The sequence below is a fragment of the Hydra viridissima genome, unplaced genomic scaffold (assembly GCF_058129835.1).
Source record: "Hydra viridissima isolate aposymbiotic clone 2 unplaced genomic scaffold, HvirCarnegie_v1 scaffold_5, whole genome shotgun sequence".
NCBI lineage: Eukaryota > Metazoa > Cnidaria > Hydrozoa > Anthoathecata > Hydridae > Hydra > Hydra viridissima.
In genome coordinates, this window is record NW_028324304.1 from 7,572,689 (window position 1) to 7,716,867 (window position 144,179).

General features: G+C 29.4%; 7 protein-coding genes across 13 annotated transcripts; 2 read left to right on the forward strand and 5 right to left on the reverse strand.

The window, feature by feature from the left end:
* Window positions 1-9,469: 9,469 nt before the first annotated feature.
* On the reverse strand, window positions 9,470-71,648 carry LOC145189564 (uncharacterized). The gene is made up of 25 exons (XM_090089065.1): window positions 71,522-71,648; window positions 63,679-63,845; window positions 57,769-57,943; window positions 57,318-57,512; window positions 55,799-56,013; window positions 55,263-55,540; window positions 54,072-54,334; window positions 53,454-53,492; window positions 52,561-52,682; window positions 50,723-50,753; window positions 50,433-50,570; window positions 48,670-48,836; window positions 47,346-47,555; window positions 30,105-30,269; window positions 29,672-29,840; window positions 24,314-24,508; window positions 23,793-24,007; window positions 21,359-21,630; window positions 20,091-20,344; window positions 19,432-19,470; window positions 13,867-13,985; window positions 11,732-11,762; window positions 11,516-11,620; window positions 10,128-10,285; window positions 9,470-9,750 (listed from the first exon to the last, which is right to left on the reverse strand). Coding segments are annotated over exons 1-25 (3,927 nt in total). The 5' UTR covers window positions 71,523-71,648; the 3' UTR covers window positions 9,470-9,546.
* Window positions 41,049-41,981, reverse strand: LOC145189526 (calcium-binding protein SPEC 2A-like). Of its 2 annotated transcripts, XM_090086914.1 has the most exons (2): window positions 41,721-41,979; window positions 41,362-41,629 (listed from the first exon to the last, which is right to left on the reverse strand). In XM_090086914.1, the coding sequence occupies exons 1-2, from the start codon at window positions 41,908-41,910 to the stop codon at window positions 41,625-41,627; spliced, it is 195 nt and encodes a 64-aa protein (XP_089943040.1). In that variant the 5' UTR covers window positions 41,911-41,979; the 3' UTR covers window positions 41,362-41,624. The 2 variants fall into 2 exon arrangements, with proteins under 2 accessions (XP_079922308.2, XP_089943040.1); XM_080066182.2 differs by having other exon boundaries at window positions 41,049-41,981.
* A 1,025-nt stretch (window positions 71,649-72,673) lies between the features above and the next one.
* Window positions 72,674-74,606, reverse strand: LOC145189258 (neo-calmodulin-like). The gene is made up of 4 exons (XM_090088266.1): window positions 74,497-74,606; window positions 73,825-74,011; window positions 73,213-73,455; window positions 72,674-73,109 (listed from the first exon to the last, which is right to left on the reverse strand). Exons 1-4 carry the CDS (start codon window positions 74,578-74,580, stop codon window positions 72,982-72,984), a joined length of 642 nt encoding a protein of 213 aa, XP_089944392.1. The 5' UTR covers window positions 74,581-74,606; the 3' UTR covers window positions 72,674-72,981.
* Window positions 74,607-76,334: 1,728 nt separating this feature from the next.
* LOC149888364 (uncharacterized) lies at window positions 76,335-78,861 on the reverse strand. The gene is made up of 2 exons (XM_090088160.1): window positions 78,615-78,861; window positions 76,335-78,473 (listed from the first exon to the last, which is right to left on the reverse strand). Exons 1-2 carry the CDS (start codon window positions 78,817-78,819, stop codon window positions 76,882-76,884), a joined length of 1,797 nt encoding a protein of 598 aa, XP_089944286.1. The 5' UTR covers window positions 78,820-78,861; the 3' UTR covers window positions 76,335-76,881.
* Window positions 78,862-78,970: 109 nt separating this feature from the next.
* LOC149888365 (uncharacterized) lies at window positions 78,971-80,828 on the forward strand. The gene is made up of 2 exons (XM_090089066.1): window positions 78,971-78,981; window positions 79,261-80,828. The coding sequence occupies exons 1-2, from the start codon at window positions 78,971-78,973 to the stop codon at window positions 80,669-80,671; spliced, it is 1,422 nt and encodes a 473-aa protein (XP_089945192.1). The 3' UTR covers window positions 80,672-80,828.
* A 2,591-nt stretch (window positions 80,829-83,419) lies between these two features.
* On the reverse strand, window positions 83,420-110,155 carry LOC145189563 (uncharacterized). 4 transcript variants are annotated; one of them, XM_090086654.1, is made up of 21 exons: window positions 110,013-110,155; window positions 103,715-103,819; window positions 103,268-103,474; window positions 103,065-103,150; window positions 98,486-98,757; window positions 98,293-98,352; window positions 97,562-97,664; window positions 97,335-97,414; window positions 96,707-97,247; window positions 95,415-96,549; window positions 94,863-94,944; window positions 89,872-89,984; window positions 88,789-88,921; window positions 88,108-88,490; window positions 86,295-86,981; window positions 85,880-85,989; window positions 85,358-85,525; window positions 84,472-84,781; window positions 84,301-84,396; window positions 84,137-84,201; window positions 83,420-84,004 (listed from the first exon to the last, which is right to left on the reverse strand). In XM_090086654.1, the coding sequence occupies exons 1-21, from the start codon at window positions 110,052-110,054 to the stop codon at window positions 83,836-83,838; spliced, it is 4,947 nt and encodes a 1,648-aa protein (XP_089942780.1). In that variant the 5' UTR covers window positions 110,055-110,155; the 3' UTR covers window positions 83,420-83,835. The 4 variants fall into 4 exon arrangements, with proteins under 4 accessions (XP_089942780.1, XP_089942779.1, XP_089942778.1 ...); XM_090086653.1 differs by having other exon boundaries at window positions 97,900-98,352; XM_090086652.1 differs by having other exon boundaries at window positions 97,562-97,667; window positions 97,900-98,352.
* Window positions 110,156-116,182: 6,027 nt separating this feature from the next.
* On the forward strand, window positions 116,183-120,867 carry LOC149888366 (uncharacterized). Of its 3 annotated transcripts, none has more exons than XM_090086656.1 (3): window positions 116,183-116,316; window positions 118,506-118,634; window positions 119,666-120,867. In XM_090086656.1, the coding sequence occupies exons 2-3, from the start codon at window positions 118,514-118,516 to the stop codon at window positions 120,709-120,711; spliced, it is 1,167 nt and encodes a 388-aa protein (XP_089942782.1). In that variant the 5' UTR covers window positions 116,183-116,316; window positions 118,506-118,513; the 3' UTR covers window positions 120,712-120,867. The 3 variants fall into 3 exon arrangements, with proteins under 3 accessions (XP_089942782.1, XP_089942784.1, XP_089942781.1); XM_090086658.1 differs by having other exon boundaries at window positions 116,225-117,295; XM_090086655.1 differs by lacking the exon at window positions 116,183-116,316 and adding an exon at window positions 117,597-117,748.
* Window positions 120,868-144,179: the final 23,312 nt, after the last annotated feature.

Here is a 144,179-nt window from a genome sequence, read left to right on the forward strand (position 1 = left end):
AACTAAGTAAATTTTGTACAAAAGATATATATCCAAAAACCGGTTTTGAAAATAACATTTTCGGTTTTCGATTTCCAAAAATTTTGCGGTTTCCGGAAACCGGTTTTCCTTTCCCTAGTTACCAAGCCCTAAAATAAATTTTTTTTGAAATTGGTTTTTGCCGAAAGCTACCGTTTTTACAAGAAACTGCCATTGAAAACTAAATAAATTTATTACTTTTAGTTAACCATTCTACGTGTGACGGATGCTTAAGAAAGCTCTCTTGTACCTTTTGGCTTCAAATTTCCACAGTTGCAGAAGTTTTCCACGGCAACCAGGATTAAACATGATTTTCGCGGCGAAAGAAAACTGTACCTATCCAACTTTTGATAAAGATAGTGCTTAATCTCGCACAAAAGCTATTGCGTCCGATTCTTTACTTCAAGGTGGTCAGTAATTGTAGCAAGAAACTTCTGAACTTTTATCAACCTCACACAGGCAGGGTTAAGCGTTGGAGTAAGGTCTACCTCGATTTAAACCGTGATGAGAAACAGCTCCTTCAAAATAGGAACGATAGCATTAAACACGACATACTTAGTTTTGCTCTGGATAACATTCTTCATATTTCCAATGCTGTCCTCTGAAAAAGTTAACAAACATACCGTTTTAATTGATTTTCATCAAAATCAATCGCTTTCTAGAATTTTGATTGTAAAGTTGATAAATAATCTTACCGTCATCTAGTTGATCACCATCATATGGTTGATCACGAAGCTAGCCGAAGCTTCATGATGGACTCCAACATCATGAAGTTACCATTCCACCAAGTTGCCACTAGAGTAAATGTCTTCTCGACCTTCAATTTGTCGCCAGCTTCCCTGTCCTCATTGATGACGCCAATTTCAATTATGATTCGTGAGTTTGATGCTGGGCCTTGTGTTATTTGTTAGCCAACATGTGGCGTGTTTGATTGTTTCGCTATAAGTTTTTCATCTTCTGCCTTAAGCGCTGCCTCAATGAGCCTGTTTAGTCGGTGGGCTATGCAGATAACACCATATTGGATTTTGGTGCTTTTTTTGACTGCTAAGTCAAGAAATGCACGAAAACTAAAGGGAAGATTTTCCTCCGCCATCTGAATTGTGAGATTTATGTCAAACCTGAGTTGACACGCATCAGATTGTCTTTTGATTAAATCAACTCCCTTTTCTTAACAGATCGATTCAAAATGGCAAACAACTTCATATCAAACGAACTGACAAAGTTTATATGGTTTGCTTGAACCAAAAGCAAATTTGCTTGATGATAAGGTAGTTTTCAGAAAGGTTTTCTGATACAACAACCAGAATCTGTTTTATTACACTGCTGTGTATGGCTATTTTTTACGTAAACAATTTTTTGATCGTTGGAGATTGACATTATTCCCAGTGCACAGTGGGCCAGAATTCACTTTTACTGGACAAAATTTGTAACTAATTTAATATTAGAGCTATATTCACTAAAATTAGTATGAGTACTAATATGATGTCTGCGCTTTTTATGAAGGTAATATTTTTTTATTTCGTTGCTATGGATACCTTTATTTTGCTTAGCAACAACCTATTTTTGTTATCTGCAGATATTTTATAAGTGCTATATTCACTAAATTTGTCATGAGTACCAATATGAGATCACACTTCTTACAAAAGTGATAACTTTTTAAATTTAGTTGCTATGGATACTTACATTGCTTAGTTTCCGGATACTCTCCTTAGTTACAAAGTGGTAAATTGATATTTGAATATTTTGTCGGATTTTTGACCCACCTATATTGAATAACAATTGAGTATTTAGGTAAATAATGTTTTAGGAATAATAAAAGCAAAAATAGTGCAAGAAAACATTGTCAATTTTAAATTGCACCAAAAAAATTATAAAACAATAATATCGTTTGAACCTTCCCATCAATCATTGTAAGTTCAATAATACAATTCACTTCAATAGAAGATCTGCCAACCTCAAATAAAATCATTCCCAAGCTTTCTATTTCACTTTTAATGTACTGATCTTCTTCAATCACAGATTCCTTGGATTCCATTTTGTATGCAAATCTTATGGGTCTACAATTGGCTGTGGAGGACGACTTTTGATTTTTCCAAATAGGCACCTTTTCGTTGCTGTTGTTAAATCCAGTCAAATCCAATGGTACTAGACAAGTAATAAATAGTGATTCTTCACGCTTTAAATCTCTGTCAACGTCGGGTTCTGATAAAACTTGTTTATAAATACTTTAGCCAGTAGCACCATCAAAACCATCCTTACACGTTAGTGTCATTGTTTTTATTGCTTTGTCGTTCAATATCAAGTGCCTTAGCACAGGTTCCCGAACTCCACAGATTCTTATCAAAGTATGAATTATTAAATCTTTTAAAGGAACTGAAGCTGAATAGTCCTCCACTGTTATGCTTGCAGGATAACATTTCAATTTTGCATCTCTGACATCATTGTAAGCAGGGTAAATGTTATATTCTTTCTCCAAGGCTCCGCTTCTAACCAATTGATAGGAAGCTTTTGTCAGACTTGCATCAATTATTAAAGCCAGTGCTTCGTCTGCTGAATATTTAGTTGCTTTATCTGTATTTGATATATTTAAAACGTTCTTGGCAGCAACAATAATAGATTCATCTCTAAATTTTTTATTATCAGCAAAAAATAATTCATTGGATGAATGAGATTCAATTAAACAAGATACACGCCGTTTTTTAGTTTTATTAGAACTATTATCAAATGCAGCTGGTTTTCGACCACGTCTACTTGCAGTTGGTTCATTGTCTTTTTTTCTGACAATTAAATATTCATTAAGCCAGCTCACAAACTTCTTTTCAAAATTTTTGACAGTATAGTTTGCAGATTTCCACTTTTTTTTATACAAGTAAACAAATCGTTGAACAGCGTGTCTAAAATCAACGTCTTTAAAATCAGCAAATTTTGGCTGAATAAATTTTAATATATCTTCAGAAATATATTGTTTTGAAATACTAAGATTGTTTTTTTGGAGAAAATTATGAATGTCTAAGTTTAATAAAACCATATCTAAATTATTATTGTAGCAAGTATTTTGTATTTAAAAGTTTAATGTTACAATATATATGCCGTCCGGACTACTAATACTTGTTATTAATTAAGTTACTACAAGTGTTAGTAATTAAAATTAAAAGTAATTAAATTACTGTTAGTGTTAGTAATTAAATTACTAACAACTACCGAAAATATGTTGTTGCTATGCTATGCAAAGTAAGGTATCCATACTAACCAAAAAAATAATCTCATAAAAATTGTGAATCTCATTTTAATACATACCCCCAATATTGTGTACTTAGCGCATGTAAAATACTGTTAAAACAACGTTAATGTAAAAATGAGTTGTTGCCATGCAAAATTTAGTACCATAGCAACCAAGTTAGAACATATATAAAATCTGAACGGGGATTTAAGGGGACGAGCAATCAATTAAAACTCAATTGAAGCATCATATAGCTCAAATAAATATAAGACAGCACATGGCAAATTGTGGTAATTATTAGTTATAGTGCGGCAAAAAACAAATTTCTTAAGGAATTTTTTTTTTTAATCTGTGATTTTCAAAGTATAACTGAGATAACATGCAATGACAAATTTATTTCACACATTTGGTTTTTCTTATCTCTAAACACTCTAGAATAACATGTGCTAATTTTTTGTTTCAAAAACGTAGAGGTAATTGAAATATAACACAACGTTGATATCACCGTTAATTACTTATTTAAAATTTTTTTTTTTTTTTATTTTTAATTATAATATTCAAATGCTTAGAGTCCTGGTAACTAAGGGATTTAATATAAATAAGTTATCAATAAATTTCTCCTAATATATATAGATACTAAAATTAAATAAGTTTTCAAGATTAGACAACTAAAATTTTTCCCATTTTGTCCACCTACTGACCCACTGTGCAGTGGTCTAGTCAATATTACCAAGATAATTTTTAAAAAAAACCACCACCTCCATTAACTCCAAGTTCAACCAAGTAATCAAAAAACATCCGTTTGACGATAAGCTCTTCCGTTAGATTGATGTAATGAAAATAAAAACATCCGTGTGACGATTACTTGGTTAAACTTGGAGTTAATGGAGGTTGATCAACAAAAAGTTGATTGCTTTTGCTTGCACTTTCGACGATGACACCATTGAATAAGATTTGCGTGAAAAATATGACATTTCTATTTCCCAATATTGTAAAATTTCAAGGTCAATTTTAAATTAACAATTCGTGATTTTGATCCTTGGTTTATCCGTGAGGCCAATTAGATGATAGTAGAGTTGGACAAGCCTGCGTTGAACTGGACTTGAATAGGGTCATCAGTTGAAATTCTTGGTTCGCAAAAACGTTTTGAAACACTCGACCTATGGGCAACTAAATATTGTAAACAAAATTGTTAAAAAGTATACATAGAGGTAAATATGAAAATCAATGTGGCGTAATTTCCTTTTATTATCATGAGACCTAGCTTGATTAAGACATTTATCGTTTATCAACGTTTGCTGATATTCAGAATGTTCTGATTTCCAAACTTCACAAATTATTTTGTAGTATATGAATATAATATGAAGTTACCATTACACATTTTAAAACTTTTTGTTAATTTTCCGTTGTAAGTTGAGTTTACAATTGTTATGCTATTTCCCGGAAAAGAAACTATATAGCTAAACAACTTACTAATATAAAAAAGTAAGCCTATGTAATTTCCCTGAAAATAAAATTTTTATTTCTTAAAAATATTTAACCTTTTTAAAAGGAAAATTATTGAAATATTTCAAATGCTCTCTTTTGTGAAACTTTTTTTCTCGACTTAATAGTAAGATTGAAGCTTTATAATTTTGGGAAACTAGAATGCATGTACTCTAAAGTTTGTTTAGGTAGTTTTCTTGGCTCATAACTTACGTCAAACAGTGAAAAATAAGTGGCTGTGTATAATTCATGCACCTAATACGAAGTTGAGTTATTTCAAATATTTTAAATTCTAGGTAGTTATTTCGAATTTGGCTAAATTAGGCTTTTACATAATTATTCAAATGAGTTATGCTTTCACATAGATATGCTGAACAAAACATATTTTCTATGCGTAGTGAATTACGCTCAGCTATAAATTCCAAAAGTAAGAAATCTTTAATGACTAACCAACGAGTTTACTCTTAATGAAGTTGGGTGAAGAAAAAAAAGAAAAAAAGAAAAAGAAAAAAACGCAATTGACTTCTTAACTTTATTCAGTAAAAATATTTCTTAAGGGTTGTAAAAACAGCCAGTTTTTTTAAAAAATACAAGAGCGACAACTTTACCATGCAGCAATATCTCACACTGATGGAGCCAATAGTTTTAACTAGAGAAGGTAGAACACCCCCGAACTCTTTTTTCTATTCAAAATAATATTTAAAATATTTTAGGCTTTTGTGTTTGGAAAATTATGAGCCAAGTTACGAATTTGCAGAATAGGAGAATTAAAAAGGTATACATTGCTTCTGCATTTGCGGAAACAAAGGTATACATTCGTTACACCTAATTTGACTCATCACTATCACCATCGGCCGGCCCACAGTGGGACGAAATCCCGATTTCGTGGCCAAAAGTCAAATTTTTCAGTTTTAAATTTTCGTCTTTTTACGTTCAGATCTTGTTTACAGATAGTCCTAAACAAAATTCCGAACAGGGTAGGTATATACCTGCTCTAGGCTGGCCTGGACATCAGTTGACATATAGCCACCGTTCGGTACGCACTAAACAAGTGGACACGTAGAAAAATTCTTTCCTGTTTTAAAGTGCTGTTTAACTGAAGAAACTATTTCAATTGGAATTCGGCAAAATGGAATCACTTTCTGGAGGCATGTAGAATAGATGGTTATGCACTGTTATTGCTAATTTTAATTTTTTTAATATTTAAATCGCGCGACAAGTAAACATAAAAAATTGTAAATTTTTATCTGAAATCGATTTTCTAATGTCGTTTTAAAAATTTAACTGCGGCTATCCACCTTCTTTCGACAAGGAACTGATAGTGTATAGTGTTAAATATAACATATAAAAAAACTGGCTGCCATTGAGTGCCATTTTAATAGTGAGACTAGTTTTTATGGAGGAACGCGTGGTGCGACATTATTAACATAAATTTTTGTCTGAAAATGGTCATGGAAATTAGTGAATTAACATTATTTAATGGCTCTAATTACATTTTAATACAATAATTTATTATTTTAAATATATGCTTTACAAGTTACTTCTCGTTCCGTTTTATGATAATCTCAAAATTTTATAAAATAGTCCTCAAAGAACTCTCAGCCGTTATAACTGTATTTTTTACAGAGTCTTCCAAATCTTCAAATATGGAATTGTCAAGAAAAGATATATTCTTTAAGGTGAAAGACAGTTTAAAAAATGAATATAAATTCATCATTGATGTTTTGACAGATGCAATTTTCAAAAAAATGGAACATGTGATACAAGTAGGCGAGGATGAAATGTCATTACCACGATTATCTTCAAATTTTCGATCGAGATGAAGAGCAGCAGGAAGATGGGAAGATTTTTTTCTGAAAAAAAATGATGAATGATTGAAGGGCACAGTACAATTTTCAAAATTATCCAATACTGAATGCACAACACCTGAGAAGATTGTGAAGAAGGACAATAAAAAAGGAACATCTGGGCGACCTTCGCAATCCTTTGCTTCATCTAGTGATAGATCAAAGAGGCGAAAGACTCAAGAACTACGTTCTACTTTTTCTACAGAAGAATTGGCATACGGTGCTCAAATGAGTTTTAGGACTTCTGGTTAAGTACATGTTGCTCAAGTTGTTAAAGATGTCACGTTAACAACCCCTCTCGAGCATCAGGAAATTGCCCCAGAGACCGGCAAAATCTCTACATCAAGAAGCTTTACAATTGTTAAAACAACCTGAAGTCACCAGACAAGAGACAAGGAACGATTCCGATTTAGATACAAGTAGTTCAACATCAGATTCCGAATCGAATGATTCGAACATTGATGAATATGACATACGTGTTTTTGTTACTAGGATTGAAAAAACAAATTTTTTTAATTATATGTAACTTAATCTTTTACCAATTTAAAAAAAATAATAAAACTAAAATAACAAATTTCTATTTTTTTATTAATTGTGTAAATTTGGAAACAATTTTACAATGTTTTTGCTCTAACTTAACTCCTGAATCATAAGCAATGACCTCGAAAACCAAACTACATTAGATTTCATATTTTCAACGTATGAACAGTTTTGGCCGCCATATTGGAGCTTCATTTTGATTTTTTTAAATCTGACCTCAGATTAGTAATCAGCGACCTCGAAAACCCTCGTGTAAGTAATTTGGGAATTTTAACCACGAAATTGGGATTTCGTCCCGCTGTGCGGCCGTTCGTGCAGTTGAAAATGAGTTTCTGCCATCCACTTTGGTCTGCAGTCAATTGTTCCAGTTGGCTAGCTTCCATATCAGCGGCACTTCCAATGATGCTTGCAATGTGTTTTATGAAGTAAGCGCTGACCTGTTTCGCGAATAAGTTCGTCTTCGATTCAACACAGCACGTGTCCAACCCAGGTCAGTTAGTGTTGTAAGACCTTAATCGATAGTTGCTGTTGTTGTACGCGCTCATATATCTCGACATTTGTGACATGATCGATTCGGCGGATGTTAAGTAAGACGCTGTAGGAATTTGTCGCAAAACTGTCGAGAATTTTCTTGTCTTGATCCAATATGATCCGTTTTTTGCTTCCATACAAGAGAATATTAAGGTAGGATGCTTAAAACAAACGGATTTTGAGGCGAACTGAAAAGTTTTTGGATTGCCATATATTCTTCAGCTTCCAGAAGGCTGCCCAAGCTTGCTATTTTCGGACGTTGATGTTGTTCGCAACCATCGAGCCTAGATATTTTGTGCTCATCCTTGATTGTTAATGGAAGCTATGGTCCGAACTTTGGGTTTAATATCATCTCCTTCGTCTTTGTAACATTCATGTCTATACCCACTTGTTCTGGATTCTTAATTACAACCGTGAACTGTTCCTATACTCTGAGTTGGTTTTGTTCGAGTGAAGCGATGTCGTCTGCGAAGTCGAGGTCGTTCAATTTTTGCCATTTGTTCGGAGATGAGTGACAAACCTAAAATCGTTTTCTAAGTTGCACATTACGAAGTCATTGACTATGATGAAGATGAAGGATGCCAAAACGTCGCCTTGCAAAACACCAGTTCTGGTTTTGATCTCGGTGGAGAGTTGGCTCTGTACCAGAATTTTGCTGGTTGAATTGTCATTTAAAGTTTTAATCACCTTAGACTACCTTTGATGGTATGTTATAATGGCGCAATTTGGCAAATATGAATTCTTTTTTGATGAATCAAAGGGCTTGTTGAACTCCATGAAAGTTGTTGTAAGGTTTAAAGCCTTATCAGCTGCAGCCTCAAATAGGCGCCGAGAGTATGTATTTGTTGGGTGGAGCCGTGACCTTTTCGAAACCCAGCTTAATTTTTTCTCAGCAAGTTATCGAAAACAGGATATATGCGGTTTAACAGCATGGTATTGTATACTATAGCTGCAATTGACATAGGTGATACGCCTTGATAATCGGTCATAAATTGTAAATTGCCTTTCTTCGGTATTGGAACAATGACACTGGTTATCTATTGTTTGGTGGGATGAAGTTTTCGTACTTCATAAGTTGATACTGAAGAAATTAGCCACCATTCTTGATGACTTCAGCCGTAATAGCCTTGTTGATTCCGGGTGCCTTACGCTCCTTTAGTTGTTGAATAGCAGTGTCAAGTTCGGCTCGGGGGAAGTTGCCATCTATTATTTTGAGATCAGTTACTATATATCGTAACTATAATAGTAAAATAACTTATGTATATAAGATAATTTTTAAAATTTCTTACATATTTTAAGGGTCGAAACAGAGTTTCCATTTTTGACCAAAACACAATAACTAATAGTATACACTTTGGTGGTTACGCGTCGCTTTTAAATTCCTTTTCTTTTAAAATTTTTGTTATGTATTGACATCTTTATTAGATATAAGTTGAAACACAACTAAAGCTGGTAAGTAAACTTTCAAAATTAGTTTCTATAAAGGTGAAAAAACTTACGTATTTATTAAACATGTAGGTTTTTTTGGAAGCAGTACCGAAATCAAACGGCATGATTTTTAGTCGCGCGTCAAAAATTTCGTTTTGGTAAAAAAAATATCGCTTGATCGCTGTAAAAGAAACACAAAAATGTTTATAAACTGAAGCAAATATTGATTTTCTAAGCTTTTATCCAATGTTGCAATCTTTGCATTTCAAACCGTTCAAAATCATTAAAAACCTGATAAAAATCACTGATTGACGAAAATGGAAATCTTAACATAAAATTTTTACGAGTTAGAAACAAGAAGCAGCTCAGGAAATACAACACACAAATGAAAAATGACAAATAAATTTAATGTAATTTACAAAAAAACTGTCTACATTTAAATTATTAACATTTTAACCAGTAAAATATTTTGCTTTTTCAAGGTGACTTTCTAACTGAAATATCTACGATATTATTCAATTTCGTATCTATAACTGATATTTCCGGGCCATAGCGATCTTCCACTGCTTGCTTGAAGCCCCATAACACATCAACATTTGTTTCCAATACCATAGACTCTGGGATATTATAGGATCCAATATTCTTCCACTCACATCCATGAATTCTATTTGCTTTGTTCACCTAAGTATTTAAGTAAAAAAAGCTGTTACAAAATTACTGAAAAATACCCGTCAGTTGAATTCACTCATTTTGTAATAACTCTTTTATAATCTTTATTAAAACATTTCTAGGAAAAAAACGTAATTATAGAACATCACATCCACACCCATTGTCGATTTATTTTTCCTTTAATCATCCCTAAAATATTGTTCTTGTTTCAATCGATTTTCACTCAAAATGATACGTTTAGAGAAACAGGTAAGACGTCCTGTTTCATAAACATCGATCGAACCAATTTTTTATCATTTTCATATTGTATGTACTCCCAAAAAAAAGGAATACAATTATGATTGATCGGTCAATCGAAAACAATAATGTTCATATTCAAAATTACTTACTTGAACATCAATATAGTCACACCAGCCTTCAAAATTGTTTTTGCTACATATTTTGATGACATCTTTAGGAAATTCTGATTTAGTTAAAGTTAGCCCAGAAATTTCAGTATCTGGGGTACAAATATCTCCCAATGTAAGAGGTCCTCTTATGTTAAAATCTAAAAGAAATGTAAAAATCTATTAAGACATGTGTTATTTAATTATGGGGCAGAATATCATTAACATAATTGACTGAATATAAAATCAAATCTCAATGCAAATTAATTCGGTTTTCAAATTTTTACACCAATCATGAAAAGAAAAGTAGAAACTTATTAATAATTAGGAGGTTAAAACTTGTTTTTTAAAAAACCAATTAGAAAGATTTTAAAGAAAAGTTAACTTTTTCAATAAAATGTGTGAAGCCTAAATTCAGCTTTTCTTAATCTTTTTCTTCATGATGAATTATGAGAAAACTCATTCACCAGTGATTTTAAGTGCATGTTGTTAAGTGCATGATTTTAAGTGCAAGGCATTAAAATCTTTAACCAAAACAGTTTGGTTAAAGATTTTAATGCCTTGTATAACTGATGTGTGCTTCTTGAGTGATTTTCTATAAGAACTTTTGCAAGTTCATTCATATGATTATCTTTGAGTCTCATTTTTAAATTATTTTTAACTTTAGACCAAAAAGAATTTCTAGCTGTTTATTCAATCATGGAACTGAAGGACTGATAAAAACTTGAAAGTTACATATTCTAAAGTTAATAGAGAAAATATTTAATTGGTAATAAACAAAAAAATTAAAAGATTACATTTTAACTAGGGCACAATTTAATTAGAAAAATAAACAGACTAAAATAATACAAAATGATATCCTAAAGCAACTTCTTTTCTAAATAATTTCAGATTTTTTAAAACAAAATAGAAAAACATTTTCATTTGCATATGATGATAAAAAATCATCCTGCTTTCACCTTGGCAAGTTAAAACAATTATTCTAAAACATTTTTTTATTATTTTACATTAGTTGATTGAGAATTTTTTACTGATAATAATTTATGCAATAAAATTGTAAGTACAATTATATAAAGCTGTGTTGATTTAGTTTTCCAGATATAACTAAGCCATCTCAATAGTGTGGAGCATGAAATATAACCCTTAATACTGGCTGAAAACATCCCAGCTCTTTCAGACCATGTAAAAGAATACTATGCTAAAAGTATTTCCTAATTGCATAACGAATGGTATGCTAAAACTAATTAATAAATGCTAGAATAAATTAGTAAATGTCAACTAAAACAGCATTTTCCTTTTAGATTTGGATTTACTGATGCATCATATGGACATGAAACTACAGTTGGCCTAATCGCATAAAATTAATAAATTACTTACAAAAAGCAACTTACATTGTTTTCCTCCCATATCATTTATTGATACTGTTATACCAGGAGGAATGTACAAAGACTTTGGTTTAAAATGATTTGCTATACTTTGAGAATTTTGATCACTGGCTATAAAAATTTTAATAAACAGCCATAATTATTCATGAAAAAAAATCTGCAAAATACAACTTTTTATGTGCATAATATGTAAAAAAATAAAAAATAAAAAATAAAATAAACCTCTTGGATCAATTTGAACACAAAGACCACCCTATAGTAAATAAGATTGATCAGCTATTTCAAGCAACACTATCAAAAAATAAATAAAAATAAAAAACACATACTTAAAGGTTTTTAAAGAAAACTTTGAGTTATTTAAACAAAAAACATTTGAACTTCCAAAATATTTAAAATGCTTTTCTAAGAAAATTGAAAATGGTTGGTTAGAAATTCAAATTACTTAAAGCACTACAAATAATTCAATAGCAGAAATTGCATCACATACAGCAACTATAAGACTTATATTAATGTTTTTGATATAACTCTCTTGATTACAATGTCTCTAGAAATGCATTTTTGGTTTTCTAATTTAAAAATTTTCTCCGCTAATCTTAGAGATAAAAGTGATAAACACAGGGAATGATTTCACCTGGATATATCTATAATAAACAACTATTTAAGATTTGAGACTTTTCTTGCAACTTGAAAGATTTATTAAAAGCTTTTTTAATGCACAGAAACAGAAAATGAATACTATGATGATTATTGAATAAGTTGAATATTGTTACTTATCCCCTAAGGAAATGGTAAAGATCAGAGTTTACAATAGGTCAATAATTAACATGAATTTTAAACCTTTTTAATTTTGATCAACTTTCTTCAGCTCTTTGAGTTGTAATCTATGCTAAGCAAATATTTTAGTTTATGCAGGTCACAAGAGAAATCCTGAGCCTGCTCTTTGAACAAGATATATAAAGATTATTCTGCTAAAGCCATTATTCTGCTGATATCAATTAGTCTGTTATAATGAAATTAAAAATTTTAAAATTGCAAGTTTGTCAAACATTCTTTTAAAGATGCTTACAGAAGTAAAGAGTTTATTTAAACTATTTATAAAACCCAATTTATAACACATGTTCAATATTCAAAGAAAATAACACATGTGCATTATTCGAAGAAAATAACACATGTGCAATATTTGAAGAAAATAACACATGTGCAATATTCAAAGAAAATAACACATGTGCAATATTCAAAGAAAATAAGACATGTGCAATAAAATTTCGAAGAAAATAAAAATTATTTTAACAAAAGTAAACTTTATTCAATGAAATTTTGGATAATAAAAAACTATTAAATTTAGAAAAAAACTTGAATATTTCACACCATATCTTCTCATGAGATCAATTCTTTTGATGGTGAGTCTTGAAAGCTCAATATGTCAACTTTTTTTGGGCATGTTAATTTTTTTTTACCTGATTGATGTTATTGGAAATTCAGCCATCTTCGATAACATGGACCAGAATTATTTGATTGGACATGCCTTTGGTAAGTTTTTTTGGGACATCTTTTAAAAGTGATATTGTCTGTTTACCATAAGCTTACAACTACTTCCTTTCTTTCAACAAAATATTTTTTCTTGCTCAGAATTTTTTATATATTTATAAACAATTGATCTATTTTATCTTTCTACCTGAAAAAGCTTTCAAATAAAGCTTTTCTTTTGATCTCTATGTAAATTATAAAATTTGTACACACATTTTTTAAATTCAAGTTGGTTTTTTAAAAATCAATAAAAATTAAAAAAATATAAGAACATTTATACTCAATTAAATGAGGAAAATAAAATTTAATAATTGATAAAAAATGTCCTTGAGAATTCAAAAGAAAAAAAAAAATTTTGACAAATTTAATTTCATTTGAAACTTTATTGCTCGTATGTTATCAGAAAGGTTTGAAAACAAAAAAGCTTCTTAATAAGTTTCCTAATGTCTTTACCATTCTTAACCAATCAGTTTTGATTTATTTCTTTAGCTTTATCTGTCTATATTACATTATTAGACAATTTAGTTATAAACCTTCAGACCAACTAGTTAAAAACACTTTATTGAAGGCTGAGACAACATTTTCAAAAATTGCAGATAATTTTTGAGCTTTTTGATTAGTTTTTTATTATAAGTGAATTAAAATTTTATCTAAGTGAATTTATGTTTGAAGCAATTTCTAGTCCTTTCAGTTTTAATTCCATTATGGAATTTCAAATAAAAAAACAAACAGAAAAATATAAAAAACAAATTAAAATTAAAAGCTGAATAACATATGACAAATTTCTTGCAAAAATTTTATAAAGAAGAAAGCAAATTAAAATTTGTTACCATTTGTTTCTTCAAACAGCCTCGAATGTATTCTCCATTAAGTTCTAGTCTTTGCATCAAAATGAAATAGATAAAGTCATCTTTGAGGTTGACAACTGTTGGACCTTTAAACAGGTATACTAAAAGAAACATAAACAAGTCTTTATTCAAATTACAATTGCAAAAAAAAAACTCAAACAATTTCAAACTGACGTTGATTTATTTGATTGAAATTAAGGTGTTTTTTTTTATCATGAATGAATGAATGAATGAATGAATGAATATATATATATATATATATATATATAATTTTTTTGCCTGAAATTAAAGTTTCTACTGTTGATGTATGGTTTCATAAATATCAAACAAAATATATCTTCTTTACTTTGGTTTCTTGTTGTCTATTTTTTTTCAATTATTTTTTTTTTAAACTTCTTTGACTCTTAAATTTTTGCTAAACATTATTAGAAAATGTTTCTAAAATACTTTTAAAATTAAAACTAACTTCTAAAAAAAGTCATGTTTCTCCACAACAAGCTTAAATACAGTGCATATTACCAGTAATTATCAACATTAATAATGAATTTTCACTCCAAACAAAATAACACTTTTCTTTAGATACTTCTTAAGATCATTTTCTCTTAACTTAGTATTCCAGCAGTTAGTTTAGTAAATTTATCTGTATATTTTCCAAAAATATCAAGACAATAAGTAAAAGTTATACTGCTTCAGCTATTATGACAGAAATTAACATTTTCGAAGATTTTTTGTAAATTAGTCTACATAATGTTTTGGTTTTTTTAATGTCATATTTAAAAAAAAAAAATAATAAAATATACATAAAAAGTTTTGAACTAGCATTAGTTTAGATTTTAAAATAAATTTTTTAGGGGTAATTCTGCATCAAATCACCCAAAATTTAGAAAATTTTGAACCATGGGTCCTCAAATTTTTTAAAAATTTCTTTGGCTGTTGCATCTTAAAAAGAAAAGTTAACACATAAAATTTCAGCTAAAAATGTTGAGCGGTTGACAAGATACTGCAATTTTAATATTGACCTGGTTTCCCAAAATGACCCGGTTTTCATAACATTCTGAAAAAACATTTTTCTTAAAAAAATAAGAAATAAAAATGGCAAAAATATAAAAATAAACATATATAATGTTTTTTTGATGCTGAATTCAATAAAAGTACTTTAAATGCTCAAATATAAAAGGAACATGCTTAAAAGTTAATAAAACAACTAGTTTCTATAAACCAACTTTGGGGCCCAATATCTCAAAGCACCCCTGTCAAATTTTTTTTTTTTTTGCTGTTAATATTTTCAACTGCTTATAATCTTACTAGGCACAAAAAATCTAACTGGAAAAAGAACTGAAACATATGGAACTTTAATTTCAAAGATCTATTACTTTTTCAAGAAATTATTTTAAAAAACTTGCAAATTGAATTCTGTAAAGTATTATATTTAGTTTATAGACTCCTTAAAAAAAAAAAAGAAAAAAAAAAAAAAAAAAAAAAAAAAAAAAAAAAAAAAAAAAAAAAAGAATTTTGTTATATTTAAGGAAGTCTTAATTTTATGATAACTTAGTTATTTGATCTTAACAACTGAAAAAAACATCCTGTTTTGTTTTTATATAAAAACTGAATAAGTGTGATATTGATGAGCATTTGTTTTTAAAATTTTGACAACTATATTTTGTAAAAGTTTATAATAACTAGTTTATAAAAAGTTCACTTAAAAAACCACATTTATTGGTAAATTTTATTTAAATTTTAACAAATTAACAACTTCATATATATATATTTCATATATATATATGTAGATTGTATATATATATAAATATATCTATAAAGAAAATTAACAGTATCTATCAGTGTAAAAAAATATACAACAGAGGGATTCTGAAAAGGTTTGAATTATTTCTATATCTAAAAATTTTCCAAACTGTCTAAATTACATATATTCACTGATGGTTGCGCAGGACAGTACAAAAATTGTAAAAGCTTTTACAATCTATGCCAACTAGAAAGTGAATTTGACCTTAAAGTTGAATGGAACTTTTTTGCCACGTCCCATGGAAAGTCACCATGCAATCGGATTGGTGGTACTGTAAAAAGGTTAACAGCACAAAAAAGTTTAAAATGACCATACAGAAACCAAATTCTCACATCAGAAGCTATGTATGAAATTTGTATTGAGAAAATCAAGGTTGTTAACTTCATTTACATAAAGGGATTGGACTTACAATTGCAACATGAAGAGCAAAAAGAAAGGTACACTGGTGTAACAACTTTACCTAGTCTGGTAGCTTTCATCAATTTATACATCTTGGAGATAACAGGGTTGGGGCAAAGAGGTGTAGTACGGACATTAATTATTCAATAATCCACAATCTTAAAAAGAAACAAGATATATTTTAACTTGATACTGTTGCTTTAGGTTGTTATGTAGCTGTAGTCTGTGTAGTAATGGATCGGCATTGTAACTAAATCCAACCTAGAAGAAGTTGATGCTAAAGTTAAACTTCTTCACCCAAATGGTCCATCAATCTGTTTTAACTGGCCTGAAAGAGACAACTACTGTTTTATTCCCAACACCAAAATATTGAAAAAACTATCTGTTCCACAAGCTTGCTCTAGTTCCGGTAGAAACTATGTGTTTGAAAATGCTGAAATAGAGGAAGTACAAGTAAAATGGGAACAATATTGTAAACTATTACAAACACAGTCAAAATAACTTACATCTTCGATACCTTTAAAAATCTTGTATATTTAAGTGACTGTTTAAATTACGATTAACTTTATTTTATTTACAAATATTTTTTGGGAATTTCTTGAAAAAGTAATAGATTTTTGAAATTAAAGTTGCATATGTTTCAGCTGTTTTTCCAGTTAGATTTTTTGTGCCTAGTAAGATTATAAGCAGTTGAAAATATTAACAGCAAAAAAAAAAAAATTTGACGGGGGGTGCTTTGAGATATTGGGCCCCAAAGTTGGTTTATAGAAACTAGTTGTTTTATTAACTTTTAAGCATGTTCCTTTTATATTTGAGCATTTAAAGTACTTTTATTGAATTCAGCATCAAAAAAACATTATATATGTTTATTTTCATATTTTTGCCATTTTTATTTCTTATTTTTTTAAGAAAAATGTTTTTTCAGAATGTTATGAAAACCGGGTCATTTTGGGAAACCAGGTCAATATTAAAATTGCAGTATCTTGTCAACCGCTCAACATTTTTAGCTGAAATTTTGCATGTAATATTTTTTTATAATAAGGAATAATGTGTCAAAATATAACACAAAAGGAAGACACATGGTTCAATGGACTGGGTGATTTGATGTGGAATTACCCTTAGTAAACTTCTGGGTGAACCAAAAATTTACCAAGTTACCAATTAATAAGTAAGTACAGTGTCTTAACAGCATTTAAATATTTTCATTATAGTAGAGAATACTACCAAATTTGATAACATTTTAATTTATCTTACTGTTTTTTCATATTTAATAAAAGTTGAAATAAAGCAAAACAAAAAGAATTATAGAAATGGAAGAAATAAAAGTATAAAAAGTCAATCACTGAAGTTGATTTTTTCCATCAACTTATTGATACTAACTGCATTAAAGTCAAACTTAGTAAATTATAACCATAAAAGACAAACTTTGTACATAGTTAGGGGTAACATTTATTCCACAAGAGCTTAAACATGCAAAAAAGCTTGAGTATGTTAAAAACATCTTAAAGATACATATTTGAAGCAGAATAGATTCTTTCACAAGCATCAACAATTATTATTTATGAAGTAGTGGATCTGCATGTCAATAAACAATTTTGTTCAGAGCATCAAAGCTAGAAACTAAAATTTTAAAATGTCTAAGAACAAGAATTCAAAAAATTACCTAATATAGGAAATGGTTATTTTTTTGAGTCTATTTTTTTTTTTTTTTTTTTTTTTTTTAATTTTTAGAAAACTATCGATTATAAATACAAACGAATTAGGAAGCAAAAAATGGTGAAGCTTGCTCTAATAAAAAATTCAAGCAAAAATATAAAATCTATTTTGAACAATTGGATCTAATTAATTTATCTTGCATAATTATGCAATAAAAATTTTATATAATCAAGAATATTTTAGTAAAATTAATTACTACATTTTAATTAAAATTTAATTAAGGAAACTCTGCCCTAGTTTTTTAGCTCAAGATCTTTTGGTTCCAATAAGTTTTTTTAATTTTCAATTGTATTAAGATTTTAATGTATTATATCATGTTTTTTATTCTTTTAAAATAAATTTCAATTAATAAACCAATTTTTATAAATAAATTAATAAACTAATAAAATACATGTTCAGAACTTTAACTTGTTAATTTGCTTAGATTTTGTTCATCTTTTAGATGCAGTAAGGCAGGCCACAATTTCATCATCAATTATCAATATCTGTAGTTTAATGTTAAGTTACCTCTTAAGATGCATTAAAATGCAAAAAATTAAGTGTGTTGCTCATGTTAATATTTACTTTTTTACAAAGAGTATGGGAAATAGAAATACCATGGACAAATACAACTCTATAGTTTTAATGCATCCTTTTGCACTTAACAGGGAATAAAAAAGAAAACTCCCTTCTTACAGACAACAAATTATTTAAAGCAACTAAAGAACTGTATCCTACAGTCACTTATGCTTTGGAAGGAATAGGTGCTACTGTCTAATAAATAAAAAAAATAAAGTACTGGAACAGATGGAAATTGTGTGAGTAAAGAAATTCTAATAAAAGAATAGCTAGTTCACAAAGAAAGAGCTTTTCTGACAAAAGCTGGAGACTTTGCCACAAAAAAAACAACAACATAAAACAAGCCCACAAACTAAATTTAATCAAAAGAGCAAATGTATCACGCAGTTATAGACAATGGAAAAAGTTATTTTTTAAAACTTTTTTATCATGTACACATTATAGATTGTAGACTATGTGTTACACAATAACCAAGCTCTAACAAAAAAAAACAAACAAACAACTGGATCAGGAGGTTAAAGATTTTCTTCTGAAGAACTTGTTTTAATAATAAAGAATCTATGTAATCCTGTGTAAAAAGAAAGAATACTCTTTTTAAATTCTATATAACTCTGTATATGTGTTTTTGTGTATTAGATTCCCAAGTAAAAAAACTAGGAACCAAACTTCAAAAAGAACTAAATTTTTTTTAAAATTTTTTTTTCTTTTTTACATCTTATAAACTTTTTTTCCAACTAACATCTAAAGGTATTCATAGTTAAAAATGTTTTCGAAATATAACTTATTGGTCTAAAATGTCCAAATATAGTAATTTAAACCCAGTCCACAAAACTAATCGATATCTAAATTTTTTGTTTAACTAGAAATATTGAATGAACTTCATTATCATCACTAACTTCTTTCCAACAAATAGCATTTATTAACTATAACGAAGTTCATTTAGTAAGATATTCCCTCAATTACTGTCCTGATATTTCTCAAGCATAATTTATGATTCTATTTTCAAAGCTGTTTGGATCCATTGTGATATGGCATGATTTAAAAATAAGAATTATTCAAAATAATAAATTTACCTTTTAGCTGTTTTGTATGCAAAGTGACTTGATACTTAGCTAAAATATAATAAAAAGGCAAACAATTACAAATGTAAGAATGGTAAAAAAAAAATATATTTTTTACTTATACAAAACAAAACAATAAATTATTGCAATTATAAGGGTCCAACTGTATTTTACAATCTTAAGTATCGAATCTTAGAAAAAAGGATATTTAAAATTTGATAGTGGATTTAAAAATCAAGTGTTAAAAATGATGCCAAACTAGGCTGGATTAACAAAACCTAACTTTTATTCCCTGAGTGGCTTTCTTAAGAGATTTTATTTACAGGAATAGTAGAGAGATTTTACAGCTAAATACTATTCAATTTTACAGCTTCACATCAATTACAATGTTTGTTTGACTGGAAACTAACAACTAGTTAATCTAACAAACTTCTTTTAAAACTTGTTTAAACAATATTTTTCAATTCAATTGGAAGTTTTAGCTCATATAAGAAGCTCTAATATAAGATGTTTACTAAGAAGAAGAGAAGAATTAATAATTAAAATAGTGATAATGAAAACTGTAGCATCAAGAACAAAAACATTTTTGAGTTGATAAAAACATATTTATTATTTTGAAATGAATTTAAAGATTGGTCATTTTTTACAAAAAAGACATTTAAAAAACTTACGGGGAATAAATAGTGATTTAAGATCTTTCAGCCAGGGAAACATTTTCTCAGAATCTGTAGGAGAAACATAGTTATAACTTTTTGTGTAAATGATAACCAGTTGGCCTTTAAGATTCTCTTGTTTGCTAGCAATAAGATGTAATCCAGTATCAATAACATTTTGGTTTTCCAGAACCATTTTCATGTAGGCATCAATGAATGGGTAGTCTCCAGGAAACTGATAATAATTTGCAACACAGGTCTTAGCAATGTTACTAATAAAGAAAATGGTATTGCAAATTCAAAAAAGCTGAAAAGATTTTTGTTTTGAAAAGATGTATCTTTTCAATAAAGATTAGCTTTTTAACTAATAACTTTATTTATTTGTTTTAAAGCTTTAAATCTAATCTGTTATTTCAAATAAAATTAAGCTTTAAAACCAAATATAAATGTTCATTTTTTGTTAGTGAATAAGTTGTTGCTTTTGAGAAACTTATTGTTTCTTAAACACAAAATTCTAATATCAGAATCATGATCATTTTTTAACATTTCAACTTCAAGGAAAGCTCAATATCACCATTTTTCAGTAGCTGATTTCATTGAAAATTTATTCTGCATCATAACTGAAATTTTAAGATCTTATTGAGATTTTGTAACTTTACAACTCTTAAATGATTTTGAAAAGTTCAAAAAACACAAGCGCTTTTAAAATTAAAAAAAAAAAACAAAGAACTTTATGTGATGTAAATCAAAAGCGCAACTCTTTATGTCTATTAAATGCAGAATATGAAATAATATTTTGTTGTAATGACTTGTATAAATATTATGGCTTTACATAAATTTGTATTTAATTGGTTTACAGTAACTTTAAATTCTTCCAAAAGGATTCAAAGTTGCATTAGAGCTGTTGGATGTTTAGGATGTTTCAAATCTATTTGTTTGTTCATATTTTATCTTGTACCAAACTACAATGTCATTTACATCTTAACATTTTTTTTCATGTTTTAAATTTAACAAGTTGTATTTATTTTGCTGTTTTAATTTTAGTATAAAAGATTGGAATTTAACACTTTAAAATTGATGTTTACTCAATGTATAAGTTAAATTGGAGTATAAATATCACTTTTTAACAATTCAAAAACTTTATAATATTTATGATAGCAAGTCTAAACAAGCAATATTTTAAAAATTCTTGTTAAAGTAATGGTAAAATGATTAGATGAATTGAACATCAAACATTTCAATTTTACTAAGGAAAAAAATATGAATAATAATACATTTAAATTCACCTTGTCATTGGCTTTAGAAAATAATCCAGCCATTTTCTATCCATCTTTCTCATTTGAGCCAACCTTTCCAATGAAATTTCATAATTAATTTGATTAATCCCACTTCCTTCATTTTCCAAATTTGGATGTAATCCTATAACTCGAACAGCAAATATTTGTCTTTGAACCGATAGCATTAGATATTCTTGAATTTTTAAAAGACATCGATTACAATTATCCATTGCACAACTTTCTTTGATAATCAACTCTAGATCAACCAAAGCACTTCCACCCTAAAAATGACATAATATTTTGTTTAAAAAAAAAAGATTTCATTTCTAATCAAGACATTCTCTTACAGTGTACTAGGTAAGTTCTAAAAGATTCTGGAAATTTCTAGAACTTACCATGCTATTAATTGAAAATATAAAAATAGTTTGTTGATACATATTCAACTTAATATGACTACTAAAACTGTAGTGCATTTGATTGGTTAACCATTTGTTCACTAATTCACAAATCAAAGCTTACTATGGTACAAATCAAAGCTTACTATGGTACATTTTCTTATTTGACTAGTAAATTAAAAACAAAATAGTAATTGGTACTCAAAACAAAAATTGGCAAAGAAGGAACAGAAGGTTTAAAAATTGAAAATTAGGTTATTTAAGAAGTTTGCACAAGAAATTTTTTAAGAAAGACACTGCTGTCCTCCATATTAACCACTCAATCCCAAACAGGAATACTAGTTCAAAAAGCCAATAATTCGGTGCATTGCAGGAAAAAGCAAATGTTGCTGTTGCCTGAAAGCTTTTTATGTAATTTTAAATAAGCAGCTGTTGCTGCCTGCTTCTGTTTGATTATAGTGGAAAAAGTAATTGACATCTAGTACATATTTCTGTTGCAATAAGTTGATAATTTAGAACAAAAAAATAAAGGACCATTAGCATTGTCATTGAGTAGTGAATAAAAAGTCAGAAAAAAAAATTAATTCAAAAAATCAGCTAGTATCAAAGAAACCTTACAATGGGAAGGTAACTTACTGCAATAGGTGGCAGTCCTGAGAAGGAAAACTGTGTCATACTTCTCTAGGTCAGCAGTTAAAAAGCTTTTGAGATTACTAAATCTTCAACAAGTAATGTGAATATATCTGTCAGAGATGGCTGCAACTATTTGACCATATCAGTTATAGTCAGTACAGATGCCATATCACATCAATAGAGCTTGTATCATTTGTGAGCAGATATCATAATCTTAAGGTGGCATCAATAGAGCTTGTATCATTTGTGAGCAGATATCATAATCTTAAGGTGGCATCAAATGCAGAAGAGTAAAAAAAACATTTAGGGTAATATACATGAGTTGTTTATGTGCTTCAAGGCAATTTAGGGAAAAACTAAAAAAACTAAATTATTTTCTGTTAACAATGTTTGACTGAGAAAATCTCCAGATGTATTTTAGAGATATAAAAGGCTGCTCCAAATACTTGACATCCAAAAATTTGCACCTTTGAATAGTTTGAATTTCATTAAATTTCTTTTTTACAAAGTTGACCCTCTGGTTACAGTTAACCTTTACCTTTGATTGCCTCAAGCAACTTGAACTTGAGAAATTGTGCATCAACACAAACTGATAGAGAAAACAGAACCTTGTTGAGAGAACTTGTTGAGAAATCTACTAACATTCAAAAAGAGAAGAGGAGCATCCTCTTCAAAAAAAAAAAAAAAGGAAAATATTAAAGGAGAGAAGGAACATATCTCAAAAACATTTAAAGGTAGCTAATTTTTTAAAAAGTAAAAAAGGTACTTAATTTTGTTTAATTTAATTTGATTAACTTTCTCAATAAAACGAAAAAGTCTTTACATTTAAACATTCTAGGAAATCTTTTGACATAAAGTCTCACCTAATCCCAGCATTCTTGCACTCTCTGGATTATTTTTAATTTTCCTACTTGATGTTCAGCTTCATTGTGAAATGTGAGACTTTCTCAGTCATTTAACAAAACACTTTAGAAGTATACAATGAAATGTAATTGTGTTTTATAATCATTCTGAGAGAGCAGCAGGCATGATGCAGCAGTTTTTTCATCAACATAATAATGAAGTTGGAAAAGAGAACAGATTGTTGGCTGTCAGAAAAACATGTAATACATTCCATATGAATACCGAGAGTGCATTAAATCTTTCAGAGGAAAGGTTAGGTAAAAGGATTGCATATTTCTTCTTCTAAGAAATGCAAAATGAAGTGAACAATCACAACCTGATGTAACAGCAATGTACAGCACTTGACTGTTTGCACCAAGTGATTTAAAAAAATCTTAACAGTTTTCTTTTGTTTAGAAGTGGCTTAAACTATCAGCAACAATCACCAAACATAATTAAAATATTGAGCAATAAAAAATTAATAAAAATAAAAAATCTCAGATCATATCACATAGTAAAGTGCTAGCATTTACCCTATCTTGAATCAAAAACAACTTCTCCATATCATTAAATAAACTTATTAATTCATTGTTTGAAACTTCAGCAGACTTTAATACTGCATCAATTTTGGTTTCTGCTAACTGAATGTCACGCAGGTAATATAGTGTGGCTGCTGTTATTTTATCATCTTTGAACTTTTCTAAAGCTTGATTTACTCCATCCAATACTAATTCTGTTTGTGATTTTACTTTAAAGAATAAAAAAATTAAAAATTATTCACCTTAAAATAAACAAGTATAACTGATTAGATGTTGAATAATGATTTTAAAAAAAATCATGTAAAGAAAACCAATGTTCATTAAGAATCATAGATATCTGAGTGATATTGATTGCAAGGATACTTAATAAGCATTTCATTTAACTTTAACATCATGAACATAACCATAGTGTTTTGACATCAAATAAACTCTTTTGATTACATAAATTTTATATGCATTTTTAAATAACATTTGTATATGAGAATGGTTCTAATCATAAAAAAATTAAAGCAAACCTTTTTTTGACCCAAATGCACATAAACCAGTTGATATTAGAGAAAGAATGGATCCTATAAAAGCTCCTACTGGACCAGTATAAACCAGTATTGAGGCAACCACATTTAAGCCACCACTGACAACTTTTAGCCAGTCTTTTTCTTTAATTCCAGTTATCACTGTAACTAGACCACTCCCAACTCCTTTGACCAAAGCTATAAAAAGATTTTCTTTATATATAAACTAATATTATATATATATATATATATATATATATATATATATATATATATATATATATATATATATATATATATATATATAGAGAGAGAGAGAGAGAGAGAGAGAGAGAGAGAGAGAGAGAGAGAGTTTTTGAGTCTTTGTAGTTTAGAACTTAATAAAACTTTTTACTCTAAGTGATCAATGACTGAAACAAGAGCTAAATAATCCATTTATCTTGTTGGTAATCGCAAAAAGTTGAAGAGTTGGTGAAAGTAGTATTTTCTATTTGTAATTTGTAAGCTTGTTAACATTTACGTTTCCCTGTCCTGTGAGTCGTTACTACTTTAACACTTTCGCTGCCAACTACGAGTATACTCGTAGTAAGTTGGCGTCATTTATTTGCCAACTACGAGAATACTCGTAGTAAGCTGGCGTCATGAGCTTGCCAACTACGAGTAAACTCGTAGTTATACAAACTTATTTCAAACAACATTTGTGCATGACTGGTTTTGTCTGTTCTTTTTTTTTTTTTTTTTTTTAGCTTCACATTTGATTTCAGAAAATATTACATTCAAGTTTTTATTTTAAAAATCCAGGGAACCTAACAAAAAATGCGGATAAAGACAGAAATAGCTTAAAACAGATAAAAATAAAACATTGATATTGATTTAATTTTATTTCATGAAAATTCAAGTGTAAACCTATTCTGTTGAATGATACATTCTGAAACATTCGTCAATACATAACGGAGGTCTATTTTCACAAACAGCACATTCATATCGTGTTTCTTTACGTTTTATTTTAGAGCAGACTCGACATGGTTTGGTTGGGAATTTTTTCTTTTCATTCGGTGGTATTGAAGACAAGTAGTGGAAGCTATTATTGGTGATTCGAGGCACAATTTCATTCAAACGTTCACCCAATAAGTCCGTAACAACTAATTCTCTAAACTTAAGCAAGGAAATTGTGTGATCTACCCCATATTTGCTGTTAAGACAGTAAGCATTAAACAAAAAAGTATCAAAGAGATGAACTGCTACTTTTTTATACCATCTGATTGTCTTTCTTAGGCAATCATAATATGATACCATTTGTTCCGCTCTATCTACTCCTGACATATATTGATTGTAATCTTTGATAATGTTGGGTTTCATTTTCTTCTCTCCTCTCCTGTTTGTCACTTCAATCATTTGCAACGAATGCAAGTTGCTAATCAATAGCACGTCTCTTTTGTCTTTCCATTTAGCAACCACTACACCCTCTCTGCTTCTGCTTATAACGTCTCCCTGTTTTAGTTTTGCTTTTGTACACTCTTTTGGATTTGACTTTCGATCAGTTCTTAAAGTACCACAAATATGTGTTTTTTGATTTATCATGTGCTTTGTTAATTCAAAGGAATTGTAAAAGCTATCGGTGTACAGGTGATAACCTTTTCCCAGAAATTTTTCCATTAAATCTAAAACAATAGCTCCCGTTTGACCCAACAAATGTTTATCGAGAGTTGTCTCGCCAGAGTAGATTTTTACTTTTAGTACAATACCATCTGATTCGCAAAGCTCATAGAGCTTGATGCCATACTTATGTCTTTTATTTTTCACATACTGCCTGAATACAAGACGTCCCTTCCAAAGCATCATTGACTCATCGATTGATATATTTTTATTAGGACAGTAGATGTTATCCATTGTATTATTTAAGTGATCGAGAAGCCCAATAATTTTACACAAGCGTCCACTACCCGAATCTTCATTGTTAATAAAATGCCAAAACCGTAATATTAGTTGGAATTTATTTCGTGACATTATTCTAGAAAATAAGGGAAATCTATAGAGACTGTTCTTAGACCAATAGTGTTCTAAAGATGGCCTTTTGACACACCCCATATGAAGAAGAACTCCAAGGAACTGCAGCATATCACTGAATTTATTGGTTTCCAATCTTTAAAACGTGAGCTTCTTCTGAGGGGACGCTGCTTATTTATTTCTTGCATTGCGTAGCGATTAGTTTCAACTACCATAGTATTTATAAGCTCTTCTGTAACAAATAGTCTAAAGAAATCTAATGGTTTCTTGCTCTCCGTGTTTATCTTCAAACCAGGATCCGCAGAAAATTGAATTTGTTTTACAATATTCGGCTCATCTTTCTATTGGTTTGAATTTCTAGATGGACCACCCGTTGTTCTAGCTCTTTTCGGCGGCATTAAAAAATCCTCTGCAGTGGCTGCTAGATGAACGTCTGTGTACTGATTGTCATCACTTTCTTCAGCGTTATTATCTTCAGAACCTGATTCTGATGCAGTCAAGCTCGAAGACGTAGTAGTATAAGCGAAAAATGAATCCGAATCTTCAATATCATCACCTTCACTATCCTCAAAGTCTTCCATAATCATATGTGCTAATCCAATAGTGGAATATCTGTGTTGAGCTAATAGGAGATAGATAAATTTATAAATTATCAATTTATAAAAAAGAAATTACTCATCTATAAAACACATTAACTAGTATACTGTGTAAAAAATTCGAAGTGCACACTAAAATGTTTTTTAATGTATTAAAAAACATCTTATTGTGTACTTCAAATTTTTTTTCACATTTTTAATAACATACAGTATAATGCAGTTATCAAAAATATTTTAGCTTCTAGTCTAAAAAACACAACGATTTAGAATTAAGAAAACAAAATATAAATTACCTTTTTTACTCATGATAACTGTCAATGTGCATGTGCAAAAAAATTGAAACACAATTTATAATAATAATGCATAAAATAAGCTACATTACTACACCTTTTCAAGATGTAAGTGAGAACTTGAAAGTTGTAATTAAGAAACGTAAGATGTAATTGAGAAATACAAAATGTAATTTAAAAGTCGCAATATGTAATTTAGAACATGGAAGATGTAATTAAGAAACGAAAGATGTAATTGAGAAGATGAAAGTTGTAATTGAGAAAAGCTTATAATATATGTTTGAAATTACATATTGCGATTACTTATTTACATGTTGGGTTTCTCAGTTACATTTTAAAATTTCTTAATTACATGTTGTGCTTCTTAATTACATTTTGCGACTTCTAAATTACCTGTTGTATTTCTCAATTACATCTTACGTTTCTTAATTACAACTTTCAAGCTCTCAATTACATTTTGAAAAGATGTAGTCACCGCAATGAGTTATACTCATTGCAGTGCTACGAGTACTTCGGCACTGGAGAAAAAAATTCCTTCGCCATTGCCAAACTACGAGTATACTCGTAGTGCTTTTTTTTTTTGTCAGTTATTTCAGAATAAAAATTAGTATAGAACTATTTCAGATTAAAAATATTTTATTTATTGAAATGTTGATATCTAGCCTTGGCAATGAGAATGAAACCACGCAAAACAGCCTCGGCAAAAATTAATCATTGGAGACATTATGGCTCGGCAAAGAAATAACGCGTAGTTAAAAATAGTTCGGCAGCGAACGTGTTAATGTCAGATATTTTTGCGGGAAAAGGTTTTTCGGTAAATAGGATTTCGCGGATAGATCTAAAAATTAAAAAGATATGTTAAATTTCCGCAGAAAGCTCGATCCGCGAAAATTTCAGGCAACAAGGTAGTCATCTCTCTATAGGCAGGCTGTAAAGTTGTCATTTTTAAAATTTTTTTCGTTTTTTTAATGGTCTTTTTTTTTTACATCATTTTTTTTTTTGACATAAGAAAAAAAAACAATAAAAAATTGAAAAAAATGACAACTTCATAGCCTGCATTGCTTTATATGAATATTTGGTGAACCCAACAGACTTAAAAAGGGTGTGATTTAGATTTTCATGAAACATAACCTTCGTTAACCTAAATGAAGAAAGCCGTTGGATGGATCCAGTTTTGCTATTTAGACAAAGGGCTATCTTTTATACTTGGTATGTTTTTTAGCCAGAAAACAAAGATGCAAACTGCAGCCCTGGCATGTTGTATTCTTGTTGATCATTATACCTTTGACGTACAGGCTGGAGTGCTCGATACAATTCATGCAAAGTTTGGATTTTTCTGAGGCAGCTTTAAACGATATTTGCTCGGAATTATTAAAAACGTTTTTATTTTCTTAAAAATGGTTTATAGTTGCTTCATCGTAGATATTTAGATAGAGTTGTTTACATCTGATTCATCACATGATATTTGTTTTCTGCTTTACCAACCAACGATTAAGTCATTTTATTTTTTGCTATAGTACAGCCGGTACCAGATAGATAACATAATCGACCGTCTATTGATAACTTTGAAATAAAGCATTTTCTTCGCGCTAATAAGAATATAAAATTCAGTTTTGAAGGACATTAAAAGTACAAGTTTTCTCATAACTTTTTTGCTTTATGGGGCTGTAACGTTTACTCGTTTGCTATACTTATTTCATGTTGTCTCATTTTCTATTCTTATATTTCTTCTCGCAAAATTTTCTTCCTTTCAAGAAGTTATGCGCTAACGTATATGCGCTAATGTATATATTATAAATAATGTTTTATTTATAAACAATATATATATATATATATAATTGATTACTAAAAATCTGATTACTAAAATCTGATTACTGAAATTAAAAGTGACGTTATTTGCTAACTCTAAGTTTAGTCGTTAAAACTACGATAGCTTCGTGTTTGCTGTAATTGTGTTTGTACAAAAGAACGTTTTTGCATTTTGCTATACCCTTTTGCATCAAGAACGCTATCTACAAATGGCGTTCTTAATGCAAAATGGTTTCATAAAATTCTCGTTTACCAAGCATTTCATACAGAAAAACATATTGGCCTGGGATGAATTGCAATGCAACAAGATAAAAATGCAAAATCTGATTAGTAAACAAAAAGAAGGTGCATTGAAGATTAATTTTTTTGTAAAAACATCTTATCTATAATAATTTGAAGCATTATATTGCATATTTATAAAACAAATAATCTGTAGATTATATATCTTTATATCTTATTAAGACTTCAAATATTTTTGATGAATTTTCTAAATTTTGAAGATTACTTATTAAGTGTCGGGAAACTTTTGACCGACAGTGTGTGTGTGTATGTGTGTGTGTGTGTGTGTGTGTGTGTGTGTGTGTGTGTGTGTGTGTGTGTGTGTGTGTTTGTGTGTGTGTTTGTGTGTGTATCATATGTTATATATATAGTTAAATTACCAATCTTTTCTTTTGTTTCGTCTTTTTCTTTTTTTTTCTCTTCTTCTTGTGCTTTACTTTTTTCTCCAAAGATTTGATTACCTTTAGTATACACATCTTGGAGCTTTGATTTCAACTCTTGTGTTTTAGACGTGAGAGATGAATCTTTATTACCAGTTTTGGATGTTGCCTAATTTAAACAATAGTTTAACATTTCTTGTTATCGATAAAAGTTTTCTTATTATAACTAAAAATTCTTTTTTTATTATTGCTACACACACACACACACACACACACACACACACACACACACACACACACACACACACACACACACACACACACACACACACACACACACACACACACACACACACACACACACATATATATATTCTGTTCCGCTTCATAGCGTTATAACTTCAAACTTGCAAAAAAAGCAATTGTAACATACCACTTTTGATGGCTGCGGCTGTAATATATTTTTAGATAATTCTTCTAATTTATTTAAGTCTTTTAATGCCTCTTTATAAGATTCTGAAAGATCGTCATTTGTTGAAACTATAATATGACTTCCATACCCAATCAATAGAGCAAATACAAAAAGTAAATTCATTTTTACTGAAAATAGAAACAATAAAATTTAATTTAGTTTAAAACAAATAAGGTAACACGTGAGCTCTCATTACCAGAAGCTTTTTATAAAGCTCAAATACTTTTATGCCAAATCTTCATAAGTTTTAGTTCAATAATTCATTAATTAAACCATACTACAACATTCCTTAAAAAAAAAAGTATAAAATTTATTCCTTTGTAAACCTCGAAAGGATTTTACAGGTTCAATAAAGTTAAACGTTTTTTGAAAACAAGGGTATATCTTATTTTAAATATTTTCTAGTTGTATTATGAACTGGATTTATTGAGATGCTATTGCATTTTCTTACCCCTCTTTTTTAACAGAAGGTTAACTGTCTAAAAGTGCTTCACTTCTAAATTTAAGTCTTCATGTTTTTCACAAAAATTAAATATTTCTTTAATAAATATTTCTTTATTTTTATGGATTTTATTACACTAATTACTAAAAATTCAATATTTATATTTCCTGGACATCGACCATGGATGTATATCATAGCCTCCAAGTGGTTATACATAAGATTTTAATTAGAGCCTGAGTTTTTACATAATTAATTTCTAGCTCCCATAACTATTTGATTAGATATAAAAAAAAATTATTTTGACATTTATGTTTTTGTTATCAATTTATTATTTTGTTTTTAATGTATAATATTTATTATTTTGTTTTTAATGTATAATTCTGTTAGTTTCTTTTTCTTTTTTGCAGTTAAAGGTCCATTTTGGAAAAAAAAATTTTATTTTTAAATATCTTTAGAAAAAGCTTTTAAAACGCAAAAGTTTAAATATGCTACAAAGCTTTTCCGCAAAACATTTTTATGTTTGTTTTGTAATAGAGTACTTTTTTATTAACCTAATATGTTACTGTTAAAAGATTAGAACAAAATCTATTTTATTTAACTTTCAAGCTCTTGTTCACGCTAAGAATATTAAACTTTAGAGTTTAAACAAGAATAAAAAGTTTAGAAAAATAAGAAATGTTTTTAGAAAACAATTTCTTTTCTTAGATACAAAGCAAAAATTAAGTTTATGTTGAGAGCAACATTTTCCCAAATGTGTTTTTAAAATTCCGGCGCATAGCATTTTATATAGCTAGCTATTGATGGATAAGCTGACACCAGTTGTAGCAGAAATTAGAATGAGCAGAATCTGAATTCCGCTCTAAGAATTTCTCAAATCCATTAATTTGAGATTTAAAAATTTAAGGACATGTTTTAATATGACATAGACTTTCAGAATGGTTGTAAATTCAGCTACCTGTTTAGTTCACTTGAAATATTGGTATGTATTCAGGAAAACTCCTCACCAAAATATGACTTTCAAACTTAGTGAACGGTATGTAATCTACGAACATACTTTTATATCAGCTATGGTAAAAGTTGACCTTCCCTTTCACTGGAAGGTCAACTTCAGAAACATTTTGAATTGCTTTTCTTTGAATTTGTCTTCACTATAGCCTTTGGAGATTATTTTACTTCGAAATAACCAACATGAAGATTATTTTGATTTGAAACAAATTTAAAGATTTTATCTTTGCCCCGGAACCCTCATACCTTATTGAGTTTTAAAGTACCCTTCTTCTCTGCCTAAAATGCAGCACGAGAGGGAAAATCGGTTCAATCTTTACCTTCCAACCCAGCTGCTTATAATGGGATCATTGTTAATGAACCCATTATGAGTAGTTATGATGATAGATAAAATGTATTTTAAAGTAGCACATTTTTAGTGAGGAGTTGCGTTGCAAATGGAGAAGGAAGTTTGTATCAGTGGCGTTCATGTTAGTTGGGCTAAAAGAGTTAATTATGTCATCTCAGCAGTTGTATTTTTGGTTAATTTGGTGTCTCTGATAATGGTTGAAAACATTAAGAAACTGGATTTTCTGTATGTAGCATAGTGACTAAAAACCTTTTTGATAGTGTTAATGCTTCTTATCATTGAAATTAAAAGTCTCCCTCTACAGCCGATGAAGATTCACCCCAAAAAAAGTCACTGAACATGATGAGAAAGAGGCACAGTTTCTTAAAGAAAAGGTGTTTTCTTAAATTTTTTTTTTTTTTTTTTCATTTGATATTTCTTTTCTAGTCTTTTTGAAAACTGTTGAAAGGCTTTTCTCAACCCCATACTTCTATTGTGAATTGCTCTGCTGCATATTATTGTTTAATAATGCTTCTCTGTTGGTTCTGCGTTTATATTTCCCTATTATCTGTAAAAAAATGTTTACGTCCACTAACAAAGATATAATAGGTCGTTCATATTAAATCTTATTTGGATGCTAAAACCTCATACAACAAGCTCAAGGTTTTTGGGAACAATGTTGCGGGGGAACTAAATCTGCTATACATACCCAAAACCACCTAGGATTAGGTAAGTTGATTAAATACCAGTTCTATATCATTACATCATTTTATTTATAATCGTATTTTTGATAAGTTGTTTTAAAAACTGTTAGTGCAAAAAAACTTCTAATTGAAAAGAAACCAAAGTCTGTATGCCAAACTTAAACCAATTATGGTTAAAAAGTTGGTACATAAGTAAAAAAAAATATTCTTTAAAGAAACAAGAGCAAAATCATTTTTGCTGCATGGTAATAATAGTTTACTTAGTGGAAAATGGACAATTGAGCTTTTAAAGCATGCACGCTTTACTTTTTTTTTTATGTCCTACTGATTGTTTAGGGTTATATTTGTTAAAGTTTTAATTTTTTGCTTTAGCGTCTTTTTTTTTTTTTTTTTTTGAAATAAAAGTATGAAACAATTTACCCCGATAAAAAATGACAAATAACCCTGGTGTCCGAAAGATATCACATCTTTAATAACTTTTGGTTTTAGTGAACAGTTTTCCTAATGAATAATTTTCTTAGGAAATTATGTTCGTATCAAGTTCAACGTTTTGAGCAAAAAAAAGAGATTTGAACATTGCACAAAGTTACTCCTCTCTTTATAATGAAAAAAATTTGACATACTAATACTGGTTTTTCCTACAACAGCACAGTATATAAATCACTACAAATAAACTTTGAAAATTAGGAAACCCTCGTCATAAAAAAAAATTTTCCATGCTTATACTAAATTACTTACTGAAAAAAATGTCGAGATTTGATTAAAAAAAGTTGCTTAATGCCATATTCAAAAAGGTTATTTTAACGAAAATTTACTTGAATCGAGTTTGTAACAGTAAAAAGCATCTTATTCAAACTTTACAGTGAGTGAAATAAGTACACCATCATATAAGCATCATATAGCATAATTACAACTACACCGAGTATGATTAAAACTAAATCCATGTAATGCTTTTGTATGCTTCAGTAATCATGATCAAGTACCAATTGTTTTGCCTGCTTGTTTTTCAGAAATATTACTAACTTAAAAAGTTTTTATCAATAACATGGACGGGTTAAAAAAGATATGTTTTGGGAAAACATTTTTATTAAATAATCTTTTTTTTTTGTTTATTATTATCATTATCATTATTATTATTACTATCATTATTATTATTACTATTATTATGATTGTCATAATTACTATTGTTATTATTATTATTATTATTATTATTATTATTATTACTATTATTATAATTATTATTATTATTATTATTATTATTATTATTATTATTATTATTATTATTATTATTATTATTATTATTATTATTATTATTATTATTATTATTATTATTATTATTATTATTATTATTATTATTATTATTATTGTTTTTATTATTATTATTGTTATTATTATTATTATTATTATTATTATTATTATTATTATTATTATTATTATTATTATTATTAATATTATTATTATTACTATTATTATTATTATTATTATTACTATTACTATTATTATGATTGTCATAATTACTATTGTTATTATTATTATTATTATTATTATTATTATTATTATTATTATTATTATTATTATTATTATTATTATTAATATTATTATTATTACTATTATTATTATTATTATTATTATTATTATTATTATTATTATTATTATTATTATTATTATTATTATTATTATTATTATTATTGTTGTTATTATTATTATTATTATTATTATTATTATTATTATTATTATTATTATTATTATTATTATTATTATTATTATTATTATTATTATTATTATTATTATTATTATTATTATTATTATCATTATTATTATTATCATTACTGTTATTATTATTATTATTATTATTATTATTATTATTATTATTACTACTATTATTATTGTTATTATTATCATTATTATTATTAAAATTATTATTATTATTATTATTATTATTATTATTATTATTATTATTATTATTATTATTATTATTATTATTATTATTATTATTATTATTATTATTATTGTTATTATTATTATTATTAATTTTATTATTATTATTATTCTTATTATTATCATTATTATTATTATTATTATTTTTATTATTATTATTATTGTTATTATTTTTATTATTATTATTATTATTGTTATTATTATTATTATTATTATTATTATTATTATTTTTATTATTGTTATTATTATTATTATTATTATTATTATTATTATTTTTATCATTATTATTATTATCATTATTATTATTATCATTATTGTTTTTATTATTATTACTATTATTATTGTTATTATTATCATTATTATTATTAAAATTATTATTATTATTATTATTATTATTATTGTTATTATTATTATTATTATTATTATTATTATTATTATTATTATTATTGTTATTATTATTATTAATATTATTATCATTATTATTATTATCATTAATGTTATTATTATTATTATTATTATTATTATTATTATTATTATTATTATTATTATTATTATTATTATTATTATTATTATTGTTATTATTATTATTATTATTATTATTATTGTTATTATTATTATTATTATTATTATTATTATTATTATTATTATTATTATTATTATTATTATTATTATTATTATTATTATTATTATTATTATTATTATTATTATTATTATTATTATTATTATTATTATTATATTATTATTATTATTATTATTATTATTATTATTATTATTATTATTATTATTATTGTTATTATTGTTATTATTATTGTTATTATTGTCATGCAATGAATAAGAAAATTCAATAAACGATTGCCATGGTTTAAATGAAAATGCTAATGAAATCAAACCTAATGTCACAGCCATTCACTGCTTTATGAACTTCACAAACGTGGATTTCCGTCCTATTAAAAGTAATACAATTGATAGAACAGGCTCGATATACTTACCGGTTTGTAAAGGATTACAACTAAAAAATCGGACGGTGTTTGAAAGCTCTTTTCTCTTTCAATTTTTAATATAAAACTAAAATTCAAAAAGAGTTTTTTTAAGGCTTCATTTTAGTTTATTTTAAAATATTTATCTAGTCTCGATGACTCTTCTTCACTTTGCAGTGTCAAGTCTTGACTCTGATGAAAAATGCTGTTGTACTAGGTTCATATCCAAGTTAAGACAGTACTGTATCCTTTGGTAGACTTGTTTGGCATTTTTTAGCTCGCTAATCATTCTTGTATACTTCCTATTTTAATGTAGCCCAAACGTTTTCTATAGGGGATATTCTGGTACATTTATAGGATTTTCATTTTTACGGACGAAATTTACGTTATTTTCGTTTAAGTAGTTTATCACACTTTTACCATAATGAGCTCTCGCTAGATGTGGCTAGAGTATGTAATTATTATCTGCATGATATTGTATACATTCCTTAAAGTAGTTGTACTGGCTCATTGAAATTCTCTTATTTGAAAAAAAGGTTTTGAAAAACCCTTTTCTGAGGTTTGTTATGAATGACCAAAGTATAATATGATCTTCAAACTTCTTTTTTTGTGTGTTTTACATCTTCTGGTGCTTGTCTAATATTGTTTGTAAACAATTTGCTGTTTCCATTACTAAAAATAAAAAAACAATTTTTAATTTTCGCCTTTCCTTTAGGGAGCTTCAAAGTTTTGTCTCACTTTTTAGTTATAACCCTTTAATTGGTGTAAAATGTGCATGATGTATTGAACTTAACTTATTAGAAAGTTTAAAATTAATCCAAACAAAATGATCTAAAGAAGCTATCAACAATTCTTTTATAAACTCGTTGGATAATTTTCTTGGTAAATGTCAAAAGTGGCCTTGCAATGACACCAATCATCAGCATCCCGATCATTGCAGGGTCTACATCTTTGTTACCTTCTCCAGACACTTAAACGATGTATATCAAATACGTCAGAATTAATTAAAGTTTCTAGCTTCGCTATTCAGTTTGATATTTTGAACCATTATTTTTTAAAGCAAGTTTTTCAAAAATTTTTGCAGATATAAAAATAGTGTCTAATCAAATCCTCCATTGAAAAGTATTTTCTTCAAACTACGCCATTTGATTCTAGTATAGCCGATCAAAATTTTGCATACGCCATGGCTGTATAGGACAACTCTAATATTGCTATCTTATCAACACAAGAAACTCTCTGAGCAACTTTTAGTTATTTTTGATTACTCTGAAAAACGTAATAAAAAATCGAAGCAATGCTAGTGAAAGCAGCATCTAACATCGCAAGCTTGTTGAACCCATTAAATTGATTTTCCGACTCAAGATTTATTAAATGAAGTTCTCTACATTTTTTAATCAACAGCATGATTTATTACTATTAAAGAAAAAATTAAATTTGAAAAGAATCAATACTCTAAGTTCAGAAGAATTCGAGCGTTAAGTAAATGGAAACGAAAACAGTCACAAAAAGTTATGTAAAATTATCAATAAAGCAGAAATATTTCACTATTTAAGTGAAGCGAGAAATTTTTTCGCATGAAGCGAGAAATTTTTTCCAAGATTACGATATTTTCTCAGCAACAACAAATAAAAAATAGCGGAATACGCTAAAGAACTTGAGCAAACTCTAGACGAGTTAAGTAATATAAATGAAAGCCACAGCAGATTCTTTTTAATTCACTGACAACGTAAGATTGATTTAATAGAGAAAGTATACAACCAATTAAAATACATGAACCATGGCGAAGAAGAAGCTGTTTGCACAGATCTTTTAAGAAAGTTTGATAACGACATTGGGCCTTGAGTATATTCACCTCTTGGTGGAACAAGTATGGATAATTGTCCCAACTGTCAAACGTTGGAGTGAGTTTTTCTCTTTCCTGCTTATAATAAAACAATAATTTAAATTACAAGCAATATGATAAAATAATGATTTAAATTACAAGATACTATAGATCTCTTTATCCTTTATAGTGATGTTAGTTTGCATACAAATGGTGTAATTTTCTTTCGGATTACAGATCTTCGATGGCTAAGAAAATATGTGGGGATCTAATTTCGACGATGGACAATTCTTTTTTGACAAATTTTTCCGTTTATCTACCACCTCAATCTAAAAATATTTACAAGTATCATATAAAAATTCAGCTGGTGGAGATAAATTTTGCCACAAACTTGTAAAATCAGTGCAAAAAAGATGTAGTGTGGAAAAAGCAGTCTTCTGTAAGTTTAAAACCATTTATTGATATTTACAACTGAGAAGTTAAAATACAAATACTTCCAATCATAATTATAATCAAAAACTGAACTGCTAAACAAAATTCTGAATAACTAAGACAAGTTAGGTTTACCAAGTTGGTTGCAAAGCTCACCAGCTTAAACAAAATTAGATAAAAAATCCACTTGAGCTGTTAAAAGCTAAATACATGAATCTGGTCAATCGTTTTCTTACGAGGAATCCATAATAAAACAAATTTTTCTTTCAAAATAAATTTAAACAGGCTGCTAATGGCTGGATCATTAGTTAAACTTAAAGTTAACACAACATCAACTATAGCAAAAAACGTGTAAGTAAGATCTTCATTGAGAATTATAACATTTAGTTTACTATAATAATATTGCAACAAGAGCAAAAAACTAAAGAATTTACTTTTTTTTTTTCTTTTTCTTCGCTCTAAAATTAAAAACTAATTTGATCAGAAAACAATTAGAAGCATCCTCAAAAAAACTAAAGATTTTTTTGAGGATGTTTCTAAATGTTTCACTTTTAAAAACAGAAATTTTCATCACACATTATGACTTTACTTAAATAATTATTAGTATCATCTTCGACCCGTTATAAATATTTATAATTATTTTTTTGTACAAGTTTTATGCATTTTTATTACATTTAGTAATTGATTGTTTAGAGTTTATATAAATTATATGATGGGAAGATCCGAACTAGTGGTCACATTTTTTATTCTTTTATCGTTTCCGCGGAAGGCTACTAAAACAAAACATACTCGTTAAAATGTTGTGACTCCGCTGAGATAAACAATTTATTTTGAAAAATGAATGAAATAAGAAATATGTTAATTTATTTTTGGAAAAAACTTTTCAGTGAAGTTCATAAATCCAGTTTTATTACCTGAATGGTTTTGATAGGTAGTTTTGGTAAGTTGACCAGTGCTTTTACGCTTGTTATTTTTAGTTTTGGTAAGTTGACCAGCGCTTTTACGCTTGTTATTTTTAGTTTTGGTAAGTTGACCAGTGCTTTTACGCTTGTTATTTTTAGTTTTGGTAAGTTGACCAGTGCTTTTACGCTTGTTATTTTTGGTTTTCTAAATACATGAAACTGTAGAAGAAGCATCAAAAAGTACATTTTCAGAATTTTTTAAGTTGTCTTTTTATAAGCCACAAAGACGTCCAATCTACTCAAATGAAATGATTAAAATCTGCAAAGATAAAAAAAAAACAGGCTTTAAATTTAGAAGAATTTCCACTTCCTTTATTTTCTTAATTAAAATCACTTGCGAAAGTTGCGAATTAACTCATTTTCGAGATCTTCTCTATTTCGAAACTGTCGATTCCTCATATGATTATCCAGGGCCAAAAACAGGTGATAGTCGCTTGGCGCAAGGTCTAATGAATACGGAGGGTGAGGTAGAATCTCCGATTGTAAACGTGCTAGAGTTTCCCGCGTGATTTTTACGGTGTGCGGTTTGGGGTTGTCCTGGTGGAATACAACAACTTTTCTGTTTGCCAAAGCTGCTTGTTTTTGGTGAAGAACAACCGAAACTCTGTCCGATCGGGCTGAGTATATCTCAGCAGAAATGGTTTGTCCACTTGGTAGCAACTCATAGTGAACGATAACTGCTGTAGTCCACCATACACACAGTAAAACCTTTTGTTGGTGAATGCTTGGTTTAGGAGTCATCGGTACTGGATCGTTACTGGCTAGCCAATGATATGTTCGTTTTTTGTTGCAGTACATAATCCATTTTTCGTCGCACGTCAACATCTGGTCAAAAAATGGCACTAAATTGTGGCGGGAAAGCAATGAAGAAAAAATGGTTAAGCGCTGTAGCTTGTTTGTTTCACTCAACTCATAAGGTACCCATTTGCTCAACTTCCAACGTTTTCTAAGTTAGTGCAATTGTAAACGAATAGTTTCATCACTCACATTAAATCTTAAAGCAAGGTCCTGACATGTTTGACTGGAGTCCTGCTCGATTGCCAACTTGATATCCTCTTTGTTTACGATGGATGGTCTTCCAGATCTTGGTTAATCTTCAAGGTTTTCATTTCCAGAAGAAAATTTTTTAAACCACTTTTGACCCGTCCGTTCTGCTATGGTACCTTCCCAAAAGCAGCGCATATCTTACGACAAGCTTCTGCAGCTTTGGTTCCAAGTTTGAACTCATAAAGTAAACAGGCGCGAATTATCGCATCTGACACAGCCTTACTCCACTTTAGACTTTTAAACTTAAAACGCACTAATAAAACTTATGAAACACACTGATTGATTCTCCTTAAAACAAGCTTTAATTTATATGCAAAATCATCCCCCCACCACAACCAGTTTTCTTAATACATTTCTTAGAAATAGGCAATTAGGATAAACTGCACGAACATTTTTGGTTGCCTGATAATATCATACTTACAACACTGAGAGGTACTGCAACTCTTATGGAAGATTGGTGGGCTTTAAGGCCAGGAATGGCTGCAAATTTTTAAATATATTGGCTTAAAGTCCTGTTTGGTTTAATTATAAAAAAAAACGAAAAAAGTATGAAACATTTCTAACATTTCCCCAATATTTTCAAATTTATCTATTTGCAAAAAATTCATACCAGTCAAAGAATTGTGAAAGAAAAACATCTGGGGTCTAATTATCTCTATAATATTTAATGAAGCCTTCTGACTTGATTAAAAGGACTCAAACCATGACAGGTCATCAGGTGTATGTGAATGAAACTGCTCAAAGTGTTCATGAAATCTTGTAAGAAGACTTCATGAACACTTTGACCAATACATGTGGAATGAAGGAAGGGGTAATCATGCAAACAGTTGTGACACTTCAACTACAACTCAAAGATGTTTTCTTTGAGTTGTAGTTGAAGTGTCAAAATAAGAAGCAAATGAGTCATCATCGCTTTCACTCCTGTCACTACCAGATCTATCATAATATGTGTCACCACAAACACTATTATCACTGCTTTTAAAGTCACTTGTGTTATCTGCAGTTGTCATCAGCTCTTTAATTTATGAAAGTTCAGACTTATAATAGAGTCCTTGTAAAAGACTTGCAAACGTGGACAGGTTTATGAGTCATTAGAAAGTTTTGGGAATAGGAACAAGCCAATTTTTTAACACAAGGGTGTTGTATGAACCCTCAAGGCCTGGCACTATCTTTAAAATCATCCCAAAAGATATATGTAAATCTATTTAAAGAAAACAGTAATAGTAATTTGCCACCAAATGGTCAATATTATGCCATAGATAATATAGTAACGTTAAATTTTAAAATTACTTAAAATCAATATACTAAAATTTGTGGTAACATATCATTTTGTATTAATTTATATTTAACAAATATTTTTTATCAAAATAGCAAAACCTCTCCAAAAAGTACAAGAAATACTAATATATAAAAATACGAAATAAAATCTTTAACTAATTGCAGCATATTTACTCAAAATTATAAAATAAATGTAAGAAAATATAGAGAGGTTGACTAAATCATTTATAAAAAATTACTCTTTATAGTATTACATATTGTATGTAATAATCAGCTTGAAGAAAAAACTTGATTGAGTATAATTAATAAGTTATTACTTGTAATATAAAATTTTCATTTAAAAATCATCTAAAGGAACCCAATTTAACCATCTCAAAAATTCTTGAAATGAAATAACATTGTTTCCATCCCGATCAAGTTCTGATAACGCAGCATCTAGCTTTGATGGTTCACCATTAACAGATCTAAACAAACGTTTAAATTCTTCTCGATCAAGTGATTGATTATTGTCTACATCGAACTTTTTAAACATCTCTACAGCTTGCTTTAATCTAAAGTATCGCGATTTATTATTTACATTTTTAAAATTTTCACCACTTTTTAACCAAGCGACAAATTCGTTAAAAGAAACTTGACCATTACCATCTTTGTCCAGCAGTAAGGAATAAACTTCGCATTGCTCTTTCGTAAATCCGAAATCTTCCTGAAACAACACCTTAAGCTCATCTTTATTTAATTGACCACTTCCATCAGTATCATACTTTGAAAATAAGCTCTTCAAAACAACAGTTGGAGCATTTGAATCAAAGTAGGTCTTCGGCGTGTCAACCATTTTTAAATAAAATCAAACCTCAAAGTGGCGAATTGAGAATGCAAGTTTTCTTCAAGTTTATTTAAAACGACCATCATGCAATTTAAATTTTTTTGATGACAAAATTTTAATTTTGAAATTACCTGCGGTGAAATTCTTAAAACGACTGCGGTGATATTTTAAAAACGTGTGGACTTATTATTTAGCGGAAAATTTGCTCAATTTAAAATTGTTAAATACTATATTCCGTGGTGTGACCTAACAAAGTCCCTATGCTTTAAGAAAGTCTTAATGTAACAAATGATAAATTTTTTTATACAGTAAAATAAATATTTTAGGAAAATAATTTTGTTATTTTAACTAGATTAAAATGACAAAATTATTGAAAATAGCTGCAATATTTAGGTTTCTTTATTTAAATTCATCATCGCGTTGAAAAAATGAGTTATTAATTTTTTCAGACTGAGTTTAAAATAAATAAAGTTGGTTAAAAAACATTGTTTCCTATACTTTTCCTAAGAAATAAAAATTTAAACTGCAGGGGTTTTTGTTATGAACCAAATTACATACGTAATTTTAATTGCATATGTAATTCGGTTCATAACAAAGACCAAAATTCAAGACCAAAAAGAGGTGAATTTATTTATAACCTTGTTTTTACTTTTTATTAATGCTACATCATCATATGAACTTGAATTTGAGTTTACTAATTTTAAGAAATGATCAAATGAATAATTTTTTTGACTTTCACAATTCGCTACTAAGATTTAAAGTATATGATTTAACCCTATATTATACAGTGTGTATTTAAAATATCATACTATATATTAGCTGTTTACAGAGTTTAACTAAAAGCAGGTAACTCAAAATATCATTTTACTAATATAGAGATATGGTACTGAGCATTTTAAGTATGACTACTTAGCAAAATAAATTTTGATTACCATTTTAAAAAAATTTGTGACTATTAATTTAGAGATAACCGTCTTACTACAGATTGTAAAACTTTAATGAACTTGCTTTGATATTTCAGAGCAAGATTTGAAATAAAAAATATTGATTTTAAGATAGTTTCAAATCTTGCTCTTGAGATTTAACTTATTTAGTGATTACGAAAGTTTAAAACTGAAAAATGTTTGCTGTATTAAAGCAACACCACGCGTCTTGGGCAAAAAAAATTAAATACCAACATATTTATGAATTGTGTTTTTGAAATGCTTTAGTAAGGTTTTTATGAAAGTTTATATTTGGATTTTTAGATGAATGTTAAAAGCTTTCATGGAGGCTTACCTAATTAAAACTTCATCATGCCCCTATATAATATCCAGTCCATACTCCAGAAGTTTCAGGTGATAGTGATGTTTACACAGACTCTGATGAAGAGTTAAATCCAGAAATCGATTAATAACTTACATAATTTTTAGTAATAATTTGTATAATTTATATAGTTTATACTGATAAAGAGTTTGTTTCAATCAAGAAGAAAAGGTTTGGGATGATCAATCTGATATTAATGAGAACACTAAAAAAGACTCCCCTTCAGTGTGATCAAAATGAACTTAAGCAATTTATTGGAGTTGCATAGGGGAACATGGGGAACATTCTTTTTGTTTACTAATCAGATTTTGCATTTTTGTCTTGTTGCATTACGATGCATCCCAGGCCAACATGTTTTTCTGTATGAAATGCTTGGTGAACGAGAATTTTATGAAACCATTTTGTATTAAGAACGCGATTGGTAGATAGCGTTCTTGATGCAAAAGGGTATGGCAAATTGCAAAAACGTTCTTTTGTACAAACACGATTACAGCAAAAACACGAGGCTATCGTAGTATTAACGACTAAACTTAGAGTTAGCAAAATAACGTCACTATTAATTTCAGCAATCAGATTTTTAGTAATCAATTATATATATATATATATATATATATATATATATATATATATATATATATATATATATATATATATATATATATATATATATATATATATATATATATATATATATATATATATATATATATATAGGAGTAAGATGACATAGCTTAGTTCGGAATCATTTTGAAGATTGTGTAGCCTAGGGGCAAGATGAACGGGGCAAGATAACTCGTTAGTCGTTTTTCCAAGGTATGTGTTTTACTATAAACTTGTATTGCATGTAATTCTTGTGTAGCTTAGTCACATTGCTTTATCATGCATTAAAATATTTTGTTTGATATTTACTTTATTTTGTTGTGTTGGAATTTGCTATGAACTGATAAGTAGGCTTTTTTTTGCATGCTCATAATAGCATCCCTAAAGTGTATTGTGAAAAATGTAAAATAAATTTATTTTTTCCACCTGAGTCTGATTGTTTTAAAGATTTTCACAAAATTTAAGAAAAATAAAAATTAAGTTTAAAAATTTTGTTTTTTCTCCATTTAATAATGTTGTTTTAGGTTAACAAAATTTAAATGCAACTATTAAATTTTTTCTTTTTTTTTTGAACATTATAAAAACATGAGTGGTATTATAATTCCAGATTAAAACATTTTTTTATTTTTTCTTAATTCATGAAATATAGGATTAATGACAAATTTTCACTTACTAGTAAAAGTTTGACTTTGAAAACTAAGTATCTATTGTTTAGTTTGAGGGGGAAATGATAACCTTGATTAGTTTATTACAGTAGATTACAAAGAAATGTCTCTAGTTACTAGTGTTGTGACCAAAACTAAAAATTGTAACTAACTTAACTAAAAAAACCGTCACTAAATTTTGTCTACTAACATTTTAGTCTAACTAAAACTAGTCGACTAACTTTTTACCGTAACTAAAACTAGTCGACTAACGTTTTAGTCTAACTAAAATTAGTCGACTTTTTAGTCTAACTATAATTAGTTTACTAAATAAAGATTTAGTGTTAAAAAAAACTGAATAGCCTTTACCATGAAATTATATGAACATGATATGAATTATGACAAATAAGTCAATTTAAAGACATTCATCAAAATTTATTGTTTTGTACGTAATATAATTTGTGACAATTAGATAAAAAAAAAATGTTTTGTTTGTACCTAGTATTGGCCCAAATTTTCTTTTATTGAATTAAATAAAAATTGGTTTGTTAGAAGAACAACTCCGTTAGAAACAGCTGATATTTTATACCGAAAACATAATTAGTTATTAGCATTTTAATAATAATTTTTAAAAGAAAAACAAAATTGAACAAGATATATGTTCAATTACACAATATAGAAGTAATAAAAAACATTAATCGCCTAACTGTTTCAATCTTATTGTTGTCACTGTAACTGTCTGCGTTTTTATGAGTGTAGAACGAAATAAATTACGAATTATTACCTTAAAAAATCATTGCAGGTATTATATAAAGGAAATCCGAAAATGCTTCTGCACTTAACACACCTTTCAAAAACATGGGACCATTTTTTTTATACAAATTGATTTCACATGTGTTTGTTTCACTAAAACTCGAGTTCGAAAAACCAATGACGAAGTGCTTACAAAATTTAATAGCTGGATAATTATGGATGACGAAATGTACATTAAATGTGACTTCAAACTGTTCCTAAGTCCAAAGTTTTACACTTCAATTGTTCGTGGACGTGTCAGCAACAAATTCAAGTATAAATCATTAGATAAATTTGGTATGAAACTTCTCTTCTTGCAAGCAATATGCAGCTGTGGTTTGAGATCTCGAGCATTCGTCACATCGTCAACTTTATACTCGGATGTTTACATTAAGGAATGCTTGCAAATTAGACTTTTGCCATTTTATTGAAGTCACAATGTCCCCTGTTGGTTCTGGCTTGATCTTGCTTCTTATCACTTTTCTAAGAAGACTGTAGAGTGGTACAATTCGAGAGACACCAAGTTCATACCAAAAAGCTTAAATCCACCAAACTACCCGCACTTCCGTCCCATTAAGAAATTATGGGGAATTGGCAAAGGATATTTGCGTAAGAGTGGAAAAACAATAAGTACAGATAAAGATTTGATTGGAGAGTGGACATTAATAGGGAAAAAAATTACCAAAGGCACTGTGCAGAAGTTAATGTCGTCGATTAGCGTAAATGTTCGCTTATTTATTCGAAATAAAGAAAAATATTAAAATAAAAAGCATTTTTTTAATCTTCAAGTTCCTTAGATTAAAATAAATATCAAAGTTTTTGTATTAGTTATATTATTTTATTATTACTTTTTTGAATTTTTCATCGTTCCAAATTTAACGATCGCATGCTTTATTTCGCAAAAAAAGTTAAAGCTTTTTAAAATCATATACTTTTACCACATCCTATATATGCAGTGTTAAGCTATATAGTCTGTGATTAAAATAAAGTATAGTGTCAGCTAAGTTTTTGTATTATAGCCTTTTTGGCCCATTTTAAAATAAAATCAAGGTCTTATTGTGAGAAGACTGCAATTGATACAAAAAACGATGCTGATACGGTTTTATATACCGTATCTGGTACCAGTTTTTGGACCCAAAAATACTTTTTTGTTGTTGGCCTCTACAAACATTTTTGAGCTTCCCTTATGCGTAAAATATTTTTTTATCTCTCAGTGGCTTTTTTAAGCGAAATGTTTGAACGAAACCTTACCTGATGTATCTTAAAACCTTTATATTTGATATCGTATCCGTTAATGTGAAAAAAAAAAACTGCTTAATATAGTTCAGGATTTGCAACTGATTATAATCAGTTGCAAATCCTGAACTATATTAAGTTTACTAAATTAACTGATTATAATCAGTTGCAAATCCTGAACTATAATTATCAGCAATTCAGAAAATTAAAGGCGTTGTCACAGTTTGAACTTTGGTGTCCAACTATTGTTATTATTTACAGCGATGCAAGAAGAAATGCGTTTTCAAAGTTTTAAACTAATAATTTTGCTTATTTTTATTTTAAGATGGTTTTTACCAACTTGGTGTTTAAAAAAACGAAAAAGTTCGAAGGAGCTAGATGAACTTTACGTTCAGTATTTTTTTTTTTTTTATAATAGCTTATTATGAACAAGAAAGTAAAAGTTTTGTAACGCAGAAAATCGAATGTTAAAATCGAATGTTAAAATCGTAACTTTTTTAAATTAAATCCCAGAATGTAAGCTCATTCAAAGAATTTGGTTAAAAATTAATTTAAAATATTTTGTTAAAAATTAACTCAAAACATTTTGATCGTTTCTTTAGTTTTTTGCAGAAACAACCCCATTTTGATCGTTGCTTTTGTTTTGCTATTTCTGAAACGTCTCCCAGAGATTTTGAGTGATGTAGAGTAAGAACTACTAAACTAAATAAAAAAAGGTTTAAATAAAGCAGAGAAAACCAACTTTATATAGATAAAGCTCACGTAAAAATATAAAAGTTTTACAAATTGCTTAAAACAAGCAGCTTAAATAAAACTACCGAACTACAATTTTTAACCAGTAAAGCAAGCTGAAATAAAATGTGATCATTCATCAGGAGGCGACTTGGTAACTGTAATAATATTGATATTCTCCAAATCTCTATTGTTTAACTCTACTTTAGGGCCGGGAAAATTTCGAACTTTACTAGATAAAGTCCAGCTCTTCCTCGCCTTCACAGTCAAAACCATGGATTCTGGGATATCATAGCTTCGTATTTTTTCCCAAACACACGAATGGATTTCTTTTGTATTCTTCACCTAAATTGTTAAATAAGTTTACAATTAATAAAAAGGCAATTAACGCGCTAAAGATAAGCTATTCAAATTCAAATTTATAGCTCAATCGATTACTCATCAATTTCTTAAAAAGATGTTCGTAATCACTTATTCTGTCATTTATTTAGCTAACCATATCGTTGCGTTTCAGCAATTTTATAAATTTATTTTGATAGCCAGGACCAGATTAGACTAATATGAGGCCAACAATTTAGTTGGCTAAATCGAATTTCTTGGTTATTAAAAGCATGCATTAGAGCATTGTAATTTGTATTCATTTAGATGGTTCTATAGATTTTTCAATTTGAAAACTGATTAGATCAGCGTATTGCATATTCAAAAACTACTTCATAAAACAGGATGTGGTATTTAGTAGACTCATCTGAAGTATGTGGCATTGTGACGTCACAACTTATTTAATTGAGGAAAAGTTTCTCATTAAAAGTTTCTTTAATAAAAATAAGAATTTATTTTAAGTATAGATTTTCATGTGTGTATTTAGTAAAAAATACTTACATGAAAATCTTTATAAAAAATATTACATATATATACACTAAAAAAACTTCAAAATTTACACTAGAGTTAGGGTAAGGCGATTTTTTTTTTGTTGAGCACGGAATTTTTTAGAAAAGTTTTTAAAATTGTTTTACCAACGTAATTTTTGCAAATTTAGTGTTTATAGGATTGGCCACCGATTACAAGTGTTAAATGAATTCGTGTTTATTTCACGTGCGCACCTGGTTTTATTCAAGATGAGTTATGTTTTGACCTGAACTCATGTTTCCTAAAGAATCCCAAAAGTTAAAAAATCATGAAAAAAAAGCTAAAAAAATCAAAAAAATTTTTTTGATAACATTTCTTACAAGAAACAAACAAAAAAAAAAAACAACAACAATAAATAACTGTAAATTTTTTTTAGTTTTATAAAAATTTATTGTAAATATTTAATAAGTATCTACAGTAAGATCCTTTAGACTCAGATACTTTTAGGTAAGTTTGATGATTTAAAGCAAACTATAAGTTGCACACATTAAAAACAAAAATTTTAAATTTCCTAGAAAATATTGCAGTTGAGTCCATATTTAAAATTACTTACTGATTGATCAATATAGTCACACCATCCGCCAAAATCTTTTTTGCTGCAAATCTTGATTACATCTTTTGGGAGTTCTTTGTGGTCAATGAATAGCTCCTTAACATATGTCTTTTCTTCACAAATGTAACCCATGGTAAGTGGTCCGCTTATGTTTCTATACAAATATTCTGAAAAAAAATTCCAAAAAGCATCCCACACTCTTTGTATCTTAAAAACTTTGGACAAATTGTATAACTGCAATAAATACACTAAACATGATTTAACTTTTAAAATTTTCATATAACTTTTCAGAAATATTGAATGAAAAACTTAAATAATGACAAGAAATTGTTTTGCAAACATAAACAGTTATTAGCAGGATGATTCATATTCCATTTAAAAAATCCATGAGTTTCAAAGGTAGTTGGTTTTTCTTGTTCTTTTTTAACTACAGATTAAAGCTGTGAAACTTTCTTAAAACCTGAATGTATTTTGGGGCTGCTGAAAGAGTGTTTTATACTCACACATTTTTATCACTAAGTCTTTCTTAACTTTTGTGCATCTTAATGGAAGACCCCAAGACAATTTTGAAAGCCGACTGTTGCCAGCAGGATGTTTTGAGAACCAAAAAAAAAAGGAAACATTTTGTCAAATGGATGCTGTGAAAACTGTAATGTCAAAGAATTTCATAGCAACTTAAATTTTGAACACTTTACATAATTTATGCAGGCATCTGAAGATAAAAGATCAATAAGATATAGTAAATTTAGTGACATAGCACTACACAACAGAATACTCAAAAACAGTTTATTGGACCAGATTTAAATTTATTCTTCGAAAGTGGCTGAAAATGCAAAGAGTTGGTATATCAGGATGCCAAAACAACTATGAATGCACTTAGAGTTGGTAATGTCAATGCAGTAAGGGGAATAGCTCTTGCATTAAGAAATAGTTCTTCTATCAGACTGTGGAAAATCGCCAGAAGCAATTTCCAAACCAATGAAAAAAAAATCTGCTCAAAAGAAACTGGCATCATTAAGACATTCGATGTAAAGAAATACTATGAACACTATATTATTTCAAATGATCATCCTAGAACTCTTCTGTGCATAATAATAACTGACCTTTCATAACTTAGTTTGGGTTTTTATGATTGGAACTTCACAACTACACTTAAAGGAATTGTGGAGATCTTTTAAAAAAGACCTCCATGCTTTTCTTACCCATTATGCCTAATACATTAACCTTTGAGATAAGAGCTAAGACTTTTTTTCCCATACTGCATTTTAGTGTGATTACAACTCTCTGTTTGCCTTCACACAATGGCCAACTCTCCTTTTCTTTCCATTCTTGTGGAAGGGGAAGGAAAAGGAGAATTGGCCATCGGACAATATTACTTCCTAGGTTGCCAGGTTTGACAATTCTGGTTGGACAACATTACTTCCTACCTATTCACTATTATTAAATTAGAAAAGGTTAATTTGATTTGAACTACTGTTTGATTGATCTGAGTTAATAACCAAACTTATTACTATACATTCTGCAAAGATTACTATACACAGAGAAAAAATGGATTACACTAAAGATGGGCTCAAACAAAACAAAAAAAAAACAAATACTTGGGGACAGATAAAGAAAATAAATTTTAACATATCTGTTAAAAATCTTTAGATGGTATCATTTTTAATAAGAACAAAGACACTTAACTTAAGTTTAAGTTCATAGTTTAACAAATTAAATTAAAAAAAGGTATAAATAATTGCATAACTAAAACTATGACCTACCAATCTCATTTGCAGAGGCAAAAGAGGAACTAGTTGCTACAATAATATGACCAGCATATATATTTACACGAGCACCACCAGGAATATACAGAGATTTTGGATTGAAATGATCTGACATACTAACTAATCCAACTTTCTCTAAGAAAAAAGAAATTAAATTACTAATAGCAATCTTTATGGCTAAAATAAAATAGTAAAGATAATCAAGAAACACAAGTTCATTAGTTTTTTATATGTAAAATATTTATGACAATCTCTGAGTAAATTAAGTTTTTAAAAAAACAACCAACCTTTAGGATCAATTTGTACACAAGAACCAGCCTTTGATAAATAAGAAAAAAAAACACATTATACTACACACTGAACATTACATATACACACAAATTAAAGCAAAGCTGCTCAAAGTTGAAACCTACTTGCTTAGAACTAATTTTAAGGACATGCTACTTAGAAGTACAGTCCTCACTAATAATTTAAAATTGATAAGTGTAATATAACCCTTAAAAAAGTTAGAGAGAGGTGTTGAAAACAAGCTTATAATTTTTTTATAGGTGTATGGTGAACAAGTATAAATTTTTATAAGGTTTTTTTAAAAAAATCAAACTGAGATTATTTTGCTGGATTAATGAGCAATATTGTTAATCAATTCTATTCTGGTAATCCTTTAAGATGAACTACATTCTCCTTTTAGTTGAATTAATAATTTTTTTTTGTAGAGCAAACTTTCATATCATTTCAAGCCTTCAATTGACTTTATCACAAAACAAAAAGCAGGATTGTCTTTCTTCAGAACATAAATCATCTTTTACTATCCAGCTAACCAAAGATATTTTGGCTAATTGACATAATTGTCATCAGGATATTGTTTGTGTATAAACAGAATCAAAACATCTTTAATTGCAATCTTTTTTGTACATATTTTGTTAACTGAATAACCAAATTAAGCTTGGTTAATAGTCTAGTCATAATCTTAAAACTACTTGTAAGCCAAACTAATACTTTGCTCTAAAATTTAGCTTTTCTTTTATAATTGAGGTTTGGAGAAACATTCTTGGGTTTCTTTGAGTCATTGCTTCCAATAACTGAGAAGTTTCACAAAGTAAAATAATATTTGTCATCCAAAATAAAAATATCATCAAAAAACATTTTATAAAAACATCCACATTTAAGGCAAGAACTTTTGAATTTCTTGGTTCCTTTTGTGATGGATGCTTTGAGATAACTGTCAAAATCAAGAAGCAAGCTGCTTGATTTTACTTTTTGTCATATTTGTACTTTTTCTTTTCAAAGTTTTTTTGATTTTCACACTCAGTCCACTTGCATCTTTTAACTACACAATATACAGTTATTCTTTTCAAAACATTTTCCACTTTAAAAAGATAAAACATAAAGAGTGTTCCTTGTGTACTGTTATTTTTGTAGAACTAGTTATGCATATTTTCATACATCCACCATCTTCGAGCCCATTTTTATTAAAAAAAAAAAAAAAGCCATTTTTCATTAACACATTTTTTTGTAATTAAAGATTGTCTAGTTTACATAAACATTAAGACATGTGTTTGTATTTAAACTTTTGCACATAAGCCATGGCATTTTGTGCAGTTCTAGTTTTAAGGGAACACCTGTTAATATAATGGAAGAGCAAACCAAAAAAAAACAACAACTTTAGTTTACTTCTTTAGTTTGGCTTTTTATATCTTTATTTTGTTGAATTTTATCATCTAGTGAATTAAGAGTTTTTGTTTAATAAACAGTTTTAAAAAGGGGATCATTTAATATTTTGATGCTGTATCATGTTATCAATAAACAGAAGTGAAGTTGATGTTGTCCTTTGGTAATTTTTTTGAACCCTTTCAATAGATTTAATAAATATACATTTTTCTTTTTAACCTTTTATTGATGGCTGTAACTACACCAAAAACAAATTCATGTATTAAAATGTTGTCTTTTCTTTAAAACTAAGTGATCCAAAATGTGACTTTAGAGTAATGGGACTTAGAAAGAACTTCAATAAAAAAAAATGATACTAGAGGTTAAAATAAAGACAAAAACTGTTCCATTGCTTTGCAAAAACAACAACTGATATAACTTTTGCAAATAAAAAAAAGGAACTAAAAATTTTAATTACCATATAAGGATTTTCACAGCCTCGAATGTATTCTCCAGTAAGATCTTCTTTTTTTGTAATAGTGAGTGAGACATAGGTTTTAGTTTTAATATCAATAACAGTAGGACCTTTAAATATGAATGCTAAACAAATAGAAAACACATTTATAAAAACAGCTAAAGAAATAAATAAAAATAGAACTTCAAAAATAATTCTTAAATGACTGTAGTTTAAATTTTTTTAAATTAAAATTTATATAAAAAGTAATATAATAAAAGTAAAAAATAAGGTTATTGAATAAAAATGACAGATTAAATAAACATATTAAAAAGTCTAACTTGTAATACAATTATAATAAATTCTAACTAAATATATCTAACTTTTTTTGTTAATTGCTATTGGGAATGATTTATTATTTCTACTTATAAATATAAAAACATTTGTAAATGAAAAGCAAGCCAAATTGTAAATCATATATAAAAAATAAACAACATCAACATAAGTAATAAACAGAATAGATAAAAGAGACATTTTGAAGCTTCTTAATTGTGTTTAACAAACCTCTTTAAGCTAGCATGCATTCAGAAAACAAACCAAGCCATGCACATTTACAACTGATGTAATGATGCTACCACATAAGAACAAACAAGTGTAAAGGCACAAACAACTGATAAATATTTCTAACAATACTTTTAAAATAAATTACTAGAATAGTCATCACTACAGAGCTTTTGACAACATAGCTAATCTTGTTTATTTAGGGTGCAGCTACAATGTTATGGAGATGTTTGTTAAAAATAAAACAATTTGGAATTGTTAAGTAAAATAAAATGTGAAAAAAATTAATCTAATTCTTATGATCTGCTTCATAACAAAAACATCTTAAAGAATTTTACCAAAAATAATAAAATTACCTTTGCCTGTTTTTGGATACAATATCACTTCATACTTGGCTGAAAAAAAAAATCTAATTTCACAAAAACTTTAGAATATGTAGATTTTTATGCATACAGTAGAATCTTAATGTAACAAACTAAATTCTTAATTCCCTCAGGCTAGGTTACAAGACTTTTTTTATTCAGTTTTATGCTTTATAATACAAAATGATAGTAGTGTAGTGTTTTATATTTTGAAATTATTAGTTGAAATAAATCTATTGGGGAAATTTTGTTGCAATCTATTTGGAAAATTTTGTTGCAAGCAATTATAAAATAATTATATAAATTTAGGAGATAAAATAATCTCATAACCTTAACAGAGGATACACAAAGAGTTTAAAAACTTATCTAAAATACTTTTGATAATGGGAAAGTAAACAAAAATTTTCTTTCAAATTATCAAATTTGAATTCATTTTAATTTACATTTTAACTACAATTTTATATAGTTTTAAAAAAATCTTTATTGAATTAATATTGATATTTGAAATTTATGCAAAAAAGAAAATATTACTTTAACATTTCCAAAATGCATTTTAGATGATAGCAATACATTCATAAAAATAGTTATAAAAAAAAACTTTAAATAACTTACGAGGAACAAACATAGATTTTAATTTTTCTACCCAGTCGTATTCACTGGACACTTCATGAAAACTGTAGTTATGTTTATTTGTTTTAAATTGGAAAATTTCACCCTCCAAACCCACTTTCCTGCAAGCAATAACATATGACCCGCCATCATCTACTTTTAGGTCATTAGCAAACATTTTTACGTAGGCATCAATAAATGAGTATTCTCCAGGAAAACTGTAGTATTTTGAAACACAGCAAGTCTTACATGTTTTAGTTACATCACTAACAAAGAAAAAAAAAAAGCATGTCAAAGTTTACCATAATGACGCTATATTTAAATAGTCGAAGCTTTATAATTCAGTCATACAAAATTCTCACAATGACCTTGAAATTTGTTAAAAGTTGAATATATTTACTTACCTAGGTAAAAATCTACTGATGTATAATTTTCTACAAAGTATTGTAAATTTTCTCTTCGTTAAGTATTCAATTTACAACTATTTCATTAAGAATATTTAGTTTAGCTCAATTATATTTCTGATCGTAGACATTTTAGACTCATAGAAAATAATATTATATTTTTGATCCTAGGCATTTTTGAAAAGATTCCATGGTAACACATTTTCTGAAATTTAGATCAAACAAGGGGACTTTTAAAAAAAAAGAAGTTTTTCATTTTACAAACTTTTTTTTCTGTTTGCATAAAGCCTCCAGTAGGAAAACTTTTTTTTCAACTAAAGTTGTATCAATCATATTTTGCAAATAGCAATCAGTTAAATTAAACCTTGTTTACACTTCTTACATAAATCATCTCTAAAGCCTCAATCTTACTATTGAGAGAAAATGTTGACCAACAATTGACTCTCAAAAAATGACTTGTCAAAACATATACCTGGATAATAAAAAGCATAAAAATAGTGACACTGATTTTATTGTAATTTTTGTTTTTGTGTCTGAAAAAATAAAATAAATCAGTTTTAGGGGTTTAAATATTTATAATGACATACAAAATTTTAACAGACATTAATGAATATTTCAAATTAACTTTTCGTGATAATATATTTATCATACTAAGCTGTAATTTCTAAGTAATTTCTTATACTTTCATGATAAAATGTTAAGGTTAGAATTTTGTTAGTAAACATTCAAAACTCACTCTAACTAAGGATAAAAAAAACTTCTTCTGATTCAATTCAATATAACTACCTACCTTGTCATTGGCTTTAGAAAATAATCCAACCATTTTTTATCCATCTTTCTCATCTCAGCTACTTTTCTTAACGAAGCATTATACATAATTTCATATATTGGTTTATTCTTTTCTTTTAATAACTTTGGATATAATCCTATAATTCGGAGAGCAAACATTTGTCTTTGCATTGAAAGAATCAAAAATTCTTGAACCTTTAGAAGGCATCGGTCACATGAATCTTGTTTATTACAATTTTCTTTGATGGATACTTCTAAATCAATTAGGATTTTTCCACCCTAAACATAACATAAAGGTGTATTATACCACACACACACACACACACACACACACACACACACACACACACACACACACACACACACACACACACACACACACACACACACACACACACACACACACACACACACACACACACACACACACACACACACACACACACACACACACACACATACATGTATCTAGACTAAACATATGGTAAAAAGTCTTCATAAACTGCAATTATTTAATAAACACAACATAGATATTACCTGATCTTGATTTAAAAACAAATTCTCTTTTTCATTAATGAACTTTTCTAAATCTGAGTTTTTTATATGATTAGCCTTTAACACTGCTTCAATATCAATTTCAGCTTGCTGAATACCACGTAAATAATACAGTGTGGCTGCTCTTATCTCATCATCTTTAAACTTTTGAAAAGCTTGATTAATTCCTTCTATTATGAGTTCTGTTTGCGATTTTGCTTTAAAAAGAAAGTTAGTCATCAGTCTAAATTAGTCAACTAACTAAAAAAAAAGAAAAAAAAAAAAAAAACCAAAAGTATTCTGATATTGTATAAACATGGACAAAATGCATGAAAACCTTTCACACACAATAGAAGCTTTCACATCAAATCTAACAACCTGCAGCATTAAGACAGAAAATTAGAATGGAGAAAAATGCAGAACAGAAGAATTTCAGAATGCGAAATGTACTCTTAGTGTGACAAAATTACAGAGCCAAAAGAAATCAGAATTGAGAAAATTTAGAACAGAAACATGCCAGAACAGATACAAGAAAAAAACAGATTAAAAAAAATGTCAAAACAGAAAAAAATTGGAACAAAAAAGTATAAAAAATGATATAGTCTGAAAAATTGGTTTTCTGCTTGAAACTGAAATTGAAGTTGAATTGTTCCAATTTTAGGAAAATTTTATTCAAAGATATTAAAAATTACACTCTTAGACAATTATTTGATCATGTTTGCAATATTAGTGCAAACAAGCACTAGGGAGTATAAGGTAAAATCAATTGTCTAAAAATCCTTGCAGAAATGTTTTATGAAATTGGAAGTAGTAACGGACCAATGCCCCAGGTCCTGGCCAAAATGAAAAGAAAGTAAATTAGTTACTATGGTAAGTAAAAAAGAGTTTACTTCTGCAAAAGGTTTTATTATTCAAGCTGTTCTTATCAAACTTAATTCTTATCACAAAGTAGCATCTCAGGTTAATGTGTTCATAGTTTATAAATTTACAAAGAAATTTCTATCTGAATAATGGAAAACAAGAAACTGTAAAGCTAAGAATTACCACAAAAAGAAATTTGTGAATTTGTTCACAGCTTAACCTAAAAAAAAAGAGAGATATGGCTTTGAATTCTGAAATATTTTTGAGTTATAAAGTAAAATGTAGACAAGAAAATGAAGGATATTGAGCCAATCATTTGAAAGCCAGTAAAGAATCTATTGAATTCTGTAAAGAATACAAATACCTGAGATGAGTTTGTTTATTAACAACTGGACTCCAAAGAAGTGGAGAAAAATTACCTAGACCTGTTCAAATCAGATAGAACTGTGGATGATTTTTTTTTCTAATTAGTAAACATAAAGTATTAACTGCCAACTTTAAAAAATTACAGAGAAAAGATGATTGTAAACGTTTTAGTCAATATTCAATCAGACCTCAAATATGGTAATATTTGAGGTCTGATTGAATATTGACTAAGATTTAAAGTCGACAAATAAACAGGATTACTTTCAGATGATTAAGGATTCTTGATTTTTTTTACCTTTTTTAGACCCAAAAGCACATAAACCAGCTGAAATAAGAGACAGAATTGATCCAACTAATGCACCTTTAGGGCCAGCATATGCTAGGATAGAGGAAATCATATTTAAACCACCACTCACAGTTTTTAACCAATCTTTATCCTTGACTCCAGTTATTACTGTAACTAGACCACTTCCAACTCCTTTAACCAAATCTGTAAAAAAAATATATATTCTATATATGAAGAGTTTAATTTTCATAACCTTTGGAAACTGCAAAACATCTACATACATCTAACATCTACCTGGACAATCTATATAAGATTATTAAGACAATAATAGTATAATCAGAATCATTCAATTTAAAAATTTTCAGGTGTTTTTATATATAGCATATTTATTAGGTAAATTTTACCTATGCTTTATTTCAAGAGTATCAAATATTTATATATATTGTGCATGTGTTTATACCAATATTTTTTTTAGCTTTCTCTTTTGCTTTCTCTTTTTCTTCTGGTGATTTTTTACTTTCTTTTCCAAATACTTTTTTCCCTGAATCATACACTTCCTTGAACTTTGTTTTCAGCTCCTTTGTATTAGATAAAAGAGATAATGAGTTTTTACCACTGCTGGATGAATTTTCATTCTAAAAAAAAGTTCCAATATTAGTGCAATTATTATGGCACTTAGGTTAGACAGAAATTTAGTACAGAGTTCACTCTAAGAAATGATGGGATACAGCATGGAATTCTATTAAATAAGAACTATCTCTTATAATCTCCTAATCTTATAATCTCCAAAAGTAAGTACTGATAAAACTTTTACAATAAGATAATTATATTATTAAATAAGGCTACAGCTTTATCATTTGTTGGAAAAAAGAAAAATACTTGACAAATATTATTTATCTTTTTTATATTCTAGTTTTCAAAATACAAAATGTGAGATTAATAAAAATTTTAGATTTCTCTCATTTTAAAATATACTGTAAGTATTTGTACAGGAGCAATAGTGAAAGATTTGAGTCTAACTATTTGTTTTCAAAAAATTATTTACCACAGAAAAGTTATGCATAAATTTTTTATACCAATTATAGGTCATTACTAAAAAATAGATAACTGGAAGGAATTTATCTAGATTATTTAAAGGGATAGAATGTGAATATGTCTTATTGATCTAAAATATTATAGATCAGCAATTTTTGAAATGTTTTTGTTTCTGCTTTAGTTGCAAATATTGATTTTTAAAATTGGAATGTTTACTTTAAAATTGCTATCTCCTCTAAAAGACCAACTGATGTGTGTGCGTATGTGTCCGTGTGTGTATGCATGTGTGTGTATGCATAGATATATATACATAGGCATATATACCTATCTATGTCTACATCTATCTATGTCTATATGTCTTTAACTATCGATATCTGTGTGTGACAGAAAACTTTTTAGTATAGTTCTTTAGTGAATACCTTAAATAAATTCTTGTTTTAATTTTTTTTTTTTTTTGAGGTAGGCTTTTTTGAAAATTTAGAGGAATTTAGGTCTTTTTAATTATTTTCATCTATTTATGATACAGGAAACAATTTTATTTAAAAAATAAATAATCAAAATGTTATAAACCTAGAATACGTGCAAAAAAAGACAAATACTGATTAATTTGAAAATCCTAAACACATCAAGAATTGCTAGAAACTATTTTGAAGCCCTCAAAAACCGTTTGGAGGATTGATAGTGGTATTATTCCTGATTAAAAAAATGTAAAACTTGAAATCTTTTGCATATACGTCCAAGAGAGAAGATTTTATTTGAAACTTCTCTCCCACATACTTGAAAGTAAATGAGAGCATTCAGTTTATTTAACATTTCTAAATCATTCAAAAAATCAAAAGTATATAATATACATAAATGTTATTTGTACATTCAACAAATAGGAACATTACAGTGGTACAGTGCTTTAAATTTTGTGGCCTTTTTATACAGAGATCTATTCTAGTATAGAATACTTTCTTAATTCTAAGTAGCAAAGTATCCTGAGAATAGTAAAGAAAAAACAATCATATTAACAATGTTAATCCTAGTTTCTATAAAGGAATACTCTGTCAATGAAAAGAACATTAGATCATTTTAAATTATTCCTGGCAACAAATTCATAAAGTCTTAATTTCTGGTGAAATGAAAAATTAATTTTCTACTTTAGAGATTCTTGCTATTGTAGTCCACCAGACAAATTTGCAGCCACTTTCAGTACTATGGATGGTCAATTAATCTCTTATATCTATTAAAATGAGTCTTGAAGCTGTGGTGAAGTGTTTCAGTAGCCTGCTCACTATATTTACCAAGGGAGTCTTAACTCTTTTGCATAAAGTGTTGGATGTGGCAAAACACTGCATGGACTTTTGGAGTAATACTTACTCTGTAAAGAGTTAGATAAGTGGGCTGAAATGCTGATTTTTTCAATATAGTCTGATTCCAGTGACATTCCAAATCAGGCAGACACCACTGCATCAAATTTTGTAAGTGAATCAACAACCTCAAAAATTTTGAAGGCACTCTCTTCTTCTGGAAGTCTCTGAAAGACATCAACATTTTTGAGATTTCTTCATTTCCAGTAAACTGACCTCCATGGAAAGACTGAAGCTTGATTTGAAGAGCCTAGGACCACTCATCAGCTTTAGACAACTCTTCCTTCAATGCTTTGAACAGATGGTTGAGAACTCCAAGGAGAAGATGGAGTTTGATTAGTGGAATGAAATCCAAGACCATAGCATTGTCAGCCATAGCTAAAAGAGGCTCATGAACCACATTCATAAAATCTGTCGCTCTCTTTTAAGTCAAGTCCAAGCTTCACAATGTGATGAGTGGAGAATTGGAATTGAAGCAGGACGTCATTCGGAAGCTCTCTTAGGTTTTTGCAGTGCACAACTAATTGCTTCCTTTTCTGTGATTTGTTATTGCAGACCACAATTTCAGTTTGCAAGAAATGAAAAGACAGCCTCTTTCCAATCTCACTAAACCTTGCTTGAAAGTTGGGTTCAACATGATTTTTGGTGACATGGTTTATGGTAGAAAGGATAAAAAATTAGAACACGTTGTTTGGTTTCATGATGGTTGAGGTTGTTCAGAGGAAGACTCCAGTGGGTGTTTTTCATAGAACTTTAAATGCCCTATTTAAAAGATCAGGCAGTCACAGTCCTGTTCACATGTTGAAAGTCAAACTTTTATGGTGTTAAATTGAAACATTAGAGGGAGTGCAACATTCTCACCATTTTTCTGCTTCCCTACATGTGTCACAAGTACCTTTTAGAACTTGTGAGTCTGAAAAGTTGAATTTGGTGTTAAGCACGATATCCAGTGTAATAATCAATTGATCATTCAACTCTCTTGTATACTTTTTCATGCAAAAGATGCAAACTATTTTTCTACAGTTTTCATGAATTTTCTTTGAGCTTGGCATTATTAAGAACTGTTGCTAAAATTTTGTTCTATACAGGGCTAATTCTAAAAGTAAAATAACAAGATATTTGCTATTTCCCAAAAAAATTCTTTGGTAATATTAAAATATTATAAATACCAGGAAAGCGAATTAATTTGAAAGATTGCTAATATAGTGTTTATGGAAAACTTTAGTGACATTTTTATTTAGAAATTTTTATTCAGAAATCAAGCGAGACAAATCACATAAAGACTGATTTGTAAGCAAGTCTTATAACTCTAAGTGTATAGTTTATCAATTTTCTAGTTGACCCATCATAGATGCATTACTAATTTACTATAAGGAATAAAAATGCACTAAGATAAGCATGAACAAGTTGGTGTTTAGCTTAGTTCTAAACCTAAGGTGTCTTATGTGTGACTATTAGTCACCTTGGCATCAATTAAACCTACTTACAATCTAAAGAAGTCTTTATTATGTACTCCAGCAATTTTATACTTTTTTAATTGAGCATTTACCAATGCAAAACTATTTTGAACAAGTACTAATATAAAAGTGATTTTTTTTTTCTTTTCAAGTCATAAAAACATTCTGATTCTGTAGTGGAACAGTTAAATCATTAAAAACTGATACTAATCTGAACCATGTTAATGCAGAACCAATAGGCAGTAGATACATGCATTTTAAAAGTATGCTAAACATTTTTCAAAAAACTATACTATTACTATTTTATTTCATGGTAAAAAATCATTGCATTACTTTAGACTATATAGTGGTTTATTAATGAACTACACACACTTCAAAGATGGTGACAAATTTTTGTTCACAGTTTATCTCACTAGCAACTCTTTATACAACACAAAGCCTTGGTTTTCACACCTACATCCTATGGATTATATTGCATCTACAATTATGTATGGTAGGTTTTTTAATTACTGAATTTAATGAGAGTAATATTGACAAGAACATTAACTTTCTTTATTCAATAAAAATGACTTCTGTTGGGCTTCAGACAACATAATTTTAAAAACCACATTTGGCTGTATTCATTTTAACCATTAATAAGTAAATCATAAACGCTGATAACAGCTATAAGTTGAAAATGTGGGAAGGAAAAACATTTAGCTAATTTTCTATTCTATTACCTATAAAAGATTAACTCTAGTGAGACTATTAATAATACTTGGTAAAAAGATGAAACAAACTTAGCAGGGTGAGACAAAAATATTAGAACTTTTTTACTGCTTATATAAGGATCACTCTAATGAGTATGAAGCCTTTGATGCAAGTATTTTAGAAACTGTAAAGCAAGAGAATTACACAGTTTATATGGAACCTGAGGGAAATTATATACTTATATATTACAATCTGAAAATAAACAACATTCTTTAAATCTGAAGAGATAATCACAAAAGATATTTTTGAATGGCTTATTGGTTGTAATGTAGACAAATTTCTGCAGATTGAGGCTGCAAATTCTTATGTTAGTACCAGTTATCAAACATTTGAAGTTTAATTGACCTGCAACAAATCTTGATATCAATCTATCCTTTATACACTATAGATAAGCAATTCTCTAGTTTTTCTGTGTGACACTACAATTCATGATTTATCAGCAAATTTTATGTTTTAAGACTATCTGCCAATCAAAACAAAGTTTTGCCACCTAAATTTTTTCTTCAGCTAATTTCTCCTGTTTAAGATTTAAGATGGTTGACAAACAAACTATAGATCTGTATACTTGGGAACTAAGGCAATTAACTTTAAAACTTTAATTGCAGAACTAATTGCAGGGATTTAACTCAAATCTTGGTTTCAGACCAAAGTTAAAGTTTCTTGGTTTTAAGATCCTATATATATTTAATTAGCTTTGGTAGCTCTTAGAATTTAGAAGTTGCCTACTTGGTGCTGCAATTGCTTTAAAAATCACCTTAATTTTGCTTCAGTTATTACATACTACATATATTGTTGTGTCATAAGCATGAATAGGTTAGAAGACATGGTAGGGTAGCTATGAACAAGTTTGTAGACTTTCAATGCTGCTAAAATGAAAATCTAGAGACAAGAATTTGTTTCTAAGTTCTAAAAAGAACCCAATGTTGAACTCAATAACTGAGAAAGTTCCTAACCTAATATCATGGATAACAGATGTTTGATTTTTCATCAAAACCTATGAAATACCACATCAGGTAATTTGTAGTCTTTTGTTAAATAAACAACTAAAGCTTTATGTAAAGTATACACTAAGGAGAGAGAGAGATGGCAACACTTCAGACCAGTAATTGAGAAGGTCATTTAAACCAATGGATGATATATTGAATAAATGCACTCTTTATGAGCTTTTAAAAGTTGTTAAAAAAGCATACTTTATATATATATATATACATACATACATAGATACATACATATATACATAGATACATAGATACATAGATACATAGATACATACATACATACATACATACATACATACATACATACATACATACATACATACATACATACATACATACATACATACATACATACATACATACATACATACATACATACATACATATACATACATACATATATGAGGAGTTTCTTGCAACAAAAAATCATTGAACTTATTTCTCTTCTCTTGACTTTTTTTTGTTATTTAATGATATCTTATTCAACAGATTACAATGTCAGTGTTCTGGCAAAAGTACAAGTTTGCAAAAATATATATTTATATAAATGGGCAAAACAGCAGCTTATAATCTCACATATTGCATCCATCATCAAAATACAATAAAATGCACATAACTATATCATTAACATTAAATACTCATTATTGAAATGCAACTGTCTAAAGATATACAAAAAAATTATCATAATATTTGTTCATTTAATTGATTAAATATTTTCATTAACTTTTTAGTAACAATTTTGAAGAATCAAACTACTAAAAATATTTTAAAAACATACAATTATTGATGGCTGTAAATGCTCTAAATTGGCAGATAGCTCTTCTAACCTTTTTAAATCTTCTACTGCTTCCTTGTATGAATCTAATAAATCATCTATTTCTGGTTTTACAAATCGGCCTCCATAAACCACCAATACAACAAACACTATAAACCAATTCATTTTCACTAAAAGTAAACAATAACAATATTTAGATTAAAACTATTTTAAAAATTATAAATTTTTTTTTTAAAGCTCGGTTAATTCCTGTCTGGTTGATAGTTGTAGTTTGCTTCTAAGGCAATAAGTTTTAAAGTTATAAGACTATATTTACACTGTTATTAAAGTAAAATCTTTTTAGTATTCTATCACACCATCTTACAAGTTACATAATCATGATTTATAAGAATTTCTCCTTTTGACTCTTTTATCTCCTTTCACTCTTGCACATTTATTTGTGAACTTATGTAAGTTTAATTAAAACAAAAAAATATTAGATTAAAAGTTTATGAAAGAAGTTGACTTCAAATACCACAAATATTGTAACAACTTTAACATTTTGAAACATGAATACATGTTAAAAAAAAAATTAGAGACTAGAACTGAAAAGTTTCTTTTATACATTTTATACAGTATTCTTTTGTTCAAAAAAAAATGTTTTAATTTCTTACATTCTTTTATTTTTTAATTTCAGCACTTTATTTATGAAATCTTGTTTGTTACAAGTGATTGCTGTTGTTGTCAACAGCACAATTAAAAAATTGTTTTCCATAATCTGGATGATTTTGGATGCGCTTGTACCGCTCTCAAAAAACCACAAACTTTGAGTACAATGCTTTTGCAAATGTTCATGACATTAATTGCTGTAAAGTGTCCACCATGATATTTAGCCATTCTTTGGCACCAGGCCATAAGTCTAAAAGGTTCTTGAAAAGATGATTGACAATTCCAAGAAGAAGATGGAGTTTCATTTGTGGAACCACGTGCAAAATGAGTGCTGAATCATCCATGATTATGATTAATGGTGGCTGGATTACATTGTTGTAATCTTTTAGCAGACTTTTACATCTAATTCAGCACCAACAAATGATTCAAATTTGTCCTTCATCAGGCAAAAACTTCTGAAAGTTCCACATTTTGAGAGATTGTCATAATGAAAATTGTACCAGCAACAAGGATGTTTGCTTGAATGGGATTGAATTTCAAAAATAATCTTGGCCATTTTAAGATCACATTAAATGCGGAAAGAAACATTACTCACTTAAATGATATTCATCAACACTCTAACATTCTTATATACTTCAGAGATATATTGAGCAATAGCAACAATGAGCTGACATTTGAAGCCTGTTTCTTGGGCAGCTAAGCTTGTCAATGATTTTGCAGCAGTCGAAAACTTCTGCTGAAATAGAGGTTCAACAACTCAAGTTCTGTTGCTTTATTCAGTGTTAAGGCAAGTTGTCTCATTCCTGTGTTGGGTACCCCAGTGTTCAGCTGATCATTTAATAAGCTTTGAATTGTAGGTGTTAAACTGGTTAATTTATGTGCAGATACCTAACAAATGTGTGCAGGGCCTAAACAAATCAAATAAGATAAATTAGAAGATGCTTGCTTAATGTGATCACTTGTGGATGATCATAACATTTTTTGAAAACAAAAATTCATAATTGTGCAGAGGGGTATTATTACCTGGTGTTAATGAAAATAATTTTCCTCCTTTTGTTTAACTTAAGTGGACAGCTCCTACTGGTGATGCATCCTTTGACCTGATGGTAGCAGATGCAATTTGCTCAGCTCCAACTGGATCTGACTGTACCAAAGCTTGAAGGTTTTGCTGTCTTGTTCTAATAGTGCAGGATTGTTTGAAGCCTAGAGCTGTAACTAACAAACATTGCATGCATCTTTTTTGTGCTGACTGAAAGTGGAGACTTAAAGAAGGTGCAGGCTTAGAAGATTCTCTTTTACTTCAAGGTTTTTGGTCTGTTCTTTTGGTCCTAATGATGTTTTTCGTTAAGCTTGAGCTTTCCGATTCAGCAAATGAGGTAGTCGCATGCATAAGATGTCCTTGTCAATTGTTTGAAAATAATTATGGAGAGGTTCTAGATTGTTGGTAGTTAACGTTTAGTTTTGCGCACGTGTATGCAAGCTTACGTATGGGCTCGTGTGCATTTAGATACTTGAACCAATTTTGTTAACAATATCGTAACGAAATAAAAAATTGATGATTACATTGCATTATGTGACCTCAAAAAGTATGTTATTCACCAATATTTAAAAAAAAATGAAATAATTCGTTTAAAAAATGTTGCATTTTGATTTCTACATGCCAACATCTGGAAAAAAAAAAAAAAAAGTTTAAAATTTTTTTAAAAAAATTCAAACGATGAATAACATGGAAAATATCAGTTTTGAGTTAATTTTGCTATAAAACTTTAAATCAAAAAATTAGGCTCGGACGAAATTAAATTATTTCAAAAACACCTCTAAGTATTCTCACTTGTCCCATATAATGCCCCCCCTAAAAGGATTTGTTTGGCCCTTTCAAAAGATGTTGGATATCAACATTTACAGGGTGTAGAGCACGCTTTTCTTAAAGAAAAAACTTCAATATAAAAAAACTGAACTTAAATGTGCAACTACTGATCTCAAAATTATAACTTATTTTGAGATCAGTGGTTGTCATGCACAACAGGACGAGAAAAGCTACGTAACTATTTTCAATATTCGTGACCTGGTTTTCATTTCACAGAAGGAATTTTTAAAATTATATGAGTTGTTTAGTGCATAAATCAATTAAATCAACTTTTTTTAAAAATATAAAATTTCCATGTCAAACTTAGTATAGTCATAACTTTTTATATCTATAATAAATTTCCTGAATGGTAAAGCTTACTACCATTAAAGAACAAAAAATTTTTGTATTAAAAAGAAAATTTTAAAAAGCAATATCACTTCATTGGATTTCATCACTTCATTGGATTTCTCAAATTTATGTTTTATGAGAGCAAATCGATTTGCGCACTGAACGGCTCATCTAAGCATCGGCGTTTGGAATTCTGGTTTTTGACGAATAACAACGCATAATGACCAACTCCTACCTCAGTCTTTTAAGATAAATTGAATTTTTGTAAAACTTAAGTAAAATTCTTTATGCATTTAACATTGGTTATCGAAAATACGATTTTCGACAGTTCTTTGATGAAACTCTCTCGATATAAATTTCGAAATTTGAATTTTCATAAACCTTCTCCAAACAATATTGAATATCTAAACTAATTTCAAAAATCAAAATGAATTTCAATTTTCTAGATTGATTTCGAAAAGTAAAGCAATTTTTCAAAAGATAACTTTATTTCGAAAAATAAAATTTATAATGAAAAAAAAAAGTTTTCTTTTAGTAGCTCACATTTAGATTTTTATTCCAAACTATTGGTTTAAATTTATATGAAATATTAATTAATGATGAAACGAACAAAAAAAAACAAACTATCAAAATAGAGTGGGACACCATGAGGGGCGGGGAACCTTTATCATGTGCTACTTACTTTTAATAATACTATTTTTTATATTAACACTTTTATCTTTTTGACATTATCTTACAAATTGCTTAATTATTCAGCCCTAACAAAAAATGATCTTTTTCGAACTTTATATGTAAAAAAATACTTTTCCAAGTGTAGTCATCCCGTTCGACGGTTTATCAATACTCTGTCTGTTCGTTTATTGCCAATGCGTTTCTTACGTTTATTAATTCAATTAAATGGCTGAAGTACTACATATTTAATTTGGCATTTTTCCATAAAGAATAAAATTGCTAAGCTATTACAACAATTTTGATACCTTAATTTGACAATAAAACTATAAGTTTTAAATGTTAAGAACCGTTTCGACCCATTTTTAGAATTGTAACAACATTTTGTCAAAACATTTCGATAAAACTTTGAAAATTTAAAATGAGAAAAATTGTTTTAGTGCTATTATCAGAATTTTGATAAAAAAGTAAAAAATAAAAATTCGATGCAAATTTTTTAATTTCGAAAGAAAAAAAAATTGTTTACATACAAAATTAAATGCTTTCGAACAATACCAAAAAAAAAAAAGAAAGGAATGCGTTGAAAAGAGAATTTTGATTTACAAAAAAAAATAGAAAAAGGTTTTTTGTAATCGAAATTTTAACCATTAGCTTCGAAAACAACCCTAATGTAAATTGATTTAGAAGCTTGTTGCATTTACCGGTATCATTCGTTAAAAACTGAAAAACTAAGTCGATGCTTGGAAGTATATTAATAAATGGTTAAAAACGAGTAAAAAAAAAAAAAAAAAAACTAGTTATAACAGAATTTATAAACTGTAATTGTCAGTCATTAACATTTTGGACTCGATAAACAAAAGGTCGATTGTTTCAAAAAGTTATTTATAAATGCAAAAAATTCTTTAGTCATTTCTAAGAGGTCAATTTATAAACATTTCATTCACTTGAATATCATTTTATGATTAATAAGAGATAGCTACAAACCTGAAGCTGAAAAATCGTCGAAAAATTTTTCGCATGTTTTAAAAAACTAAAAATCTCAATTGCCAAGGGTGAAAATAACTCGATTATGAGGATTATTTTATCGAAGTCATTATAGACTTGCACCTATCAAAACACTGAGGGGCTAAAGAACAATCTTGAGCAAAACAAAATGGGTTCAGAGTCACTTTAAGACATTAGGCCGGGTGAATAAAAATGAGCAATTGCTTTTACTCAGTAATTGGTCAGCTTTACGTGAATAAAAACTTCGGCAACTTTTCTTAAGTTTTTATTCACGTAAAATTGAGCAATTACTGAGTAAATTGCTTACCTTTAGGTGAATAAAAATATGAGGCAGTAGCGTAGCTAAAAAGCTAAATTTACCATAAGGGGGCCCTCTTAAGATAAATTTAGCTTTTTAGTTTATAATTATTACAGAAAAGAACACAGTATGAAAAATACTTACAAAGTACATAATACTAAAAAACTTTTTTTCTAGCTTTTGCATTTGCAAAGATATTCACAACTTTTTTAACTTCCATTGTTGATGCTGTTTTATGCTCTATGGCTAGTAATCCAAGATGATGTAGTCTGCTTTGAGTGGTTGAATTTCTTTTGTAATCTTTAATTATTTTTAATTTATTAAAACCTCTCTCCACACTTGCAACCGTTACGGGTAAGTTTTTATTCACGTAAAGCTGACCAATTACTGAGTAAAAGCAATTGCTCATTTTTATTCACCTGGCCTATTATCACCAATGTTCGTCACACCCATTTTCTATTTTTAATTTATACAAAGGTTTTATGCAATATTCCCTTACTGTGCGTTGGAAACTATGCTGCATAAAGTACGTTGAAGTTTATTAAAGTTAGGCCTTTCTCAGCCTCAGATTTTTTACAGACTAGATTGTTACAAAAAGAAAAGCGTGTAGTTTTATTGTAATAGAACGTGTGATAATGCGCATAGATAGATTCTTACTTTCGCAACCATGAAAAAAATTTAAAAAGCAAACTTTTTTAGAGTACTTGAAAAACTAACAAATTTATGCAAATATGCTTTACTTAAAACAGAGTTAGAGTGTCGGAATGGCTTTTATTTCAAAATATGTCGTTAAAGATTATTTTTTGAATACCTTTAAGGACATGTGCGTAAATTTAAGAGGCGAGGGGAGAATAATTTTGGAGCTATTTTAAAACAGTCTCACTTCAAAAAAGCAAGTCTTGAAAATAAAAAAAAACCTTGGTACCTAAAAGAAACATGCGAGTTCGATTTTAAAATTCGATAAGTTCAAAGAACTCGAGTACACTTGAACTTTTTGACAATCCAATATATTTAAACTATTTGAGTTTGCAAAACTTGAAGAGAAAATTTGACTGGTTTCGAAAAACTCTATAAATTTGATTCTTGGGCTTGTAATATTCTCTGATGTTTTAATCAAGTTTTTTCAATTGTATGAATTTTTTTAAGTTTTTTTTTTTTTGTTAAAAAATTTAGTTTTCCTCTTGTAAAAATGACTTCGCTGCTTTAACTTTTTTTTCCCAAGCAATAACAAAAAAAAAATCAAAAAATCTAAATTATTATTACTAAGTTTTTTTTTAAATCAATCCAATACTGAAAAATTAAAAGTTGACAAAGACAATATTCCCTCGAACGCTATTTACATGAAGGATATTGTTCGTTTGCAGGTAGCTGCGTCGCATGACCTAGAAAAAATTCTTTCTACTGCTGATGATTTAGCTAGAATGCAAAGAACTTTCCGTACAAGTTTTGCGAGAAGAGGATAGTGTTGGCTGTCAGTTTCCACCATTGCAAGGTCTTTGTGTTTTTTGCAATTCTGTCGCATTTACCAGCTTGTCGCTTAACTTAGCTAAATTGGTTCGGGCATTGGAGTTGATAACTTAAAAACCTGGATATTCTTCCTCATCAAATATGAATGCTAACCTATTAAGTCTTTTGAATGACTTTTTTACTTCATGTTGAGCGGCATCTTTAATCAAGTCATAGAACAAAAGTAATTTCTGCCTGGAATATGTTGTACTTGACTTGACAGCAATTTGACTTTATCAACAATTTGTATTTTTAAATTTGTTTTTGAACAAATCCGATTTTGATTTAACATTACACAGTAAGTTTTTGAATCCACCATGTTGTTAAAATAATATTAACAAATTGTTAACACCGTGTTAATTTCATGACGATTCATTATTGGACTAATTTATATTCTCAAATAGTTATTGTGTTTGTTAAATAATTTTGTTAAAGTTTATAAAGTTGATAACTTTGTGAAACTTGATGGAAATATTTGAATAAGTAAGAAAGTTAAAAAACTTGAACTGGAATTATTTTTTTTTACTTATTTTACCAAATTTGACAAACTTGCATGTGGTTCTCTGAATGATAATGAAAGTTTTGAAAGCAAAATTGTAGAAGCACTTTCTATTATTAATGTTAAATTAGAAAATTAATGAATCTTTTTACTTCTTCTCAACTTAATACATTACTAATTACAAATGCACTAACATGTTAATTAAATGATTTATGTATATGAAAATATTTCATTTTATTTATTAGACAAACATATCCTTTTTTTTTTTTTTTTTATGTTGTAATATTACTAAGTGTTAATTATTATTATTTAATTATTTTTATGAATTTACTTGTTTAAGTAATAATTACTCTGTATTATGTAATTATAATACAGATTAATTATAATACAGAGCAATTATTACTTAAAGAAGTAATCTCTTCAGTTAATCTATTTCAATTTGAACAAAAATTAAAGTTTGAAAAAAAAAATTTCATATGAAAAGTAATTCATGGTAGATTAATACAAAATTATATTGAAGTCAATATCTTTTTTGTTACAAATAATTTTTATTGAATTTATATACACAACATTCTGTTCCTGTGTACTTCTTAATATCTTACAAAATGCATCAAATCAAGTGATATTAAAATAATATTAACAAATTGTTAACACCGTGTTAATTTCATAACGATTCATTATTGGATTAATTTATATTCTCAAATAGTTGTGTTTGTTAAATAATTTTGTTAAAGTTTATAAAGTTGATAACTTTGTGATACTTGATCAAAATATTTGAATAAGTATGAAAGTTAAAAAACTTGAACTGAAGTTATTTGAAAAATTTTGCTATATAACAAACTTGAATGGAAAAACTTGACAAAAATGTTTGAGTTCAAAAAATTCGAACTCAAAAAATTCGAACTCGCTAAATTTGACGAACTTGCTTGTGCTTATACATAAAAAAATTATACTTAAAGCGCTTGTTTAAAATTTTAAAAAGTTTAAAATTATGAAAATGTTCATTAAACGAATAATTACATACTTCATATGGTGTAAACTTCGAACTCATTCGAATAAAAGTTGCTCTTTTAAATAGTGCAGAGAGGAAGGTATGATAATCGTTTAAGCATATCTTGATTTTAACTTAACCAGGTAAAATTACCAACTAAACTACTTATCACACGATGTTTCTTTATGCTTCAGCAATCCTGATCGTTAACAAAAACCATTTTTACTAAAGCGAAGCACTAACGATAATCAAACAAATTCGAACGTTATTTTATCTAAAAATGTGAGTTTAAGTCATGTGACTGTTTGACTTTTGGAAAACGCGACTGACTTTAGTTTTAAAACACAAAGTATGCTGATTATTGAGAGTTTATACTTTAGTTGTTTTTTTTAATCTCTTCATAATGAACTCTAAATGTTTTCTTAATAAACTTAAATGTTAGGAAACGTGCAAATAATTTTTAATACTAAAGCAGGTGAATCAAATGAACTGTTTTTAAAATCAAAGTTACCTGCAACATTCGACTGACATTTAACACTTCAGATGTCTATTTAACACTTCTTCTATATTTCCACTATATTTACTGATGAAAATTGCAAGTTCAATTCTCTACTTTCTGACAAATGCTTCGCTACAATAATGATTAATGCAAAAGTTCGGCAAAATATTTGGTAAAAACTCTTCGTTTCTAGTACGATTTTCGCCACTGAAAATCAGAAAGTAACCAGAAGAATTTTCTGCCATTAATTTCATCAGTAGAAACAAACGAAAACTTATTACCTAAATTCTCGTGTATAAATTTTATTTATTGAAAGGATTTTTATCATTAGATATAGTAGAAAATATCGCGTCCAAATAAAAATACGCGCGGTTTTAGAATAAAGTCAGAGTGTTGGCATTTTAAAGAACCTCGAGGAATCCTTACACCTTACACATTCAACCTTCAATCCCTATCCTGTAGCCCAGATAAGTACCTAAATAAAAATATGAATTACAATTATAACCCTAGGACACAAAAACTAATGGTAAAAACAATCGTCTCAGCCGCGATTATTTTGTGAATACGGCCTCCTGACCACAAGACGACGAAACCAATTGCACAACTCGCTAGAATTAGGAGTTTTTCTAAAACTAAATAATTTTAGATAATTTAACATTAATTCAACATTAATGACAGCAACTGAATCATAGCTTCGCTTTACATTTTTATTCATATAGGAATTGTAAATATATAACAAAGCTGGTTGACAAAATTTTTGACTTTTTTTTTCGGACTTCGTATTATATACATGGAAAGATTTCAGCCAATGCAAAGTTTAAAAGTAATATAAGATTAGTCAAGTTTTTCAGATTTAAATATTAATCTGTTTGTAATGAACATTTTTAGTAAATTTCTCTAATTAACGGTTCCTTAGTTTTGTAGCAGAATCATATACAAGTATTGCCAGTTAAAATAAGAATAAGATAAATTATGCGCAATAGTCTTTGGTAGTTCATCCAAAACCTCCGAAAAATGGTTGAGGATTTTCACTTTCTACTTCTTCTTCACCTTCAAAGACTTCTTCGAGCACAGTTTCCTTTTGATAATCTTCAATAAATATCTGGCAATAGTTAACAAACTCTAAAAAAAAAATTTTCATACTTAGTTAAATTTATCATTCCCTGAAATCTATTTAGCATGGTTCTCGCTTTGTGATGCTATTCTCTATAGCTTTAACTCATACCTGTAAAATCAAAAAGACCGTCATCATTTGGATCACATTTACGCATAATAAATAAGGCTTCGTCTGGAGTTATCATTTCTCCTAATTCGCGATAAACTATTTGAACATCGAGCGTTGAAACAAAACCATCGCGATCAAAATCCAAGAAATCGAAAACATTCCGCAAATCATCTTCACTTGTGTTTCCTCTGATAACTTCACGCATAACTGCTTCAAACTTGTCGAATTTCACTCCCCCTACTCCTAAATTTAAAAAGCGAATATTCAAATTTTGATAGCTGATTTGTAGCGACAGTTAGAATACCGTCTACGTACGTTTATATTTTATCATTAACAATCTACTGATAGATTTATGTAAAACTCGCTATTTTGTTAAACTTTGCTTTTGTAAAACTTAGCTTACTATTGTAAAATTACGACTTTTCAAATGTTGGGTATTACAGATAATTGATACCGTTGTAATGTTGCTAAGCATTTTATTTTATTATGGAATTGGGGTTAGATTGCTAATTCCAAATTCCGTCGGAATCAAAATTTTTTATATGAAACGACGAAACTTGGGTAGAATTTAAAACATTTACAAAAAGTGAATTACACATCTAAGAATTCTACCTTCATTGTCTATTTCTTGGATTATTTCTATAACATCGCTCATGGTAACCTCTTTTCTCAGAAACTTCATTGCGCGATGCAGTTCTAAAGGATTTATAATACCGTCCCCATTATCATCGAAGAGCTTAAAGTATTCCTCTGCCTCATCCTTTAGTTTTGTGCGAGGCTCCTCTTCCGAGTATTTATTCTGCGTAATAAGAAACAAAAATTTAAAACATAAATGATGAACCAAAAATCTCGTTTAAAGCGAGTAAACTCTTTTAAATCGAAAAGCTTCGTTTATAGCGAATAATCTCATTTAAAGCAAATAAAACTTTTCCATAACACGAGATTATGCCCTTAACAAAAAGCAATTGAATTTACGAAGTTTATTATATTAAAAATAAGTAATTTCAACATGGAAAAAAATTACTTCAAAAAATTCTTCTTTATTATAATTTATTGTAATTATCCATTACAATAAATTATAATAAACTTTATCCATAAAGCCTGAACTAACTTACTTGCAGAAACTTGAAAAAAAAAAAAATACTTCCTCTATTTTATTAACTGTTTTTTTGAACATTTTTGCAAAATCGAAAACTTTTTAACATTAAATTATACAAGAAATATTATCAAATTGATCTATGAATTGTAAAAACTTATGCTAAAATTAGATAAACAAAGATAAACCTCTTCTATTTTTTTATCTTGTTCTTGCTTTGCTGATTTTGCTGATGCATCTGCCAAAGATGTACCATCTTTGTATGAAGTCATGTTTGATTTTGCTATGTAATAATTTAGAAACTATTAATAACAGCAATAGTAATGAATATAAAAAAAGTTAGAACAAAAGTCTTATCAATAACATCAACATGAACATCTCAAGATGGTGAGAGGGCCAAAAGAAATTTGTCCCAGAAGAAAAATTGTTTGTTATATTTTCTTTTTTGATATTCGTATTTTTGTGAGATTAGTAAATTATTAGTCTCACAAAAATGCGATTAAAGTATGATTAACTAAACTTTGTTATAGTACTTCTTTTTGTTTTTTATTATCTTTTTTCAATATTTATTCCAAGTAACCACGATACTCTTCATAATGATAGATGATAGATACAAGACCTGACTTTGGTTATATATAGATGACTAATTTTTTTTTCAGCGTTAATTCTCTCTCAAGTAGATAATAAATCAGAAAGGTTCCTTTTCTGAAAAGTCATTTTGTCGTCGCGTGATAAAATATAAACTTGTCACACTTGTCCAAAATTGGAAATAACTACTCCGAAGCTTCCCGAAAAAACCCTTTGGAGCGGAGTATCTACATATGTTCCTGATTAGAAAAATGAAAAAAATGAAATCCTTCATGACCGTCCGAGCGAGAAATTTCAGTTTAAAAAATAAGATTTTTGCCAAAAAAAATTTTAATTTTTTTTTTCAAAATTTGATGAAAAAATCAGTTCTTAAGTATTAGTGGCACATCCCTAATAAAATATTGAAAAGGCATTTTAATGACATATTCATGTTTTCATTCGTGGAATGCACAACTCAAAAATGCCAAACTCAGCAAAAAATCATGAAGACTGTCGGAAGTCAGTTTGTCTCCTCTGTATGAAAAAATGTTCTAGGGAGCTAACAAGTTTTCTTAAAGACCAAGTCAAGAGTCTGATTTCTCAGGATGTTGACTTTTGTGACACACGAGTCCCACTTGGAATGTGTGATTCTTGCAGACTGCTTCTGAGGAGAAAGAAAAATGGTGAGAATGTCTCTGTCCCTCCCATTTTTGATTTCTCATCTGTCATCCCTAGGCCTGAGACAAGAGGACAGCAGTGTGATTGCATCATTTGCAAAATTGGACACCTGAAAGCATTGCAAAAGCACCCATTTGAAATGCCACAACAGTCTTTACCATCCCAAGACCAAAGAAGATGTTCTGATTGCCTCTCCTTAATTGGAAGAGGAGTACCTCATCAATGCAATCAGTTCACATTCAGGCATAACATAAAGATGTTGGCATCAAAAGATTCCAAAGTCAGTGAACAGATTGCTTCAGCAGTCATTTCATCTAAAGAGGCTTCTCCTCATGGAACCCTAAGAATAGCACAAAGTGGTGGTGGGCGACCTTTGCCAATTGAAGACCGTTTTTTCAAAAGGGATATAAGTCACATTTTAAATATTTTGAAAAAACTAAAAAAAATTAATAATCTATTTAAACTTTCAACAAATAAAAATTTTTCTTTTTGTAAGCGGTAGTTTATTGTGATTTTCATAAAAATAATTTTACAATTAAAATTTTTCTTTTTTTGAAGTATACTTATAACGGGTTAAAATGTAAGAAGTTTTTCAAAAAGGGCATAAGTCCACATTTTTTTAGAGAAAAATAAGTATTTGTGACAAAATTATGTTTTAAATTGTTTGCCAATTAAGTTTATTTGGATGGACTTACAAATTTGTAACGTAAGTTCTTAAAACACACCTAATATTTTGACCACCTCATCCCTTGTTACATGATAAGTAAGACCCTCTCTGTGATTTTTCTTTTTTTGTAAAAATTTAAAATTCATACGTACGCTGTTTAAAAAATAAAAAACTGTTGTTTTATGCCAGAAATATGTTTAATGGAGATTTGAAAAGCGAAAATATTTTAAACGTTTTTCGATGGTTTTCAGCCATACCAGTTCAAAGCATGCTGCAGATCAGTTTTTTTATTTTCATAAAAATACTAAATTGAGTTAATCAAACATTGGTTAAAGAGTTTTTAAGGAATTCAAGATGCCTATGATATAATTAAATTGTTTAATTAAACATTTTTGTTTTAATTCAAAATTTTACCAATAATTACCATCTGAATTAATTTACTGATACTCCCTTCAGCAGAGACGTCATTAGTACCCCTTTCAGCAGAGACGTCATTAATGTATGAACCCTTAATGTTTGGGACAAAAAATTATTTGAATGGATTTAATATTATATTCTTTTAGTACATATTTTTAGACAATCTCATTTTAAGACAACAATAGAGAACATTTTATAATACAAAAAAACAAAACAAAAGTTTAGTAAAATTATTTTATTAAGTTTAAACAAACGGTTCATTTTCATCAAACTCATCAACATCATTCTGCATTACTCCCTCAATACCATCAAGAATACAGGCATAGAAGTCCTTTGCATCATATGGTACCTCAAAGAAAGCCATTAACTTTTTTACATCTGCTTTCTTTTCCTTTTTGACTTTGTTTTCTAATGGTCTTGGTATTGCTTCAGTCATTTTTGCAAATAACTGTCCTTTTTTTAATAAAGAACTAACTAGACAAGGCTCTGCAGAATATGCACTTTGCACTTCGATTTTCTTTTGAGAGTAAATTATAATTTTCTGATCTCTCATTGGAAATGGCTTTTTTTTTTTAAGAATCTGTTTAGCCATTTTTTGGTAATCTTTAAGAAACCAATCTTCTCCTAGTTTTTGCACTGCTCCATGCTCTGAAAATATTTTGTAATATTCCAGAGGAGAAAGAATGGTTTCTTTTTTGCGTACCACTTTTTCTATACGCCTAAAAACTCGATCAGGAGGTAAAAAACTATGACCCCTGATTGGAAAAAAATGTTTAACAGCATTAAACATAACACTCGTTTCCACAAAATTTTTCAAACAACACAAAACAACAAAGTTTTTGTTCTGTGATGAACAAGCATCAGAAAATAAATGTAGATCTAATTTCACTTTAGCTCCTCTTTCTGTAATTAAATCTTTTTCCAACTTAGACAAATAGTGAACCAGGGCTGAAGAAACTTCATTAGATCCTCTACCACTCTGAGTTTCCAACCAGGTATAAATAAAAATGTTATCTTTGTTTTGTACTATTTGATCATGTCGAACAAATGTTAAATTATAGAGCCAAATTTGTCGAGCATAAAATACTTCACTAACACTTAATTTAGGAAGTGGTTGGTTTTGTTGCATGTCAAAGCACACTTTAATGACATTTTCATTTTTCTCTTTCATAAGAGAGTAGAATTTTTTTGCTCTTAATTTGTGCAGACGATATTTAGCAAACTCTTCTCCCTTTAACTTTGTATCAAATGTTTTTCTTATCAACTTCTTTTGTGCTTCACAAAAAGAACAGATATCTGTTCTTGGGTTTCCAAATCCAACATTAAACTTTGTGTAAAAAATGTTTTTAAATTTAGAAAGTGACGAAATACCCATATTTTCTTGGTTTCTATGAAGTTTCCAGTTTCTCCATAACTTTACAACATTTAATTCAGGTGAAAGGTACACTCTAACACTTTTCCCTCTCCCATAGTGTGAAACACAACCTTTATATTGACTTATAAAATTCACTATTGAATTGGTGATTTCTTTATCACCTATCGTTTGTCTAAATCCTCCGCGTTTTTCAGGTCTCAGACACCCATTTTTAGAGTAATATTTTATAAGATTATGCAATCTTTTTATTCCAACACATGTTATGGAAAGAAATGTTTTTTTACAAACTGGAACTGTTTTACAACTTCTGTCAGCAATACTGTAGTTTATTGAATGTTTTCTCAAACAAAAATATTCATTCCTTGGCCTGTGTCTTTTAACTTGAGTTAATTTAACAAACTTCAGAAGAAAATTATCCTGTTTAACTTTTAATTCTTCATTGTACAGCTTCTGGAAAAAACCTAAAAAAAATTTTGGTATGTCAATATTGATATAATAAAGAATTATTTGTATTTTAAATTCATAGTATAGATTGAAACTCATAGCTAACTATAATAATTCTGAACTAACAAAAGTGGCTAGTGTAATACAACTGAGCTCACCAACAATATCCAGGTTGCCAAGATTGCCTGCTTTACATCTTTTGTTGTTGTGCCTACAAGCTATGACAGGTAATTTTCCAAGAGATGAATATCTCTGGCGTTTTTTCTCTCCTGTTTTGCTTATTTTCGATCTTTTCCGACCATGTCCAGGGGTTAGAGAGTAAGAAAATATTTCCAGTTCTGAATCTATTATTTTAGATACCATTTTTAGATAAAATTTGTTACGGAAGTAGCTACTGCGCAAGCGTGAACTTAAGTTTTTGCTATACTTTCTTCTAATGCTGGGACTTATGCCCTTTTGAAAAAACTTGGTGATTTTAATATTGAAAGTAAAGTGGATAAATAATTTTCTATCCATGTTATTATAGTTAGATTTGTTCCATTTACACTATAGAATCCAAAAGTAAAAAAAACTCGATTTCAGCAAAAATGGACTTATATCCCTTTTGAAAAAACGCTCTTCAATTACTCCAGGTAACAGTAACTTGCAAATCTTTTATCTGATAGTAATTAAAACTTTGTCATTGTCTTTGTCTTTTACAAAAGAAAAAACCTTTAACAAATAAAATTTGCAGTTCAAATCTAAACTTTACTTTCCATAAAGAAAACTTGGTTGTTTATGTGAAAAATTTGCTCCTACTCATAGCAATGTTTTTAATACAGGTGCAGCAAGCGCAAAAAGACTCTTTGGTGATGAAGTAGTTCTAAAAGCCCAAGACCTTGCAAACATTCAGAAAAACACAGGGCTGTCTAATGCAAGCGTCAAAAAATTGGCCTCAACATTGAACCATGTTGCACAAGCCAGAGTTGTTGAACCTCAATTCCGGGCAAAATTCCATCAAATAGGTACACAACTATCTGAACATTTCACTCACACAAACATAACTGTGACACATGAAAAGTCTCAGACAAAGAAAAAAATTGTGGTTCACTGCAAGAATCTCTCTGAACTTCTCAATGATGTCTTGCTCAAAAGACAAGTGTATAAAGAGCACATAGTCAAGCTTGGAATTGACGGTGGTGGTGGTTTCCTCAAGGTTAGCCTTGGGATTCAAGAAGATGAATTGATTTCTCAAGTTCAAGCTCCACCAGACAAAAAGACACTTACATCTTTTGCAGCAAAAGACAGTGGTGTGAAATCTCAACTTCTTGTTGCTGTAGCAGAGGATGTACCAGAAAACTATGAGAATTTGAGAACAATACTATCTCTCATCTTCTCTCAGCGAGTTGACTTTCTTCTTTCAAGTGACCTGAAGGTGGCAAACCTTGTGTGTGGGCTTCAGTCACATGCCAGCTCACACCCTTGCACATGGTGTGACATTGACCACAATAGGTTATCACAGAATGGTAACTTTCGAACCTTTGGATCCATCAGAAGATCTTATGCCTCATTTAAAGCAGCTGGTTTAGACATGAAAAAGGCTAAACAATTTCAGAATGTGGTGCATGAGCCCCTCTTGGATTTTTCTGACAATGCACTTGTTCTTGACATCATACCACCAATGGAGCTACATCTCCTTCTCGGTGTAGTGAACCATCTGTTCAAGGCACTAAAGGACTCCTGGCCTGAGGCTGAAGAATGGCCTAAAGCTCTTCATATCAAAGAACAGCCTTTTCACGGAGGGCAGTTTGCTGGGAATGAATGCCGCAAACTCCTCAAAAATGTTGACCTTCTTCAAAGACAAGCAGAGAATTGTTCAGCTTTTCATGTTTTTCCATTCATCGACACTTTGAGAAAGTTTGATGCAGTTGTGAATGCCTGCTTTGGAAATCATCTGGATTCAAACTACTCAAAGAAAATTGACCAATTTCAACTGGCTTTCCTCTCCTTGCCAAAAGTAAGTGTGAGTCCAAAAGTCCACACTGTCTTCTTTCATGTCAAGGATTTCATTGATCGTCACAAAAAGTCTCTTGGACCATTCAGCGAACAGACAACAGAAGCCCTTCATCACAGTTTCCGAACCCACTGGGAGAGATACAAAAGGCCTCTGGGTCATCCAGACTATCCAGAAAAGTTGCTGAGTTGCATAGTAGATTTCAACAGCAAGCGTCTTTAATGCAAAGTTATCAAGAAAACATCGTCTCTTTGTTTCAGTTTATTTATGTTTTAGTTTTTCAAAAAAGCTTGACTAACTAACATTAAAGCTGCCCCCAACTCAATTTTTTAAAGAGTACATTGTTTTCTCACATTGTTTTCTCACATTATTTCTTTGTTATGTGTTCATAGAATAAAAAGAATAAAAGCAATCTACAGTGGACAATTGTTAAATCATTTTAAAAAAAATCAAAATTAAACTTGCTAAACAATCATTTTACTTTTGATTCTGAAGTTTTTTAAACATTTTAGTGACTTACCCATGCATCAGGGATCTGTTATGTAGTGTAGATCAATGTTTAGTGAATAAAAAATGTGTTTTCTTTTGATTGCAAAAAAATATTTTTTGTCGCAATTTCTTACATTTTAAAACTAAAATTTCTCGCTCGGACGGTCATGAAGGATTTCATTTTTTTCATTTTTCTAATCAGGAATATATGTAGATACTTCGCTCCAAAGGGTTTTTTCGGGAAGCTTCGGAGTAATTATTTCCCATTTTGGACAAGTGTGTTGTAGACATTTTATTTTTCAATCCAATTTTACAGAATATATATATATATTTAAAAATATGATTAATATTTGTAACATTACTATGAAAACATATCCACAATTTCATGTAAAAAAACTCAGGGCTAATAAAATCCAAAAAAATCCAAGCAGCCCTCAATACCTATAGAGATTATTTCAGAAAAATTCCAAACGCATTTTTGAATTATTTATTGGGAAAAATGTTAAGTATTAATGATGTTATTGAATAAGGGTCTGCGTTCGCCTCATTTTTTTTTTTCGAACAATCCCGATCATAATTTCGATTTCAGAAATTTCATTCCAAACGATCGCGAACGGACACTATTGACGTCAAAATTTTTTTCGAACGATTCCGATCGTGAACGAGCTTTAACGGATTTTTAACAAAATTTTAAAAATTTCCGAACTTTAACGAGCAGTAACGATCTAAATTTTATTTAGCTAAAATAAATGATGTTTCAAATGAAATTTATTTATTTTCAGTCAAATTAGTATTCATAAATTTAAATAAAAAAGTTATAAGAATTTACTTGAATGATAGCAACGCGAAGTGTTTTTGAACTTCAACGATGATTGGAGTAGAGCCGAGCCATTTCGGCTAGTTGTTCTCAGTTGAGTTCCAGAACCATCTGGACAAGGATTTATAGCTGGACCTGTTGCTGGTGGTTGAGTTGCAGCTGCATCTGAGCAATATTAGAATCGTCTATACACAGCTGATAAAGTAGAGTTGATTAACGGTTACCAAATTATTAATTCAATTTTGGTTGACTGACTTCAATACGTTGAAGAGGAATGAGTTCAATACAAAAAAGTGCAATGGCTTATTCTTTTTTCATTGTGACACACCCTCGCAATACCTTTTTGCATTACTGATCATCGCATACTGAGTAAACCCTTTTTCAAAATGTCTAGTAACACCACAGGTGCATAGACTATTATCAAGTAAAAATCTCAACATCTTTATAAACTAATGCTAAAAGAAATTGAGAAAATTTATTGAAGATAAATAGGCGCGATACAATGCCCCATAATGCTTACTAAAAACGAGAAAAAGTTTTTCTCGGTGTTTGGTTGACATATGATGAAATGTGCATTCAACAATTTAATAATTTAATAATTTAAATACCACTTGACAGCCAAATCCTGATAGTTTAATCTTGATCATGGATGATTATAACTTAGTAATAAAAAAATTATTTTTCTTTAATAACTTTTGTTTGTGTGTATTTGCACATGGGAAAGGGTGTGTATGTATGTGTGTGTACATGCACGCGCGTGTGAGTAAATAAATAGTTTTATAGTTTACCTAAGCTTAGCAAATAAAGATATAACAAACAAGAAATATCTTTCTAATAATGATATTAGATGAGCAGCAGCATATTTATAAGTTAGGTGTTAGGCATGGACGTTGAGCAAGAGATGCAAGAAGTATGAAAGGTAATTAAACAAGTGTGCGGAAGTTCAAAGTTCCTAATCTCAATTTTATAGCAAAAAATAGGTAGGAGTTGATTGGTTAGAGTAATTCACAGCGGACGCAGTCACCACTGACAATACAGCTCACTGATGAGCAGCTGGAAGAGGCAAAAGAACATCACATTCAGCAAGCTGATCTTTTGGGAAAGTTACTGTGCCACATGCAAGCTGTTGAACATTGTGTAAAGATGGTTAATAAAAAATTAAAATGGCAATAATCAACGTTGGAGACTACTAGCAAATTGGTGTGGCGAAGACTGGCAAAGATTTAATCGGTTATTATGTGGCTATTTTAAAATAAAATTGAGCCATACTCATATTGAAGTGTCACAGCTCATATTTTATAATAAAACTTATATTTACAGTTTTTTTTCCAAAAAAATTCTGTACCTTTATTTTTAAAGTTACAATAGTTAAATTTTCATTAATTATAAAAAGAACATCAAAGTTTTTTTAGATACGATTTCTGAACTTCCCAGCAATCAGTTTTTGCTCTACATATTTCTTAGTGACCGAGTGGCGAAGACTCATGGTCGCATGCGAACAGTGGGTGTTTTACCCTACATTGAATCTTATTACTTTTGATTAAATATTCAACTATAATTTCTACTTATAATTTCTTTAATATTAAAAGTTTTGTAAACGAATAAATAAAGGACAGAAGAAAAGCAAGAAGCTGCATAACAACTTTTTCAAAAATCACAATATCTAACTTAGGTAACTTTTATTTCAAGCAAGATATATCCACATATATACATTAGTTGTCTTTTTTGAATAGTCTACAATAAACATTTTACAAGGACAATAGAAAATTAGCATAAAGAAACAAGCAAATAATAAAATAAACTAATATCGCACGTGACGAAAAAAACTAAGAAGTTCTTCTCCTAAAGCACATGCCTGTAAAAGCCGAGTCAAAAAATGCTGATAAACATGCTCAAATAATTATAACATTCAAGTACTCGTTAAATTTATGATCGAAAAATATAAACGCTTTTATCTCCTGTTGATAAATTCAACTGTACAACGTTATTATGTTTACAACCAGGGGATTGATAGGTTTCTCCAAGTCTACAGCAAGCCATCTGCTGTGCACTAATAAAATTTTATGTAATTCAATAAAGACTATCTCTGCGTTGGCTTATTTTGGAGAGCTTTTGGCTTTAGATTAGAATCAGTTTTTGAAGCAAAGTTTTTCTTCTCCCACAACTCTTTCTTTATCATTACACCGTCAACTTGAATGGACAAGTGTTTGGTATCTAATGTATAAAACTCCTTAGCCCCGCTATTGTACCTAAAAAAATACGTTGTTAACATGAAGGGTATAAATTTGACAAGGAAAAAAAAAAAAAATATGTTGTGCAAGATAAAAAAGACATAACGAAAAACATTTTTAACCAACCACATTAAAATGACTTGGGCTTACTTGTAATATTTGGAAATCATTTTTGGGGAGAGAATTTTTGGACCAATTCCGTATATTCGTGTTATCTAAAAACGTTTAACAAATACAAAAAAATATCTTAGTAGCTATTTATAAGAATTATTTCATTTTAACAACAACTTGCACGAAGTAGAACATTTTCATACTGTTTGTTCTTCTGGGTTGTAGGCATACACAGAGCGAAACTTTAAGCCTTCTCGAAACAGGACAAGAAAGTGATTGGCATCGGAGAGGGCTATTGTCTAAATAAAACATATAAGCAAATACACTATATTGCCTCGCAAGTAATTTCTGAGGAAAGAGAGAAGATTTCTCACTTCTAAACATTTGGATTTCGCTTCTTTGTTTACTTCTCCGCACAAACAGCAATGCATGATTGCGTTTTGCATTATCTTTTTATTGGACTTCCCACTAGGCTTTTGGTAATTCATAGGCCCGTTATATTCACTAAAGACACTCTGAACAGCACTTGCACCATCATGAATAGGAGAACTGCACGCGTTAAACAATGTTTCAGCGTTGGTGTAGCTGTAAGGCCGATAAGCGGGATGATTAGGAACGGAAGTTTGTGTACGATTTTCTTCTCGCTGCATTGGTGGTTTAACGGTTGTTGGCAACTGCTCCTTTCTATGCGTTGAAAAAGATGATAAAAAAATTTATGACGTCTATTGCACCATAACAATTTTAGGATTAAAATGGAGTTTTTTTCTTATAACATCATTTTTCAGTTTAAGAGATAAACTTTATCTAATGACTGGAAAAAAAGAAAACAACTTCTTCGTTTTTTTTAAACTGATACCAACAACAAGTTGTGTTTTATATGCATTTGATTAATTTTTTGCAGAATTTTAGACAAAGTTAACACCACAACTACACAGGGTATTTTTAAATTCTGAGCAAAAAATTTTAAAAACTACCTAGGAGCAGTTTTTGTATTTTAAACCTTTACTTTTAACCTATTTAAAACGTGACCATTAAGTGAAGTAGAAAACGAGTAGAAAAAATAAACAACGCAGTTAATCCTGAGTAAATAAATCTTTAAATCGTTTTTATTAACATCGAATGTTTAATGCCGATTTAGCATTTGCTTCGTTTTTTTTTTTTTAAAAAAAAAATTACAATCGAAGTTAAGAAAAAACAAAAAAATGTGAGGCATTAAAAAAGCAAAAAAATGTAAGGCATTAAAAAAGCATGCTCGCTGACCTGGGTGGTTGGTTGGTGTTGTAAGTTAATTCGTGAAGCCGTTTATTATACATTTTACTTTGAAGAGAAGTTGCTTCATCGAGTAAACGCTGCTCTTTGAGTTTCTCTTGAACAAGCCGATTTTCTTCTTCTTGCAACAATTTTGCAGCTACCAGTTTTTCTTCTTCTCTAAATTCAAAATTATTTTAATATCATTTAACCTCCATTAAAAAATACCTGTTCAATTTTCTCAAATTAAACTTTGAAAAAAGGAAAGAATCATAAGTTAAAAAATGAATTCCAATATGAATTTAACAATATGAAACTTACTTAAAATTTACCAGCTGTTTCAATTTACAGTACTCCTACCTTGATTTTACATTATAACAAATTACATTTAATTCTATTAATACAAAATGTAATCTTTACACTGAAAAAAAAAGAAAATTGCCCTAATATTTGAAAGATCATGTAACAACAGCTTCTAGAGAGAAAAAAAAAATTTAAACTATAAAAAAAAACAATAAAAAACAAAAACTGTACTGAGTTTTCTTTTCGAGTGCAGCTTTTTTCTTTTCTTTTTCTATCTGCAACTTTTTCATTCTATTTTGAATAAACCTTTCTTTCTTTTTCTGTTGCTCTGGAGTCATATCCTAAAAGGTTTTTATTTTCCATTTTTGCAGATTTATACTAAACGATATACCATGCAATAATAATAATAACAATAATATAAATAATAATAATAATAATAATAATAATAATAATAATAATAATAATAATAATAATAATAATAATAATAATAATAATAACAATAGTAATTATGACAATCATAATAATAGTAATAATAATGATAGTAATAATAATGATAATGATAATGATAATAATAATAATAATAATAATAATAATAATAATAATAATAATAATAATAATAATAATAATAATAATAATAAACACTTACATTTTCTTCAAGTGTAAAGCCATAACTTTGTGGAGACTTGTTATCAGCATCTCCTCCAATAACTTGATCCATAGCCATGTTTGGAGTATTACTTTGATAAGAGGGCATTTCTTTCATTTCTGAGGTGTTAAAATCTGCCTCACTGGGATGAGAACATTTTTGCGGAGTATGTTGTACCTCATTATTATTTATTGATTGATATTCAAAAGCCTGATGCTTATCAGGTGATGGAGAAAAATTCTCTTGTGAAAAATTATTAGAACTATATGTACTAGTATTACTATTAACTACAGAATTTGCAAAATTATTTACCAAAGGAAGTGGCAGGCCTTCAAGAACCTTTTCATAAAAATTAGCATAAGATGATGCTGTCTGAGGAGAAGTATGGTCTTGGTCCAATGTAACTGTTCCATAGCCTGATGAAGTAATGCCAGGTACAGGAAAAACTGGTGAAAAATTAGTTAAACTAGTTGTTAATGGCTCAACCTCTAAACCATTATCTGACTGTTTATTAAATGAATTAGATGGTGTAAAATAATTGTCACTAAGCATCTCATTAGATCCATTATTTAAAGATAATCTGTTTAAGCTACTTGAAACAGAGTGAGAAATTGGTTCACTTTCATTGTCAAAACTTTGTTTCAACTCCACTTTGTTTGCTTCTAATAACAACTTCTCTTCATCAACCTGATATTAAAAACTCAATATATAGTTCAAACAAAATAAAACAAAAAAACTAATTTTATTTGTAATAAGAAACAGTACCAATTCATGAGACCATCTTCGTCTCATTTCAAACACTGCTTTTTTAAAGCATTACAGCTATAATTTGAATCACTCATAAAGATCATTTACTAGATTAACAACAAGAAGTTTTAAACTTAAAAAATTCAGAAAGAAAAAAAAAAAGCACTGTGCTACATAAGCTGAAAGGATTATATATTCAAAGCTGAAAAAAAGACATTCCATCACTACCGTAATCCCTACAAATGTAATTAACTCATGTAAAATACAGTGAAACAGATAATAGCATAAAGCAATAAATCTAAAAAAAAAAAAGAATGGGTATATTGTTTTGTTAACCAATGTTTTGGTGAATAGTAAAAGTCATCTAAAACATATGAAAAAAACTGTTAAAAAAACAATTTCCTATAACTGCTACATTATTTTATACTCTACTATAAAGGAGTCAAAAAAAACTAATTTAACTGTAAAAGAAGAGCTTAAAAACAATATCTCCTCAGATGGCCAAAAAAGCAACAGCACAAACAACATGGTCCCTTGTATCAAAGTTTTTTAGTTGTGTATGAAAAATAGTACTTTTGGTACAACAATATTTCTACTTTAATGCTATTATTTATACCTTAGCAATAGTGAAATTCATGCCAGTAGGCTCTGCTTCATTGAAAATAGCACCTCATTGACATAATTCAAAAAAGTACTTGACATTTAATTAAAATTTTCATTTGTAACAAAATATTTAGATAAAGTTAACTTGATCAAAAACAATAACTGATGGAAGATAGAAAAAAAACACATCTTTTGGCCTAAGCTGGTGTCAACTCATTTCACCAACTCCATTATCCAGACTTTATGAATGAAAAAAATATCATGTTTATTTAAAAAAGACAACCTGTTACATTTAGAAACACTAATTCTGCATATAAGAAGCAAGGTAACATTTGAATTTCTTTATCTAACTACCTTCCTGTCTTGAGAATACAACAAAAGCTTAAGAAGAGGTTGACCAGCATTAAATAAAAACAAATGCATTTAAATAATTATGACAAATACAGTCATGAATGAACCTTACTTTTGTATAAGATAAAGGTAAAAAACTAGTAGAACTGTTGTTTTTATAACTTGAAACCTCAGGTGAGAATGTGTCTCCATTTAACACTGGTGCTGTAAACTTAGAACTCTTCTGAAGAACATCTTTTGGATTATTCAATGGGCTTTCCAAATTACATTCATTTTGCACTAAATTGTTTGCAAATGTTGCTGCAGATGCTTGTGAGTCATTACTTGAGTAAACTTGCTCATCCACACCAACAAACCACATGGCACCTGGAGAAGTAGATGAACGAAGCAAACCCTTCTTCTTTTCAGTTTGCTTTGAGAGCTCAGTTGACTTTTCTGCAGTTATTGAAGGTTTAAGTTCTGCTTCCAGATTTGTTAAGTGAAAAGAATTATGTTCTATTAAAAAAGAAGTTTTTCTTTTAGAAATATTAAGTTAATGCTGACAAGCTGACAAGTAGCTTAAAACCTTTTATCACTACATATAACCTTAACAAACTACACAAGTTAAAATTATGAGAACTAATTGAGAACTTTTGAGAAATATCTTAAGTTTGTGTAAATTATAATTAGCTATTCTATTTAATTTAGATCCCAGTTTTACAAAATTTTTTCACTTAAAATTTGAAACTAAAAAATCATCAAAAACTCATTTTTGTCTGATACTGAATTTTGGCATCACTGAAGAGTTAAATACCTTTTTTATCTAAACCATCAAAGCAAATATCAGAAGTTGGCTTGCAATCATCGATTGTTTTATTTGGATCTTGGTTCTCCTTTCCACTGAAGACCACCTCAAAGAATGCATTTTGTAGCAACTTAGCTTTTTCCTAAAGAAAAAATTTTGACATATTATTCTGTTTCTTATGCAAGCATATAAATCACCAATAAAAAAAATATAAAAAAATCTTTCTAGAGATTGTTGAATGATATTATAACAAACATAAAAACTTGAAGAAAATTGTTTAACATTGGAAAATATCAGCATTGAATTGTTATGAATCAGTCATAGGTTTAGAAGTGAGAAAGATAAATGCTTTAAAATGTTATTTAACAAACCAACAAACATCAGCTGACAAATAAAACAAAACCAACGCAAACAAACAAACTTCAGCTGACAAATAAAACAAAACCAACAAACATACAAAATCTTGAAAGAAAAAATTATTATAAAAAACATTACAATCAGAAAAAAGTTGCATTTAACATTTTAAAATATTTTTTAGACTTTCAAATATTTCTCTATATAGTGCAAAATTCATGATGTAAAACTAAATAATGGTGTGAAACAGCTGAAAAATAAACAACATGTTTACATTAAAAATGACATTTGTTCATCAAAAAAAACAAAAAAAAACAAAAAAAAAAAAAAAAAAACAGCATTTGTTTATGAAACTCAAAATATAAACTTTTTTCTAGTAGTGATTATATTTTAACTTTTGCTCTTATTATTCACTTCTTCAAACTTTGTTTATTTTTATCTTTAAACGCCAATGAAATCTGAATAAATAATATCTGAAGATTGTTAACAACTCAAACAAGATCAACAAGAGAAAAAAATAGTATTCAGAATTTGCCATTGGTTTGCAGTTTTATTTAGATTCAAAAATAGAAAACATTATTTACTCATTACTGGTGTTTTCACAATATCGTATATCAAGTAATTAGCATCAATATTATTTTAAGTGATGAAAAGCAAAATAATTTCAGCACAAAAAATCACCCAAGAGAAGAAGAAATAATTAAATAAAATTCCAAAGTAAAAAAAACAAACTCAAACCTTGTTCCAATCGCTTTGCTTGCGCTTTTTCTCTTCTTCAAACTGACGCCTTTTTTCCTCAAGCTGCATACGCAATGCAGCCAAGCGTGAGCTTAATGGCTCAGGGTCATTTTCTAAACAAACACATAATACACAGAAAAATAAACAAACAAAAAAGATTCTTTAAAAAATTCAGAAGTATTTTTACATTAGGAGATTGTGTACATAAGCATATACAATAAAGTATAAAGCTATCACCATCAACTCAATTGATTTTTTATAAAGAATAATTGAGTTAAACCAAGTCATATGCAATTATAATCTACAAATGTACTTAAGTCTTAGAAAAAAACAAAAAAAAGAGTAAAGTGCTTGTCAAAATGACATTTCTCTGCAATATTTTTCCACTGAAGCATGTTGATACAGATTTTAAAACGACTGTGTTCTTTTTTCTTTTTTCAAACTTAGCTATTGTTAGATTCTTTTTCAACCCTACAAAATATATGATTAAGAAACATCAGCCACTAAGAAAGGCCACACTACACTTACTATTTTTAACTTCAGGATAGGACACCAAAGGCATTTTTCTGCGCAGGAATTGTGTATGTTTAGCTTTTTCGGTCTTTTGATTGACATTTTTTAAAGAAACCTGATTATTTAATTTCTGATTCTTTGGTAGTTGCTTTGAACTGTTATCTTTCTCTGTATTGGCTTTTTTATGTTGAGAAATATCATTATCTTTTTGATTGCTAACAGTTTGCTGTTCTATCTGGAATGGTAATGAATTTGAGTTAATATAACTACTATTATTAGACATAGCCTTTGATAAACTATTTTTTTTTTTTGGATTTAAAGAGGCACATTGTGTGTGACCATTATTTTCAACCTCAACACTGTCAGTAAAACTTGAATATGAGGTATCAGATGAGCCTGGTACTGTGAGTGAAGAATTGATCAAATATGTATTAGTTCTTTCAGCAGCAGAACCTCTTCTTCCTTTTTCTTCTCTCATCTTTACAAGCTGAACTTCATTATTATTTGGGTTTGACATTACCTTGTTAGAGACATTACTTTCCATTGAGAATATCAAGCTCTTTACATCATTAAGCTGATAACAATGTTGAGGATTAATATGCAAGGGATTTGCAGTATCATCAGACAATGTACATTCAGTATCAGTAATCTCATTGCATGCTTCATTTGAGTCAATAAAAATGAATGAATTCTCTTTTTTAATAACTGTGTATACATCCCCATTATCTTCTGGATAGAGTACAGTAAAAGTTGCTGAGCTATCACAAGATATTTGTCTATCAATTTGAGGCAACTCTATATCATAAACAGAATAGTCATTAACAGGACCTTCTATAGGGAAAGATATAGACCTACTGTAAGAAGGTTTAGGAGGGTGTGAAGCACTATTTGTTGAAAAAGGAAACTTTTGAAGATCATTTTCTGACAAATAAACATGGGGGTAATTTTTATCATGGTCTGGTGATATTGAGTATGTTCTCCCACTAACATCAGACAAAGTAGAAAAAGTACTTCCTTCAGAACTGATACTAAAAGAATCATTTGAATTTTCTCGCTCCTTATCTCCAACATATTCATCACTAGAGCAACTACCTGATGAAAATCCTAAAGATCTACAGTCTAAATTTTGGCACTTTACTTCTTGCTCTGATGTAATCTCCTCCTGAAGTAGTTGCAAGCTATTAAGTTTTGTTAAAGAAGTTGACATTATTGAGTTTAGAAGATTCAAGTTGGACATTGTTGGTTGACTAAAGAGATGAAAACCTTCTGATACACTGAATGACCTAAAAAGCTTTTCAGAAGAGTTTTTTTGATATTCATCATCTAATAAATTTGGATCACTTGAAGACCTATTCATCCCATCTAAAGGTTCAGGATCAACTATGTGCTCTTTGGTAGCTATAACTGTTGAAGCTTTTGGATAACTGTCACTTAAAGTGTAAGTAGCCCGCCTTACACCAAGAGGATTTTCAGTTCGAGTTTCATGTTTTTTTCTATACAAAAGAGATGAGTTTGAATCATTGTAATTACACGAATTACTCTCATAATTTGAAAATCTATGGCTCTCTAACTCACTGCCATCACTTTTAGCTTTAGCATTCAAATGCTGAGAATCCCTGACACAAAATTCTTTTTTTGATATTACATCATCCTGCTCAGGATAGTCTCTTATTGAACTTTTAATTGAAAACTTTTCTTGGTTTATAAAGTCATTAAAATTAAGATCAGCACTTTTTTTTTGCTCATCTGGAAAATTGTGGCTGAGTAATTTTATATTTTCAGTTTCACTATTTACATTACCTTCATTTTTCAATTGAAAATTTTTAAAATCTGAAAGGATATTTTTTTTTGAATTGTCAGTATTCAAACCTTTCTCTTCACAATTTTCACCATCTTTTGATAATATGTATGTACTTCGCTTATCAATATTAGATGAATAACTATGGTAACTTTTTGCTTCTAAAGGAACATTGACAGAGCTTTGACTAAAACTACATGGATTGAAACCTTCAGCACTGGAATGTTTTAAAGATACCCTTGTAGTTTGTTTCAACAGATGAGAGCTAGTATTCTGCTTTAAGTGTTCTGTAACAACTTTTCGTGTCAATATTTGATCAACAGTTAAGTCTAACCTTTTAAATGACTCCAAAATTTCATTTACCTTATCATTAATTAATGCTTCTAACTGTATTGACTTCTCATTATTTAGTTCAAAGCTTCTTTCAGTTTTAAAGGAACTCTTCTGCTTTTCATCAAAATCTTTAAACACATCATCAGCAACTACACACAAATCATCAAGAGCATCAATGATTGGGATTCTATGAAACTTAGCATCATTGGCAGTTTTAATAGAAGAATCTTTAAGGATAAATGTGGAAGGCCTAATGCGTTTTTTAACTGATAATTGTTCCTGTGCTACTGGAGGTTGAGGTGTAAAAGTTTGAGAACCTGAATATTCTTGAGGGAAAAAAAACTGATCTTGATGACTTGATGTTTCACATGAATCCAACTCTAAAGTAGCTGGAGTATACTGATCAGCTTGCATAAATAAGCTGTCACCATTTTTATTTACTTTGTTTTTAATTTTAAAGCTTTCAAGGCATTTCTCTTTGTTTAACTCTCCGTTGTTGTCAGCAGCATCAGACAGCTTTGATAAAGCATCAACAATGGAGATTCCAGTATTTAGAGCAGAATCTAAAATATCTGCAACATCACCAAGTGTGAACATAATGTTGAGTTTGGAAAACTCTTAAAAATATTCTTAAATACACCATACAAAATACCCAAATATGAGCAACTACAAATATAAATTTTTGTATCTTTGAATTCAAATTTAAATAAACTTTTTAAAAAGACTTTCGTATTTTTTGTCAGAAAATAATTCTTAGGCTTAACAAACTGTAATTTCCATATATTGATTCGGTTACCATTGGCAGCAATTATTGCACAGACGCTGATTAAGTTTAGAAAATAAAAAATTATCAAGAGCGTGATTGTTTCGCAATTATGTTCCTTTACTAACCTATATATGGTCTTGAAAGTAACGTATCGAGCATTCTTGCATGTTTTTACCTTGTACTCAAACGAAAGTTAGCAAAATCTGCTTTACGCAACAAAACATTCTAAATTACATATATTATTTGTAGAAACCATACATCTGAAATGGTTTTGGAACTAAACATTAAGTTATAAGATAACGCTATAATTTTCTCCAAGACTTCTTGAGCTGAACCGATTTCTTGCATTTATTTCACAGAACCTCAAGCTGCGTTAACGCATGTTGACCTCCCACGCATCATCGATCAAGTCTCACTTAAATATATTTAAGATAGTAAGCCGACGGTTACAATTCAAGCTCATAAGACACCGGTAAAAATTTAGAACAGACGCTACGTCACCGTACAGTATTATTACCAACTTTTTGCTAAATATATACAATAGATTGTAGTTATATTACGTTTTTTTTTTTTGTTCGATTTGTTTTTGTAGCGGTTTTCCAGTCGAGAGGCGTCGCTCAAAAAAACTTAACTCAGCACATTCAGCACACTATTTCTGAACAGTGTTTACATAACGCTTTTATGAGATTTTTGTCGAAGGCTCATATTTCTGTTTAATCTTTTATATTTTTGTACTTCAATAAAAACCTCTGCGGTGAAAAATAATAATTTATTTACAACCTTTTAAATCAAAAATTGAAAAACCGTTTTGTTGTTAGTTTCCAGATGTCGAGTACGAGAAAGTACATCGAAAAAAGCTTTCAATAAAGATAATCAGTGGGCATTTAAATGACGTCATTCAAATGATGATGCTTTTCTTGTGTAAACACTTTCCGCAATTATAAAAAAATGTATCAAATTATTAACCAACAGATCAGACTGACTAGACAGAAAAACAAATACATTTTAAAAAACAATTTGTAACTGACGAAAGAGAGAGAGAAAAAAATCATCCCTTAAATTTTGTAAGTGATCGATAGAATAACATTAAAATTTTCGATTTTTTATTAAATTATTGGTTTTGAATTGTTTAATCTCTAGTGAGTTTAAGATGTTTATGTTTTGCAAGAGTACGTTTATAGAGGTAAGTTCATGATAAATCTAATTTTCTCAAGAAACCACAAGAAAAACGCCGTAACGAAAAAAGGCAAACTTTAAACGCTTTAAAAGAATACGATTTATAATGGATAATAGGATTTCATAAGAGCGCAATAAGTTAATTGAACATTAAACCCCGTCATTCACATATGAAAAATTTCACAAACGAATCTAGATGACAAACTATCAATTGTTAAGTTGTTTGTTATCCTACGACATTCTTCAAAATCCTTATAAAATTATTAAAGCTGATTCGCTAAATATTAGTGTTGCGTTAGTATTCAGCTAGATCCGGAAAAAGAGAACTTAAACCGGAAAACGTTGGTATGAAAAGCACGCCGCAATTCAGAGGAGGTTTACAAAGAAAGAAATGTGAAACGTTACCATCATTTAGAGGTTGCATAGTTTGAGCAAGATCTATCCATCTTTTGGTGGTAAATTTGGCTCTTTTTTTTGATCTCTGCAGCTGCAAAAAGAATCATATAAAATTAAAAAACCTTACTATTATTTACAATCAGTAGGCTACAGAAAAACGACTATGCGGAAAGCATAAGAACACAGCTACAAAATAAATCATATAAAATTAAAAAACCTTACTATTATTTACAATCAGTTGGCTACAGAAAAACGACTGCGGAAAGCACAAGGAAAATAATATTGAAATGGTTCGCACAACAGGATGTAACTAAAACTTGTCACTATTTAGTTTTATTATCTTTGGGAAATAAATAGTAAGAAACCTAGGTTCTGGACGCGTGCGGATGAGGGACATTTTTAGTGATTTTTGGCGGACGACGATATAAGCGCTCTTTTGGGTGCATTTAACTATTGTAGATTTCCTATTTTTGTGATTTTAGAAAGCTTGTGGTAACGTTTATGATTAAAAAAAAAACAAAACGAAAAGTCTGCTGTGTATAATAGCACTTAAACGCTTACTTTGCAAAACAGATTCTCTATTTCTTTATCATTTATTTCCACTTTCGGTACATCAAACACTTCGCACCACGTGGTTGCATTATGATGTCGTTGATTTCTTGCATAGATCTTTTCCAAAGACAATCCGTTCATCTTGTTTTGATTATCATTTAACACAAACGGCCATAATTCGAAGGATGGATGATTTAGCAAACTTTGAGTGAGAGTAATGTCTCCATTGAGTCCAGTTTTAAAACTTGGTAAAACTGATTCAGGTGAAGTATATAATGGAGCTCTTTCACCAACTGATGAGTTCTTATTGCTCATTTTTTGACATTCATATGTATTTTTTATAATAGGTATTTTTTCATCGTGTTTTTCTTCTTCTCTATGTTCTGGGAAAAAAACATCTGCATATTCAGTTCTTTTATCGCCGGCATACCCAAGTTTATCGCCGGCATACCCAAGTTTAACGCGGCCTTCACTTCCTTGAATAGCATCATTACTAGATACTGTTTCATCTTTTTTATATAAATAATTTTCTGGAGGTGTATTATTAACGCAAACACTGTTCTGCAAATCAGAAGATACAGTTAACGCAGGAAGATCTTCTGACGTGCGACGCTCAGAAAGAGAATGAGGGGGAGAAAACTGCCGAGATGACTTACTAACGGTGCAAGTAAGCTCGTCATTTTGATACAAAGGTAAACGCATAAGTTCATCAGATTCTGACATATAGTTATAACTGAGCTTTTGTTTTCGAGTATTGTCAAAAGAAAATTGAAAATGAGAATAATCTTGAGAATACTTTATATTATTGTCTTTCGTAATGACCGGCAAACCAGCAGCAATAGCAGCGTCTTCTGATAATCGATTAATTGTGTAACTTCCTTTAAGTAAATCGTCAGTGATCTGATGTTGTGATTCAATAAGGTGATTATCATCGTTCACTAAAGTAAGATCTAAAGCCTGATCACTTTGGAAGTTGTTTAAATCTGCACTAATCTTTTTTAAATAATTGCTTTCGTTTGATAAACTGGGCTCAACCCCTGAAGTATTGATATTTAATTGATTTCCCAAGTAGTCTAACTGATATGGATTCATATTAAAATCATCCATAAAGTAGTCCCTTTCTTTTTGTATGCCTAAGTCTAGCCTGTAAAGTTAGCAAAAAAATTCATTTATCAATTATATTTCCTAGTGCCAATTATTTATTTAACAATGTAAATACATTAATAATCCATTTAACTGTGTAGAACTAAGTACTTTATTTTTCTAAAATAAGCTAAAAAAACAAACAAAAGATAAAGTACCTTTCCATGCTTGAACCATAGTTTAAAGTGTTTGTGCTTGAGTTAGTTGAAGAAGAATGGAAAGAATACAATGAAGGAGCTTCTGGCTCTGTAGCTTCGGTAATTGTTGAAAGAGCATCATCTTCATCAGTTTCTCCTGTATACCTAGACTGTTGAACTGTAAGAGAATTACGACAAGTAGTATTTTTTGCACGGCTTTTTTCTTCATAGTCATTGACAGAATTAAAATCTTTTTTCGAGATGTCCTTGTAACAAGCATCATTCTCTTGGGATTTGCTTCTATCGTCATCCTGATGAGTAAAAGACCGTGGTTCGCTCGACATTTCTCTGTTGTCGATGTAGTCATTTTGATTTGTAATCAAAAATTGTTGAACTGATTTGCTTGTTTGGTGAGCAAAGTAGCGGGAGTCGTATTGCAAAGAAGAACCGTGAGATATGATCTGGTGTTTAGCACCGTCGTTAACTGCTTTAACACCATCACTGTAACTCGAATTCAAAGGAGTGTGTTTATTTTGATGATCACACGTTTGAGGTAACACAACTAAAATCACATGACTTTTAGAGTAACGATGAGCAAAAAAATGTAAAAAAATTAAAATTTTAAGTTGATTTTCTTTTGTAAATTTACCCCCGTGTTTAGCATCTGAATAAAACTGATCTTTTTCCGAACTTCCATACAAGTTAGATCGTGAAGACGCAGAACTTGGTCTAAATTAATTTAAAAAAAAATCATTAGAAGATCATTGAATGTTAAATCATTAGATATTGGAAACGCTAAAGGACAACATATCTCCTGGGGTTTCTTAAGCTTTGCAATGAAGTTATTCTTTTCTCAGCGGCTTTACACGGACTTACTGAAAATCTAACGATATTCTGCTTTTGCTCTTAATTTCATCTTGCGGTTGATTTTTGTGTTCAAATACTTGCACTGCATTCGATAAGTGATCAGAATTCGAACCTACTAAAAAAGTAATAGCAATCAAGATATGAGATTTTTTTTTTAAAAAAAAAGAAATCACCCCCCTCACCCCCATATAGTGTATAAACGCGAGAGTTCAAAATAACCGAGAAAATCTTAAAAATAAAATTTAAAGAGAATTCTACTTTAGATCAAAATTACAGATCAAAAATTATTTTCTGCTTCGGGCTGCGACAAATTACAACTTTTTTAAGTCAATATAAGTTAAAAATACTTCGAGATTCTGTCTGAAACATTGCCATCTGCTTTTTAGATCGTTTTGAAAGTAACGGTTGATGCACTCCGGTTTTTATTGCACTCCCATTCTGATCTTCCATTTTGATTCTTAAATCTGCTTCATGTACTAGATCAGGGCTCCTAACATAATTATTTTGTAAAACGTGAGGTTTAGTTTCAAAATCGACTGTCTCAACTGTGTGTTTTTTCAACATAACGTCCTCATTTTCATCAGTCTGTACAATAACAGACTTCCTGGCAATCTCAAGTTCAAAAAATATCTCGCAAAGCAGCGATATGAAATTGATTTTTAGATGATCATCGGCATATATAAAGTCTTCAAGACTCAAAGCAAAAACTGAAGTACACAAATGCTCAGCACATAACTTACGAAAAAGTTCTATGTTGTAAACACGATCTTTGAAAGAAACTGTACTAGCCAGCTTGATACCTAAATTTATAAATGATGGTGTATAAATATACCTTTTTTACTATGAAAAATATTGAATTTAAGTAAAAATAAAGTTAAAGGAAAAAAAAATTTTCTTGTTAAATTCAACAGCTAAAAATAAAATTATTCTTACTGTCAACTGTCAGGTACCCTTCAAAATAGAATAAAATTATGGAAAGCAATGTTTTCCCGTCTTGAAGTGAAGCTTGAAGATCAGTCACAAGAGGAAACATTCTTCTTTCAATGAGTTGACTTTTTGGTATCCTTGCCAGGTTCTTGTCCTGTTGTTTGTATTGCTGTTGGATAAGAACCATGTTAGCTTGGTTAATTTTATTGAGCCATAATAATAATGCATCTTCAAGATCAAAAGGCAACTCCTTTGAAGCATTAAATGTAGAGAAATTTCTGTAAAAAATTTGAAAACTAGATACAAATAATTAAAAAAGTACTCCTATTGGTAAGAACTATTTTAGCTTTCATTCTAAAGTTTGATTTGGTGCATTTTGTAAGATATTAAGGAGTACACAGGAACAGAATGTTGTGTATATAAATTCAATAAAATTTATTTATAACAAAAAAGATATTGACTTCAATATAATTTTGTATTAATCTACCATGAAATTCTTTTCAAATGAAACTTTTTTTTTCAAACCTTAATTTTTGTTCAAATTGAAATAGATTAACTGAAGAGATTACTTCTTTTAGTAATAATTACTCTGTATTATAACTACTCTGTATTATAATTACTCTGTATTATAATTACTCTGTATTATAATTACATAATACAGAGTAATTATTACTTAAACAAGTAAATTCATAAAAATAATTAAATAATAATAATTAACACTTAGTAATATTACAACATAAAAAAAAAAAAAAAAAGGATATGTTTGTCTAATAAATAAAATGAAATATTTTCATATACATAAATCATTTAATTAACATGTTAGTGCATTTGTAATTAGTAATGTATTAAGTTGAGAAGAAGTAAAAAGATTCATTAATTTTCTAATTTAACATTAATAATAGAAAGTGCTTCTACAATTTTGCTTTCAAAACTTTCATTATCATTCAGAGAACCACATGCAAGTTTGTCAAATTTGGTAAAATAAGTAAAAAAAAATAATTCCAGTTCAAGTTTTTTAACTTTCTTACTTATTCAAATATTTCCATCAAGTTTCACAAAGTTATCAACTTTATAAACTTTAACAAAATTATTTAACAAACACAATAACTATTTGAGAATATAAATTAGTCCAATAATGAATCGTCATGAAATTAACACGGTGTTAACAATTTGTTAATATTATTTTAACAACATGGTGGATTCAAAAACTTACTGTGTAATGTTAAATGAAAATCGGATTTGTTCAAAAACAAATTTAAAAATACAAATTGTTGATAAAGTCAAATTGCTGTCAAGTCAAGTACAACATATTCCAGGCAGAAATTACTTTTGTTCTATGACTTGATTAAAGATGCCGCTCAACATGAAGTAAAAAAGTAATTCAAAAGACTTAGTAGCTTAGCATTCATATTTGATAAGGAAGAATATCCAGCTTTTCAAGTTATCACTTATTATATCCGAACAAATCTCAGCTAGATTCTGATGTCAGATTCTCTAGCTTGCAGCTCAGTTGAGCAGCAAGCTAGAAAATCTGACATCAGAATTGAATTAGATAAATAACTCAGCACTGCTTTGGCTTAAGAAAAAAACAAAGACCCTGCAATGGTGGAAACTGATAGCCAACACTAATCCTCTTCTAGCTAAACTTGTATGGAATATTATTTGCAACTAGCCTCATCATTATCAGCAGAAAGAGTTTTTCTTGGTCATGCTGCACTTTGTCACTCTTTAATTTATTAGTATTGGATTGTTTTAAAAAAAAATATGTAATAATAATTCAAAATTTTTATTTTTGTTATTTGTTGGAAAAAAAAAATAAAGCTGTGAAGGTAATTATACTTGTAAGAATGTAAAAATTAAAGGAAAATTAAATTTTTTAACTAAATAGTTCAAGTTCACTAGATTTTTTCAAATTTATCAATGGCAATTAATTAAGGAGCAGCAATAAATTACAAAGGCCTAAATGGTGATAGAAACCAGAACCAGGTAATGATAAGAAGATCACTAAGTACTTTAAAATTCAATATTTCCAAAGTAAAACCACCAATTAAAAAATGCATACTTAATAATTACTGATAGTATATGGGTATTTCTGCACACAATTTACCATAAATACCAATATTTAACTCTGTAAATAAAATCATTTTTGATTAAAAAAGTTTGGTTTAAAGCCTCAACTCAAAATGATAGTGTATGTAAAAAATGAGAATAGCAAAATTTTTATGTTGCCCAAGAATATTGAGAGATTAGTGATAGACCCCAGGCAAAACAACTTTTACATCACAGAATAGCTTCTTTTATTCATTTTGTTCGTAGAAATATCCACAAAAAATATTCCAGATCTAAGTGTAGGGGCTCCAGAACAGAGAACAAATTCATCAATAAAGTATGCTATTTTACCATTAGTTTAGAGAACAAAGCATTAATTAGTAATTTCTAAAGTAGCCCATAAACTTTAAGAACTTTTTTCATTAAATTTTTTGCTCAAACTTTAAAAGGTACATTAAAGTATTTAAAAACACCTCTATTGTAAGTGGCTGAGAGGAAAATATTTCTTGTTGAAAGAAACGAAGCTAGACCTCCAACAGGGTTCCAATATGAAACAAATACTTACCAAAAAGAAGTTGATGTTCAGATTTTATTTCTTGTCCATTGGATGAAAATTTTAAAACTGTGAGGATAGTCTTTATAGAAGTTTTCATTGAGTTCTCTACCTAATGAAGAAATTTTGGTTTAAGACTAGATAATAGCACCCTCATTAACTACCAGTTAGTAAGGTAAGTTCATTTAAACATTTGATTAGATCTATTGATGATGATATTTGAGAAAGTTAATTTTTCAAAATTTCTAAGAACAAAACTGGTAGTTTCTCTAGGAGATTAGTTGGTTAATCAAGGAAAACAAATATAAAGATCTTCAAGCAAAAGTAAATAGCAATTTTCTATAGATCAGAGAGGCCTCAGAGTGCAGCTTATTTATGAAAAGAACAAATTTTATTCACAAATGTTCAGAAAAGATAATGAACATCAAAACAAATGACCTGCTATTAGTAAAAATATAGCAGACAGAAGCACACAAAATTTCTTGTTTATTTTTTAAAATATAAATGTCAAACCAAGCCCATCTTTTGGCTGCTAATTAAAATTAGTATAGCCAAGAACAATTTTAAAAAATTTTGAAATGTAAAACTGGGAGAATACTTTTCACACAAGTATTATCAGATTATTATTTTAATAATTTATTTGCGTGTTTACTTTTTTTACAATGAACTTTTTTTTACAATGACATTTTTAAAATAATATTTTTTACTTTTAATAAAAAGTCATAGCATGCTCCAATGATTTTTAGAAATAATAATCTAAACATTTAAACAGTGTTTCACAATCACTGGGACATTAGTAAAAAAAAAAACTTGTAGCAACTTGTAAACTGCTTTAAATTAATTACTAAACATTGTTGTTATACTTCTGAACCAAAATGAATAAATCAAGCTATTTTGGAACTTTCTGTGATGCAAAAGTTTTTTTATTCTAGTGATTAATTATAGAAATCAACAAACTAAAGCTATTTCAATACACCTTTTCATTAACTAATTACTAACATGCCTATAAAATAGTAACATACAAAAAGTAAAAATCTCAAGCAATCTCAAGCAGTTTCAAGAATTCAAAGGTATTCTGAGTAAAATGAGAATTATATGAATGAAAACATTCCTCATTTTTACCTGAAAACTTGAAAAGATTAACTTTTTTATTTTAGATACAAAAAATAATCTAGCCTCAATATAGACTATAAATATAAACAATTCTATGAATAGACCCTCAGTACTATTAAAAGAATAATTTAGAATAATAAGTAGTACTAAAAGAAGAAAAACAAAAACAAATCTGAGGAGTTGTTTTGACGACCATGGCCAACCTGTTAACATTTAATTATTCAAAAAAATCTTAGTGACAATTTGAACAGGATGAGGCCATTTTTAGTTTTACTCTAAGGTTTGATTTTTTTTGTGAATTTTATATACAGGAATAATTATGTCAAATAATTATTCTTCTATTATTCCTGACAATCTGCTAGACACATAACAAATTGTGAAAGTGAAATTTGAAAAACTATTTATAGAACTAAAATCTCTGTAGGGAATCTTATTGCAGCAAGATGAAAATATTTCTGCTATCGGTGTAGACTAACAAATGTAAATGCATATTTCCTTTCTTGAGGCAATTACAGTAAATTTGGGATTTTAAAATTAAAATTCAATTAGCTTTTGAATTTTAAACTTAACTTCAAAAAAAAATTTTTAATTTAAAATTTACTTCAAAAAATTATAATGGAGAAGCTTGGTTAATATTTTATCAACATAATGACTGGAATCCTTATCAACACTCCCTTAAATGATCTGGCAATGTTAAAAAAGATTGTGAAAGAAAGTGCTCCGGGTTAACATAAAAATGCTCTCATTTGACTACATATCTAACTTCATGATGTATTATGATGCATCAAGAGACAAAAAGTTTGCTGAGATGTTTCATGTTTATGTACTGCATTAAAAAAAAAAAAAAATAGCAAAGAAACATTAACTGACTTGATAGCTGTTATGATATCATTAATTGTAACTAAGCTGTTTGAATGCATTTTCATGATTGCATCCATGAGAGCCAGATGAGCCAGCTACAAAGTATAAAAATTGTGTAAAAAATTGTATAGTTTTATAAAAATGCAAAAAAAAAAAATCTTTTCAAAAAACAAACAAAATATTTTGAAAATTTAATTAAAAATACTGCTTACAATGTTAAATGGCTGAATAGCAACAAGATCATGCTCAGAAACAGGTTCATCATTAGAATCTATAACATAAATCCCATCTTGAGACAACACCTGCAGCAAGTCCCAAAATGATCCAGGATTTGCCTTAGTTATACTCTGAACCACAACAAGGTACAAAGTTGCTGATGTTAGATACTCAATAACTGTTGACTTCACTTTCACAGTGCCCTTTCACAGTAAAAGGAAAAAAAAATTTTACTTAACAAAAAATGCATGCTATTTAAGAAAGTATAAAATATAAAGACAGAGCTAATACAATATATAATATTTATTTCATTTACAAAAAATTAATAAATTTTTTTCATATAGTAGATATAAATACATAAGATGCCATATCAAAAGTATCGCCTTAAAAAAATTTAATTCTTAAACATAACTTTTCTTAAAACTTAAAATATTCATGTCTACCAGTTTTGTGACTTCAAATGGATTTGTTACATCTGGAATTATTATGCAATTGACATCCTCTCCAACATGACAGACAAACCACAATAAGGAAGCACAAAACTTTGCCTAATAATGTAAAATTAAAGTCAATCATCAAACATATCTTGAACTTCAGCAGTCAGATACAAAATTCACAAAAATATCATATAGTAAAAACAGCTGCTTTGGTGGCTTAAAATACTGCAAACAATAACTTGCAATATCTGGAGACAGGGTTGCCATTACCCAAGGACAGAAACTTAATACATATTTATGTGAAACGGAATCAGCTACCCCCCCCTTCCAAAAAAAAAAGATTTTAGTCGTAGAAAAACAAACTGCTATTTTTTGCTACTAGCACCATTTATCACAACAAAAAAGAATAGAACACACATACTTTATTCACCTAATTACACTTTAGATGGCAAGAGTCAAGAATGCTACTACAACTCATGTTTCTTAGAACTTTGAAAGAAGAAAGTAACTTCTTCTGTATCCCATAGAATTAGTTTATAAAATTTACTACAAGAAATATTTTAAATATTACACTGAAATTGAAAATAGCATTAGCTGATTTCAAAAGAGAGTCTGTTTCTTTCCTCTGCCTATATGGAATTTATGAATGAAAATACTCGCTCAATTTTTTTTTGTGCTTAGCAATACCCAATCAAAATGTTGGAGTTCTATTAAAGGTTCAACCAATATTAAATTCTGACAAACAATTAACTCTTTAGCCTTAGAAGAAAAGACTGTACACGAACAGTCTAGATAGAAAAGTGATTACACATTTTGACAATAATAGTTTGATTGTCTTTAGAGAGCACATTATGTACAACATTGGTCAGGCATCTTAGACCTACAATTGACCTATCCAAATTGTTCTTTAGTTTTTTGAATACAATTACCTTGAAACAGCCCCCCCCCCAAAAAAAAAAAAATTTGTAATTGTTTTGCCTCCTCCAAAAGCCCTCACCTTATCACTTACATTGTATTCTGTTATCACTTTATACACACACTTGGACACTACAGTGTCCAAGTGTGTGTATAAAGTGATATCAGAATACAATATAAGTGGCATTTCCCACTAAAGGCACATTGACTCATCTTTCAATATAGACAATTTTTCTATGTTGTTATTAGTTTTCTTTGTTGTATATACACTGACCTATGGATCTGTCAAACCCAACTTTACTAATTTCAACTAGTGTTGAGCTAGGGGTTTGAAATTTCTCATGATTTAAAGGAGTCCACATCTGGTTTGCTGTGTGATCCAAGAGTCAAATTCTTCCTATTTTGTCATCCTTTATTCAGTAATATTTACTGATAGGCTGAAATGTGTTTTTTAACAACAAATAATTTAAAACTAAATAAATACCTTTATAGTCACTTATTATTGACATTAATGAGTCTAATTTGGAAAGACTGTACACAACTAAATGAAGCGGTAATAAAAGTAGCTAAACTTTTCATAAATTCGCCCTGTAAACATATCTTGTTGAAATGTGATTGGTCTCTTGTCAAGAAAATTTACATTTAGGTATATTCTCTAATAATAATTAAATAAATGGTCATTTATAAGATAAAAAATTGATAAGCTTTTCATTTTTTGGTGTTAAATGCTTATCCAAAGTGTTTATGCTTATCCAAAGTGTTTATCTCCTAAAAATAACTTTTAACATAATCTAAGCTTTATTTTTTTAAAAGCTTATTAAAAACCATCTCAACATTTAAGTTAAATACTAGATAAACTTTTAAATTCTGTTTTCTTCAACCTTTCAACCAGTTGTTCATGCAGAGTTATGGGTAAAAAATTTGATTAAACTGTTCCACTTTCCATTTTAGGTTCTTTTTTTGTGGCAGTTTCATAATATCGGTTATGACAATTACCTATATGTTGTAAACAGGGTAATTCCATGTGAAAACATCCAATTTTTTTTGAAAATGCAACCCTAAGTCTCAAATTTTGCTGATTTTTAAACCACTTAAAGATTTTAGTAAATTATGAACATCCTGAAAATTTTATCATGTAATTTCAATCGGTTCCTAAGATATAGCTATTTAAAGTTTGCCTCCAACCAACAAAAATCTGCCATTTTTAAAAATGGTTTTGGTCCTAGTTTCTGTTATATGTGTGTTGGAAAGCTGAAAATTTGTACCTTTACATATTTTGGGCCCACGAATCCAATGAAACAACTTAAAATATTTAATAAGGAACATAACACCTAAAATTTAAATGTTTACCACAATTTTACTGGGGCGAGTCCAACCACAAAAATGCTGATGTAGATTTTTTTTTTTTTTAATTTTTTTTTAGAATTTGTCCTGAATAGTTAAGTTATAGTTATTACAAATAATTGGAGAGTGGTCTTTTCTAAAACAGAAATAAAAACATGATCAAATCTACTTAAGTTTAGTGCTTAAAAACAGGTATTTTGATAAATTAAACGAGAAAAAAGGGGTGTAATTTGACAGTTTTGTAACTGAAACTGTTTTGGCAACATCAAACTCTACTTTTAGTTGTTGTTGACTAGCTGTTTCTGTAATTTTATAGAATCTAATCCTAAAATATATTGTTTCAAAGGGGGAGATTTTATAAATGCAGATGTATATCGCAAGTTTAAGTGTTTTTTTCAGAGGTTGTATTAAATAGTTTAGTTGGAGTTATAAGAAAAAATCAGATTGCAAACTTAAAACAGAAATAAAAACACCTTCAAATATACTTAAATTTTTTACTGACAAAACATTGGTTTCATATTTATCAAACTAATACAAATAAACTTAAAAAAAGGCTCCAAAACAAATAGAGCACTTGGAAAGAAGTTCAAGAAACAAAAGTAATATATAAAATTTAAAAATTAGCAACTCAAAAAAATTAAAATTTATTAGTTATAGCATTATAATCATTCACATTAATGTTATATGTTTGCCCTGATTTTGTTGTTGGAACTTTGATTACTGCAATTAAACTTGACAATGGTACCAACAGATATCATCCATCTGTGGCCAAATGAAGTTTTGAGAAGGACTGTGAGGGTGCATAAACTTAATTTGAATATCATTTGTAGTAATATCTATCTCTGTAACCATTACTATCCACCAAAAAGAATCGTACTTGCATGCAACAAAATCATTTAGATTTAGTACAATTGCAACATCAGACATTACTGGCTTTTGACAATATAAATCTGTCAACACATTTATGTTCGCTTTTTCTTTTAAAACTAATTTCAAATTTTAAAATGGGTATGTAATGATGATAACTTCTGGTACCTGGAACAGTTTTTCCTATTTTAAATTGCTCCTTTAGTTGCTGTTGCCTTGAATTAACTGCTTCTTTGGTAATTTTATAAAAAATGATTGTGTTTATATTGGTGATGCAAAACTCAAGCATATCATCAACTGTCAATATTTGGTTTTCAAACTTGCATTTGCTGTTATTCTTTTAAATGTTCCACCTATGCCATCACAAGTGGATTTTCCATGGCTAGTTGCAAAAAACACCCATTCAGCTGTAATCTTGAAATCTTCCTTATGGTGGCATAGATTTATAAAGTTTTTATAGTTTTTATAATGAGCAGAACATCCATCAGAAAAATAATAAATTTTATTGATACCAACTAAATGTTCTTTAATCTACTCTACAATTTTCTTTTGAATATCATACACAAAGCATGTATCATAATCATTGTCATCACTTAAAAAACAGAACAACTTATGCTGAATATTTGTTTTAGAAATTTCCTTTAAATATATAACAACAGGATGTAGTGTACATTGTTTATTCCAATGATAACTTTGTATTTCATCCTGTATAACAAATTGATAGTTCACTGCAAAACCTGGCTGTATAATACATTCATTGTAACCTAAATTATTTTTTAGCTCCTTCAAATAGCGAGTTTAGCATTTAGCAATATATGAATGTGAAGTTAGTTAATGTGAGAAACAACAATTACACCTTTTTTTCTAGTTTAATTTATCAAAATACCTGTTTTTAAGCACTAAACTTAAGTAGATTTGATCATGTTTTTATTTCTGTTTTAGAAAAGACCACTCTCCAATTATTTGTAATAACTATAACTTAACTATTCAGGACAAATTCTAAAAAAAAATTAAAAAAAAAAAAAATCTACATCAGCATTTTTGTGGTTGGACTCGCCCCAGTAAAATTGTGGTAAACATTTAAATTTTAGGTGTTATGTTCCTTATTAAATATTTTAAGTTGTTTCATTGGATTCGTGGGCCCAAAATATGTAAAGGTACAAATTTTCAGCTTTCCAACACACATATAACAGAAACTAGGACCAAAACCATTTTTAAAAATGGCAGATTTTTGTTGGTTGGAGGCAAACTTTAAATAGCTATATCTTAGGAACCGATTGAAATTACATGATAAAATTTTCAGGATGTTCATAATTTACTAAAATCTTTAAGTGGTTTAAAAATCAGCAAAATTTGAGACTTAGGGTTGCATGCCCTGGATGTTTTCACATGGAATCACCCAACAGCATATTTTTCAAGCTCAACTCCTATTAGTTATAGTTCCTATTGTTTAGTCCTAATTTAAAAAAATTAGGAATAAACAATATTGTTAAACAATGTATTGTTTAAGTCCTAATTTAAAAAAAAAAAAAAAAAAAATCTTAAAAAGATATTTTTCAAATAAAAAAGGGCTATTACATTCAATGTTCAGAATAACTGAGACTAAGATATCAATTTACGTTACATTTTTCAGAACAGAAACTATTATCTGTAATGTCAGCAAATACCAGTGTTTTGGTACTTTTCATTATAACTTTAAATTCAAAACCCTATTTTTAATTATTGAAAAAGTTGTGCTACTATTACTTGTTTTTAACTCACAGTTTCTTTACTTTACTTTGCTTTTATTATAAATAATGGAAGTGGTATTTCATTTTGAAAAATTGTTCTGCACAAAAAAATTCCCAAGAAAACTTTTCAGAGGTATGAATATGTGCATATGGTTGAGTAAATATGTAAAATATCAAAATCTTTTACCTTTGTCTAAGAGATATTCAATTTTTAAGCTTTTGATAAATGATAATTTCAATTAACAAGTTTCAGGAAAACAATTTTTTTCTTTAACCTTAAGCATTTCATAAATGATTTTAAATAAAAGTCAAAACTACATAAGTAGATAATTTTATATTGAATACCATAAACATTAGATGTATTTTTATATTAAAAATCTGAATAGATAATACTCAATAAAAATTCTGTGCAAATCATGGATACACTTGTATGTATTGGTGGGATTTTACCTTGCTAAAAACTTTCAAATATCTATTTAAAATCTAATTTAAAATCTAATTTAAAATCTAATTTAAAATCTAATATAAAATCTAATTTATCTAAAGTCAAGTATCAATTTGAAATGTAGTTGAAAATTTTCTTCAATGACTTTATAAATGTTTGCTGTTGTAATTGACAATGCTCTGCAAAAGTCATGCTCTGAATATGATTTGTTTCTTTTGTATCTTTTCCAGGTATCTTTAAATTTTGAATGCACCACTTCTGTTTCACGTTCACTGAATAATCTAAGTGAATTGCTATGGCATTCAGTAAATTCTGGTGCATGGAAACTGTCATCTAAAGTTTGTCTAAAACATGAATTAGAATTGTTTCTAAAGAGCCTGAAAGTTCCAATGAAGCCTTGAACTTGAATGGTAAAAATCATCTGATTTTATATGTATGTATGATTGCATGTATGTATATGTATGTATGTATATGTATGTATGTATATATGTATGTATATATGTATGTATGTATGTATGTATGTATGTATGTATGTATGTATGTATGTATGTATGTATGTATGTATGTATGTATGTATGTATGTATGTATGTATGTATGTATGTATGTATGTATGTATGTATGTATGTATGTATGTATGTATGTGTCTGTATGTATGTATATGTATGTATATGTATGTATGTATGTATGTATGTATGTATGTATGTATGTATGTATGTATGTATGTATGTATGTATGTATGTATGTATGTATGTATGTATGTATGTACACACACAGAGATTAAATGTTTTGGTAAAAAAGAAAAGAAAATCATAGCATACTTTCATTGAAAAATAAAAAATACATAGTAAAAACACAGTAAAAAAATTAGAAGTATTAAACATCTAGTAAAGATATATTTCTATATATTTTGTCTGTGTGTATGTGTATGTGTGCGTGTGCGTGTGTGTGAGTCTTTTATACTAATGTAATAAAAACATGTAAGAAAAGAAGCTGTTTTCAAACCTCTGTTGGATTATAGCCATCCCTAGTTTCATCTTCCATCATTTAATAGAACACATTGATTTTGCATTGAACTGTTAATATCATTATTTTATAAAAATTCATGTTTGATAAAAATATATTTTTTTAGATAATTGTACTTAACTAGAATGTGAAAATAAAAAGCAAGTAGGTAAGCTAATATATGTATGTAGTTAACAAGGTATAATATTGCTAATAATAGAATGTAAAAAATGTTTTTAGCTATTTAAAAAAATCAACAAAAAAAAACAAACTGAAAAATAATATGCTTAACATTACAGGCTTCTCCTAACTTTGACTGTAACCTACCTGGTTAATTTAAGTCAGAATTTATAAAAAAAAACTTTATTTGGCTCTAACTGAATTATATTTTAATGTTTATTTACTTTTAGATTGAGTATGCTTATATATAATACAATATTGCAGCCCGGTTGATGTCAGTCTCTTAATCAAATCTGTCAATCGCAGTAAACAAATCCGATTTGTCGGGTAGTCAAATCCAATTATATGGTGATTTTGTGAAGATCGTATTTTGTTTAAGAGTGTGTGTCCACGATGACTCCATAAAGTAATTAAATAATTAAAGACCCGGGGGTTCATTTGATATTAAACAAATTGTAAAATTTTCCTCAAGAAAATCTTACTTTAAAACTATAATTACACACATTTTTTTAGGTAATATTGAATTAAATTCAAGTTAAGAACATGAAGAGATAGAAATGAAATTTATGTAAGAAACACCTGAAAAATGATAAAAAGCTTGCCACAAGTGTAAAGTGATTCAGCCAAATAAAGGTAATATTAGACCGACTTCTGGCCTAAAAGCTAATGGTTAGGCACTTTTTAGATGTAACTTTTTCAACTCAACGGAATATATGAATAAAGTTGGTTGTTCCTCCGTAGTTATTTATACTTTAACAAAACTTGAAGAAAACGCGCCAAGAAAAATTGAAATAAATTAGCTTAGGCTGATTATTTTAGCAGTTGACTAAACCGCGTATTTTATTTGGACATTTTACAACAAAATATCAAATATTATCTAACGGCTTGCAATAGGATTTTATAATAACACGTCATACTTTTTTTAAAGCTGGTTTTAAATCGCTTTTTTAAACTTAAACTTTTGCATATAAGCTCATTATTATCACTTTTTATAATTATCATTTTTGTTTGTCTGAAATATTGCTTATCACAGGACAAACAAATCAAACCCTGATTCGAATCATTGATAGAGTTGTATAATGTAATTTAATTTCATAGCATGTAACTTGCGTGCAAAGATACGCAGCTCAATAAACTGGTATGATATAAGATGTAATGTAATGAAAAATAAGCCAGTAAATCTCATTAAGCAGGAAAACATGCAGGAAACTAAAATTTTAAACTAAATTTTTTCACTGATTTGCTTAGAAAAAATTATCTATTGAAATTATTACTGCGTAAAATGTAAAGTTCCTGCATTGCAGATCCGATAGTTAAACCATTTAACCAAGTTAAAATCAAGTGTAAAACTTCATGTTAAGCTCATAAACAATATTTTAGCCTGCTTATATTTTTAAAAACATTTTCAACTTAATCTTATTTTCAATTGAAATAAATAATGGACAACTATTTATAATGAATAACAGATAAATGGATTGGAGACATTTTAAATACAGATGTTGGACATATTGTAAAATCCAGGAAATGGAGACGTTTTAATTGAGAAATTGAGGCATTGTAAACGAAGATACATGCAATTCGGTAACGGAAACAATTGAGAAATTGTGAATGGAGACAGTCTAGATTTTGTTAATGGAGAACATAACAAACTTACCCAATTATATCTAAGATTTCTCTTTTGTTTATGCTATATTTAATTGCCTTCAATCATATTGTTAATTTTATATATTTAGTAAAAACTCTTGCTCTTTTTAATCATAACCTGTCATACAATAAAAAGAAGCAGTTCGTGTTAAGGATAATATCCATATATTAGTCAAAATAATTAACTATTGTAGAAATTGCTTCCATGCACCATCACTGGTCTACATATCTCTCGTACGTTTTTTTTAAAAACTAAGCGTGTTGCCAGTTTTCTTTAATAGTAATTGCATAGTCTACACTAGTGGTGCGCATAACATTTTGATGTACGACCTTATAATATTGTATAAAATTTTATCGCGACCTCTTAGGTAAACAGTGGACATTTTTTCAACCATAAATGTAGTTATAGTCAAATAAAATACATAAAATTTCATTAACTAACACATTAATAAGTTTAAGAACGGTTTTATTTATGCATATATAGTGACATTAAATATAAAACTAAAGTTTTATATCTAAGCATTAATTTAATGAAAATATGAAAATGTGAAGTATGAATTTGTAAAAAGCTCATAATTGCTTTTACAATTGGATTTATGTTGGAAATTGCGACCCGTTAATCATGCTCTGGATCTAATGAGATCGATATTTTGTTTTAATAGCTATTAATTTAGAAAAATCAGTTTCATATAGGTACGATGATACAAATTAAATCAAAATGTTAACCACCTTCTTCTTTAAATCGGTGTCTTTATTTCCAATTGTTAACAAAAAGTTGTGGCAAGTCGAAACTTAAATTAAAAAATGAAATTAAAATCAAAAGATTAAGTTAAAATAGAAATTAATATCTCATTTTCTTTTGCAAAGTAGATGTTTTCGTTTGCAAAGAAGTTGTTGTAATAATATAATGTATAATAATATTTTCATTGACAACGTTAGCATATATGTAAGTGTATGAAATTGTGCATTAAAATTTTTAACGCACACTTTTAATGTACGTTTGTATCATATAGCATGATAGTTTATATTTTTATTTTACAAAAGAAGGGCAAAAAAGAAGATAAAACGTTGTAAGACACTATAGCCGTACTTTTTGCACTATAATAAATATTACTTATTTCACATATCAAAATCTATCAAAATAAATTTGAAATAAAAGTTGATATAAATCATAGAGGTGGATATTTTTTTTCAGCACAGAAAAGTTATTGGTTTGTTTTCTATGGCTTTGTATTTTTTATTCTCAAATACATTTCTTTGAATTTGGCGACCCCCCCAAAATTTTTCGCGACCCCCATTTTGTACACCACTGATCTACACAACTTCGGTAAGGTAAAAACAAGCAATCATAATAAAATCATTTGCAAAACAACTAAATAATTTGCTTAAATGATAATTTGCATATGATAATTTATATATATATATTTTATTTATCATATTTTAATTATACAAATTATGTCATATATTTATTAATATTTATGTAAATTACCATATGATAATTAGCATCTATGTTAATAAAAACATGAAATAATTAACATAATTAAAATATTATAATTCTATGTTAATTATCATTTAGGAAAGCACATTGTTAGTATTTTTGCAAATGATAATATTACATTATTTATTATTTGGGCAGCAGTTGGAGAAAATACCATCGAAAGTATCAATATAATAACTGAAGTAATGAATCAAGTGCGGGTAATAGAAAAAAGATTATTTCAAACATGTCTGATATGTTCTACATAGATCATATGCAAGACAGAAAAGATAATTACATTCAGCAATTTCATAGCTACCATGTGATCCCAAACACAGTAAACAATATTAGCTCTGAAAAAAACGCAAAAAGTGCTGCTGTACAAGTAGTCTCAAAACTTACTTACCTTAAGGTGTCTTATTTTAAAACTTACTCTGGGGATCAATAAATAATGTTCAATTGAAACTTTTTGTTCAGTACTCTAAGATCATAGAGAAATATTTTGTGCCTCCGATCAAAAAAGCAGCTCTGTTTTTATTGTAATCTAAAAAATTTCTTTTCATCAATTTTTAACAAAATAATTTAAGCTGAGTTTGTATCGGTCAAATTTACGGAAATTGTAAACGTTAATGATGAAATGTTTCACTGCAATACACAACAGCAATTAGCAAATAAGTAATAATTTTTTAATAGTTGCGACTTTTTCCTATTTGAACGGCTTTTTATTTAAAAAAAATTCGGCTTTTATATGCAAATCTCTGTGCATTTAAAAGATGCTTCCAAAATGAATAAAGTGCCGTGGGTTTCCTTGATTTAATCAATAAATGGAATTAAAATAGAAATAAATGGAATTAATATTAAAATAAAAATAAAAATCCTCTTTAAAATTCATAACATATATATACAACAATTAAAGTATTCTAAAATAAGATTTGTTTTATCCTATCCATTTAGAGTTGGAAAGAACTTATTCAACCATTCCAAACATATCATTTAACAACTATTCAGGCTCATATTTATGTTGCAGGTTATCATGTAAGGTTATCCTACTTTACTTTTTTTGTTTAACATAAAGAACAAAATCTTTTCTACGTTATCTCTTCATAAACCACGTTGATAAAAAGATAAGGTTCGTAAATACTCATTACGAAGCAAAAATGATAAAGTGGTTAACATGAACGTTGTGGTGAGGATTTTGTAATAAAATCTCAATATAAATGTTGAGATTTTATTACAAAATCCTCACCACAACGCTTACAACAAGATTTAGAATGCAATTTTAGAAAATCTAAGGCACGTATAGCAAGATGCCATACTAATTTAGCATTAGAATTATCTCCTAAAGCTAAAATTGCTTCTCTTAAGGAAACTGGCATAAAAAATACAGTTGTGGAATGAAATAAAAAGTATACCGCTCCAGCATCAGGACTATTGTTTAAAACTATTAAGCTACTGGTAAATATGCTTAATAAACGCGAAAGTGATTGTCTCAAGGGTCTAGGTAACGGATATCCTTGCGCTGTTCGAAAGGGAAAGCTAAAAATCTAATATATTTAACAGAATAAATTGCAATAGAAGTATCCTCAGAAAGGAAGTATTTCATTTGATGTAATTATGTTAAGGAAAAAATCTCTGATAAGTAAATTTAAAAAAATTGACTGCAATTTGCAACACAATAAAGAATTTAAATCTTGATAAAAAAAACCCAAGTTTTCAATTAAAAATTTGTTTTTGTCCTGCATGATGAAAATAAAATGCTCGATGAAAAAAAAAAAATAAAATGATCGATGAAAAAAAAAAATAAAATGCTCGATGAAAAAAAAAAATAAAATGATCGATGAAAAAAAAAAAATAAAATGATCGATGAAAAAAAAAAATAAAATGATCGATGAAAAAAAAAAAAATAAAATGATCGATGAAAAAAAAAAATAAAATGCTCGATGAAAAAAAAAAAATAAAATGATCGATGAAAAAAAAAAATAAAATGCTCGATGAAAAAAAAAAATAAAATGATCGATGAAAAAAAAAAAATAAAATGATCGATGAAAAAAAAAAATAAAATGCTCGATGAAAAAAAAAAATAAAATGATCGATGAAAAAAAAAAAATAAAATGATCGATGAAAAAAAAAAATAAAATGATCGATGAAAAAAAAAAAATAAAATGATCGATGAAAAAAAATAATAAAATGATCGATGAAAAAAAAAAAAAAAAAATGATCGATGAAAAAAAAAAAATAAAATGATCGATGAAAAAAAATAATAAAATGATCGATGAAAAAAAAAAAAAAAAAATGATCGATGAAAAAAAAAAAATAAAATGATCGATGAAAAAAAAAAAATAAAATGATCGATGAAAAAAAATAAATAAAATGATCGATGAAAAAAAAAAAATAAAATGATCGATGAAAAAAAAAAAATAAAATGATCGATGAAAAAAAAAAATAAAATGATCGATGAAAAAAAAAAAAAAAATGATCGATGAAAAAAAAAAAATAAAATGATCGATGAAAAAAAAAAAAAAAAATGATCGATGAAAAAAAAAAATAAAATGATCGATGAAAAAAAAAAATAAAATGATCGATGAAAAAAAAAAAATAAAATGCTCGATGAAAAAAAAAAAATAAAATGATCGATGAAAAAAAATAATAAAATGATCGATGAAAAAAAAAAATAAAATGATCGATGAAAAAAAAAAAAATAAAATGATCGATGAAAAAAAAAAAATCTTTTGAAGTGATTTGCACCAAAACAACTTTAAGACATCAGCACGATCGAAAATTGCATCAAATCAACTAATGACCTGTCTTTTAAAAATTTAATCTCTTTTTTTTATTTATCTTCTTAATTTGTGCTCTACAATGACATCAATAAATCTTATTAAACACCGACTTACTAAATGAATGATAGAACTTTCAGATATTAAAAGCTAGAACGGCAATTAGCTGTAAGAACATCCACTAAAGATTTGTTTTCATAAAAAACTGTTCTGAAAAAGCATCGAGGTATTTATAAAGTATTTTAAATTTATAAAAACATATTTTAACATACCATACGCGTGTTAAAGTTTGGTTTTCAACTTTTATGAGATTCTGTGATCGTCCCAAACAATTTTCCGAAAAAACTGTTTCGCCAAATGATGTCAATAACTTTGAAGATAAAAAATATGTAAATAACTCTTCACGCGGGAATGTCAAGGTCCTCGGAAGTAAATAAGGACTGTTTACACTATTAACAAGAGCCTAAAGATTTGTGGGACTACGGAACAGAAGTCTGGAAGTATCAGACCCATTTCAGTTTTTAACCGAGATTTTATCAACAAGATTAAGAGGAAGATCCGGACCAACCCAGCTAAGACAATCAAAAGGATGGCCCGAGATCTTGGGGTAAGTTTTTTCTCTATCAGAAAGGTTGTGAAAGAAGCTAGGACATGGTCTTTAGCCAGGTAAATTCGGTCTTAAATTCCCTTCATTTTTAAAAGTATCGGATATCCCAGACAATGTCAAGTTCGCATCTTAGACAAAGCATCCCTCACAAATCATGATTTTTGGAATGGTCAGTTCCGATGGTGAAAAAATGCCCCCAGTATTTACATTTTTTTGGCTGAAAATGGGTAAAGAGGACTACATTGAAAATGTTTAAACGCCTCAAATCCTGAAAATTATGTTTTCATGCACGATAGAGCTCCGCATCAAAAGGCCTATGTTACCTAGCAGTGGGTTGCTAATCACCTGAAATTCTTGCCCAAAAATACCTGGCCGCTATGCTCTCCTGACCTTAATTCTTCGGACTTCAGACTGGGTAAAGTCCAAACATAAACTTGTAAGCAACAAAACCTTAACACTGACCAAACGCCAGCTCAGATCTTGGGTCTAGACTGGGTTAACAAACAAATACATCAAGTAGACCTTAAAGTTCCGATTTCGGATTGAAGCAGTGATCACAGCTGAAAACAGTTGCATTGATGCAAAGTAAACCTTATTGGTATGTTTAATTTGATGAAGTAAAATTTTTTTCTTTATTTTTTGTAAGCTCCGTATCTTTCTCAGAAAAGTGCCAAATTATAACACGCGTACGAGAAATCCTCATTAAAGAAAGAAAAAAACTTCGTCTGCGTCAACAAGATCAAAAATCTTAAGAATCTTTTTTAAAAAAAATTTGGAAAAAATTGCTAAAATACTCAGCATGATATTTGAAAAGAAATGATGGTCATATATATCAAATGATGTCAAAAATCCTGCCGAGTTTCCATTCTTTTAAAATATCTTACTAATTTACTAATTGCAAATATTTGTACAACTTGCAAATATTTCTAAAACATTCCTAATTTTTTTTATCTTAAAGATAAAAAAAATTAAAAATATTCATAATCCTTAATCACTGGTTTTGAAATTTTTAACTCGGACATAATTTTAATCATAAAAGACGTGTAAAGAGGTATGTAATTGCAAGCATCATTTATTTAAATGTATATATTTGAAATTTGTTTATAAAGCTTGTGTCATCTTTCATGAATATTAATACTCAGCGTCTCAGAGCGTAGAAAAAAGAAAAAAATTTTATTGCAACTTCTTTTCAATTCAAACCATTAAACTCATCTTTATAACAAGTTTTAGATAACTAACTTATACATGAATATAAACTTGTCACACCAAAAATTTATATGCTTTAAACGCATCAAGAGTTTCATTATAATAAACTTCAGAAACTTCGATTTATCTTAAAAAACAGATATTGATAGGTTGGTCATTATTCTTTATTATTCGTTAAAAACCAAAAAAACGAACGCTACTTGTTAAGACCTCAAGATTAAATTGGAAAGTTTTAATTTTTTTTATTTCATACTCATAAATCTTCATTTTCCGTTTCTTTCCATTCTTTCTGTTATACAGCTACACAATACTTGGACAATAATTTCAATTACTTTTACCTTGATTAGTAAAACTATAGTTATATCTTGGTTTATACAACTATAAAATTTATGCAATGCAAGAAATGTTTTTGTAATAATTTTTTCTTTTTTTTTTCTGTCTGAATGTAATTTTTTGTGTAAAAGAAAAAAAAAAAATTTAATTTTAAATTTCTCTGAAAGTTGACATTTTTAAATTACTTTAATACATGTAAAAGAAATGTTGTTATAATTTATTGTTAATGACCAATGACTCAATCCTGAATCTTATTTATCAAATTTAAGAAAAGAGAATGGCTAAAATTTTGTGGATTGAACGACTATTTTTTCTGGTGTTATTTATGGCTACCGCTTCGCATTTATCCCAAAAAGATAAGAAGCCGATGAGCACAAAAGGACGATCGGATTCCAATTGTAAGAGAACTTGCTTCATTATGTTTATGGCTGTGCATTGAGTCAATCAAATGTTTTTTTTTTTTTATTTCTTTTTAATAAATAATTTCTTGTTACATCAACGTGTGGTAAAAAAAAATAAATTGTGTTGTGATCCCAAATTCTAATAGTTTCATTACTTGTATTTAGAATTAAAGTAAAATGATGTTTCTTTTTTATTTGAAGAGCATTCATAGGGTTGGCAGTATTGGTTTTTTATGTAGAGGAGAATTAAAAAATATCCTCTCCATTGCCGAATAAAAAATCAAGGCTTACTTGCGGAAGACGGGCCATTTGTGAATAAACAAAAATATTTTGAGGAATTTAAATATTTCGATATTATTCTAGTTGTCTTTTTGATGCTATTATCGCTTTCTTTACAAGAGACCCTACTTCCTTTACTTTAAATATCAAAGGTTTTAACGCCGACTTAATGATTTTTACTCAAAGGTTTTAACGCCTACTTAATGAATTTAACTCTGACGATTTCTCAAAAAGTGAATTAAAAAAAAAATATTTTCACAGAAAATTCGTATGCATTTTCGAAAACTAGAACCTTGGGAATGATGTTCGACACGTGTATAAGGTTCGACCATGGCCAACTATAGTGACAGGCAAAGTAAACATACGGCTTTTAAAAACACTGTAGGCGAGTTTTTTTCTTATGTAAGCATTCGTTTTTTGGGTTATTTAATAAATAGATTCATTAGTTCATTAGATAGTAATTAATTTATCATAAATAAAGGTTTTTGTAACAAATAAAACCTTTTAAATGAAAAAATCGTTTATTAAATGCAAACCCGCTACATTTCATTAAAACATAGTAAAGACTTTCTTTTCCTTGATTGCGCCGTATTACAAATTATTAAAAGAAAAACTCGCCTACTTTTTTCTTTAAAGCCGTACGTTTACTCGACCTAACACTATAGTAGGCCATGGGTTCTTTTTCTACAATTCACAGGACAAAATCTTCTTTGGGTGCTATAGGCGATAATACAAAAAGTATTTTTTAGGTAATTTGGGAGCATACACCTTTCCAGACGAGGCTGAAGAACACGAAGGTACGTGGTTGCAATGGCCGCACGAATTTGAATATGGAACTGAGTACAGCGAAAGGCTTGATGGTACCTGGGTTGCTATGACAAAAGCACTCTGCATCAACGAAAAAGTTCATATTATCGCTTACAACAAAGAAGAAGTTGAAAGAATAACTGAATTGCTAGAAAAGGAAGGTTTGTCTCTAACTAACGTGGACTTTAAGATATATAAAACAAACGATGTTTGGGTCAGAGATAATGGACCAATATTTGCAAGAGATAGCGCAGGACGATTGGTTATTCAAGATTGGGGCTTTAATGGGTGGGGTGGAAAATGCAACTACAAAAATGATGATTTAGTTCCAACTCTAATAGGAAAAGATATTAAAATGGATGTGGTTAAGGTTGGAATGGTCAATGAAGGCGGAAGCGTTGAGTTGGATGGTAAAGGAGTTTTATTGGCAACCCGAAGTGCTATAATTAGCCAAAAACGCGTCAACACAGTTAGAAATCCTGGAATGACGCAAGGGCAAGCCGAAATATATTTCTCTCATTACTATGGGGTTTCAAAATTTATTTGGTTGGATGGTGGCTTTTCGGTCGGTGATTTTACCGATATGCATATTGATGGTATTGCAAAATTTGCACCAAATAACAGATTAGTGACGATGAGTAAGAACGATTTAATTGAATGGGGAGTCTCTGAAAACGATATTCGCACCTTATATTCTGCATCAGATGTGAACAATAAAGTTTATATCAAAGTTATTTTGCCTTTATCAAAGTATAACGTTAACACAACTTATGGAGAGAACCTTGGGTACAAAGGCAGCTATATAAACTACTACTTGGCAAATGAAATAGTATTAGTTCCTAATTATAAAGACCCCAACGACGAGGTTGCCAACAACATCATTGCAAAGCTGTATTCTGACCGAAAGGTTATTGGAATAGATGTTAGAAATCTTTATAAAAACGGTGGGATGATTCATTGTGTTACACAACAGCAACCAGCCTTATAAGTAATACTGGTTTTTTGTGATAAAAAGATGAAAAGCAATATTGCCTCTTACTTTATAAAGTTTGTAATTTGCTTGTTGTAAAAGAATATTTGATTTTGTACTGATTTTTTAAGCCTTTTACACTGCCTTTTTTTAAATATATCAAAAAAATATGAATTTGAGTATTATTTTCTTATTTATTTCATTTTTGAAATTTTCTATTTAAAATTTTATTATTTATTATTTATTGTTAGGCTAATTTTACAATTCAGGTTAAATAATAAATTAGAGTTTAATTTGTAGACATTCGGAAGCAAATAATGGAAATAAAGAACTTTTTTCAATTTAATTGCTAAAAATTTGATTTTTTTTTTCGACTTTTCTCAATTTGAAATGAAAAATATAACTTTTAAACTTACTTTCCCACAAGACATTTTTAAAAAAAAAAACAATTCTTTTAAATTCTCCAATTTCAGTTTCAAAGTTTTAGAATTTAAAAAAATTTGATTCATTAAACTAAACATGTGATCAAAATTATAGTCACGTTTTTAGGAAAATAGGAGACAAGAAATAGAAAACAATAATGGAAATAATTACTTATATCAAAAATCTTTTCTAAACAACTCGACAATTCCGCCATTATACTAGTAATTTTAAGCATATTAGTTGAACATTGATAGAGGTTTTTAATCAAACTTAATTTTTAAATGCCAATGAAAATAATCTTTTTAAAAACTTGTGGCCACTTTTAAATAGCTCTTAAAAAATTTTCATTATTAGAGTCACAAGTAATTTATCCCAACTTATTATCTATACTATCTAAGAGTCACAAAAGGAAACCTGTAAAAAGCTTCTAATCTTCTTCAAATAAATCCTCAAAAATAAGCAGTTGCTCTCAATATGGTGGGAAGCTTTTATATAAATGAAACGAAGGAAGAAGTTGACCAAATTCCTATCCAATTTGTGATTGAAGTGTATTTTTTTTTATAAATTTTTGAAGCAACATAAGTAGTAGAGAAATGAGAGTTCTGGCTCATTTTTATTTTTTCGTAATAATTTTAACATTTCTACTAAAGACTTACCTTTTTTAAAGATGAACTCCAGAATTAAATGTTTCATTTTTTAAATTTATAATACCCATGTGCCAAGGTGTGAATTCCGTCTTCTAAGATAAATCTTTTATCGTCGTCTGCGCTGAGTGCGACTTTGTTAATTTCTTCTGTGTAAATGTCGTGCAAATGGGACCTGATCACGTTCATTTTCCTGAGCTGCTCATTTTTAGTCATTAAGCAGTTTTTATAATCTTCGTATGTGATGTATTTTTGAACTACATTTTTTTTCACCCCTTTGCATCTTTTGTGTTCTTTTTCATGTAGTTTGTAAGAGTACAATTTAGACCGTAGACCGATAAATTCTTCAATCTACTTACCAGCGGTTTCGTCTTTGAACATGCCAATGACCTTTTTGTTTGCACCTACCTTGAAGCCAACGCTTTGAATGGCTGGATAGGATTTATCAAATTCGCTCGTGTCAAATTTACTCTCCACATCATTAGAAATATCTTTGTAAAAATCGTCTGTTTTGATTTCATAAATGAGGGAGTCTGTGTCTGTCATCAACAACTTTGCGCGATCAGAGTACATTTTTTTGATGTAATCGTAGTGGAATTCAAACATGAGCGTTTTGCTTAAATGCAAGATGCACATTCCCAAATAAATGGGTTTGTTGTAAACCAACTTTGTTCTTTTCATGTGCACCGCGATCAAGTATCGATCAAGTATTCATCAAATATCGTGCGACTTTCGAAATTAGGCTTTTTAGACAATTTTGTGGCTTCTTCCTCTTTTGTGACCAGTCTTACATCTACATGATGTTCAATATTTTCCATTGTTTTTCCTAAGACTGAATTATTCATGAGCTTGAAGAAGTCTTTTTCAAAGTCGTTGGTGGCGTTTGTTCTTAAATTGGTGTTGAGATCGATATATTTTTTCAGCCAATCGCTTTCCTCAAATTTGATTCCTCGATGCACCTTTGAAATTTTTAATCAATATCGTTCGTACAACTTTAGATTTTCGTAATGGATGACATAATTCTTTTTATCGTTTAAATTTGGAGCTAGTTTATCCACTTTGTTAATCGTCATTCTTTCAGGCGCTAAAGGGTAATCGTTGTGCTCGTCGTGCAGACTTTCCGGGTAATCTAAATCAACTTCTAAAATGCACGGCATCGATTTCCAATTCTCCAACTCGCTTTCAGTCATCCATTCAAACCCGGTGTGGGAAGCGGCTTGCTCATAGCCCATCCATACAAATTATTGGCGTCCAAGTACTGAATGAACGACGACTCTTTGCTAAGATCGAACGAATTTTCCATGTATTTGTTGTTTGAAGTCCCTAATAGGTTTGAAATCATGCTGATTCCTCCACGAATTCCTTTTTTAATCTTAAGCACCATATCGAAATCGCTCATAAGCTCTAAATTTATTTTTGTCATTTTAAGAGCAGCGTCCCATGCCAATCCGGGGGACGTGTAATACCAAGCTGGATCTAGATTGTAATTTTCATTGCACACCTCTGAAATTCTCAAAGACATCCGCTAGAATTAGGACGTCAGACACATTGTACAAATCGTGGTAATCTTTAAACGATTTACAATAAAACTCTTTCCAGACCTCCTTGACATGCAAATAATCTTCATCGCTTATTCCTTCATCGTTGAGTATAGAGAAGAACAACTCTTTTGGCGGCAATTGCGACTGAAAATTTTTCAATCGAGTCCACCCAGTCATAAGGGTACAATCCTTTTCTGAGCAGCTGTTCCATTATACATTGAATTTAGGTTCTTACACATAATATCTCCTTTTTTAGATCTTCTACAAGCACCATCTTTACAATTTGTTTTACATTTACATTTATACACTTTTTTATCTTGACAGTTTTTCTTGCATGTCTTTGCATCTAATGTTTTACATTCATCACAGAGATCTTTAACAAGGTTGTCTGCCAAATCTTTTAATGAACTTCCCATGAATCTGAAACTGTAGATGAATCTCAATTCTCGCTTTACTTCATGAGTCTTACCATCTTTACCAATAAACTCACCCACTTTGATTTCTTTTGAAAAGCTAATGTACTTTTCTTCGTTGTTAGGGATGCAGCTTAATTTTCCACCTGACAATTTCTTAATGAACAAGTGGCTGTCGTAACCGGACAAATTGTGGAAAAATGACAGGGATGAATTTGGGAATTTGATATTTTATGTTGCAACTCTTGTGAGCAGCACCTCTATATTTTCCAGTCGAATGACAATGATCTCGCACTTTTTCTTTATCGAGACTTTCTTCTTTATCGAAACTTTCTTCGCAAATGTGGCAGACTTTTGCATCTTTATAATTCTTTTTATCCTTATCGGTCATAACCATCTTTTTTGGAAATTTTGAAATTTCGTAAATTTCTATGTCTTTTTCTAACATCTCTACAAATTTACCAGCAACGTCGTCTGTTTCACTTTTTGCCGTGAAAGTGACAGGCTTTCCTTTATATACTGGATCCTCAAAGCATTTTATATAGTAACAGAAAGAACTCGGAGTGTGCTTTTGATACTGTTTTGTAAAAGACTGTTTTTCATCAGGATCGCAAGTGCTAAGCGGTTTGATTAAACTTTCAGTCGGCATAAACCACAAAGAGGACTCTCATCGATCTTTCTCTATTAGCAAATTTCATGGTGGAATCTTTTTTAGGAAGTTCAATTCGGACAGAGATGTGGTCTTGATAGTAAGTCCAATATTTGGAAAGCGCTTTTTTAGAGTTGTATCCCTGCAGACAATTTCTGCAATAATATTTTTTACCATGATGTTCCAATGTTGAAGAGGACATGAGTCGACTGAAATCTTTGATTAAGCAATAATGGTTAGTATTTTCGTTTGAAATAAGAAGCAATTTTATTTCGTTTTTTCTATCATAATGCTTGGAAATTCTTAAAGGGTACGGTTTTTTGTTTTCAAATCCAAAAACGCTGATGCTAATATCTGGATTGTTTTTTTCAAACTTTTCGATTTGATGAAGAGTGACTGGAAATTCAATTCCTTTTCAATTTAACTCTTTTGATTTTTCAACGAGCTCTTTGTCAATGCTCTCGCAGTTTTTATCCTTTATATTTAATGCCCTACTAACACACCACTTGAAGCATTCATTGTCTTCGTTTTTAATATTGATAATCGCCTTTTTGTTCTTAACAAAATCATCCAATTCAATCCATGATAAAGCGCTTAGTGGATTGTAATTAATCATGTTAATGTCTATTTTCAAAATGGCAGACACTCTCCAATTTAGTCCTCCATTGCTGTATTTAACCATGTTTTCCAGGATTTCTTCTTTCGCTGTGTCATACAATTCAAATCTGTCGCTTCCAAAACAATTTCGTGTTTAGATGGAAAAGGAACAGTTCGAGTTGTTTCTTCCCCAGTAGCGATACTCACACGCGACATTTCACATGTCAAAGCAAAGTTTATTTTTTTATTTCTGTTTTCTCTAAAAATTTTAATCGCTGCTTCTTTCACTAAACCCAAGAAAGTGGAAGCGTCTTGATAATTTCCTACGGCTTGATAAGAGAATTGTTTGTTTACTTGTCTTAATGCGTGATCTGTCAATTGAAACTCAATTGGGGGTTTGTAAACAGTCAATCTCACGATTGATTTTAAAGAGTCAATTTTTTTTCTCATTTCAATCCCCACATCGTCCACTTTTTTCTTGATCGGTTCTGGGACGTACGGATTTAACCATTCCGAAACATCTTTAAATTTATTCAAAACAAAAGAAAAAACGTTTTTCGCAGCCGTCGTCAACCTTGAAAATAATCCGGTGTTTGGTCTCGGTGGAATGGCCGGTTTTGGCATGATGACAGGCAATGAATCTGAAACTGGCTCGTCAAGTATGTGACGTGCCTGATTTGTCGTTTGAATTGGTCTTTGCAAGTGAATTGGTTTTGGAGCAATGACTGGTTTCAACATGACAGGTTTTGGTGGAATGAAAGCAAGTTTTGGAGCAATGACTGGCTTTCTAGAATCAAGTCTCACAACAACAGGCTGTAGAGCTCTCACGAGGTCAGCCTTTCGCATTTCGTAATATTTTTTAATTTTTTGCTCTTTGGCGATTTCTCGCAATTCTTTCACAGTTTTGTTTTCCATTTTTTATTACGTAAGATTGTTTATTTAAATCAAATTCAATTTTTTTAAATTCTACAGTTAAAAGAATTTAAAAAATCTTCTATTTTTCCACGGATCCTAAGTCTAAGCAGCAGGACTACACCATCTCAACAACCATTTCATCTATACCCTTAACTGTATTAATTTTTTTTCAAGGTCTTCATTCTCGCTATTTATTTCCATCGCTTCCATCTCTTGCAATTCCCTCAATTTTTCTTTTTCTTTTTCAAAAATCAACATTTCATCTTCATCTTCATCTTCGTTGTCATTGGTAACGAATAAACGCTTCTCTTATCTTACTCAATTTCTCAAAGTATCTACCCAATTTCCCAATGCGTATCTCCAATTCCATCACATCTTCCTCATAGTCATCACCTTTATCCATATCCTCACAATCATTAATATGGTCTTGCAATTCTTTCATGTCTTCTTCCAAATCACAATTAAGATCAATCAACATTTCAATGATGACGTCATTGCTACAACGCGTCAACGATTTTCTTATCTCCTCCAATTTCTCACAGTATATAAACAATTTATCAATGCATATCTCCAATTCTTTCAATCTTTTCTCATAGTTATTGTCTAATTCCATATGCTTTATTTCATACATGTAGTCGCCCAATTCATCTATGTCTTCGTCTAGTTCATTTTCAAGATTAACCAGATTTTTAATTATGTTCTCCATTTTTTATATTGTAAGAAATTTATTTAACTCAAATTATATTTTTTTAAAATTCACAAGCGGATTTAAAAAAATTAGTCTTCACGATTTAAAGAATCCTTTTAAAAAATCATTATGATTTTACAGATCCACAAGCGGATTTAAAAATTTCAAATTTTTATCCATGTCCACTTTTCTATCTCGATTTTCAAAGTACTGCCAGCTGCATCCAGTCTTTTTTCTTGATTCATAAGTGGAACCGTACTCAATCACCTCGCCAGTTTCAACATTGGTTAGTCTTACACCCAAAGGATTATTTCTAATCAACCCAAGTCTCTCATACTTTGTATCGATTGGCTTTTTTTTCTTTTTTTTTCATATTTGCTAGGCCTTCCAACAGGTCTCACTTCTTTTTAGTTTTCTAAAAGTGCATTTTTATCGATCAGATTATTTTCAATCGCAAGCATCATTAACGACAATAAATTGTTTGACGTTTTTTAAACACCATTTTCTTTTAACAAAATTTTTAAATATTTTGCCGTGTATCGCATTTTTTATTCTGCAAGATTTTTATTTAACTCAATTCATTTATTTCATTTCTGCTCATTTTATGCACATTTTCAGAGATTTTAACAATTTCGAAATTTTCATACACAATGTCTTTTGACTTGAGCGATTTAAGAAAAATCGATGTTCCAATCTTTGAAATGCAGTTTAATCTTTTTCTCCATGCGTGAAAATTCAGTCTCATCACCCCACACGAGTTTGTAATGCTTATCCATTTCATTCTCGCTAAACATTTCTGGTATTTGAAAACGGTTTCAGTGACGTAAACAGAATTGCGAATAAAACCACCTTCTCCAAACGCAAGAAGCTCTAGATGCTTTTTCTTATTCATATCAGTTTCTCTCATGCTGCACTCCAGAAAAAAAGGGTAAAGGTTTTTCATTTTTTATTCTTCTATTTTTTTAAAATCATTTTTGATTATATGAAATTCTTCGAATTTTTTAAATCGTTTTTCTCGGTCTTCCTACAGGTCTATCTTCCTTCACGTCTTCCATCCATTCTCTTTCGTCAATTAGATTGTTTTCAACCGCAATCATCAATAACGCCATTTTATTGTTCGACGTTTTGGAAATTCCGTTCTCTTTCAGTAATTTTTTCAAATCCTTTTTTGTATATCTCATTTTTTTAATAAATAATTATTTTTTTTTAAATTCTTCGAATTTTCCATGGATCCAAAGGATCTAAAAATTTAAAGAATTTTCATGTATTTCACAAGTGAAATTTAAGAAATCTTTGAATTTTCAATAAACAACGCGCATTCTGCTTCCATCTGATTTAATCCTTAGCAGTTTATCGGAAAGGATGACGGCATAGGCTTGAGTACCTGCAGGAACGTTTGAATTAAACGTGGCTTTTATTTGCACATCCACCACTGTGGATTTTAACCTCTCAGCTTGCTTGCTCACATCAAAAACAAAAAGTGGACAAATGTATCTGTAATTTAGTGCACCCAAATTGGGTTGAGAGATAATTTCGTCAACTCCATAAAGCTTATTGTCAAACTTGGCGGCGTCTCTGTAAGCCCTTGAAAATTTGTTGTTTTAAAGTCCTAGTTGTAATCGACAGCAGGGTACCTTTCACTGTTTAAAGTGACGTAGATTTTTTTCAAGTCGCTGTGATCAAATACGGAAGGGTTCAACTCTTGACTTCCATCTTTATTGGTTTGGAATCCAGCAATTACATACCTAGGTCTTTCACTTTCAGATTTTGTGCCTAATCTCCAACTAAATGTATTCGATACAGGCACAGTGATGGTGTCGCATTGTCTGGATCTGAACGAAAACGGCACATCCACTTTTGATTCAATGACTTTGTAAAGTTTGCTGCTCGCGAAAACAGAGGGTGTGATGTGAGGCATAAACAAGGACAGTTTGCTAAGATCTACATTTCCTGAAGCTGTTGCAGCTGTTCTAAAAATGGCATCACTTTCGCTCTGTTTCACAAGAGTAAGCGTGAGCTTAAATCCGTAAAGCACTTTATCATAATCATCGCAAAATCCGAAAATGTGCTTTAACGGAATGCAGAACGGAAACGTTCCTTTTTCTTCAGGCTGTGCAATGATGTGAGTATGTCTAGCTATTTAAATCCAGTGTTGTTAACAAGATCTGCTAAAGCTGTTACGTCTCTTTGCCACAGCTGATTCATACCTTCTAAAATTTGAAACTCTATAGGATATTTTAGGAAGCAAAGCATGGTGGTTGCTTGCCCTGGACTGTAAACAGTTTCCACTTCTTGATTTGACAAATGATAGGAAATTTGTCTGAACAAGTGCATGATGCCATTGTTTACAAGGGTAACAACGTCTGCGTCTGCATACGAAGTCCCATCTGCTTTTAAAAGTCCTTCGACTAAAAGGTACGCCTCGGATGGAAGCGTAAACAAGCAGCCACGCTCAAGGTAAACCTTTGCATGAGTGCGTTCGGATCGCTAGGAAGAATGATTACTCCTCTACCTTTCCTTACCTTAGTTTCACTTTTAAATTTATCCCAAATGGGTTTTATAATTTGTTGATATTTTTCGCTTCTGGAAGCTCTTGGTCTGTTTGGATTTTCTTCAGATTCTATAGCTCGAGTGTTAAGAAGTTTTTTCTCGTAATTTTCAAGGTCTTTATCCGTGTAATTGCTTTTATCAGGTTTTGACCTTGAAATCAGCTCCCAAAGTCCGCTGTACCTGTCTTCACCAATTATGATGTCGTTGTCGTCGATGGTTACGTCTTCTTTACCAATGTACAATTTGCCATCTTTTGCATGAATTCCAAAAATTCTATCACAGGATTCTTTTTTCATCGTGTACTTTGATAAATATTTAACAGCAATGTTTCCAATATTCATAGGTTTTGAACTTTCGATAGCCTTTACACTCTCAAAAGACGTCTCGCTTTCAGGATAGGTTAAAGCAAATAGGATTTGCTTTAACCTACCCTGAATTCGAGACGAATTTTGCACTTTTTCATTGCTTTCAATAAGAGGCTTGTAAAGCTTGCTCAAATCAGTCTGAAAATTTGCGTCTGAAATGTTTTCATTCAAACTGTTCTGATAAATTCTTTTTCTTCTTTCAATCATTTCTGTCATAAGCTCATCTCTCTTGTTCGGGTCTTGTATTTAAAAAAAAAGACATTTTTTATAATACAGAAAAAATTAATCACAAAACTCAACACGGATAGATTGCGTTCATGTTTTTTAAATTCGTGTAAAATCATTTCTTAAATTTCACTTGTGCAATCCTGGAAAAAATATCAATTTTTTTTTAAATTCGCAAGGGAATCCTGGAAAATCATGATAATTTCTTAAACACGTTGTTGAACGCTTTTATCGCATACTCTCTTCCTTTATTGATCAACGACTCTTTTGTAACTTCATCGATTCTGCTTTTTGTTTTGGTTCTTATTTCATCCTTCATATCCTTGAACTTTTGTAGCTCGCTCAAAATCAATTCATACTCTGAATCGCTCACCACGCCGACCATTAAAGCTTTTGAAATGTGACTGCTGATGGTGTTTAATTTCGACTTTGCAAGCACTTTTACTTTTTCATGCTTCTCCGCTTTTAATGCAAGTTTTTTTGTTGACTTGACCTCCAACAATGGATAAAAATCCAGCACCTATAGCAGCACTCTCACACGCAATGGCAACAGGAGCTGCAATAATGGAGCTCAAAACTGCTATTCCAGTAATTCCAAGCGCGACTCCACTTGCTTGCAATGCGGTGTCTACAAAAGAAATGATTCTGAAAGCGCGATGGTACTTTTTGCTGAGATGTATTTAAATGTATTTTATCTTTTTCTTTTCGTTATCAATCTCTTTTTGGATCTCGTTAATTTTTTGAGACGGTAATTATGTCCTTCATCCGATGGAGCTGTTGGAAGAACCGGATAAATTTTAGATTTAACATCGCAATTGTATTCCATTTTTTATTAAACAAAAAAAAATTAATATTTTTTAAATCCTTTGGACCCATGGAAAATTCGAAGTATTTTTTTTACAAATTAATGAAATTCACAAAGCATAAACTTTCTCCTTTTTTAACAACCACGTCTAACTTGCTGTTGTTATGAATTTCCATGATGACATTATCCACCGACTCTGAAATCACCATGTGTTCGAAATAATCCAGTTTTGATTTTAAGCTTTCCCTCAAATTCACAAAAGCTATTACGCTTTCAATTTTGACTCCAAACATTAAATTTATTTTCTGATGAGCTAATTTATTCAGATTAATGTCTTTTTGAGCAAATATTTCATATCTATATCCCACTTTCACTGGAGGGTGTTTCAAATACGTGTCGAAAAAAAGGGTTGACTTTTTCCATTTATTGCGTACATCTCGACTATAATGAATCATTTTTTTAAAATCCTTTTTATCTTTTACAATATTATCCATTTTTTTATTACGAGAAAAAAAAAATTTAACCGCGATAGCCTTTAATTTTATTCCGTGCATGTATATAATAATGTAATATGATATATATTACATAATTTTTTCTGGTTTCACTACTATTGCGTGCGTCCTTTAAGTATATATTTATTATATCTTGCTTGTCTTTGTCTCTGATATTCCTCACTTCTTTTTTGTTTCTCGAGCATACTTTTGAGCAATTCTTTTTCTTCCCAACCCAATTCTCCGAAATAATGTTCTCTAACTTTATCTTTGGTTTCTTTAGTGAGATAGACACAAGTAACCATTCTATTTAATTCGAGGTCAAACATTTTAACTGAATAATTTTTTTGTATTATTTTCTTGTAAGTGGGATTCACTTTTTTATAACAGAAATAAATTTATTTATATCATTTTAAAAAATTTCTTTCATTCGTGCATTATGCGTAAGTTTCGAAGTGAAACCCAACGCTTAAGCATAAAAAAAGAGTTGACCAAGCAGGAGATAAAAGCTTCCTGATTGACCGACTTGAGTATCACCCGAATTAAGCGTGACAACAAGCCTTCTTCCAGCTGCAACGCTAGTCATGGAGTCTGCTTCTCCGAAATTTCTGTAAAAAGAGATGGTGGTGGTGGATCCAATAGAAGCCGTGGATTGATACAACAGTCCTGTCAATTTGTTGTTGAACGAGTTTAAGTTTGATCCGTTCCAAGAAGACAAGTAAAAATCTTCTAATCCAGAGGAGGAGAAAATGCATTTGCTGTTGCTGTCGTAACCAGGAAATAAAGTGTAACCGTTTGAATTGTAGGGTGCCCACGGAGTGATTACATATCCATTTCCAGCAGGAGACAAATTTCCGTCGTACACTCTCACCCTAGATTCCACCAGTTTCCAGAAGCACTAATGATGTGCATTCTGATGTATTTCAGAAACACGCCATTTCCCTTACCTTAGAGTTTATCAAAATGTATTCGTTTCCGTAAGTGGTGTTTAAATACCTAAACGTTCTCGAGTACAGCTTGTAAAATGGTAAGGAGGGAGGAATGGTGGGGAGTGTGGTTATAAAAGGCTGAATCCAGTAAATCACCTGCGAAGCTGTTTTGTTTCGCAATAAAATGGAGATGCTTGTTTTAAAAGGCATGTCGACTGTAAAATAGCCTCCCAAAGAAGTGGTGTTAAAAACGTTACATCCTTGCAAAGATTTAGCGTAAAACGATCCACCAAGAGGAGAAAAAAGCAAGTCGCAAGCGAGGTCGGTTTGGTCTAGTCCAATTCCTTCCGTGGTTTCTGAATAATTCCCCACGTTAATTTTACCGTCTGTATGAATTCAAATAAAAACGTTTCCAAGAACGCTTAATCTTCCTGTGACGGTTCCGTTGATAGCTAACCTCAATCTTCTTAAAACTCCAGGACCGTCAGAGTAGGTGAAAACAGTGGCAGCATCTGGCAATCCAGCAGCCACCGTTTGATATTTTAGCCTAAACTGGTGAATCCAGGTCCTGGAACCAAGCCTAAAAAATTGAATTTTTGCGACAAGACGTCCACGTAGCTTTTTGTCGCTCCGTCTAGCGCGTTGGTCAGATCACTCACGTTGATCAACTTGTGAGAATTCAAATCAATGTCTCCCGTGATGGTTCCAATTCCACCTGACGAATGAGTGTCCACGTAATTTTTTGTGGCAGAGTCTGAGGACAATGTGGGTTCGGCAAGATTGGTGAGTTTGTGTGCTGTCATGTTGATGTAAATGTAAAAGAAATTGGAGTAAGCGACTCTGTTGTCCACATAGGCTTTCGTTGTAGCATCACGTAGACTAATCGGATCAGTCACGTTGATCGATTTGTGAGAATTCAAATCAATGTCTCCCGTGATGGTGTTCGATCCGTCTGCTTTGATGCGCATGCTAGAGCTGACATCAACGTAACTTTTTATGGCGGCGTCGTGCAGACTGGTGGGGTCATTCAAGTTGATCGCTTTGTGAAAATTTAAATCAAGGTCTGCAGCTCCTATAACCGTTCCAGTACCACCTGACGAATGAGTGTCAACATAATTTTTTGTAACAGCATCATGCACGTTAGTCGGTTCAGCCAGGTTGATGATTTTGTTTGAATTGAAATCAAAGTCTGACGTAATAGTACTCGACCCATCCGTTCTTACATAAATGTTACTATCTGTTGTAATAGGGTTGTAAAAATACCTTCCCAATTCTGTTCTACCAAATTTGTCAATCATTTTATATATGTGCGTATTTTTTTTCACCAAAGGGTGTTGATAACGTTTTGAAAGTCGTTTCCTTCCTGCAATTTTTTCAAGACGTAAAGAAACAAGTGACCACAATAAGAAGTGTCACCAAATTGAACCCTTTCGCTGTTGTAAAAGACGGGACTTTTCAAATAGTCTACAAGTTCTACAAGAGCAGACTGAGCGTAAGAGTCAAAGCTGTATTTTTTATCTCCGTCTTTATACCAACACTCCCAATGAAATCCCTTTGTACTTAAATCACCCGTGTAAACAATCCCTCACTCTTATTTCTTAATTCATCCCTCACAAAAGCGCCTCTAAAGTTTTTTATTTTGAGCTTTTTTGCAGCATCTGTTAATTGAAAGTTGGTTAGAGGCTTGTTCGGCAAGACAATTCCTTCAACGTTGATCATTTTTTAAATTCGCTTACAAATTTAAAAAATTTAATATTTTTCCACGGATCCAAAGGATCATAAAAAATCACAGATTTTTCTTGGATTCGAAGAATCTACAATTCATTAGACTCCATTTCTCCCAAATCCAAGTCTTCATTCATTATGGATTGAAAAGAAGGTGGAGCTTTAGTGATAACAACTTCAGGAATCTTCACTTGGATGGATTCAATTTGCGATCCAATGAAAACTCCTTCAATTTTTAATGAGGCGATTGCAAAGCAATTTTTTTGAACGTATTCGAGTGAATTATTTTCAACCAGCATTTTATTCCATTCTACGCACTTCACTCCGTTAATGACATCTTCTTTTGTTTTCTTTGCGTAAAAGAGAGAAGTGACTTCGATATTTTTTTCATTTTTATTGATGAACAACTTTCCAAAAAATAGGGGTGCACTGGATTCAGATTTGCTTTGAAAAATGGACAAATCTTCAGTGATCATTTTATTTGTTCTCCCACCTTTTCTTAACAAAGGCGTCATTTTGATGACTTGCTCACGAAGAAATTTAGATATTTTTTCATTTATCTCGATGAATTTTCTTTCTTCTTCGTTATGCCATTTTTTTCGTTGAAACCGAGAAAGGGCATGGAATATCCGGTAAGTTTTTGTGTTGTTATGTCTTTATTTTCACACACACCATGTGAAAATAACGTTGGTGTTCGTAATAAAAGAGGACCTTGTCCAGAGGGGTAATCATAATACAGCTTAATTTTTTGGTATTGAATGGGTTTTGTTGCTGAATAAATTTCTCCAACGGATAATTTGCTTTCGTCAAAATTTTAAATTGTAACAAAATTCATATTTTTATAAAGATAAAAAAATTATTTAAATCTTTTTTTTTCGTATAATTCTTCATATATTTTTACTTTTAAATTCTTCAATTTTTATTTTGCTCTTTGATTTTATTTTATTTTTTGCGAGTATACTCAAATATGTCCTCTTTCACAATGCCGCTTTTTACAAATTCAATTTTCCCGAACTTTATTTTTTATTCAAAAGTATCATACTGACGAATTATGGTGAAATCCAAACCATTTCCAATGCTGTAAATTTTGTAATGGTATGTTTCACCATCTGACGTTTTTCTATATACTTCTTCGTAATTATCGGCTTTAAGGTACTCTTTAATGAAAAGCTCAGTTAAAACCATCATTTTGACATTCTCCATTTTTTATATAGAAAAGAAAATTATTTAGATCATTTTTGCAAACGAACCAATTCTTTATTATCTACCCACGAGTTGAATGAGTCTGGATATCCTAACCATTTAACCAATGACTTGTTCTTTTGCTTTCGAATGACTTTTTCAATTCTGAATATGTCTTGATGGGTCTTTTGCATTTCCTGTTCGTAAAAAGTGCCTTGTATTTCTTTGCCGTGAGTGTCTGTGATTTTATACGTGGGAGGATCCGTGTACTGAATTTTTGACACAGTGAAAACCTCCTCAGCCCATCTTGGTGTGTATCCTTTTTCAAAATTGGATTTCTTTTTAGTGATCCTTACTTTATCACCCATGGAAAATTTTGGTTCTTGTCTTTCTGCCTTTCCATTCATATTTAACCATACCCTGTTTTTATTCTTTTCATCGCTTGCTTCAACTGGAATCATTTTAATGGAAGAGTGTTTTGTGTGGTTGTATTTATCAACCATTTCGTTTAAAACGTCAATGTATTTTTTGGTGTTGTTTGCTGAAAAGTACTTGAACATTTTTTCTTTCATCGTTCTATTCCATCGCTCAACTATGCAACTTTTTTCTTGTTGTAAAATTCTTTTCCTTTATCCACCCACATTTTACTACACCTTCTTTCTTTAGATCCTTTTGATCCGTTGAAATTCTTTGAATTTTTGAGAATCCTACTTAAAGCGTCAGCCACATTAATTCCAGTTTTACTTTTTAAAGGTATAATCCATCCATACTTTGAAAACACATCAATAACCATGAGCAAGTATTTAACGTCGTTATTAAATTTTGAAAACGATTGCATGTCCACTAAATCTGCAGCCCATATTTCATCAATGTCGTTTACAATCACTTTTCTTCTTTTGAAATGATGAATGACTGGTTTATGAAGTTCGTTTGCAAGCTGATCTGTCCATTTCATGTTCTCCGGTATTTTTTTTTTACTCCGAGACCAAATTTAGCTTTGGCGTTAATAATGGGTGTGATGATTTTTCTTTCATTGATTTCTTTTTGAATAGGGTTCTGTATGGCGTTCATTTCTTCAACCATCATTTTATCTGCTAAATTTCTGTTTTGTCTGTCGTTAAAATACTTGTAAGCTAGATCGTGATGGTATGCAGCGTTGTCTACTCTATCTACAGGCTTGCTCCATTCCTGAAAAATGTCTGTAGAAGTGAGTCTTTTGTCTAAATTGGTTCCGGGACCTGCAAAGTTCATTCCGGGAATGTGCATTTCTCCTGGAAACTTTGTCCAAGGAAGTTTGATTTTAATGGACAGTTTGTTGAGCGACTCAACCAAGTCTCCTCCTTTTGTCGCAGAAACAAATTTGTTTTTGGTTATTCCACAAACGCTACAAGTTCCTTTAAAAATGTTTCTGTTGTTTCTTGTCACTTCGTTTCTCAAGTGAATCGTGTCTGTTTTTCTTTTACATTTAACACTACTTTTGCTTTTATATCTTAAAACTAGTCTTCTATAAGAACAAATTGTGAGTACGCATGCATGCATGTATGTATGTATGTATGTATGTATGTATGTATGTATGTATGTATGTATGTATGTATGTATGTATGTATGTATGTATGTATGTATGTATGTATGTATGTATGTATGTATGTATGTATGTATGTATGTATGTATGTATGTATGTATGTATGTATGTATGTATGTATGTATGTATGTATGTATGTATGTATGTATGTATGTATGTATGTATGTATGTATGTATGTATGTATGTATGTATGTATGTATGTATGTATGTATGTATGTATGTATGTATGTATGTATGTATGTATGTATGTATGTATGTATGTATGTATGTATGTATGTATGTATGTATGTATGTATGTATGTATGTATGTATGTATGTATGTATGTATGTATGTATGTATGTATGTATGTATGTATGTATGTATGTATGTATGTATGTATGTATGTATGTATGTATGTATGTATGTATGTATGTATGTATGTATGTATGTATGTATGTATGTATGTATGTATACAAAGGCAATATGGAAGGTTATGTAAAGCGCGTGGTGGATAAGACTGATGGCAGGGCCAGTAAACCTAACTTTAATGTTTAAAAAAAAAAATTTTAACTATAACCCCTGGTGACAAAAATTTGGCACAAAATAAACACAGACAGTATAGTACATTTAAAAGTTTAATGATAAAAAAATATTTTACAGAATATTAAACAATATATTAGTTTTTTATTTTCGGGACTGCAATAATGATTTCTCGCCATTACGACTTACGGCATAAGTCAGGCTAGAATACATAATTACCATCACTATGATGTTTGTTGATAAAAGGAATCAATCGTTTGATGATGCAATCATTTTTGTACACTGTTTGGTTAATTGCCAGTCTCGTAGGAACAATAAATGGTTTCGAGATTCCACGAGGGGATATGGTAATCCACACAAGAATTTTTTTTTCAAATTTGCTTTTGCGCTTATATTTTACATTTTTTGGTGCATTTTTTGCGTCATCTGAGTAAAATCCAACATTCGAATTTTTATTTGTATGTTTAAATGTAAAATAAGACTCATCGTCAACGACAAAGTCTCGGTTTCTGAATTTGCGACAAATTCTTCCACACTTCAGTTGCAACTGTTTCTCAGTGCGATCAGGGATTTGTTTTTTCTTAAAATAAGAAATGTTTGTTTTGTTTTTTATTGCTTTTATAATGCAGGAATGATCACACTTGAATTTATTTGCAATTTTTCTTGTTGAAGTTCCAGACCGGTTGTTCAAAGGACCTTTCAGGCGATTGATGTTCCCAGCAGTCATAATTTTTGGTTTTCTGCCTGATCCAGGCTTACGAGACTTTGGCTCATTGTTCTTCCACTTTGCCATTTAACGTTTAATGGTTCTTTCGGGGTGATTAGAGGTAACAATATCCTCTACGGTGCTTTTCGTTTTAGCGTTAGAATGCAAATTACAATAGTTGTACACTTGTTCAATTAATGTAGTCGACTTCATTTTTGGATAACTTTTTTATTAATTAATCTAAGTAAACAAAACTTTCAGTAAAAGATAAGTAACACTTTATAAACAAAATAACTAAAAAATTAAGACTGGATAACTACAAATTCAATAAGTTTTAGCTTATCAAAGATTGTGCCAAATTTTTTTCACCAGTGGTTATTTTGTTTTAGAAAGAAAAAATTTTACTAATTTATATTTTTCTATAAATTTTTTTATTTCCTAAGTTCAAGTAAGTTATTATCTTCTGATTTGTTAATCAAAGGTTAGGATGTAGCCTTTACTTTATGATAAATATGCACCAGGAGCAATTTTCAGACTTTTTGTTTTATAGGCAAATGAAAAATGCCCCTTAAAAGTCAAAAGATTTATTTAGGTTCAAATTAAAATAATCTACTATGCTTTTCCTATTTCTACCGCACAAAGTTCGAATTCCGCAAAAAAAAAAAAAAACATTAAATTTCTATGAAAGCTGAAATCTTGGATTTATCTTTATTTTTTTATGGATTCTTATGGATTTGATGATTTTTTTTAATGATTTTTTTAATGTGAATGAAGGATTGCTTTTAGGCCTATGAGGCCTAAGAGAAATCCATCATTAAAAAAAAACAAACAAAAAAAAAAGGTATAGTTTTGTTGCCAGTTTCTTCACATTCATGTCGAAGAAAAATCTAGTGAATTGTCCAATTTTTTTCCATAAAAAAAGTTTGGTTAGTGAAGCAAGAAAAGGATTTTCTGAGCAGTATTCTCAAAAAGGATTCAATATTTTGAAACCTTAAGTTCATTAAGAACATAAACTTTATAATAGATAAATATAAACAATTATATTTATTAAAAATTACACTTCATTTTTATTTAATATAAATGTTTATATTTATCTGTATTTTTTCTATTATTGGCTGTTCCTGCAAAAACAATGTCGGCCTTTGAAGACTGCATACTTAACGTCAAGTTCTTAATGTGATCAATCCCGCCAGGTGAAAACACGTCACACGCGTTTAAAAAAAATAACACGAAAAAAAAAACAAAATTTTCTCAGACTAGCCTTAAATCACCCGAGCAGAAACTAATTTTTCAAAATCTTTCTTACAAGCATCAAAATCTTTGAAAATCAAATAACTATTCTAATTAACAAGTTTGTACCTTTGGAAGTAAAGACAGTTTTTGGTTTGAAACATAAAACTTCTCCGGAACATCATACTCCAATTTAAGATTATTTTTTTTTGTTCTAATAGATAAATCATCACTCCTTAAAGCCAGCACTACTAAGTGAGGGGAATTATATACCAGGTATGCCTTTCAAAAGCTTTGCGGTAAAGCTTGTCCCACTTTGGCATTTATCTTCCTTATAACATAAGAAGTTTTAATAGCCAAGTGATAATTGGCTGGAGCATATACAGTAACAAAGCTTTTCTGGAACCAACACACAAAAAGATACCAATAAAAGTACTGGCTTCCTTCATTTTAAGCTTTTCTTGGTTAGTCATTATGTTAATGATGATTTGGACTATTTATAGAGTTTGAATATATATTGCATCTGAAAAAAAACTTCCTTCGTGATCCTAGTTGGTGGAATCTAAAATCTAGAAAATCTGCTCCAAGGAAAGAATGCAATGTGTTTACAAACTGTTCCAAAGTTATTTTTTGAAAAGTTCTTAAGTTTAGAGGCTCTGAAGTAAAAATCCATTGAAATCTAGTTTTTCATAACTAAGTACTGAAGTGTAGTGTACACTGCACTGTACTGCAGCAACAGGCGTGGAAAAGAAAAAAAAAAGGTTCTGCAGTTCTACAGGTAATGGTATGTAATTTATAGTTTCTTATCTATCATTTTTAACCGTCTCAGAAACCTAAAACTAATAAATCTCAGGACCAAAAGAACTTTTTTTTTTTAGATGTTTACAGGACACCCTATTGAAGATGTTAAAGAGTTTTGAGTTAAACAGAATTGTATAAAACAATAACAGTTTTGTGATGTGTAAGCAAAAACTGTTTATTGAAGAATTAGTAAAACACCATTTTGCTTAGAGATTACCCAGTAATTGTTCAAGGATCATTATTTTGTGTGTCCATTTAATTACCATTTTAAATATTTTTCATAACTTTTATGAAACAATCCCCTACTAAATTCTCAACTCTCTGTGTTGAATGGTGCTTACACCTACATGGTGAAAAACGGGTTTTTTAAAATTATTTTGTAAATGCAAGTTTTTCAAATAGAAGAGTTATGAAGTGCAATCATTAAAAATTGGGGCTTTGCAAAACCAATTAAATCATTAACATTTTATAGAACCATAATATACTGCTTAAGCCACCTTTAAAAGTAAGACTCAGCCGTTGTTCTTTTTCATGGTTTTCGTAAGGTTTTAAAAAAGTGGTTGAAACTTCTTGATATTTGGAGAACCTAACAACAGACTTTTCGCCATATCGTGCAGACATGTTGCTTGAAATAAAAAAAAGTAAAAGTGTTTGACTGAGAGATTTATTTCCAAGTTCAGATAATGTTAAAGTGAAAACTGATGTCAGTTCTTAAGCTTTTTATACCGCAATAAAAGTTTTTTCATGCTTAGTTTTGATCTTATTAAAACAACGCTCTATTTCGCAATTAGTATTGCGTCTACATATATTAAAATACCTACAAAATTATAGAAAAATAACCTGTACTTTACAGTTCATATAAAAAAATTAAACCATCTGTTTAAAACCCAACAAATATGCTCATATATGAGTTTTTAAGGTCTAACCTAGCCATAAATATTTAATACTTCAGTACCAATTGTCGTTGCATTTTTATTCTTGCACTCAAACGAGAAAAAAATAAAACGTGCCCAAATTCTTATTCAATAATCAATTTTGTTCAATATCTAGAATGACATTTTATGTTTATTGACACACAAGTTTTATTTTGCACTCTTCAATTATTATTTATTATCAATTCAATATTTATTATATGTTTTGGAAAGAGCTGAAACATTTAGATAAAGACTGCTAAAGATATATATATATATATATATATATATATATATATATATATATATATATATATATATATATATATATACATATATATATATATATATATATATATATATATATATATATATATATATATATAGTATTGTAGAAATTATGTTAATACTTCCAGTAAGAAGGCTCAATACAGCGTAGAATAAGTAGAGCGAATATATTATTATTTTTATTATTCTGCGGATTTAAAGAAAAAAATTTTTTCAATCAAAACATGCCAAAACGTGGTGCAAGATCTCGAAAACGAAACGTTATTTGGTTTAACCCTCCGTTTTCACTGAACGTTAGAACAAACGTAGCAAAGACATTTTTGGGTTTAATTGATAAATGCTTTCCTAAAGAACATAAATTCCACAAACTTTTTAAGCGGAACACCGTAAAAGTTAGTTACAGCTGCCTCCCAAATGTTAAGAAAATTATTACTGCTCATTACAAAAGAATACTATCTAATACTATTGACAATAATAGCCAATCATGCAATTGCCGAGAAACCGCTACATGCCTACTAAATGGAAAATGCCTTAAGAAAAACCTTATTTATATTTGCAATGTAAAAACCCAGCAGCAAGAAAAGGGGCATTATTACATTGGTCTAACTGAAAAAACTTTTAAAGACAGATGGTAAAAGCATAGGAATTCTTTTCGTTATGAAAGTAAAGCAAACTCCACGGAACTTTCTAAACTTGTATGGGAGTGTAAAAGTAAAGGTTTAGAACCCATCCTTACGTGGAACATTCTCGATCAGGCAGAACCATTTAAACCTGGTGGCAATCACTGTAATTTGTGCTTGACTGAAAAGTTCCACATCATTACGTCGAAACTAGGCTTGCTCAATAAAAGAAGCGAGTTAACATCAAAGTGCCGCCATGAAAATAAATTTTTTAATAAAAAACTTTAATGCCATCATAGCAGACACTCTATAGCACTTTTTTTCGTATTTTTTGTCGTTACGTCTTTTTACGGTTTATAACATCTGATGATCGCTATTGCGTGAAACTTTAAGTAATGTAATATAAACCAAGCTAATTATTTAGTTTGTATTATAATAATAATATATATGTGTATATATATATATATATATATATATATATATATATATATATATATATATATATATATATATATATATATATATATATATATATATATAATTACACTTACTTCTCTCTTTTATCGTCTATGTCCAAATTTTTCGCAATTTTTTTAGCCTCATTATTAATACTATTATACTGTGTTATATCAGACTTTTTGTATGTTTTAGTAATGCTTTCAGTATAAAGCTTCTGATACGAAGGTTTATCTAGCTCATATATGTTTCTAGTTTTATCTGCAAAGACGAACAAGTTATTTGAAGATTTTACTTTTGCAATGTCGTGATGCAATTGTCTTTGAAAATCATTTTGAATATTAGTAAATGAGATATTCTTTATTAGCTTTAGCAAATCATTTTCAAAACTTACGAGATCAGGGTGCTGTGGTGGGGATTTTCTTGATTTGAGATCATAATGGTAAACAGGCTTCTGGTTAGGATCATTTTCGCACATCAAAGCTTTCCATCTCATACGTTTTATAAGTAACTCGACTTTCTCCGTTAAATATTTTAAGTATTGCTTTTTGGATGGTACTGGTACGTTCTTCATCGAATAGTTGAAATAATGTTTCTTCATAATTTATAATTATTTAATGTAACCGAATTATTTAGAGAGTGCTCAACTTGAAGGAGCGATAATATAGTATTGTAGAAATTATGTTAAGTAAGAGTGCTCAATACAGCGTAGAATAAGTAGAGCGAATATATTATTATTATAATACAAACTAAATAATTAGCTTGGTTTATATTACATTACTTAAAGTTTCACGCAATAGCGATCATCAGATGTTATAAACCGTAAAAAGACGTAACGACAAAAAATACGAAAAAAAGTGCTATAGAGTGTCTGCTATGATGGCATTAAAGTTTTTTATTAAAAAATTTATTTTCATGGCGGCACTTTGATGTTAACTCGCTTCTTTTATTGAGCAAGCCTAGTTTCGACGTAATGATGTGGAACTTTTCAGTCAAGCACAAATTACAGTGATTGCCACCAGGTTTAAATGGTTCTGCCTGATCGAGAATGTTCCACGTAAGGATGGGTTCTAAACCTTTACTTTTACACTCCCATACAAGTTTAGAAAGTTCCGTGGAGTTTGCTTTACTTTCATAACGAAAAGAATTCCTATGCTTTTACCATCTGTCTTTAAAAGTTTTTTCAGTTAGACCAATGTAATAATGCCCCTTTTCTTGCTGCTGGGTTTTTACATTGCAAATATAAATAAGGTTTTTCTTAAGGCATTTTCCATTTAGTAGGCATGTAGCGGTTTCTCGGCAATTGCATGATTGGCTATTATTGTCAATAGTATTAGATAGTATTCTTTTGTAATGAGCAGTAATAATTTTCTTAACATTTGGGAGGCAGCTGTAACTAACTTTTACGGTGTTCCGCTTAAAAAGTTTGTGGAATTTATGTTCTTTAGGAAAGCATTTATCAATTAAACCCAAAAATGTCTTTGCTACGTTTGTTCTAACGTTCAGTGAAAACGGAGGGTTAAACCAAATAACGTTTCGTTTTCGAGATCTTGCACCACGTTTTGGCATGTTTTGATTGAAAAAAATTTTTTGTTTAAATCCGCAGGAATTGAGAGCGTTGTTATAAGACGGTGCGGCTCCATTAAAAACCTCTTTGTTTGAAGATATATTGCTGATGCGGTTAGAAATCATTTTCGGTATTGATTTGATGATATTAGGTGGGTGATTGGAGATGACGTTAATATATATAGGGTTATCTCCTGGTTTTCTGTAAGGTTGAAAAGTGCTGTCAAGGTGATTAAGTGTGGTATCGAGGAAGTTTACAATTTTTAAATTAGATCTAATTGTGATAGTAAGGTTGAATTTATCTTTAAAAATGTTAACAAAATTTTTCTTTATTTTTTCTGACTGAGGGCCGCTGATATTATGGAAGCAGCAGAGACCATCATCTCTATATAGTCCTGTGGTGTTGAGCCTGTATTCTCTGGCAATAGTATATAATATGAATAGACCTACTAACTCGCACAGTTCGGCTCCGTCAAAACTTCCCAATTGTAACGTCAAAATCAGGGTCGCCTGATTTTTTACTCCACATATTATTTCCTGTGAAAAGTAAAGTTTTCCTAGTATGGTAGATGATATTGATTGATTCATCAGGAATTATGGTGAACTTCTTAGCGTGTGTTAAAGAATCTTGAAGTAATTGTTTTGAAATAGAAGGGTAAAACT

What these genes read in the sequence shown, in the direction of transcription:
- LOC145189526 (XM_080066182.2), bottom strand. Translation starts at nt 41,910, where the DNA reads ATGGTTGACACGCCGAAGACCTACTTTGATTCAAATGCTCCAACTGTT.
- LOC145189564 (XM_090089065.1), bottom strand. An exon ending in TGTTTTTGATTCAAGATAGG is followed by an intron (nt 21,631 to 23,792) that starts GTAAATGCTAGC and finishes TGTCATTTTTAG; the next exon opens with GGTGGAAGTGCTTTGGTTGA. An exon ending in GCTGTTTGAAGAAACAAATG is followed by an intron (nt 11,763 to 13,866) that starts GTAACAAATTTT and finishes TATTTACTATAG; the next exon opens with GGTGGTCTTTGTGTTCAAAT.
- LOC145189258 (XM_090088266.1), bottom strand. Translation starts at nt 74,580, where the DNA reads ATGACTTCATACAAAGATGGTACATCTTTGGCAGATGCATCAGCAAAA. An exon ending in AAGATAAAAAAATAGAAGAG is followed by an intron (nt 74,012 to 74,496) that starts GTTTATCTTTGT and finishes CTTATTACGCAG; the next exon opens with AATAAATACTCGGAAGAGGA. An exon ending in CGGTCTTTTTGATTTTACAG is followed by an intron (nt 73,110 to 73,212) that starts GTATGAGTTAAA and finishes TTTTTTTTTTAG; the next exon opens with AGTTTGTTAACTATTGCCAG.
- LOC149888364 (XM_090088160.1), bottom strand. Translation starts at nt 78,819, where the DNA reads ATGGTATCTAAAATAATAGATTCAGAACTGGAAATATTTTCTTACTCT. An exon ending in TGGCAACCTGGATATTGTTG is followed by an intron (nt 78,474 to 78,614) that starts GTGAGCTCAGTT and finishes AATTTTTTTTAG; the next exon opens with GTTTTTTCCAGAAGCTGTAC.
- LOC145189563 (XM_090086652.1), bottom strand. Translation starts at nt 110,054, where the DNA reads ATGATGGAAGATGAAACTAGGGATGGCTATAATCCAACAGAG. An exon ending in AGGGTACCTGACAGTTGACA is followed by an intron (nt 98,353 to 98,485) that starts GTAAGAATAATT and finishes TTATAAATTTAG; the next exon opens with GTATCAAGCTGGCTAGTACA. An exon ending in GCACTCGAAAAGAAAACTCA is followed by an intron (nt 85,526 to 85,879) that starts GTACAGTTTTTG and finishes TTTTGAATTTAG; the next exon opens with AGAAGAAGAAAAACTGGTAG.
- LOC149888366 (XM_090086656.1), top strand. Translation starts at nt 118,514, where the DNA reads ATGGCTAAAATTTTGTGGATTGAACGACTATTTTTTCTGGTGTTATTT. An exon ending in AGGACGATCGGATTCCAATT is followed by an intron (nt 118,635 to 119,665) that starts GTAAGAGAACTT and finishes AGTATTTTTTAG; the next exon opens with GTAATTTGGGAGCATACACC.